At 35.3% G+C, this 139,849-nt stretch overlaps 1 pseudogene across 3 annotated transcripts; it reads left to right on the top strand.

The window, feature by feature from the left end:
- Positions 1–25,701: 25,701 nt before the first annotated feature.
- LOC143235585 (FMRFamide receptor pseudogene) lies at positions 25,702–123,833 on the top strand (annotated as a pseudogene). 3 transcript variants are annotated; one of them, XR_013019333.1, is made up of 2 exons: positions 25,702–25,847; positions 122,407–123,833. The product of XR_013019333.1 is annotated as an FMRFamide receptor pseudogene, transcript variant X2 (transcript). The 3 variants fall into 3 exon arrangements; XR_013019337.1 differs by lacking the exon at positions 122,407–123,833 and adding an exon at positions 38,081–38,216; XR_013019324.1 differs by lacking the exon at positions 25,702–25,847 and adding an exon at positions 109,568–109,697.
- The last annotated feature ends 16,016 nt before the right edge of the window (positions 123,834–139,849 follow it).

Here is a 139,849-nt window from a genome sequence, read left to right as displayed (position 1 = left end):
TGCCCTTAGTAGTCAGACGGAAGCATTGCCCTTGTATGGATAGCTCAGACTATTCAGTCAAATGTTTTTTTTAAATATTTCCTTAATAGATAGTTAGAACTTTACACGACTATACAATGTCTCCTTTTATAGCAAAATCTATGTAATACTTGTGAAAGTTCTGGATATATTTGTAAATATCAAAGCAAAAAGTTTGAATTTCTTATTTTTATTTTCTAGGCTTTTTTATTACATGATAACGCAAAAATCAACAACAATGGTGTCAACCAATTTCACTGAGATGACAAGGTTTTCAACATAATATTTGCTTTCAAAAATTTTGTTAGTAACTAGCGCTAAGTTTATAAAAATCGTAATTCTAATGTAAATCATGTTATAATTACCCCATCAAGTTAGTTTTCTTGCTGGTATTTGGTGTTCCTTTAGATACAGGTTGACACAGGAATTCCCAGCCAATATCGATAAACGATAAATATCACAGTTGGAACCTCATAATAACACAGTCAAGAATTATCATACAGCCATGTATATGTATATACGAAAATTCAATTTCAATTGAGTTTAATTAATCTGTTTACATTTTACTACAGTGTGTGCTTGTGGCTAATATGTGGGGACGATGTAACTGCCATTTCTACTCTTTTGTTTACATTTTTTTAAAACATTTTTTTCTTTACTTGTATACTGTTTCTCTTAAGAATCAGGTGTGGCCTACTAGTTTCCATACCGATTATTTGCTTTGCGCTCCACTGACGCAACTTTTTAGTCACAGATGCACTGTAAGAGTGATAGCCAAATTCCATTATTCGACAAAAAAGCATAGCCATTGGTGAGTAGATCTTTTCCCTTTAGTCTTTCATATTTAACTGGACAACTATGTCAGATAGCCATTGTGTAGTTATGTGCAAAAACCTAAATAAGTAAACAGTTGTTTAGAAAATGAAGTATATTTATTACATCATTAATACGAATGAGAATTTACACAAAACCCTGCTCAAGGTAACAATTATGTAATTGAACTGACGCAAGCAACATTTTAAATTCAATACATACATTCATCTTTATCGATTTATTATCTGACTATTATCAGCATAAACAATGAAAATTTCTTGTAAATCAAACTTATAACTTACAAATTGTTTAAGCAAAACATAATCTATATCTGAAACTAACTTTAAATATATACTTATATTTGTTTGTTTGTTTTGAATTTCGCGCAAATGTACTGAAGAGCTATCTGCGCTAGCCGTCCCATTTTAGCAGTGTAAGACTAGAGGGAAGGCAGCTAGTCATCACCACCCACCGTCAACTCTTGGGCTACTCTTTTACCAACGACCGTCACATTATAATGCCCCCACGGCTGAAAGGGCGAGCATGTTTGGTGCGACGAGGATTCGAACCCGTGACCCTCATAGTACGAGTCGAATGCCTTAATCCACCTGACCATGCCGGGCCAAATACTTATACTTATATTGTCCCCTCCTGGTACAGCGATAAGTCTACGGATTTATAACGCTAAAATCAGATGTTTGGTTCCCCTCGGTGGATTCCCCATGTGACTTTGTTATAAAAGAAATACAACACACACATAAATACTTATAATTTTGCTCTAAAATTAAGACTTACAACAAAGACTTTTACTATCGTAATGTTGTACTTCTCCAAAAAGTGATTTTTTTTTTCGTTCCAATTGTAACTACAAGATCTAGATAATGGCTAGATTTATTATTATTAATACTAGTATTTTGTCGTTAAAGATTATGTTCGATTTTTTGCACGGTTCCAAAAATAGACAGTTTGTTTTACAATATAAAATTAAGAACAAAATCAGTTGTGTTTGAAGATATTGGTTATTTTTAACATAACATTGATTATTGAAAGTTTAATACATAAACGTACTGATATAAAATTTTGCTGTACTTAACAATTTTATTATAAAGTCGTGTACAACAAATCCATTTGGCTTAACACATTAAAACAAAACAAATATTAGATAAAAGATTCTGCATTCAAAAAACATCTTAGTCAGTTTTTGAAAATGATGCATTTCATTTATTTATTATTAGTAGTACTTCCTATCTGAAATTCAAACTTGATAAACCTGCTCAACAAATCTAATAATGTTTATTTTCTATGATTGATTTTACCAGTATATCTTCCAAAAAACAACTTAATAGATAAAAAAATTAAATGAGAACTGGAGTTTAGCCAATCAAACGATAAACTTCAGAATGTTCTGCATCTTACAGATAACATTTATGAGCAGTATGTAACACTATAACTGAATAGTTTTTATTTTATTTTTTGATATTTATGTCCCGTGAAAGCTTATTTTGATTAATAGTAGACGGCGCTATTATGGTATCAGTGTTGACACCAGAAGGAAAAGTTTGACCTGGTTAACAATACAGAGAAATGTCCTATTGTTTAAGAATGTTAACAGAACGATAAAAATAATTATGACACTGCTCTGCTAACCATGATCGTGGTTAAATAACTTTAGTTGAATATTTCACAGAGTTGTCCGAATCTTTACAGGAGTTTTAAATATTCTGAACATTAAAATATATATTTTTAGTTTAGTTACAAAGGATGAAGACCCAACATGGCCAGGGGATTACGGTGGTCGACTTGTAATCCGAGGGTCGCGGGTTCGAATCCCCGTCACACCAAATATGCTCGCCCTTTTAGCCGTGGGAGCGTTATAAGTGATGGTAAATCCCACTATTTGTTGGTGAAAGAGTAGCTCAAGAATTGGCGGTGAGTGGTGATGACAAGCTATCTTCTCTCTAGTATTACACTGCTAAATTAGGGACAGCTAGCATAGATAGCCCTCGTGTAGCTTTGCGCGAAATTCCAAAAGAACAAACAAACAAACCAAAAGAGGGATTTGAACCGCTACTTATCTTTTTCTAAGTTTATATCGTATGTATCTAATCGAAGTTCATGTGTACAGAACAGAGTGTCAACAGAAACTGGACTACAAAACGCACGTGTTAACTTATACAGTTTATTATATTACTTCTCTCAAACAAGTGGTGTTCAATCATTGTCAACGATGACTCAAACGTGTAAGTTAATGATTATCTATTCCAATTAGTTTGTAATACTTTTAACTGGCGACTGACAAGGTAAGCGTTTGTTTATGAAATAAGATCTCGTTCTTCTGACGTCGATATATGAAGTTCTAAACATTTAACTGTTTTATCTACACATACATTCTAACTCACAGTAAACAGAGCTTTGACAAAAATTGTAAGAAAAATTCTTAGGTCATATGCATTTTCTGTCACACACGAAAGCGGGCTCTTGATCAGATTTTGGAATTGAAACCCAACTTACGACGGACCAGGTGGTAAGGGCCTCGTGTAGCTTTGCGCGAAATTAAAAAAACAACAACAACAAAAGCAACCTTCAACGCTAAAAGAAACTTATGCTTAAAGTTTTTAATGTTTTTTTTTGTCAAGAAACACAATGCGTGTATTCGTACAAATATGATTTACCCTAATACTTAAGCCACTCACGTGCATTGGCAAGTCTTACCCCTGAGAGATGAATTACAAGTAACTGATTACAGAAACGATTTTCCATTTATCCGAAATCTATTTTCGGCGTGTTAAAAATATATTTGTAAAATCTTTGAGAAAAATATCGAAATTTATACCGAAAATATTGTATAAAATATTTAATTAATATTAGCTTCCGATTGGAGCAGGCCCGGTATGGGCAGGTGGATAAGGCACTGATTCGTAATCAGAGGGTTGCGGGTCACACCAAGCATGTTCGCCCTTTCAGCCATGGGGGCGTTATAATGTGACGATTCGTTTTGTTTTTTGAATTTTGCACAAAGCTACATGAGGGTTATCTGCGGTAGCTGTCCCTAACTTAGTAGTGTAAGACTAGAGGGAAGGCAGCTGCTCATCACCACCCACCGCCAACTTTGTGGCTACTGTTTTATCAACGAATAGTGGGATTGACCGCCACATTATGGCCCGGCATGGCCAGGTGGGTTAAGGCATTTGACTCGTAATCTGAGGGTTGTGGGTTCGAATCCCCGTCGCACCAAACATGCTCGCCCTTTCAGCCGTGAGGGCGTTATAAAGTGACGATCAATCCCATTATTCGTTGGTAAAAAAGTAGCCCAAGGATTGGCGGTGGGTGGTGATGAGTAGCTGCATTCCCTCTGTTCTTACACCACTAAGTTAGGGACAGCTAGCGCAGATAACCCTCATGTAGCATTGCGCGAAATTCAAACCAAACCGACTGGAACAAGCTATGTGCCAATTAGAGTGACATTAAAATTCAACCCGTTATCGGCAATGACTCTTGCTAATCAGACATTTTCTTACATTCTTATTTATAAAGATTATAATATATTTTTTATTACTTGGGTGTTCTCACTATTAATGGCGTTTTCGGCCTCAATCCCAGTGACAAAAGAGTTCCAACAGTTTTTTGGGTACATAAATGATTAAAACTCTATGATGGATGCAAAATGGCCAAAAGGTAATCTTCAAATACATTAAGAAAAACATATTCTAGTTTCATAAGGTAAGAGTTCATAGTTGGTACTATTAAAGAAATGAATACATATAGATATCTGTCAAAATATACTCAGAGCTCCGTTTATCGGCACTGAATATTGGTCCTCAGGGCTATAGTTGAAACCAAAGTGTTTCTGGCACAGCACCTACACAAATCTCAATTCACAAGACAATTTTCTGGGGTTCTCTGAGAACATCGTAAATATTTTCTTATGACCAGTTCTTCACTTTTAGGCACCTAACCAAAAATTATGTTCCTAAATCCCCAAGAGAATATAGATTTATAGATGTCGCCTCTAATAAAACTTACGAATTGTTTGTTACCGATATTCGAACAAAGCTACAAGAGGACTGTCTTCATACAGCTGTCCATAAGTTTGTAACGTTAAAGTAAAGGGAAGACAACTAATCAACTGTACCCACAGTTAACTCTTGGGCTACTCTGAGATAAATGTGAGATTTTATCATCACTTTTATAACGCACCCACTGTTTCAAAATGACAAACACGATTTTGTGGAAACAGGGCTTGAATAACGGACTCTCGGACTCATAATACGGCACGCTAATGACTAGTCCACGAAACCGACTTTTTGTTATCAAAACGACGTTATTTTAAGAACTATTAAACTCAAGTGATAAATGCAGAAGTTCCCAAGTACACCCCTTTCGATTTCGGGTTCATTCAAAATTTCCGAGCTGCACTTAGACCTAATTTCATATAAAAGTCTTTGACAGAAAACTAATTATGTTGAGGAACAAACTCTACTGACATTACTGTCTAAGCCCGGCATGACCAGTTGGCTAAGGCACTCGACTCATAATCTGAGGGACTATGGTTCGAATCCCCGTCACATCAAACATGCTCGCCCTTTCAGCCGTGGGAACGTTATAATGTTACGGTCAATCCCACTATTCGTTGGTTAAAAGAGTAGTCTAAGAGCTGGCTGTAGGTGGTGATGACTAGCTGCCTTCCCTCTAGCTTTATACTGCTAAATTAGGGACAGTAGCGCAGATAGCCCTCGAATAGCTTTGCGCGAAATTCACAACCAACCAAATCATTACTGTTTAGACTGACGAATAACCTTCTTTAGCATCAAACATACTCGTCCTTTTAGCCATTGGGGCATTATAATATTTCTATTAATCCCACTGTTCGTTGGTAAAAAGAATAGTCCAAAGGTGATGGTGGGTGGTGATGAATAGCTGTCTTCACTCTAGTCTTACACTAATAAATTAGGAATGGTAGCGCAAGTAGCCGTCGTGAAGTTTTGCGCGAAAGTCCAAAAACGAACAAACTTTAAAATCTGTCCAATAAAATTCATTATTTTGATGGAATCCTTAATAAATGTAATAATGTTTTATAGAGGGCAGTGTGACAATTCTATCCTATTGTTCGATATGATCTTGTAAACAGTCGATCTCGTTGTTTATTGTTTCTAGTGGTTTAAATCTTCACCTTTATATTCACTGGGTTTATTGCAGTACGACAATTCAAATATTGTTGTTCTATCACAGTTTAAAATTGTAAGTTCATTTACTTGATCTAAGGACTTCTGCCTCTTGTTTTTGATTATAATAATAAACCCAGTTTTATTAAAGACTTTCCACAAAAAAAGATACCAAACATTTAACAACGAAATTTCTGAGTTAAGCCTTACATCGAATAAGTATATTACGAAAGTATAATTTCTTCTTCTCCTACCGCATAAACATTAAAATATATAACAAAACTCTTACGACACTATTGGGATTATGGACAATATCGCTAACAGCCATGAAACCGAAGTAACAAAACAATGCATTCTAATATTTATAGGTAAAGAACTAAGGTTTAGTTTCTTTTGTTTTGAATTTCGCGCAAAGCTACACGATGACTGTCTGCACTAGCCGTCCCTAATTTAGCAGTGTAAGGACAGAGAGAAGGTAGCTAGTCATTACCATTGACCGCCAGCTCTTGGACTGCATTTTTACCAACGAATAGTGGGATTGACTATCACATTATAACGCCCCCACGGCTGAAAGGGAGAGCATGTTTGGTGTGACGGGGATTCGAACCCTCGGATTACGAGTCGAGTGTCTTGACTACTTAACCATGCCGGGCTAATGAACTAAGACTAACACTGGTTATATTTAGTACAAAGCTTATTGGAAACAAGTGTTGTAGCGTATTTTACCGCCACCTCATCGGCTATACTCTTCTCAAGTTGAATAATAGGAGTTGATCAACTCTCTTACACTCCACCCATAGCCTTAAAGTGTATACTGGGGAAGGATGGGGGTAATAAGATGCCGCGAATCTTGGGACCTCATTTCTAGTTCACCACATTAGCTCCTGTTACACGATCTGCCCAAGAGAAATGAAAAAAAAAAAAACATTCATTGTTAAGTAGTAAGGACTGTAACAAGAAGTTTAAAAACAAATCAGAACAGAGACACAAGAAAGTATATACCTTTATATGTTACAATTAGCTCTTTCTACAAAAGTGTTTTGACAGTTTATTGAAATATGTGTTTCTCACTTAACAATATGCTCTTGAAAGGCCTTTAAACTGGTATTTTTCTCTTTCCCATTAAGCGCAAAGCTATATAATGAGCTAACTGTGGTATGCCCATATGAGTATAGAAACCTGGTTTTTAGTGCTGTTCTCCTTCAAACTTACCGCTGATCCACTAGGGAGGTTAAACTATGGCCAGGTGTGGCATAGCTTGCTGGTTATCGTGCTCTTCTCACAATTCGAGGGATTGATATATGGCAGCGAACGTGCCTGCCTTTCCAGTCTTGAAGTGTTATGATGTCACGATCAATTCCACTATTTTTAAATCAAGAGCAGTAAAATACTTGGCAGTGGATGCTGCTTGTGGGTCATCTTCCTTTTAGTTACCAATTCAAAATTAGGGTAGGCAAAAGATTACTTTAGTAACTTTGTCATAAACAAAACTACTTACAGTATTAATAACTCGACTGTAAAAGGGAACATATATTGTAATCACCACACTAAGTTCGTACGTATATATAAATATTCTGCCTGTTTAGGCACAGTTTAAATACATTTTAGTTTCCATGAAATAAAGAACGCCAAACATGATACGAAATTTCCAGACGGTTTGTGAAAGTAGGATGAAATATTTCGAATAATAAACTAGAACTTTGTAAATAATTAGCTAAAATAGATGTAAGAAATAAAATCTTCTGTCAACAAAAGACACCTAACATTGAAAACACTTAAAAGGGAGTGGGGTATTAATTATGGCTAAGAAGACCCACATTAAATTCGTTCTGCCATCGCTTGCGTATTCTTGATTAAAAATGTAGCCGATCACAGCTATTAGTTGGCTTTACTACCTACAGATGGCTACATGTACTTTAAATAACGAGTTAAATTTAACAATTCTTGAAATTGAATGTATAGTCAGGGTCAGCTTAAAATAACTTATATTACAAAACAATTTTATTCATCAGTATTAATGCATTATATAAAGACATAAAGAAGAAATATTAGAAACGCCATCTGAAGGCTGTTCTTTTGCATAGAAATGAATTTTTTTTTTTTTTTTGCAGTTAAAATACACACGATATTTCGTTACTATTCATACTTTCTAATCAATCAACTGTATTACGAGAACATCTAGTCTTTTGGTAACAACACTGCATTCGTCTGTGTCGCTAAGCAACAAAACTATGACATGTAAGCATTGTTGATACAGTCTTAATGTTGAGAATGAACTGAAAAGTAAAAACAAAATAAATAAAAGTTCGTTACGATTTTCATAAATTTATATAAAAGTATAGAATTTTCACATGACATAGCTGTTTGCCCACTAATTAAAATATAATATATATATATAAATATATAAATGCAAGAGCGATATTTTATTTTCTGTATTTGTAACGTTTGTGTTATGAGTCATTTTAAACTTAAGTTGTACCTTTCTTATTGATTTTTTGAAATTGTACTTAAAAGTCGTTTTTATTTTTTCTATGTTTGGTTGTTCTTTTTTTTTTATTATGAAGGGAGAAATTTAATGAATAAAGCTCACTGAAGGAAGGGCGTGGTTCCCCGAGTTTTTTGTTTTATGAAACTCCAGTCCATTAGTTTTTGATATATTGAGAAAACTAGTAAAGTAATAAACTCACAACTTAATATACTGTCAAAAAATTGAAATTGAACGTTTGTACTGAAACTATTTTTAGCGTTATACGCCATTGAGCCGCCAGGGGGCAAACTAATTAGAGAAAAACTACTAAACCAAGCATAACATTGGTGTTTTAAAATTCTAATTTTTTAAAACAGTTACTTGAAAATGAAAAAGAATAGCCGCATCTTTATTTAATTAAGATATTTTTGAATTGATAGACTGGATTGGTCAATACAATTCATGAGAAATTAAAAAATACTTGATAAAAGATAACTTTGCAAGAAACCAATTCCCGATTATTTACAAAAACAAACAAACAAAAACCTTTCTACGACATCTAAAAACGTAAAAATAGTCAATTTCTTTTTATTCATTTATAAAGTGACATTTAAATTGAAATTAAAATCTTTCGGGGAGGAGGACCTATCAACTCGAAGTAATTTAGGCTTAGATAAAACGGCAAAGAACCAGATTCTTCATTTATCATATTAACCTAAAATCTTATTTTTTTCTTGTGTAAGATAAACGTTTATTTATTTTATATTTAATTCTTTGTTAAGCGCCATACCGTTTTATTTAAACTTGTGAATAATGTTATCAACTTTAAGTGATATAGTAGCGTTTGGTTTATTCTGTGGGGTCTGATTGGCAAACTTTATCATACCACTTTCAGTTACATAAAAAAAATCATTTATCTAATAACTTAGTACTTTTCTATCCTTGCTAATACCTTATATGTTTTATCTAATATAATGACCCTTCTTCCGAACTATTTTTTTAAAAGTGTCTTATAAATTCCTGTCTTTTACGTTTTCGCGTTGAACTTTTTTTCTATATTAATAAATACGTGTTTAACATTATTATTAATTTTAAATAAACTAGTAAACTATAAACTTCTGCTCTTGTTCCTCTGAGGTCATAACGATTTTTGGTAGAATGTTTTTTCAGCTTTTGTGCAAACCTCAAACGTTAACCAGTTCTTTATAACCCGTTCTCGTATTTTAATTTTCGTACGCTCACGGAAATACAGTGGAAGACGATAAATGAAACACCATATTCAAAGTAAAATAATATATCATGAGGAACTTGGCAAAATTATGGATCGATAAGCAAAAATGTAAAGAAAAATTCAAATTGGTGTTTTAATTTTTGTTAAAGCAAGTTATAAAACATTACTTTAAGAAAGGCTGAAAAGCGTAATGTGAAAGATATTACAAACATTCAAATTTAATAACTGAAACCAGAAATTATAAACGAATATAAATTAATTAATTTCAGACGAAAAGTTGAAAGTAAGAAAAACAAATACTAACTCATATTCTATTTTTAAAAAAGGGCTCTAATTAAAAACAAAAATTATAAATAGTCACCTAATTAAAAATGAAAACTATAAACATTCACCTAATTAAAAATGAAAACTATAAACAGTCACTTAATTACAAATTAAAACTATAAATAGTCACCTAACTAAAAAGGAAAAGTATAAACACTCATAGTTTTATAAATTTATTTAAAAAATGACAGGCTTCTAACATTGAATGAAGACACATAGATCAGAACTAAATACACCTAAGTTAATACCCTGTTTTTTACTTATAATGGTTAGAGTGCATTATTTTATGAACGAGATATTCTAGCTATCAGCATTACATTATAATATCTTACAAGTAACAGCTGGTTTAGGATATTTTGATTAGTCCTAAATATATTAACTATGTTGATAATGCAAGATAATCTTTATACAAATATATAATAATATCGAATTGAAAATCATACAAAACAAATTTATATATATATTAATAAGTAACTTATTATGCGCCGTCAATACTATTCTGTTGATTTTCTTACAATATTCAGTATATCTCAACTAATAATTAATTAACTTCTACCTTAATCGCTAACGAACAACAACAGTGGGAATAAAGTTTTTTTTCAGATTATCACTGAGATAGATCAGAAAGGAATGTATAATTTATTTTTAAGATCACAAACACACACACAAGTTTAAATAACCTTTCAGGAAACATTAACAATGTTAAGGGACCTTTCTATTTTCAAAACAAAATATGTTCAATAAACATAATTGATAGAGGAATAATTAGTTACTTTTTAATAATAACTTGTGAAACCCTAAAATAGTTTTCTAAACTGTAGAAATCGAAGAATAAACAACCCAATTTGTTGTTCAGCAGTACAATTTCATGGTTATTCAAGCGTCACAAAAATGAAAGTTTTGGAAGCAAAATTCTTCATTAATTTTTTTATAAAAAATAACACATAATTTACTAAGCCTCGTTGATTTTGCTTGAGTGTAAAGCTTGGAATTTATTAGTTGTTTTTTTTTATCAGATTTAACTCAAAGATATAGAAGTTTTCTGATATTGATAGACGGCTGTTGACACAGTTTTTCTTCTTTCATATTTTTGTTTTTGTTAGACGTAAAATAACAGATTATATTATCTTCTCTCTCTCTTTATATATATATGTATATACACACACATATTAGTGGTACCATTAAACTATGTATGTACAGTCTTGTGTGGTTTGGTGGAGAATAAATAAACTAATGGTGCCATAAAACTATGTGTGTACAATCTTGTGTGGTTTGGTGGAAAATAAATACACCAGTGGTGCCATAAAACTATGTGTGTACAATCTTGTGTGGTTTGGTGGAGAATCAATAAACTAGTGGTGCCATTAAACTATGTCTGTACAATCTTGTGTGGTTTGGTGGAGAATAAATAAACTAGTGATGCCATTAAACTATGTTTGTACAATCTTGTGTGGTTTGGTAGAGAATAAATAAACTAGTGGTGCCATTAAACTATGTCTGTACAATCTTGTGTGGTTTGGTGGAGAATAACTAAACTAATGGTGCCATTAAACTGTCTGTACAATCTTGTGTGGTTTGGTGGAGAATCAATAAACTAGTGGTGCCATTAAACTATGTCTGTACAATCTTGTGTGGTTTGGTGGAGAATAAATAAACTAGTGATGCCATTAAACTATGTTTGTACAATCTTGTGTGGTTTGGTGGAGAATAAATAAACTAGTGGTGCCATTAAACTATGTCTGTACAATCTTGTGTGGTTTGGTGGAGAATAAATAAACCAGTGGTGCCATTAAACTATGTTTGTACAATCTTGTGTGGTTTGGTAGAGAATAAATAAACTAATGGTGCCATTTAATTGTCTGTACAATCTTGTGTGGTTTGGTGGAAAATCAATAAACCAGTGGTGCCATTAAACTATGTCTGTACAATCTTGTGTGGTTTGGTGGAGAATAAATAAACTTGTGGAGCCATTAAACTATGTCTGTACAATCTTGTGTGGTTTGGTGGATAATAAGTAAACTAGTGGTGCCATTAATCTATTTCTGTACAATCTTGTGTGGTTTGGTGGAGGATAAATAAACTAGAACACATTAAACAGAATAAAACACAGTAATATAATCCAGCATAAGTAAACTAGAGCAGTAAGATGTAATTTAGTTAAATTGAAATGAAACAATGTAGTGTAAATTACCTTAAACTTAGTAAAACAGTGAGTGTGTTTGTCTTAGCGTAAACATTTTCTCCAAAACGTAGCACAACAGCGTGTTGTGAATTGCTTAACAATACAAATAATAAATTACATTGAAAACGCTAAAATATTCTTATTTAAGGTTAAACATAACAATAATATGTTATTCAGGGCAGTGTACCAAAATGAACAATGATGTCATTAACTAAATATCCAATAGAGTAATGAACTTAACAAGACGAGAAATAGTTGATTTCTTTGTTCTTTAAGGTTTTTATAAAAACTGAATCTACCGTGGCAAGGTAACCAACGAATGATCGAGCTCTTATAAAATAACCAATGTGAATTACTCGCTAGAAGACCCGACATGGCCAAGTGATTAAGGCACTCGACTCAGAAGTCGAGGGTCGTAGGTTCGGATACCCGTCACATCCAAGAAGCACGCCCTTTTAGCTATGGAGATGTTATGATGTGACGACTAATCCCAATATTCGTTGGTAAAAGAGTAACCCAAGCGTTGGCGGTGAGTAGTGATGACTAACTACCTTCCATCTAGTTTTACACTCCTAAATGAGGAACGCTAGCGCAGATAGCCCTTCTGTAGCTATGCGCGAAATTCAAAACAAACCCAATTGATACTGGGTATGGCCTAAGACGCCTTCAGTTAGGAAAATATTCGGCAACTAGTCTTGTGAATAGTGCTCCCACGTGGAAATACTTCTGTTAGAAACGTTTTGCAATAAACGAGAGTAAGGACAGATTACAGAAATGAATGAGTTACGACACAGTCAATTGAAAATAATTAGGATAAAAATATATTAAATCTATTTTGATGTTACTAGTAACATACGCATTATCCAATCATCATTATTAAGCTTAAATGACTACATACATGATAAAGAGTCATAACTGAATACTTCAGCCCTGGGTATGGTTGTGAGTATCTACAGTATAGTTATAGCATTTAGAAAGTATCTACATCCGTGAAAATAGTTGATAATTCTTTCTTTAACTGACCATTGTTTTAACCTATAAGGTTGTACTTCAGTGAAATAGCTAATAATTGTTTGTTAAATTGACCGATAGAGTAAATAGTTTTTTGCAACTCTTCTCGAATAATCGAGCAACTCAACTCAATTTGTAACATATACATGCCCATCTTAATGACCAAAAAACGCCACTCAACCACTCAACCGTCTTAATGACGTTTTTTTTGTTAAAAAAAGATTGTAATTTGAATAGTATTTAAATTATGTTTTTACGAATTTAGTTATATTTTCAATATTTGGTGAGACCCAGTGTCTTTTATTCAAATTCCCACCCCCACTTCCGTGGAATACCGGTAACTTTAAGATTTTACAAAGTTAAAATCCAGGGCTCGATTCCCCACGGTGGACACAGCCACTGGCTTTGATCTTGAGCAAACAAGTAATTTACTAAAATGTTATAATAATTTACGTATTTTCCAACGGAATATATTCGCTACTAAAGTGAGCCAAACATTTAATGTCACATACATACATACATAGATACTACCATCCAAAATGCAGAGACGTTGAACGTTTTCTTTGTTAATATTTTGTAAGCATAGAAACGAATCTTGAAAAACCATTTCACGATATAGGGGACAGTAAATGAAATACAAAAGTAATGGAATCGTCTTATTTTACATTCATTTTGTTCAATAATAGGAAGGGACTCTTTTTTATTTCGTAGTAAATGTTTAATTTTTCATGTTTCCCAAATCGCACAAAACTTTTTAAAAATTAAGTCATAGCAATTCTATTTTCCACAGAAGCTCCTCTCTCGCATTTACATTTTTACTAATGGATTATTAAATTATTAATACCAGGTTCAATTACGTGTTATTAAAGAACAGTGATGGCGAATATGAGCGCTTGCTTTGGATTCCATCTTAAGCCAGAACAAATATAATGTAATATTCCAGCACTGTTAGAAACTCCAACTGAAGCATCCCATTAAGTTAACGTTACTACAAATAGTATTGGAGCTTCGAGTTGAATTAAAATGTATGAAACAAAAATATATACATTAATGTAATTATTTAATTTACCAATTAATGTTACACGTACATACTGGATCACTTTCTACTTCTTCCGTTATTTCCCCAAAACGGGAGCCGAAGGCCACCTAGCGGAGTCATCTGTTTTAACCACTCGCAATGACAGTGCTTGCAAAAACATCAAAACGCTGAATAATATAACCTTAGAAAAATCAGAAACTGTTCGAATGTTGCCACACAATTGACCACAGAGGGATAAAGATGCAATAAAAAAGGAATGGGGTTAAATATCGTTGTTTTCCCATCATTTTATGGACTACATTAAGTAATTCTGCTTGTATCACCTTATCCGCTGTGTACATCTTGTTTCTCTTCAGTAGTTTGGTGTTTAATTCTTCTATTTTTAGGTTAATTTCCAAACACTCCTATTAATTGAACAGTTTAAGTCGTGTAATTTGATGCTCCCACTTTGACACGAGCCACAAAGTTTCTTATTATAGCAAACCTTTAGGTTTTGTGATGTAACGAACTTCTGGGTTTCATCTTTTAGTAAACTTCTAGATTTATGGTGTAGCAAGTGATTAGGTTTCCTGCTCTACAAAATATTTAAGTTTCGTGGAATAGCAGATTTCTGGTTTTCGGTTTCACGTTGCGGTAAATTTATAGATTTAATAATAAAGGAGACTTTTAGGTTTCGTATAATAGCAAGCTTATTTCATTTTATGGACTATTTCTAGGTTTATGATACAAAGTGCATATAGCAAACTTCTAGGTTTACAGATGTAGTAAGAAAGTTGTAGGTTTCACAGTCTATTGATTTTTTATTATGAAAACTAAAAAACACACACAAGTATTGAGTATAATACTGTTGTCTTTTCTTCTTTTCAAGTAATGCTAGAAACAAATTTTCTCTCTTTGTCAATGTACCTGTTATCCATGTTAAAAGGTGTGTAATGATTCATATTTATGTGCATGGAAGTGTCAGAAACCGTTCAGGAGTGTTAGCGTTTCTCTTCCTAACTTAGGCTTATATACTGTTAAGTTTTGATTTTTATTTTATTTACATATATCTGCTCACTTTTTATTGCCTAAAATGTTCACCGCCGCTGCCAAAAATATCTCGGATTGTTCAAAGTTGATACAATTTCTGTTTATTGTATTTCGATCAGAAGACTATGTTTGTTGTTTGTGTGTTTTATTGTAGGAAATCAACATTGGGCTATATACCGAGTCCACCCGATCAGAAGGAGCGTTTCTACATAGAATGTTATTACACGAACAAGTATTCTGACATTTATTGAGTTTTATTTCTTGGAAACACCTCTCGTAAATCCCTCATAAGATATCTTTTATTTAGGTGATATCGTGTTTCATATCCACCTAAATATATCATTATTGTAAAGAAACACCATTCTGATAATTAAATCATTGTAACAAAACGCAATTCTGTTAATTAAATTGTTGTAATGAAACATCATTCTGATAATTATTGTAATGAAACACCACTCTATTAATTAAATTATTGTAATGAAACACCATTCTGTTAATTATTGTAATGTGAAACACCATTCTATTAATTATTGTAATGAAACACCACTCTGTTAATTATTGTAATGAAACATCATTCTATTAATTAAATTATTGTAATGAAACACCATTCTGTTAATTATTGTAATGAAACTGATAATTAAATCATTGTAACGAAACACAATTCTGTTAATTAAATTATTGTAATAAAACATCATTCTGTTAATTATTGCAATGAAACACCATTCTGTTAATTATTGTAATGAAACACCATTCTATTAATTAAATTATTGTAATGAAACACCATTCTGTTAATTATTATAATAAAACACCATTCTATTAATTATTGTAATGAAACATCATTCTGTTAATTAAATTATTGTAATGAGACATCAGTGATGTTTCGTTACAATAATTTAGTTAATATAATGGTGTTTGGTTACAATAACTTTATTAACATCAATCTGCTTATTAAATTATTCTAGCGAAACAATATTGTGTTAATTATATTAGCCTCAACAAAAACAAGAAAAACGAAGAACTCAAAACTGAAATAACAAACATTTTTTCTAGAGTTTTATATTTTCCAACCAGCATTTCTTCTTCTCTATGCTTCGTTCCAGGTTTCGATTCCCTGCCGTGAACAGAGCGTAGTTATCTACCTTGTAGCTTTGGGCTAAAACACCCCCTCCTGTTCTTTATTTATCTCCCTGCCAGATAATTTTTAGGGTTCGATTTCGTACGACTGTATATTTGTTTCTCCAAGGGTAATTATCAATAATATTTTTTTTACATTTTTTTATATAATCATTATTTTAAACATAAGATGAACAGTAAATTTACTTGTTAACTAGGGTTTATGTCTGTGTTCAGGATAAAATAGACAGTTCATTTGGTTCGCTCGTGTAGCTACTTTATCTGTTTGAGTTGAGTATCAACTTCATTTGGGTTGAAGTAATCAGTTTATTCGCTTGGATTAGAGCAACCAGTTCGTCTATTTGGGCTACAGTAACTAGTTAGTCTGTTAGGGTTGGAATAGCTTGTCATGTCGCTTAAGCTGGTTTATTTATTTATTATTAACTACAAAGCTATACTATGTGTTACTATGTGTACTCACCGCAGGTATCGAAATCCAAACTTTAGTTTGTTATAAGCTGCGAGAATCACTAAAGGGCACCTTGGGTTTGGAAGACTTCATACACCAATATATTTTTTAACAATTTCAGAGTATTGTAAAAACCAGAAGTTTTGTTCAACATTTTAAAAACACTTTCAAAGGAGTTGGCGGCCCGGCATGGCCAGGTGGGTTAAGGCATTCGAATCCCCGTCGCACCAAATATGTTCGCCTTTTCAGCCATGGGGGCATAATAATGCGACGGTCAATCCCACTATTCGATGGCAAAAGAATAGCCCAATAGTTGGCGGTGGGTGGTGATGACTAGCTGCCTTCCCTCTAGTCTTACACTGCTAAATTAGGGACGGCTAGCGCAGATAGCCCTCGAGTAGCTTTGCGCGAAATTCAAAACAAACAAACAAAGAAGTTGGAGAATTTTTCTTTATAGATTATTACGAGTCTTATTTTTCTCTTACTTCAAGAATCATCGACATTTCTTATCTGCATATAAAAAATATCATAGTTGGGTTGTGAAAACGTAACATTAGACTGCGAGATAGACTATCTGGTTTAGTCGTGAAGTTCCTAAATATGTCGACATCCGCGTAAAGATAGTATTACCAACCTATCTCAACACGTTAACCAAACGGGCTGTGAAACCGCTGTAAGTGAACAAAACATTCCGAAGTCTGGAAACGAAAGGAGCTGCAATAAAAATAACAAATAACAGACGGTAAATAAAAACTAAGGCGAACCGACATCAACGGAATAGGAGACTTGAATTACAATTCTTGTAACCATCCTAAACACGATGAGTTTCGAAAAGCAACACATTATTTATCTTTCATAGACATGTGAAAGAAACAAAAATCATTTTAAACGTGCTCAGATATTCCACTGTAAATCAGACGTTCAACAGGGTTTGAAACGTAAACTCATGAAAAAGACAAAACAACAACAACAACAACATCACAAAAAACAGCAACAACTAATGAGTTCTATCAGTTATTCTCGTTACCGAGCTGCGTCTGTCAATCACCTAGGAAACTGAAGCAATAATAGCGTTGAAATGCTATAGATCTCTTTAGAAATTCTGAGCTCTTCTCTATGTATAATGGTATTGACTTGTTCCCTAGCGGCAGCGCTCATCACTAATGATTTTAGTTGTGTTTCAACAGCACGTGACTATCTTTCATATGCAATATTCTCTTCTTATTGAAGAACAAAACTGGAAATATCAGATTAGCTACTTCTTTGTCTATACTTCAAAACACGGCAGTTTAAATGCCATCAGCGTAACGTGTCACATAAATATCTTTGAGCATTACATTCTGTCTTATAAATTTTATTATCAGACGTTTATAGGAAAAAGTAAAAGAACTTTAAAATGTTCCCCTCTATCTGCTATCAAATGAACTGATTCTCAAGTTATTCTATTATCACTTAACTTTATAAGTTACCACTACGATGCTGCGCTGGTCAGTTATTGGTTTTTCAGCTGATTCCTTTGAAGTTTCATTGGCTAATTTTCGACATTTTTTTGCCCTTCGGCATCGCTTCTTTTGAAGTGCAATATTAAGAGTAATCCATCTAAAAACACTTGACAAAGAACAACGTTTGTGAAAAAAAAAAAAGGACAAGCCTTAGGTAAGAAGTCTATCTACCCCAAGTGGAAAGTATATACTGTGTGAAATATGTCTGGAAAGGTTCAGTTTCACACATTTTTTTCACTTTAGCTAACAGAAATAAATTTTAACGAATAAAAAAAAAAGGTGTGATTTGGATGTAGTTCCAACAAACACCCCTTCTCTTGATGTTAAGAAGGTGAGAATTACCCTTCTTGAAAATATAAACTTGGTCCAAATAACAGCTCACACCCGTGCTACGTGTCCACGTGTAGTAAAGCTGTAAATATACAGATGGAAACTCATATAAGTGGTATATATATATAAAACGTTAGCAAAATCATCATCTTATTTAAGATAATTTTATAAATGTAATGTTTTTCGTAATGGAAACTCATATAAGTGGTATATATATATATAAAACGTTAGCAAAATCATCATCTTATTTAAGATAATTTTATAAATGTAATGTTTTTCAGAAGATAGCAATTATTCAAAATAATGTAGATTTACAATTAGGCTTACTTTTACAGAGAATTACTTCTTCGAAATATTATTTAATATTTCTTACCTCCAATTTGGGTGTAAAATCACATATCTTGACGAAAAGAGTGAATTTAGATGTGTGTGTGTGCTTTTCTAGCAAAGTCACATCGGGCTATCTGCTGACTCTACCGAGGAGAATCGAACCGCTGATTTCAGCGTTGTAAATGACTTACCGCTGTACCAGCGGGGAATTTTTTAGGTGAAGCTTGTGTATCAGGACAAGTATACAAGACTGCAAACCCCTGGTGAAATCACTCCCCCTTCCCTGAAAGACATTAATAACAACCAAAACGCATGATGATCATGACCGTGTGCATGTGTCACGAGGATTAAACATATAAACAACGCAAAAATGTTCTTCAAGAGAGTTCAATCAAGCTCAAAATATATCAAATGTGAGCCTTCAAAGAAAGTTTACTCCCGGGCATGCTATCGATTTACAGATTTTTCACTGATCGATTGGCTGATAGATCGGAAGAATTCTTGACTAAAATTCCAAATAGATTCATACAAAAGTTTAAGGACTGAAATAAAATGTTATCATATTTACTGAAATATGTTTTCTTTTTTACTAAAATACCTTGTTGTTATCTTTTTTACTACTCTACGGTGGACTCATCCTGTTAAAACCGGGTTCTGATACCCATGGAGGGCAGCGCACAGATAGTCCATTGTGTAGCATTGCTCTTAATTCTAAATAAAAAATTTTTCCCACTAAAATACGTTATTATTGTTATAATAATATGTTTATTATACGTTACTGAATATACAATACTTTTTACTGAATTACCTTACTGTTTGTTTTTTACTAAAATATATATTTTTTACTGAAATAAATTATTAATTTTTACTGACATACCTTATTGTTACTTTTTCTGAAAACGTTATTATTAATTTTTACTGAAATAACTTATTGTTATTTTTCACTTCCAGATATATTAATAAACATCAGTATTTTACATGGATCAAACGTAGTGAGGTTCTGCTTCAACATAACACACTACAAGTGAAATGAAATACTACCAGTTTCTTAAATATATTTTTATCCCACTTTAAATTCGATTCAAGTCTTTCCATGCGTGAAATGGTATAATACTGGTTCAGTAAAGTACAAAGTCTAATTTCAGTTGGCGTAATAAAAAAACAGCAAATAGAACGAACAGCTCAATATTCACTTTACAAATACTCCACCGTAGCTTTAGTACACAACCAGTTAATGGTAGTTGCGTCGTTGTATGTAGATACTGTTTGTTTGTCGTTAAGCTCAATGCTACACAATGGGTTTCCTACAGTGGGTAATGAAACCAGAATGTTAGCGTCATGAGCCTTCAGGCTTACCACTGAGCCACCAGGGAACCGTTCGCAGAAAACCAAGAAAAAATATGTAAGTATTAGCGTGAAACAGTCATCGCTATCCAAATACAGAATATGAGCTTCGTGTGCTACGGTGGATCAACAGTACCATTACAGATTCCAATTTCTTCGACCTGAAAACTAGACATGCTAGAAAGTAGCTAGAAAAAGTAACTACATTTATGTGAAGGTAAACTCATGTCGTTGTTGTTTTTTATATTTATTGAGCCAGAAAACATGCACAAGATTTAAAGTGAAGATTCTAGAAAGAATTTTAGATTAAAATTCATTTTATAAAAAAAAAGACATACATTTCAGGATATTTGAATTAGCGACGTGCAACGTAAGTATTGTTTGTTACATATTTAATACAAAAAAATTACTAAAGCTAACATATTATCTGTACTAATGTTGTATTATCTGTACCAATGTACCAATTTGTACCAATGCAAATGAGGTGTTTTCCAAATTTTGTTCTTTATATTACATTAAAATCTCATTGGTCTATTTTAAGGGAGTCAAACAGCCATACGTATAATTAATATCATTATACCTGACCTTTTAAATAACATTTTTCTACTTTATTTATTCAAATATTTTTTTTATTTGTTGTTGTATAGTTAATCCACTTTGGGCTATCTGCTGTGTCCAACACGAGAACTCGAACCCTGGATTTTAACGTTGTAAGTCTGTAAACTGACCGCTGTCTACCATGGAACTTTTAGGGTTCTAAGACTTGTTTGCGATCTCATGTTTTTATTTGATCTCAGATTATTGCGATTGTTTGTTTGTTTAAAGTTAAACTCTACGGTTATCTGTGCTCTGCCCACCACAGGTATCGAAACGCAGTTTTTAGTGCCGTAAATCCGCAAACATACCGCTGATATTACCGTAGAAATTACAGAATTTGTGTCGTTTCACATTTGTGTTAGCTTTCAAGTCAGAATACATAATGGTTCAACCATGAATTTATATTACAATTATTAAGAATTTTCCAAGATTTATAGTTTTGAATGTTAATTAAAAACAAGAGTCATCTGAGACACTTAGAAGTGTTTTATGCGAGAGATTACTTTACTTGGAGTCATGTACTTTGTATCCTGACGAAACGTGCTGCGCTTTGCAACATGTGAAGGAGAAACAGAAGTTTCTGAGGTAAGAAATCTTGCTGGATTTAACAAACTAAGTCTGTATTTCAACTTAATCCTTTCTGCTGTCGGTAGTTCTTATTCGAGTAATGTCATCTGTCGCTTAAAACTTTATACGTAAATTAGTTACTTGTGAATCAACTCCGTCTGGTCAGAGTTACATCGACTGGGGGGGGGGAGTAATGGTTAAGGGCTACTTACTAACATAACCGATGGGTGGTTAACGGGTAAGGGCTACTTACTAACATAACCGATGGGTGGTTAACGGGTAAGGGCTACTTACTAACATAACCGATGGGTGGTTAACGGGTAAGGGCTACTTACTAACATAACCGATGGGTGGTTAACGGGTAAGGGCTACTTACTAACATAACCGATGGGTGGTTAACGGGTAAGGGCTACTTACTAACATAACCGATGGGTGGTTAACGGGTAAGGGCTACTTACTAACATAACCGATGGGTGGTTAATGGTTAAGGGCTACTTACTAACATAACCGATGGGTGGTTAACGGGCTTCTCATTAGTAGGGTCATTTCTAAGATACGTTTTATACAGAATAAGATCATGTTTAATTGCTTTGTACATTTTAACAACTTACTCTGCTTTTTACATACTCAAGACAGTTTTCTCGACTCCAAATCTTCTAGCAAGATTAATATTTGATCAGTTTCATTTATCAAACATCTACTTACCTGCACAGCTAACATGCACACGTTCCTACACTAGGCACTTACTTGTATAGCTAATATATAAACGTTCAGACTAGACACCTTGCATAGTTTACGTGTACACGTTCACAGATTAGACACCTAGTTTTCTGCACAGCTAACATGTACATGTTTCTAGACTAGACACCTACTCACCTGCATAGCTAACATACATACGTTCCTAGATTAGGTATCTATTTACTTGCACAACTAACATGTACACATTTCCAGATTAGACACCTTCTTCTATAGATAATTCTACACGTTTCTGAACTAGGCACCTACTTACCTGCATATCCAACATGTAAACGTTCCTAAACTCGGCACCTACTTACCTGCACAGTTAACATGCACACATTCCTAGATCACGCATCTTCCTCTGTAACTAATTTTACACGTTTCTAGACTAGGCACCTTCCTGTATAGCTTACTCTATACGTTTCTAGACTAGACACCTACTTGCATATCTAACATGTAAACGTTCCTAGACCAGGCACCTTTATCTACAGGTAACTCTACATAGCTTTACATAGATTAGTCATCATGCAGAGTAGCACGTATTTTGTTGTTTTCTTTTAATTTTGTTTTTAGTGTTTTATGCTTCGGGAACATTTTGTACAAACATAAACAGCTGTACATCTGGAACTTAATTATGAAGAGAAGCATTTTAATTAATGTGGATGTATTTTGTTCATTGTAGGAACTAAGAGACGAGAATTTTTCCAGAGGTCCAATGCTTCGTCAATTTATTTAAAAACTTAAAAATGTCTATTAATGTTTCATAATTATTCGAACTTGCAAGTCTTAGAAAATTCAGTACAGATTTCACTCTTTAAAGTTAGTTTTAACGTATTAATCAAACTGAAATCCCTTCAACTTTGTCACAAAATAAAATGGTAAGAACTACGTACATAATTTGTTAATTAATTAACATTTTACTTCATAGGTGTTATGCAATGCAAATTATTTTCTTCTTTGAGACAACAGTTTGAGATGTACATTATTGTATCAAGAAAACTATTAGACTAAGTGATTTTGAGTTATGATTCGTAGATAAAAGAGAAGCAATTTGTTGGGATTTTTCTAGTTAATCACTGAATATATTAAGGCTTAGCAGTCACCACCAATCGTTTGCGCCGCGCTACTAAGCCTAACGCCATTCATACAGTGTTATTAAGCCTAACGTCATTCATACAGCATTACTAAGCCTAACGTCATTCATACAGTGTTACTAAGTCCTAACGTCATTCCTATAGCGTTATTAAGCTTAACGTCATTCCTACAGCGTTATTAAGCTTAACGTCATTCATACAGCATTACTAAGCCTAACGTCAGTGGTTAGCGTAAATTACTCTGCTTTATTAAACTGCAACCTCTTCCTAACAACGTCTTGATGGACAAGAATAAGCTTTGAAGACCTCGAACGATGTTTTAACATTGAGTAAAAAGATTGAAGTATTCTCTCTGTTCTCTCAGTATACCATACGTTTCATGTTTTCCTACCTTAACCTTTGCTAAATATTAAGTCTACTCAGACTAAATATTATGGTCTAAAAACTTGTTTATTATTACTCACGTTTATTTTCTCTCTGTAAGGGTTATAAAGAAATAGACTCAGTATAGAGAAATTGAAGAGCAAATTGCACGTTACGTAAAGGAAGTAAAACTGTTTAAAACTCACGACTCATGTTAACGCATAAAAACTCTCATATAATACACAATATGGTAGTAATATAAAGCTAAAGCCAAAACCTACAAAACTGTTCAACATTGCGTTAGTAATTAAAAGGTTGTATTAAGACCTGTTAAGCCGTCTACTAATACATTAGTAATCTAATATTTATGCGAAAACCTATAAAACTGTCCACCAACACTGTAGTGGTCTTAAGGGTAGATTGAAACATTTAAAACTGTCCCACAATATGGTAGTAGTCAGAGGATTATGTTAAAACCTGCAGAACTGTCCTGCAATATGGTAGTAATCTGACGGTTATGTTAATATCAACGGAGCTGTTCAACAATATGATAGTAATCTCAAGGTTGTATTAAAACCTACAAAACTGTCCCACAATACAGCAGTGCTGTAACGATAGTATTAGAACCTCCCGTAATTAAATTAATGGATAAATGTTACAATCAACTACGAAACTCTCTTTTATATAATTCAATATATTTATTTTTAAAGGTACTATATTAATTGAAAACACTCATTTTCTTACTGCAACATTTAAAGTGAAAAGACAGTTGACGAACCTAAACTAATAAAAGTGATATATCTAAATAATAAAACATGAGTAAAGTGATATATCTAAACAAAACAACAAAAATAAAGTGACATATCTAAACAATAAACAAGAGCAAAGTGATACATCTAAACAATACAACAAGAATAAAGTGATATATCTAAACAACACAACAAAAGTAAAGTGATATATCTAAACAATAAAACACGAGTAAAGTGATATATATATATAAACAATACAACAAGAGTAAAGTGATATATCTAAACAATAAAACATGAGTAAAGTGATACATCTAAACAACAAACAAGAGCAAAATGATATATCTAAGCAATAAAACATGAGAAAAGTAATATATCTAAACAATAAACAAGAGCAAAGTGATATATCTAAGCAATAAAACATGAGTAAAGTGATATATTTAAAAAAGTAAAGTGATATATTAAACAATATAACTAAACTGATGTATTACACAATACAACTAAAGTGGTGTGTATATTAACGTTTATACTGGATAGAAGGAAGTTTTAAGTTCTGTGTTCATTTCATTCCGGAGCGTTCAATGAATCATAAGTAATTTCTGTGCACTAGAGTTTCGTTAAAATTTGGTTTTGACATGAATGTCGTAGAATGCAAACCTACATTAAGTTAAAATAGGTGCCTTCAAAGAATATCGTGTAAATTATTTTGTTTCTAACAAATTGGACATTAAATACATTTTAGTTGAGCGAAGACTCACAGAATTTTTAAAGTATATCAAAGTGTACAAGTTGTTATAATTCCAATTCGACTGAAGATTTCCAAAGATAGAGTTAGTTTAGTCTTTGTTTACATTATGCTTTGTTTAGCAGATTCTTCCAAAATTCATATTCATAATTAGCCAGTAGTTGATTGGTTGAAAGGAATCGCTAAAAACAAATAAAGTCTCGTTACTTCACATTTTCTTACCTGACGTCATACAGGTGATACATATTTACCACCAATTATTGAAAACCATAAGACTTAATATTTCTGTATTGTTTCTTTAAAAATAAATGGAAAAGAATATTTTATTGTATTTAGAGTAAAAACAATGTTCCAGCTTTTTGTAGGCTGAAATTGATGCATTTAAAACGCTCGCCAATAACGAGTTGCTAACGGAATGACATCATGTTGACGTATGACGTAATGTGCCTGTTCTAGAAACAGAGCGGAGAGACTACATGACCAAGTAGTATGCCTTCAGTCTTGTTTATCCATGTTTGAGAAGTCAGCAAATCAAGCCAACGTTTCCTTCTGTTCGTCTCATAGAGTAGTGTGAAATCTGAGTCAACTGGTATTTCTGATCAGTTGGAATTTAATTAGAATCAGTTCATACAGGTAAGACTTTTTTTTTTTTTTTAATAGTCAAACTTATAACCCACTTGCATCTTCCATTGTATTGTATAAGTTGATGATGAAACATTTTATCTTATGTTAAATCGTTTCTGTTAACTGAGGTCATTAACTGTTTGTTAGAGCAAAATGAGATGGCCACGAGTTAATCCACCTAAGTCTCACAAATAGAGCAAAACGTGAAAGACGTACGTGCCAGTTTCGTGTTTTTAAAATGTTTTTGTTTCTATATTAACGATCAACTCGACTAGTGCAGCCTTCACTCAAGTAGTAAAAAGTAAGGATAAAATATATTAAAAGGAGTAACGTAAACCGTGGCATATACTTGCCAGTTGCTTGCACATTGGCCTTTAGAAATGAGTACAATAACTTGAGTTCTGAGGCGTAACTGAATGTCTTTCTTTCAGTTTCAAAAACATAATTTCCGTACCAGATGCTTCAATAGCTTCTGAACTGTTTTCCTTACGTTTATCACCAACGTTATATCAACATCTTACGCAGCTGATCGCTGCCCATAGGTCGGTGTACCGGACAGTGAGGATGAGGTTCCGTTGTCTTTGTCCTCTTACCGCCATGAAACACAGGGATACCCCTCCACACTTCGAGGTTGTGGGTGTTCCCAACAGTTGGCGGTGGGTGGTGTTGACTAGCTGCCTTTCCTCTACCACATCACTTCAAGATTACAGGTGGCAATGCGCAGATAGCCCTCAAGCAACTTTGCAAAAATCCAACAAACAAACGATAACGTAACCAGGGTGAGGTTCGGAACCATTCAGTAATGGCTGACAATGTCCACAGATTCGAGATACTATACAAGTTTATAGAATTTTCATCCATTTCCACCGTGTAGCTTCGCAGTTTCATTTATGTAAGCAGTAAAATCTCAGTTGTACTAGGCACAAAGCATCTGATGTTATACGAACACAAGATAACTGACAATAATATTCATAAACAAATATCTTAGTCTATGCTTTTATTACACTGATATCAATTATTTACTTTATTTATCTACTGTTTTAAGATTTTTTAAACTAAATTTTGGGCTTCAGTGAATGCTCAGAGTTCATGAATCACCCTGACAAACTCAAACATCACGTGTCTCGAGCTGTTTGATCATTCCATGTTTTAAACTGCAGGTTAGAAACATTCTTTAAGTTCAATCCTACTATTTGAGTTAACAAGAGTTCACAGAAAGTGTTTTTGAATGAGATATCATTCTAAACTAAGGACAACTAACATAACAGATATCTCTGTAGGAATTCATTTTCATTTCAAAACTAAGGACAGCTAACATAACAGATATCTCTGTAGAATATCATTTTAAAGTTATGTACAGCTAACACAGATATCCAATAAAACAAACTAAACTTTATCCAGCTTTCAGTGGCTCAGCAGTAAACTCGAGGGCTTATGACACTAGAAATAAGGTTTTGATACCTGCAGTGGACGCCCTACAATATCCTATTTATAGCTTTGTCCTTGATGTGTGTGTATTTTCTTATAGCAAAGCCACATCGGGCTGTCTGCGGAGCCCACCGAGGGGAATCGAACCCCTGATTTAACGTTGTAAGTCCGTAGATATACCGATGTACTAGCTGGGGGGGGGCTTGTCCTTGAAAATAAAATTTCCTTCGCGTTGTTATACAAATAACTTAAGTTACCTCACAAACAGTCAAATTCTTAAAGTATTCACGTATTTCTTCTTAAGTGACGTAATCACAAGAAAGTATTAGTTTGTTTTGTTTTGAATATCGCGCAAAGCTACACGAGGCTATCTGCGCTAGCTGTCCCTAATTTAGTAATGTAAGACTAGAGGGAAGGCAACTAGTCATCACCACCTACCTCCAACTCTTGGGCTACCCTTTTACCAACGAATAGTGGGATTGAACTGTCACATAATAACGCACCCACGACTGAAAGGTTGAGCATGTTTGATGTGACGGGGATTCGAACCCGCAACCCTCGGATTACGAGTCGAGTGCCCTAACCACCTGGTCATGCCGGGCCATATGTCTGCGGACTTAAACTCTAAAAACCGAGTTTTGATACCAGTAGTGGGCAAAGCGCAGACAGCACATTGTGTAGCTTTGTGCTCAACTATAAACAAACAAATCTTCAGTGCCACGCGATCCGAAGTTTTGAGTTCTCAGACAGTTGTTTATCAGGAAGTTTTTATAAAGTGTTTCGAATATTAATTTAACAGAAAAAATATTGAAGGTTTTGAGATACTAGTTTGTCAGGAAATATTTTAAAGTGTTCTATATACTAGTTCATCGGAAAGTTCCTAAGATATTAATTTACCAAAAATGATTGTGCTAACTTGGTTATTTAAATATAGTGGTAACAAAAAAGTTTATATTTAATGATAACAACAAGGTTATTACTTTAACGATATAACAAGGTTAATATTTAACGATAATAATACGGTTAATATTTAAGAATAACAACAAGGATAATATTTTAAAGATAACAACAACGTTAATATTTTAATGATAACAACAAGGTTATTATTTTAACGATAACAACAAGGTTATTATTTTACCGATAACAACAAGGTTATTATTTTAACGATAACAACAAGGTTAATATTTTAATGATAACAACAAGGATAATATCTTAAGGATAACAACAAGGTTATTCTTTTAACGATAACAACAAGGTTATTATTTTAACGATAACAACAAGGTTAAAATTTAAAGATAACAACAAGGATAATATCTGAAGGATAACAACAAGGATAATATTTTAATGATAGCAACAAGGTTAATATTTGAAGGATAACAATAAGGTTACTATTTTAACGATAACAACAAGGTTAATATTTTAATGATAACAACAAGGTTATTATTTTAACGATAACAACAAGGTTAATATTTTAATGATAACAACAAGGTTAATATTTTAATAATAACAACAAGGTTATTATTTTAACGATAACAACAAGGTTAATATTTTAATGATAACAACAAGGTTAATATTTGAAGGATAACAACAATGTTATTATTTTAGTGATAACAACAATGTTATTATTTTAGTGATAACAACAATGTTATTATTTTATAACAACAAGGTTAATATTTTAATGATAACAAGGTTAATATTTGGAGGATAACAACAAAGTTAACATTTTAATGATAACAAGGTTAATATTTGGAGGATAACAACAAGGTTAATATTTTAATGATAACAAGGTTAATATTTGGAGGATAACAACAAAGTTAATATTTTAACGTTTTTAAAGTGGACACTTTCCTACTCTTTAATAGAGTTTGTGGATTTTTTATAAGTTTTTTTTTACGTCTTGGGATCGAAACGAGATGACACTCAAGCCAAACTAATGCTTTACAATCTGAGTTCAAAGGTTAAAACACAAGCTATTCTAGTAAAGCACTTCCTAACATCTCATACTACCACACTTCTAGATATACCTGGAGATGGCGAAAAAAAACAAACAACAGAATTATTTATAAAATAGCTCACTCACTTTTCATTAGACGAAACTGAAAGTTTTAAAATATAATATTTATAGACTGTATGACTGATCCGTATAATAATGTTCTGTGTACAGAAACAAGGACAAGACCATAAAACAAATAAAAAGCCTAAGAATCGAAAAAAGTCGTCTTTCTCAAAGAAATATCTTCTGAAAACAATCAAAATATTTATATTCTGTGACGCCAAGTTGTTCCGTCAATATTCACCCGGTGAGCTCTTTGTTACGTCCCCTTAAATTCTACATTTGTACGCTTTTTTTTTTTTTATGATATATAAAGCACTTACCTAATATACGTCGTGTTGGACCTCTGATAACAGGAGATTCGACAAGATTTTTTTTTTTTTGCTGAGTAATTCTATGTTCTATGAATACCGTAGTCATGATAGATAAAGACCAAACATAGTTATTCAAATAAAGTGTGCAATATTTTTAGAGTTAGTCCTAGCTCGATGATCTCGAGTTCTAAATCGTGTCTCTCAAGACTGTATTAGTAATTAATATGCTGATATTAAATTCGAGACTAAAAAGGTTAATATTTTACTGATAATAAGAAGGTTACTGTTTTTATTTTTTCTTGATTTCTTTAGAGGAAATTGTGTATTTTATAGCTTGTCATGACTTTTGATGATGTATTATTAATTTATCTAACATCATTATTTATATTATCTTTCCCCTTAAAATATTCTGTCTCTGTGTCTGTTTGTTTATCATTTATTATAACTAGTTTTATTAATTAAAAACAAATTATAGGTTTCATTAAACATGAAATGGATAAATGGAGTCGAAATATGAAAGACACCTTGTAGATCAAATAATAGGATTGTTATGTTTATTAACAGTTCAGATATTTTAGTATGAAGTTATTAAACGAGAGAGTTGCGTGACCCTTCGCAGCTGTATCGCTAAACATACTCAGTCTGACCTTATATAATTTAACTGTGTTGTCGACTACATCCCTTAACTGCTAATCTACTATGTGTGTTTAATCACTAAATATACCAACAAATCCGTTTCATTACGTGATTCGTAGAGTTGCTAGATTGACAGATAATTTATAATTGAACTAGGCCCTGCCAACTCGCCCATCCAATGGATCAGCGATTAGTTTATGGTCTTATATCACAAAAAACCGGAGTTCGATTCATTGTGGTGAACAGACAGCCGACTGGGTAGCTCAGTGCTGAAATCAACTCAAAACCGCCTGACTTTAACGTAAACAATTTCATCCCAAATTTCTGCTACCTCTGATTTATCTTAGATGTTTGGTTTGATTTTTGAATTTCGCGCAAAGCTACGCGAGAGCTATCTGCGCTAGCCGTCCTTACTTTAGCAGTGTTAGACTACAGAAAAGGCAGTTAGTCATCACTGCCCACCGCCAACTCTTGAGCTACTATTTTACCAACGAATAGTGGAATCGATCCTCATATTATAACGCCCTCACGGCAGAAAGGACGAGCACGTTTGGTGTGACGGGGATTCGAACCCGTGACTCTCGGATTACGAGTCGAACGCTTTAACCCACCTGGCCATGCCGGGCCTTTAAAAATATGCTCAAGTGTATGCAAGAGCCAGTTGATTACAGAGGAACTTAGATAAGAAGCACTCTCAGCTAACCCTCGCAGTAGTTTAAAAGAATTGTCGGAATTGACTGTCATTTTTATCATACACCTGAGCATCAAAGTACGAGCACAATTTATTTTTTTGTATTGAAGCAATGAATCTTGAACCATGGATTCTCTAGTGATTAAATACATCGTTGAAAGTGGACGTAGGTTAATATTATTTCCTAAGAAAATCTGGCGTTATAAAAGTAAAAACACAAACATTTGGTAAAATTTCGAGTTTTAACTTGGTATGTATATCTTCCAATGGCCCTGCATGGCCAGGTGTGTTAAGGCGTTCGACTCGTAATTCGAGGTTCGTGGGTTCGAATCCTCGTCGTACCAAACGTGCTCGCCCTTTCAGCCGTGGGGGCGTTATAATGTTTCGGTCAATCCCACTATTCGTTGGTAAAAGAGTAGCCCAAGAGTTGGCGGTTGGTGGTGATGACTAGCTGCCTTCCCCCTAGTTTTACACTGCTAAATTAGGGACGGCTAGCGCAGATAGCCTTCGAGTAGCTTTGCGCGAAATTCAAACAAAAAACAAATATCCGCTCCTTCTCGAATAAAAAAAAAATTGTTTTTAATCAGTGGCGAGTGAAACAGCTGTTCAGCATCTGTTCCTTCGAGAGTTATGCAGTGGACTTGCCGTGTTTAGATATTAAGTGGATTATGCTCAAACTCGCGGACTTCTCTTTCTCTGTGGATTACTGTTTCACATTGGAATACATCACAGAAAAAAGAAAAGTTGGTTTTGTAAGAAATTACAACCGCACTCGATGGTAAAAGCCAGAGGGAAAAAAATCTGTTTCGTAAGCCGGGCCGGGTGTAGCACTAGTGTTCGTCTGAGTTAATTAATTATCTAAGGTCAATAAATAAAGGGAGTTTGGAGAGCACTGAAGAGTTCCAGAGGTATTTTCCACCGAGATAACAGTGACGTAATTTTAAATACCTAGTTACGGTTAGAAGTTGATGCGGAGACCAACAAAGCAAGTTGACTAGGTAAACAGCCTGACTTCTTATCTAATTCTTACACTACAGACTAGAGTGTATGAAATTCAACATCCACAATTCATGTTAGGGATAAACGTACCATCGTATGTAAATTAAAGGGTTTACCTGCGACCACTATTATAGATGTTAGTTGGTTCGGCTCCTAATAAAACTCCGTAAGTTAAAGAGTATGCACACGTTTTTCTGTGTAATTTTACCTCAACTTTCGGTTGGTGAATTCAAAGAGAATTTCAAGGTAAACACCTCAATTTAAGATGATTACGAAACACATAACCTGTTCAGTCATTATTACAGACTGTTTAATGTTGAACCTGTAATATGTAAACAGAAATAAGGGTTCGATAGAGCTGGCTAGATTACTTCGGGACTTAATATGTAGATCTGAGAGTCCCGGGCAAGATTGTCCCCCAGAACGAAAACAATGAGCGTACAACTTAATTCATGTCATATTATAGCTTTAACAGAAACATACCATAGCTTTACCAGGTGCATACTGCAGCTTTAACATGAACATACTACAGTATTTAGTAGGAATATACTATAGTCTTAGCAGGAACATACCATAGCTTAAACAGGAACATATTATAGTCTTAGCAGGAACATACCATAGCTTAAGCAGGAACATATTATAGTCTTAGCAGGAACATACCATAGCTTTAACAGGAACACACCATAGTCTTAACAGAAACATACCATAGCTTTAGCAGGTGCATACAACAGCTTTAACAGGAACATACTATAGTATTAACAGGAACATACTATAGTATTAACAGGAACATACTATAGCTTTAGCAGGAACATACTATAGTCTTAGCAGGAACATACCATAGCTTTAACAGGAACATACTATAGTCTTAACAGGACCATACTATAGTCTTAACAGGAACTCACTATAATCTTAACAGGAGCATAGCATAGCTTTAGCAGAAACACATTATAGTCCTAATGGGACTATACCATAGCTTTAGCAGGAACATACTATAGTCTTAACAGGACCATACTATAGCTTTAGCAGGAACATACTATAGTCTTAACAGGACCATACTATAGCTTTAGCAGGAACATACTATAGTCTTAACAGGACAATACTATAGTCTTAACAGGAACTCACTATGATCTTAACAGGAGCATAGCATAGCTTTAGCAGAAACACATTATAGTCCTAATGGGACTATACCATAGCTATAGCAGGACCATACTATAGCTTTAGCAGGAACATACTATAGTCTTAACAGGACCATACTATAGCTTTAGCAGGAACATACTATAGTCTTAACAGGACCATACTATAGCTTTAGAAGAAACATACTTTAGTCTTAACAGGACAATACCATAGCTTTAGCTGGAACATACTATAGTCTTAAGAAGAACATACTATAGTCTTAATAGGAACATATTATGGTCTTAACAGGGACATACTATAGTCTTAATAGGGACATATTATGGTCTTAACAGGGACATACTATAGTCTTAATAGGAACATATTATGGTCTTAACAGGGACATACTATAGTCTTAATAGGGACATATTATGGTCTTAACAGGGACATACTATAGTCTTAATAGGAACATATTATGGTCTTAACAGGGACATACTATAGTCTTAATAGGAACACAATATCGATTTAGCAGGAGCATACTGTAGTATTAACAGGAACATACTATATTCTTAACAGGAACGTACCACAGCTTTAGCAAAAACATACTATAGTCTTAACAGGAGCATATCATAGCTTTAGCAGGAACATATTATAGTCTTAACAGGAACATACTATAGTCTTAATAGGAACACGCTATAGTTTCAGCAGGAACATAGTATAGTCTTAACAGGACCATACTATAGTCTTAGCAGGAAGATAGTTAGCCATAACAAACATTCCATAGCCTAAGCATGAATACAGTTAACCTTAACAAGACCATACCATAACCTAAGAAGTAACGTAGTTAACCTTAAGAGGAACATACCATACCCTAAGCATGAATGTAATTAACCTTAACAGAAACATACTATAGCCTAAGCAATATTACAGTTAGCCTTAACAGGCTAGAGACTAAACTCGTCCATTTTAGAAATGCTTGATTTGAAATTCTAATGAACGATTAAAAATAGTTAAAGTTTGTTTCTGAATAATGTTTGATAAAATGGTTGTTTTTAACTAGTGGTTAATTCACTTGACTCGTAATCAGAGGGTCGCGAGCTAGAATTCCCATCACACCAAACATGTTCGCCCTTTCAGCCGTGGGGGTGATATATTGTTACTGTCAATCCCACCATTCGTTGGTAAAAGAGTGGCCCACGAGTCGGCGGTGGGTGGTGATGACTAGCTGCCTTTCCTCCAGTCTTACACTACTAAATTAGGGCCGGTTAGCGCAGATAGCTCTCGTGTAACTTTGCGCGAAGTCCAAGCCAGACCAAACCTAGACAGTTTTAATCCCCTAACTCGTCGGTTATACGATTCTCAGTAATCCAGATACAGAGAGGAAATGAAAAAGCGGGAAAGATTTTATTTTGTGCTACAACTGAAAGATAAACAGCGAGAAGATGAGCAGGTTTACAACTGAAGAGAAAGTTAATGCTTTTAGTTCTTGAAAAATGGAGGTACTTCGAAAGTGAAGCGATAGAGAGTTTACCGTGTCTCTGTTCATATATGGCGTTATTTTACTTGTTAAAAGCACTTGGTCGTTGGAACGGTTTGAGGAAGCAGATGTGCTCCAAAGTTTTATCTAAGACAGCAGTTTTATTCAGACTGGTTGTTAAAGAGATTCACGAGAAGACAGGGAAATATAGAATCATGTGGAGCTGTAGAGGCGATACAGTAATGAAGTGATACCGAAAGTAATAAAATAAGGACAATGATCCGTTATCTGCATAAGGAAATTCACTGAAGGAGTGGATTATACAACACGGATCAGACGTGAAAGGATGCGAGTTTTTACGGCATTTTTTCCAGTCTCAGCTGAAACAGAGAGATAATTTTGTTCAATTCGCTACTAAGTCATGGCGAAACACACAAGTTAATTCAAATTGTTTCAAGTTGTTAAATACAAATTTACACAATGGACTACGCATGCTCTCCCAACACGGGTTACGAAAACAGGTTTCTAGTTTTGGATGTTCGCAGACACAATGCTATGCCACTAGGGCGCGTAAATTCATACCAAAGATTTATTTAGTGTAGTAAAATACACAAGTCATGATTGTTCAGTGTAGCGGATTAGACAAGTAATTATTATTTAGTATAGCTGACTAGACAAATAACGATTGTTCATTATAGCTGACTAGACAAATAATGATTGTTCAGTACAACTGACGACACAAGTCATGATTGTTCAGTATAGCTGACTAAACAAGTCATGATTGTTTAGTATAGCTGACAAGACAAAAACGATTGTTTACTATAACTGACTAGAAAAGTCATGATTGTTTAGTAGAGCTGACTAAACAAAAAAACAAAGGTATACTATAGCTGACTAGACAAGTAACAATTGTTTAAAATAGAGGACTAGACAAGTAACGATTGTTTAGTGTAGCTGACAAGATAAAACATGATTGTTTAGTATAGCTGACTAGAGAAGTAACGATTGTTTAGTATATCTGACTAGACAAGTCATGGTTGTTTAGTATAGCCAACAAGAAAAGTAATGATTATTTAGTACAGCTGACTAGACAACTAATGATTGCTTAATATAGTTGACTAGATAAATCATGATTCTTTAGTACAGATCACTATACAAGTCATGATTGTTTAGTATAGCTGACTACACAAGTGACGATTGTTTAGAAAAGCTCACCAGACAAGTCATGATTGTTTTGTACAGCTGAATGGAGAATACATGATTGACAGACAAGTCATGATTGTTTTGTACAGCTGAATGGAGAATACATGATTGTTTAGTATAGCTGACTAGACAAGTCATGACTGTTTAGTATAGCTGATTGACAAGTAATGATTGTTTGGCATAGCTGACTAGACAAAAAATGATTGTTTAGTAGAGCGGACTGGACAAGACATGATTCTTTAGCGTAGCTGACTAGACAAGTCATTATTCTTTAGTATAGCTGACAAGACAACTAATGATTGTTTAGTATAGTTGACTAGATAAATTATGATTCTTTAATACAGATGACTATACAAGTCATGATTGTTTAGTATAATCAGTGATGTCGAGAAACCCACCTGTTGAGAAATTTATATGCAAAAACGGCTCGTTTGGGTTGAGAAAATATTTTACATAGAAGAGCGAACAACGTTTCGACCTTCTACGGTCATCGTCAGGTTCACAAAGAAAGAGGTAACTGACCGGAAGCTGACCACATGTTTGAAAGGGGTTGTGTAACTGAGTGTCGGAATATAGAGGGCGGTGTTAGATGTTTGAATATATAAATTTATTTATTTTATTATATTAATATAGGTATAAAGGCGTTCCTTTATATTGGTTTATTTTGGGTTTAAGTTGTTGTATAAGTAAGGCTTCTTTAATTTTGCGTTTGTTTATGTTTGTTTCTTTATTTAGTATTTGAGTGTTTTTTATGGTTATGTTGCAGTGTTCGAAAACGTGTGAAGGTGACTTTTTATGTTCTTTGAATCTGGTTTCCATTTTTCTACTTGTTTCTCCAATATAGGAGTCGTGGCAGTTATCACATTGTATTTTGTAAATAATGTTGGTGTGGTGTTTGTCAGTGTAGTTTTTACATAGTATAGACCTCAGTTTTGTGCCTGGTTTTTTAATAAATTTGGTATTAACTGGAATGTCATATTTTGTTACTAGTTTTTTCCAAATGTTGGTTATTTGTTTGCTGATGTGAGGAATATATGGTATACAGCAGTATATGGTTTCGTGATTTTTTGATTCGTGAGATATATTTACTTTAGTTGGTTGATTTTGCTTTCTGTCTAGGTGTGTGCGTATAATGTTTTCTACGGTTTGTGGGGGAAACTTATTGATGTTGATGAAGTATTGTTTTATTTTGTCTAATTCATCGTTAATTTTATCTGGTGAGCATAGTTTTATTGCTGTGTTTATTTGGTTTCTTAGTATGTTAAGTTTTTGTTTTGTTTCATGTGCTGAGTCCCAAGGAATGTATAGTCCAGTATGGGTGATTTCTCGGTGGATTTCTGTTTTGAATTGTGTGTCGGTTCTTGTAATTTTGAGGTTAAGAAATGATATTTGATTGCTTTCTTCCTGTTCACATGTGAAGTTAATGTTGGGATGTATAGAGTTAATGTGACTGAAAACATTAAGTATGTGCATGTGTTCTGTAGATTTGAATCCCGCAACCGTGTCATCTACATATCTGTACCAGTATAGTGGTGGATGTGATGCTGTGTTAGTTGCTTGTGTTTCAACTTGTGTCATAAAAATATTGGCTAGAACTGGTGATACTGGGTTGCCCATGCTTAGGCCATTTGTTTGTATATAGTTTTGGTTGTTGAACATGAAGTTTGTCTTCATCGTGGTGAATTCTATGAGGGTTGCTAACTGGTTACTGGGAATTTCTATGGTTGGGTTAGGGTCTCGGATATAGAGTTCTAAGGCTATCTTGCAGGCTTCAGTGGTTGGAACTTCTGTAAAGAGGGATATAACATCGAAACTGGCCATTAAGGCTTTATGATTAAGCTGATTTAGATTAGACTTGAAATTAAAAGAGTCTTTGATGAATGAGCTGGCTGATGTTACATATTTGGAGAATGCCCATGCTATGTATTTACCAAGATTGTAATTAAACGATTCATATGTGGACATTATTGGTCGTAATGGACAATCTGGTTTATGAGGTTTGGGGATGCCGTATATTTGTGGTGTGCGTGAGTCGGTTTTACGTAGGTAGGAATAAAGTGTTTGTGAAATTGTGTTGGCTTTTTTCATTTGTAGTAGTAATTTGTTCAGTTGCGTCTCGTGTGTCTTTGTTGGATTTGTGTGTATTGGTTTAAATTTGTTCGTGTCTCATAGGATGTTATTCAGTTTTTGGATGCATTCATTCGTGTTCATTACCTTTATCTGCTTTTAGAATTTTTATGTTTTTGTCTTGTTTTAGGTTTTTAATGGAATTAATGTCTCTTTTTGTAAGGTTGTTTTTTAGCTTTCTGTTTTGTGAAATTCCAACCACAGAAATCAAAACATGTTTAGAAGACCTAGCCAGGAGACTTGTGATACTTTCTACAGAGAACAACAACAAGGAAACAACCAAAAACAACCAACTGAAAGAAGACAACTTAGATAATTTTATTGACATCCAACAGCCAAACTTCCCAGGTAAAACTACAAATTTATATTTTCCAAAAACACCTAAAAACAACATCTTAAATGATTTTTTCAAAGAATTTTCTCACAAAACCATCAACATAATTTCACAGAGAAATAACGATTGTTTAGAATATCTGATCTAGACAAGCCATGATTGTTTAGTATAGCTGACTAGAAAAGTAACGATTGTTAAATATAGCTGACTAGACAACAAATGATTGTTTGGTATAGCTGACAAGATAAAAAATGCGTGTTTAGTGTAGCTGACTAAAGATGTAAGGATTGTTTAGTATATCTTACTAAACAAGTCATAGTTGTTTAGTATAGCTGACTAGACAAGTAATGATTATTCAGTATAGCTGACTAGACAACTAATGATTGTTTACTATAGTTGACTAGATAAATCATGATTCTTTAGTACAGATGACTATACAAGTCATGATTGTTAAGGATAGCTAACCAGACAAGTCATGATTGTTTAGTATAGCTGACTAGACAAGTGACGATTGTTTAGTATAGCTGACTACACAAGTAATGATTGTTCAGTATAGTCGACTTGACAAATTATGATTATTCAGTATAGATGACTACACAAGTCACAATTGTTTAGTATAGCTCACCAGAGTAGTCACGATTGTTTTGTATAGCTGGATGGAGAATACATGATTGTTTAGTATAGCTGACTAGACAAGTCATGACTGTTTAGTATAGCTAATAGACAAGTAATGATTGTTTAGTAGAGCGGACTGAACAAGACACGATTCTTTAGTATAGCTGACTACCCAAGTCATTATTCTTTAGTATAGCTGACTAGACAAATCATGATTATTCAGTACAGCTGAGTAGACAAGTCATTATTGTTTAGTATTTTTGACTACAGAAGTCATGCTTGTTCAGTATAGCTGACTAGAGAAGTAACGATTGTTTAGTATAGCTGACTAGAGAAGTAACGATTGTTTAGTATATCTGACTAGACAAGTCATGGTTGTTTAGTATAGCCAACTAGACAAGTAATGATTATTTAGTACAGCTGACTAGACAACTAATGATTGTTTAATATAGTTGACTAGATAAATCATGATTCTTTAGTACAGATGACTATACAAGTCATGATTGTTTAGCATAGCTGACTACACAAGTGACGATTGTTTAGTATTGCTCACCAGACAAGTCATGATTGTTTTGTATAGCTGAATGGAGAATACATGACTGTTTAGTATATCTGATAGACAAGTAATGATTGCTTGGTATAACTGACAAGACAAGTAATAATTGTCTAGTATAGATGAATCCACAAGTAATAATTGTTTAATATAGCGGACTTGACAAGTCACGATTTTTTAGTATAGCTTACTAGACATGTCATGATTGTTTAGTATAGCTGACCAGACAAGTCATAATTGTTTGCTGTAGATTACTAGACAAGTAATGATTGTTAAGTATACCTGACTAGACAAGTAATGATTGTTAAGAAAAGCTGACTAGACAAGTAATAATTTGTTAGTATAGCTGACTAGATAAGTCATGAGTGTTCAGTACAACTGACTGGAAGATTAAAGGTTTTGGTCAGTTGAACTGACTGGACAAGTCACGATTGTTTTGTACAATTGACCAGGAAAGTCATAATTGTTTACTATAGCTGACTAGACAAGTTACGATTGTTTAGTATAGATGACTAGACAAGTCATGATTGTTTAGTATAGCTGACTAGACAAGTAATGATTGTTTAGTATAGCTGACTTCAAATGTCATGGTTGTTCTGAATAGCTATCTAGATATGTCATGATTGTTTGATATAGCTTACTAGATAAGACATGATTGTCTCGAATATCTGAATAGATTGGTTATGATTGTTTAATATAGCTAAATAGACATGTAACGATGGTTTAGTGTAGCTGACTAGAGAAGTCATGATTATTTAGTATAGCTGACTAGACAAGTAACGATTGTTTAGTATGGCTGACTAGACAGGTCATGATTGTTTAGTTTAACTGACTAGACAAGTTATGACTGTTTCGTATAGCTGACTAAATAAGTAATGATTGTTTAGTATAGCTGACTAGACAGGTCATGATTGTTTAGTACAGCTGACTAAACAAAACATGATTGTTTAGTATAGCTGACTCGACAAGTCATGATTGTTTTGTATAGCTGACTAGATAAGTCATGATTGTTTAGTTTAGGTAACCAGACAAGCCATCATTGTTTATTATAAATAACTAGACAAGTCACGATTGTTAAGTATAGCTGACTAGACAAGTCATGATTGTTTAGTATAGCAGACCAGGCAAGTCGTGATTGTTTAGTACAGCTGACTAGAGAAGTAATAATTGTTTACTATAACTCACTAGACAAGTCAAGATTGTTCAGAAAAGCTGACTAAACAGGTCATGATGGTTTAGTATAGATTACTTTCAAGTTACGATTGTTTAGTATAGCTGACTAGACAACTCATAGTTGTTTAATATAGCTAACTAAGCAAGTCACAATTGTTGAATACAGCTGACTAGACACGTCATGATTGTATAGTATAGATTACTAGTCAAGTTACGATTTTTTAGTATAGTTTACTAGACAAGTCACGATTGTTAAGTATAGCTGACTAGATAAGTCATCATAAGTTTAGTATATATGTTTAGTATAGCTGAGTAGACAAGTCGTGATTGTTCAGTAAAACTGACTGGAGAAATAACGATTGTTTAGTATAGCTGGCCAAACAAGTCATAATTGTTTACTATAGCTGACTAGACAAGTAACGATTTATTAGCATAGCTGACAAGTCATGATTGTTTAGTATAGCTGACTAGACAGGTAATGATTGTTTAGTACAGCTGACTAGATAAATCATGATTGTTTGGTATATCTGACGAGACAAGTGATGATTGTCTTGTATAGTTAAATCCACAAGTCATAATTGTTTAGTATAGCTGACCAGACTAGTCATGATTGTTCAGTATAGCTAACTAGACAAGTCATGACTGTTTAGTATAGCCGACTAGATAATACATCATTGTTTCGTATTTCTGACTAGATAGGTCATTATTGTTTAGTATAGCTGACTAGACAAGTCATGATTGTTCAGTATAGGTGACTCGACAAGTCATGATTGTTTAGTATAGCTGACGAGACAAGTAAGTATTGTCTGGTATAGTTTAATACACAAGTCATAATTGTTTAGTATAGCTGACTAGAAAAGTCATGGTTGTTCAGTTAAGCTAACTGGATATGTCATGATTGTTTAGTATAGCTGACTAGATAATACATGATTGTTTCGTATTTCTGACTAGATAGATCATTATTGTTTAGTGTAGCTGACTAAACAAGTAACGATTGTTTGGTATAGGTAACTAGACAAGTCATGATTGTTTCGTATAGCTGATTTGACAAGATATGATTGTTTAGTCTATCTTACTAGACAAGTTTAGATTGTTCCATATAGCTGACTAAACAAGTGATGATTGTTCAGTATACCTGATGATACAAGTCATGATTGTTTAGTAAAGCTGATTAGACAAGTTACTATTGTTCAGTAAAGCTAACTACACAATGAATATTTAACACAGTCGAACTGACTAGTAAGAAACAGTGATAGACATATAATAATAGGCAAATGTTTTAGATATATTTTAGTGCATATTCTGAAGTAACTAAAAAATTCTTTAAGTGTCCTATGCGTTTTTTTTTTAAAGTATGAAGTTTACACTCAAGTAGTAACGAAAGTGAGAGAGGATTACACTACATTAAAACGTCAGCACTTTCACCCAATCATTAGACTCTTGTTGATTCGGTGTCATTGAAAAATCACAGAAAAGACCTTAATTTTAGCATGTAACATAAGTAACCAACGAGATGTGACAGTGTTTGTTTGTTGTTGTTGGGATTTTTTGTCGATTCAGTCCCATAATTATTTCATTTTCGAGGTAATTTAAAGCCAGAATTCTTCTAAATTTCAGAAACCTAACTTTTTATGCTCTAACTATTATTATCTTATTATAATAAGTAGAAAATTTCCTTAAACTCTCCATTCGTAGTCTCCGTCACAGTAACTTGATGTGCAAAACATCTGTAATTTTTCATAGAAGCTTATCCTCATCAATATCAACGGGTCAATAGTCACTGTGGTAAAAAATTAGATTACGTTATGATGTTACCTTGGTTACATTTTTAATTAATGCTGGCAGAGAACGTTTAACACAACGAGGTCAAAGTAGAAAAGAAATATTTTATGGGAAAATATGTTAGCATTGCAATTAAATAAGGTTTAATCTTATTTAATAAGCAATATGTTTCAGGCTTAGTTTGTTTCTGGAACTCTGGTTATTATGTATTAGGTTATTCCATAAGTAATGTCCGAAAATTTAATACAGAAAGTGCATCATCATTTTTGTCTTTGTAGAAGGCTTTAATGACTAAAATATGTAGTAGGACGTGTATGGAAATGTTCAGACAAATAAAAGAAACTAACTCAACTCCACTTTTTTAGATCATTAATCAAATAAACCTCATGAAGATGGATGTGTCTGAGAAGCACATTAGACATATAATGCTTTATAAGTTTGATAAAGGCAACAGTGCAACAGAAACTACTCGAATATTCTGTTTATTGTGCAGAGTTTCTAACTGAAAGAAAATGTCGAAGGTGGTTTCAGAAGTTCAGATATGTGATACGCCATGTTTAGGTCGTCCTGTTGAGTTTAATGATGCCTGGCTGCTGGCTGCACTTGATGAAGATTGTGCTGTAACAGTTGAAGAACTAGCACAAAAGCTTAATTCAACCAATTAAATTGTTCACCGTCATCTGCAACAGCTTGAAAAGGTGTCAAAACTTAGAAAATGGGTGCTCCATGTGATTTGACAGAAGCCAACCTTAGAGCAAGAGTGGATATTTGCAATTCTATGCACTCTAGAGAACGTAACTCACCTTTTTTGGACAGGTTAGTTACTGGAGATGAAAAATGGGTGTTTATAAAAACGTTAAGTGCCGCAGACAATGGCTCAGTGCAGGTAAAGTGGCTAAAGCACAGCCCAAAATGGACCTCCACCCTAGTAAAGTCTTGTTGGAATATCGTTTGGTGGAATATCGTTGATGTGGTCCACTTTGAGTTTCTGCCACTCATTGTATCGATTTCATCACACTCATACAGTAAACAGTTTGAGCGCTTGAATGTTGCGCTGAAAGAAAACAGGCCTGCTTTGATCAGTCCTAAAGGTGTTGTGTTACACCAGGATAATGCACGGCCCCATACAGCAAGGATCACATCTGTATAGATTGAAGAGCTAGACTGGGAACAACTTCCACATCCTCCTTATTCTCCAGACCTTGTCCCATCTGATTATCATCTGTTCTGAAGTTTGCAAAACTATCTTGATGGAAAAGAGTTGGGAACACATTGACGATGTCAAAACTATCCTCTCTACATTCTTTTTCTCCAAACCCCAATAATTTTATAAATGTGGCATTCAGAAGCTTGTGAATCGTTGGCAGGAAGTAATTAGTAATAATGGAACATACATTATTGATTAAATAAAATTAAAAAAGTTTGAAATCCTTTCTCTTTTTCTGAACCTGAGATTATACATTACTTAAAGGATGACGTGATATATTACATATACGCAATTTCTAAAAAAGGTCTGTTTTGAATTTTTGCGCCAAGCTACACGAGAGCTATCTGCACTAGGCGTTCCTAATTTAGCAATGTAAGACAAGAGGGAAGGCAGCTAGTTATCCCTGCCAACTCTTGGACTACTCTTTTACCAACGAATAGTGGGATTGAACTGTCACATAATAACGCCCCCACGGCTGGAAGGGCGAGCATGTTTGGTGAGACGGGGATTCGAACCCGTGACCCTCAGATCACGAGTCAAGTGCATTAACCATATGGCCATGCCGGGCTGGGCTTTTTGTGTCGTTGTTTTCAAATTGATTGAAGATACCGGCTGAAAGGGCAAGCATGGTTGGTGTGACGGGGATTCAAACCCACGAACCTCAGATTACGAGCCGAGTGCGTTAACCACCTGGTCATGCCGGGCCAAAAGGTTGGCACCTAAATTATTCGCAAATAAAATATTTTAACTTCATGACTCATAAATAAAATAATTACATTTTAACTGAGTTTAGATGGCACGAACGCTGTTCCATGATGCATTAACTGTGGAATGTTATAAGTATTGTCTATTTATTTCTTACACTTTGTTTGTTGAGAAGCGCAACGCAACTCATTGGGGCTATCTGTGGTGGGTCCACCACGAGCATCGAAACGTTTTTTTAGAAGTTTGAGCCCACAGATTTATCGGCGAGCCACTTATATTCACACAAAAGTTCGCAAGGGCTATGTTTGCTTGCCATCCTTGCTTTCAGTCTACAGGCTAGAAGGAAGTTGGCTCGTGAGATTTGACCATCACTCTTATAACGCGCCCACAGTCCCGAATAATGTAGCACAACTTCACGAACCTCAGGCTTACAGTACGGCACATTAACCGTTAAGGTAAATGATAAAGGGTAACCACATTACCACTACTTCTAGTTATTTCGTTACAGAAACCCATCTGTGAACACTTAAAGTTTTCTGGTTGTTTCTTTACAGGCACCCTGTGTGAACTATTAAAGGTGTCTAGTTGTGTCTTTATAAACACCCTGTGTGAACAGTTAAAGTTGTATAGTTCTTTCTTTACAGACACCCTGTGTGAACTGTTAAAAAGTGTTTAACTGTGAAGCGTTAAAAATGAGACGAGAGGTACAAATTGGTTCTGTTGCCTTCATTAACTTCACCACTGTGAGGTATGGTTCAATTTAACTGTTCGATAAAGTTTCCGTGAAGTTATTCTTCTGGGGTTTTTGTTTGATCTGTACGCAAACTGGTGAGAAATTGTTCAGGTGTGAATAAAATACTGATATTAAAAGAAAATCCCACAAATGTGAACTTAAATGAACAATCTAATTTTAATCAGTTTATTTAAAATAAGTTGAGGTTTAGATTATGTTTTTTTTTTTCAATACGTCTGTTTTTTGAATTTCGCGCAAAGCTACACAAGGGCTATCTGCCCTCAGGGCTGAAAGGGTAAGCATGTTTGGTGTGACGGGGGTTCGAACCCACAACCCTCAAATTACAAATTGAGTGCCTTAACCCACCTAACAATGCTGGGCCGCTATGCGAGGGCTATCTGCGCTGGCCATCCCTAATTTAGCAGTGTAAGACTATAGAGAAGGCAGCAAGTCATCACCACCTATCGCCAACTCTTGGGCTACTTTTTTCCAACGAATAGTGGGATTGACCGTCACATTATAACGCCCACACAGATGAAAGGGCGAGCATGTTTGGTGTAACGGGGATTCGAACCTGCGACCCTCAGATTACGAGTCAAGTTCCTTTGACCACCTAGCTATGTCGGGCCGGGCCCTTTTTGTCGTTGTTTTCAAATTGATTGAAGATACCGGCTGAAAGGGCGAGCTTGTTTGATGTGACGGGAATTCGAACCCGCCGCCCTTGGATTATGAGTCGAGTCCCTTAACCACCTGGCCATGCTAGACCATTTCAAGACGTACGATCAAGGGATTGGTATATCTACAACATGAGAAATAAAAAAAAAACCGATTAAAAATCATTTTACGTCAGTAAGAACCAAAGCAAACACAGTTAGAATGGGGATTTTTAAATGTTAGAAACGTTTGATAAAAAGCGGGTTTCGATCTCCGCTGTGGTTAAGCACAGGTAACATAGACCTCTGATGGTTGTATTGTCTTGAAACTGTTTCAAGTTCTACAGTAATTACGATACATCAGGTACAAAACAAAACATCATAAGTACGTTTACATAAGTGAATCACTTTGATTTAAATTGTGTTACATTTTGTTATGTTTAAAATGTTGACAACCCCTGGCCATAGATTTTTCTAGACCAATCGCAACGTGACTCTTATCGATCGTTCTAGAACCCACGAGAAACTTATATAATAATACAAAATCTTCACTGTGGGAAACGAAATAATAATTTGTTCTAAGTCAGAGTTGTTTTCATCCAGATTAAAAACAAAATCCTTACGTGATAGAAAAAAAAAATATTATTTTCAAAATCTTGATTGAGATGACTAGCTGCATTCCTTGTAGTCTTACACTGCTAATTAAGGTCGACTATTGCAGATAACCCTCGTGTAGCTTTGCGCGAAATTCATAACAAACAAACATAAGAAAAACTAAAAACAAATATAAATATTACTCATCAGTTAACTAAGTTAGCTAGCAAATCACTTTACAATTCTTATGTTTTCATGTGCGTTGATGATGACTGGAAATAAAGCATTTTATTAGTACATCAAGTTCAACCTTCCTGCACGTTAAAGAAATGTAAGTAATTTGTCATCTATAACATTCTAAACGGAAATGAAAAATATTCTTTTCATATGCAAATATGTGTTTAACGTGGATACGAAACTTCGCTCACTTTTATTGTTGTTTGGGTATTTGTGTTTGTATACCCGGGAGGGTCAGGTTTTGTTCACCTTGTCCTCCTTCCTTTGCATTGGTATTAGCAACTGTCAAGTGTATTTATAAATGTTAGACGAGGGTCAGAATAACCCGCACTTACTCAGGCCTCGATCAGGGCAATGTCTATGTACTATCTACACATACACTTGGTGCAAATAGATGATTTCTCTTAAAAGTTCCATAACAATTTGTCTATCACTAGATCGGCATTAATCATAAACCATTTACATAAATACCTTTCAATGTTCATTACTTAGTCCCTAAACTAATTCCGAGTCTAGTTAATAGGTGGCCTTTTTGTTTTATTTGAATATATATATTTATTGGGAAAAATGTTTAGAACTAACTTCATCATGCATGCATTTACAAAAGTGCCATCCATTAAATAAATTTTTTAAAAGGTCAGTTTCCATGAAAACTTGAGTTCTTAGCTTTTATGTTTCAAACACCAGAACTACTGATCATTTTGACGCCTCAGAAAAAGACGTCAAATAAGTTTTAAAAAGACATCCCAAATGTACATAATAAACACATTGCACAACAACCATGACAAAATGAATGGACTTACCAGCCGCTGTGGCTAGTTTCGTGGTGGTTTACAGACTTTAGACGCTTTACGGTTATATTCCCACCATGGAAACAACAAAGATGGGAAGCCCGCCATGGCCACGTGGTGAGGGCGCTCGATCAGTAAACTAAGGGTCGCGGGTTCGAATCCCCGTCGCACCAAAGTTGCTCGCCCTTTCAGCCGTGGAGGCATTATAACGTGACTGTCAGTCCAACTATTCGTTGGTAAAAGAGTAGCCCAGGAGTTGGCAGTGATGACTAGCTGCCTTCCTTCTAGTCTTACACTGCTAAATTAGGGACGGCTAGCGCAGATAGCTCTCATGTAGCTTCGCGCGAAATTCAGAAACAAACAAACACACATATACAAAATGCAGATGGACTGATATGTAGGTTTGCACAAAGTAAACTAAGGCATTTAAGGAATAGGTTTAATAACCATTAAAGATTACGATCCATATTTAATATATAAAACTTGGAGATTTTTTACTTATTTTTCAACTTCTGGCCATTGTCGCTTGTGACACATGATAGTGTGGTAGTACAAAACGTATAATTACTTTTCAGATTATAAGGAAAATACATTGACAAGGTGTAAGTCAGATTCGTTGATATTTTCGTTTTGATTCAAATTCAAAATCCCATGATACTCCTCATAACAGCCCGCCCCCTAATGGCACAGCGGCACGTCTGCGGACTTACAACGCTAAAATCCGGATTTCGATACCCGTGGTGGGCTGCACATATAGCCCTTTGTTTTGCTTTGTGCTTAATTACAGACAAAGGAAATGACAACAGGTTTGAGAACCGTTTACTGAATCAACTGAAACATTTCTCAGAGGAATGGTGTATCGTGTAACCTCGAACACAGAATGTTTTTGTTTATTTTTGAAAAACAGTATTTTGGCTTGCTAGCGTTCAGGACTTTTTAAACGCATTGTTAAACGTGTTATAATACGATTCATAATAGATAAACGCGTTATCACACGTTTTAATACGAAGCATAGTAGCTAAGTACGTTGTTAGACGCGTTCTAACATGATTTGTAACAGCTAAGCACGTTCTTATACGCATTCTGATACGAAGCATAATACATAAAAACTTTGCCACACGCGTTCTAATATGACTTACAATAAGTAAGCACGTTCTTAAACGCGTTTGAACATGAAACTGATTCTTAAGCACATTGTTATACGCGTTTGTATGTGACTCGTTGTATCTCACCCTGAACACCAAACACATTTCGTGACCAGTCAAGAAATTCAGTTTTGCCCAATATTAGACCAGGTGTTGCCTCGTAACTACTGTGAAGGACTTCGATTCAAGTAGTCCAAGGTTCAAACTGCGAAATACCGTTAAAGACAGTCCTCTCTTTCAGTTGTTAACTCCCTATAACGGTGACGTCAGTCCTGTACTTAAAACCGTTTTTTCTTTTCTTCAGCCTAAAGTTGTTAACTCAGTATGACTATACCTGAATCTTGTGTTTCTAAGCTGGCAGCTTAAGTCCTCGTTTTGCGCGTGTCACTTAGCTTGGAAATACCAAGCATCAAACCACGCTATTTCATATGTCGTTCGTCCAGATGTTAGTGCTATCTCTTTCTTTTACCCTGGTAGCTGGCTTCTTGTTTTATTAATCTGTTAATTTTCCAAAAACATACCGTTGAAAGGTATACAATAAATAGGTCCAGATCTCGTGCTTCATCGTTAAAGCTGAAGTAGTTGAAAGCCGAGCTGGTGACACAGTTTCAGAAAGCCCTAAGGTGAGTTTTCTATAGAATGTCGGCTATTATCCATCATACATTAAGTGACACGTTGGTTTCTTGAGATATCAAATTGATCGCTTGAGGACTACACTAAAGTGCTAAGTCGATATACTGGGGTTCAAAGCTGGTCATTTGAGGACTACAAGTAAGTGCTGAACTGATTCACCGAAGTTTCAGATTTATTCTTCGACAGCTGGACTCAATCATAACTCAATAAAAATCACCGTATAGCAAGAAACGTGTTACACAACGTAAAGAGAAAAGGTCGTCTATTAAAACGCGATACATGAAAACGTTCTGTATAACACGTGGAAAATAACTACCTTCTTTATTATAACTTGGTACGAAACTGGCCAATCTACACAAGGAAACAGATCACGTTCAAGTCATAATGATGTGAATCGATTTCATCCCCAGACGAAGCTACAAATCTCCAAAAAAATGAACTATTAAAAGCTGCTCTCAACGGTGAACCTATTATCCTTTATGGATACAAAGCGTTTACGTGTGGAGACCATTAGAGGAATGTTTCGTGTTACAATATTCTCAGGTTGAAGTGCCAGAGCTTTTCTGAAACAGCTAATTTTCATTCATAGCGTGTGAGAGAGTATGTAACAGAACCTCAGCTTTCTTTAACTGAAGTGTTCTGAAAATGTGAGAAACAAACCATCGGGACGACATGGGCTTTCGATAAGATCTGCTTCGTCTAGAACAGGTTGGCGGAGATGTGATGCATAATTTATCCAGCATTTGATGTATCACAACTGAGATGCTAGCATGGATGTCAGGTCAGTATTCATGAAGTCAGTGATGTCATTAGCGTTAAATATTCCGTGATTAGGACATCAGTGTGAATGTCAAATCTATTTAAAAGGTTTGGATCACTGATCAAGTTTGTGACATCATGACAGTTAAATATATCGTGATTAGGATATCAACATGAATATCAAGCCTGTCTGAAAGGTTTGGATCATTGATCAAGTTTGTGGTATCATGACAGTTAAACGTATCGTGAATAATATGTTAACACGGATATAAGATCTGTTTTAAATAATTAAATCCTTGATAAAATATCATGCCAATTAAACACACCAATATTTTTGTTGTTGTTGATAGAGAATCTCCCTTAAATAAATTACTCCAATTAACTCACTGCTACTGTTTGGAGAACATGTTCTCGGGTACAGCATGTCCTTTCGTCTAATAATGCTACTGTTGGGAGCACATGTTCTCGGGTACAACATACCCTTTCGTCTAGCACATTACGTTTCTAACCACCATCTTAAGCTTATAAACGCCACCTCGTGGAATATCAAGAAATTACTAGTGTACATAGTGTTCGCTGGATTACTCACAAACGCCGTAAACATTCTTTTAACATGCAACGTAATTCATGAACTGGTGTCGGTCTGTTGTTCAGAGTGTCCAGGAGTTTTGTCCCCTTTCACTAGCTTCACCGTAATGATGACTTCTGATAGGCTACACAAACAGAGGTTTATTAAAACACGCCATCTGTGGTAATTGGATACACCCATTTCGTGAACGTTGTATTACACAATCCAGCTCAACATGATGAAAGCTTTGGTAAAAATACAATAGGCCGAAAGATGGCGCTTTCTCTCACGTTCTTTGTCACAAATCGAGGAGCTGAGAGATATGTATGACTTGCTGACCTTACGTTCTCGACGTGATGATTTCCGTAAAAACCCGTCAAGATAATAGATGTGCTAAAAAAGGACGTTAGGATTTTATTTATGAACTAATTTTAAGAAAACTTTCTAAATTACAAGCCAGTAAAAACGTTCTACTATTAATAGTTTCCTTGTTTGTTTCAGACATTCGCACAAAGGGGCAACTTTAGTTTACCGCTTTGAGACACGAACCATAAACTTTTGGATTCACAGCCTGATATACTAGCTACTAGGTCACGGCTCAATGTTAACTGCATGTTTGTTATTAAGCGCAAAGTTATATAATATGTTATCTGTGATCTCCAGGTTAATATAGTTCTTCTAAATAAAACAAAACACTGTTCACTCAATCCTCTGGCTTTTCTAAGCAGTTACGAGCCCGTAACACTACGCATCACAACAAACTACTGGCGCTACTTGTCAGCTACACATTAGGATATCTGCTATGCCCACCTCGCGGGTTCGAATCCCCGTCATACCAAACATGCTCGCCCTTTCAGCCATGGAGGCGTTATAATGTGACGATCAATCCCACTATTCCTTGGTAAAAGGCTAGCCCAAGAATTGGCAGTGGGTGGTGATGACTAGCTGCCTTCCCTCTAGTCTTAAACAACTAAGTTCGGGATATCTAGCGCAGATAGCTCTCGTGTAGATTTGCGCTAAATTAAAATAAAAAAAAAACAACGACAAACGCCCCCTTGGGAAATTTAACCTTGGATTTTAGTTTCGGTAGTAAAAAGAAATATATTATAGCAAGTCAAAATGGTCAACAATCTTGGCCTGGCACGGCCAAGCGTGCTAAGGCTTAATATGTTCGACTCGTAATCCGAGGGTCGCGGGCTCGAATCCCCGTCACACCAAACATGCTCGCCCTTTCAGCCGTGGGGGCGTTATAATGTTACGGTCAATCCCACTTTTCGTTGGTAAAAGAGTAGCCTAAGAGTTGGCGGTGGGGGATGATGACTAGCTGCCTTCCCTTTAGTCTTACACTGCTAAATTATGGACGGCTAGCGCAGATAGCCCTCGAGCACTTGTGAATTAATTCTTCGTAATCTATCTTCGATTTTTCATAACAACACTGAGACAACCCAATAAACCCTAAAATAATTAACAACACCTTGACTAAACTTGCGAGGATAAGACGTGTGAAGTTATACTGGATTTAATCAGAATAATAATGGAGTCCTAAAATATACATAAAACCAGCAGTTAGAGAACTGGTCCTCGTTTCTACTAATGAAGACCCGAATGACCTATCCTCCTCAAATAGCAGTCCTCTTTTCAGATGTTTCAAATCATTAATGGTCTTAAAAGAACTTCCCTTGGTAATTTGTCAATTTTATTTAGCTTTTAAAGTCAGTGTATGTTACATACAACAAAGCGTATAGAAAGAGACTTCTGAACCAACTCCCACGACACGTGCAAAAACTCAATCAGAATAGACAACGTCTGAAAACGGCGAGCGTATGTCGTAGAGAGAGAAAAAAATTATATCAGAAAATAAGTAAATAAACTGACTACTAACGTATCTTAGTGATTTATTATGCATCCATTTTTTTTTCGTTTCTTTTATAATAAGATGAGAAAGCTGAAAAATAATTTTCGTACCTTTCATAATTCTTTATATGCGTGGCGTACAGCTGAGCCTAAAATAAAACTGTGACGAAGAACGTTTAGGTACTGATAAGAATAGAAAGAACCGTTCTTTTTATGCTGTTTAGTCATAAAGTAAGAGAAAGAAATATTAAAAACTAACGCCCAATAAGCATGTAATTAGGAGAAAAAATAGAGTATTCAAGTTCAAGCTAAGTTTTTTTTAAATTTAAAATCGAGAAGGTATCTTTATTTATTTATTTTTTTAAAAGGTTAATTATAAAACAGACATATTTTGAAAGCAAAATACAAACACGTTCTTGTACGAATGCGCATGCGTTTTTCTTTTCACTGCAATGATACTTAGCGCAATTTTTATGTCGTGTCCACGGAGGGTGCCGAACATCTCATTTTAGCGTTATAAATCCCCGAACTCACCAATGACCAATCAGCGGGTCCAGAACAGTAAACCATTCATATTTAGATTTCTGTAAAGGGAGATTCTAAATTGTTTTATAAGACTGTAGACAAACAGTGTACTTTGATAACATAACTCTTTATACGTGTAGACTTATTATTGATCTAGGGACGGGCGTAGCCTAAAGTAGTTGTTACAGTATTATACGTGAGCTGGAATAAATGTTGATACGAGTTTAATTAGAATATATTTTATATTTCAGATTAGGTTTATTACTCATAATGTATAATTATACAATTAATGTTTAAAGAGAAAAACCCACAACTCTTCACTATCTACTTTGTTTCATTATTTGGTAACTTAACCACATATGTTATGATAAAGTAATAATAAAATGTTACATTATTTGGTAACATTTAACCACACATCTAGATAACGTAACCATAAATTCTGTTTTATTATTTGGTAACAGCTAACCAAACATCTTGATAAAGTAACCATAAAATATGTTCTGTTACTTGGTAACAGGTAACCACACATCTTGATAAAGTAACCATAAAATATGTTCTATTATTTAGTAACATTTAACAACACACACCAATATGAACTCTACTTTTAGCCACCATTAAAATTCTTTTTCTGAAGCAGACACTTAATTTTCTAACATTTTGGTTCAGGTGCTTAGAACTATAAATTTAGTTAATTTGTACGTCGGCTCGGCATGACCAGATGGTTGAGGAACTAGACTTGTAATCCGAGGGTCGTGGTTCGAATCCCGTCACACCAAACAAGCTCACCCTTTCAGCCGTGAAGGTGTTATAATGTAACGGTCAATCCCACTATTCGTTGAAGAGTAGCCCAAGAGTTGGCGGTGGGTGGTGATGACTAGCTGCCTTCCTTCTAGTCTTACACTGCTAAATTAGGGACGGCTAGTACAGATAGACCTCGTGTGGCTTTGCGCGAAATTCAAAACCAACCAAACTTACACGTTAGCTGTACTAACCGAGGAATGCCAAAATTGTGAAAGAAAGAAATCAAGGCATTAGTAATCCTTAAATTTTGCGCATTATTAATATCAAAGTTAAACAATTTTTCTGTGTGTATAATATGCCAATCTCAGGTTAGTTTTTGTATATAATATGGTGCACAAGTTCGTTTTGCTTCATAGTCTGGTCAGAGTTAAGTTATATTATAAAACGTAGGTAATATAGATTTGTTTGCCTTAATGTTGTGTGGTATATATACAATACAACGTCACAAAGATAAGTTTACTATCACAGATACAAAATATATTTCGAAAAGTTTGTTTGATGTTAAATGCAAAGCTTTCAAACAAAGGGCTGAACCTTGAAATTTTAACATTATAAGCCAACAAGTTTACTCCTGAGACAAACTCAAATTCTCGAATAAGTAAGCAGAGTGATAATAATACTGGCAAATGTTAAACGAAAGTAAGAATTGGCAAAGGTAAATTAATATTAAAAGATAGGATAGCATTATAAGGTGATCTGTGAATTACCACACTGGGTAGGTAAAATTATAAAACATGAAGTAACATCATAGGGATAACAGAGATGAGGTAAAAAATTATAGAATATGAAGAAGTAACATCATGGGGAAACCAGTGACTAGGTAAAATTATAGAACATGAAGTAATATCATAGGGATAACAGTGATTAAGTAAAATTATAGAACATGAAGTAACATCATAGGGATAACAGTGATTAAGTAAAATTATAGAACATGAAGTAACATCACAGGGATAACAGTGATTAGGTAAAATTAGAAAAGGTAAAGTAATTTCATAGGAATAACAGTGATTAGGTAAAATCATAGAAGATAAAATAACAACATAGAGATAACAGTGATTCGGTAAAATTACAGATGGTAAAGTAACATCATATGGATAACAGTGATTAGGTAAAATTATAGAAGATAAAGTAACATCATAGGGATAACAGTGATTTGGTAAATTTATAAACGATAAAGTAACATCATAGGGATAACAGTGATAAGATAAAATCATAGAAGGTAAAGTAATATCTTAGGGATAACAGCGATTTGGTAAAATTACAGAAGAAAAAGTAACAACATAAGGATAACAGTGATTAGTTAAAATTACAGAAGGTAAAGTAACATCATAGGGATAACATTGATTAGTTAAAATTATAGAAGGTAAAGTAATATCTTAGGGATAACAGTGATTTGGTAAAATTACGGAAGAAAAAGTAACATCATAGGGATAACAGTGGTAAGGTAAAAAAAGAAAAAAAGTAACATCATAGGGATAACAGTGGTTAGGTAAAAAAAGAAAGGCAAAGTAACATCATATGGATAACATTGATTAGGTAAAAATTATAGAAGGTAAAGTAACATCACAGGGATAACAATGATTTGATAAAATTACAGAACATAAAGTAACATCATAGGGATAACAGTAATTAGGTAAAATTATAGAAGATAAAGTAATATCATAGAGATAACAGTGGTTAGATAAAAATTATAGAAGGTAAAATAACATCATAGGGATAACATTGATTAGGTAAAATTATAAACGATAAAGTAGCATCATAGGGCAGTGGTTGGGTAAAACTATAGAAGGTAAAATAACATCATAGGGATAACATTGATTAGGTAAAATTATAAACGATAAATAATGTAATATCACAGAGATAACAGTGATTAGATAAAATTACAAAAGGTAATGTAATATAATAGTAATATCAGTGATTAGGTAAAATTATAGAAGATAAATAAACATCGTAGGGATAACAGTGATTAGGTAAAATTACAGAAAATAACGTAACATTATAGGGATAATAGTGATTATATGAAATTATATATGATAAAGTAACACCATACGGATAACAGCGATTTAGTAAAATTACAGAAGGTAAAGTCACCTCCTAAGGATAAAGAACTCCTGTAAACAATAAGTACTCTTTGAACAGCAGTAGGTTAACATGAACATCACTGACAATGGTTGATGAACCTGACTGAAACATTACTAACTAAATATGGATTAATTACAGACAAGAGAGAAGGTATGACACCTATTGGTAAACAGATTTAACAGAAGAAGTGTATTTCATGGCATATTGTTCAATTTAATTTAATTAATCTATCATAAGATAAATGAAGAAGGACAGAAAACAGTGAAATTGTTAGTGTAAGGTGATAAAATGGAAATTAATATTATGTTGAGAAATGAACAGGGTTTATCGATAGGGAATTTGATCAATGAGAAATATAAAGCACATAAGAAATAAATACGCATAATTATATATCAGAAATAACTTTAGCATTTTAAGCTTTCATATACTGAGAAAAAAGACTTCATTAGCTTATTTTATCCGGACATACACAGTAGCACTGATTAAACCTTAGAGTGGACACGAGCTAGTAGAAAGTAACAGTAGTTAGACTTGTAACACTAAGACATCACTCTAATGTTGAACTGCTAAGACCATTCTCATTTTACATATGAATGTGGTTTTCCCTGAAGAAGAGAAAACTTAGGACAGATATTTAGTGTTCTGAAAGACGCAGAGGGAGATTTATGTTTGAATCCTCAATCGTCTGGAACACGATTATAAAATACGCACTAGAATCTTACTTGGAGTATACTCTTCCATCATGTTAGCAATTTGTTCGACCAACAAACTTCTTACGATAAAAATAAATCCCCACTTGTAGCCTGAGACAGCTTACTCCAATCCTCTCAGTGTTAAAGACATGTGTAATATACACTCATCAATATAACAATTGACGTTTCAAAGAATCGAGGTTATTGGATATAGTGGAAAACGAACTAGATTTGTTTTGTGAATAAAATGCAACTTCCTCACATCAAATTGAGTAAAAATAGAATATATGTTTTGCAATCCAACTGTTTACCTATGTACATATGTCCGCCACACTATAGATTATCAACGGAATACCATACTTTTGTTGTTTTTTTATTTTATCAAACTAGTTGTAACTAGGTTTGCCTGGGGTTTGTGTTAACCAAAGCTGTTTTTCCTTTATTGTTGAAGCAAAAAAACCAGCTCTGAAGATGGCACTTTACGCCTTGTATTTTGAATCTCAAGTGGACAAATTAATAGGAATACAAAAATAAAACAGCTGCAGTTAACATATTTTTTATAACTAATCGTAGGCCTATTAATTCCTAACGTTTCGGCGTTTAAATTCTAACTAATCGTAACTGTAACTTACAAATATTTCTATTCTCTTTTGTTGTTAACTTCAACTGTCAGATTTATAAAATTAGAGATAACAATGGTTTAAAAATATTTCCATTCAATAATGTTAGTGATCTCAACATCTAAATTATAAAACTAACCGTAACAATATTATATTACAGTTTATAACATTTACAGAATTTGTTTTCTTAGAACAGCAACAACGTTTCGATCACTGGTGCGATCATTCTCAAGTACACAGTTGAATGATCTGTCTGTTTATAACACTTATCAAATTTAGTGGAGTCAACATAAGGATTTTTAGCTTGAAAAAATACGGTAAACACTATTTACAGACTAATTTGTTTATTTCTTTTAGAGCCCCTATTTGTAGGCTTGAAAATATAAACCTTACATTTTCATTCAACTCTTTTGTACCTTTCTAAATTAATTATTTTTTAATTAACTTGTTTCTCAAGTTATTAATTCCATTAATAGGAAATGAATTATAAGTTACACAGGTGCACATGCAATTAGTCGGTTGTTACGTGTTTTTCAAGTTGACTGCTGCACTGGTTTTTTTTTCTCTCACCAAACCATTATTTAGTGAGCCAGGTGATCCTGTGCCTGAAGTTTCGTGTAAGCATGCATTTAACAAGCTTCGAGTACAAAGAAAGTCACCTACAACAACACTGTATGTGTTATGTATTTTAGACAGGTAAATTAACTTTCAATGAAAAATAATCATCTTTCTAGGTAGGTCATGAACATTCTCAACGTTTCATACAATATATCTGTTTAGGGTTTGTTGCAAAATATCCAGCCGATATTTGCTTTAGGTTTATAAAACGAAAATATTAACAAAAGTAATAAAATAATACTAAAATATGCGTTCAAAATTTCAGTAAAGTACGAAAATCAGTAGAATAAAATGTCTCTTACAACAATAGAGAAATCTACTATGATAATTATCTACTGTTAAAAAAATCACTGGAATAGCCGATTCCAGTAACGTAACCAAAACAAGTAGATACCAAGTACAACAGTGAACTCAAGAAATTATTAATCTTAATATATCAGTTTCCAATTAATGCGCTATAAGCTGCACACATTATTTTTTAACAAATGCACATTAGTAAAACATCGGATTTTACAATTAGCAGAAAGTGGACAACTTTCTAAAGCTTCTTAAGAGCGAAAAATAAAGGCGACTGAACTAATGTTAAAACTACTCTATTAGGTACTCAATAGCGCATTCATAACTATTGTCAAGGTTTCAGTGAATATTAGGAGCAGTTTTTTATATTGGTTTGTAAAACTACAATAATTAACAATAAGATCTGTTTATTTGTAACTAAGCACAAAACTACGCAATGAGCTATCTGTGCTATGCCCATCACTGGTATTAAAAACCAGTTTCTAGCGCTGTAAGTCCACAAACATGCCGCTGTACCACTTGGGGGCAATTATAAGGCTGAAGATATTGTCATAAATACACACTTTGTTTATTCTAATAAAAATGAAGCATTTCCAACTAATTTAAAACGAAGCGTTTCTGAGTAATACAACACTGTTTAAATGGCATTTACACGTTTGCGATGCTTGAATGGCTTCGACGAACTTATGTTGGTAGCGAAGAAGAACTTTCAAAAATAAACTTAAAAATAGCTATACAACCTTCGTAGGAGTTTGTTTAGCAGCTGTGCATAGATTTTGGTGCAGTATACCTTGCAGTTTGTATTATAGGTTTCGTTGATTAAATGGCTACGAAGAGAAACTTGCAGCGATGAAAAAACAAACAAAATTTCTTCTTCTCTTTCAAAAATCAACATAAAAAATAGTTCTATAATATGCGCAGAAATTCTTTTTAGTAGATTTGCCTAAGTTTGAATAATATATTTATTGTTATAGCTGTTTCTTTTTTAGGCCTGTGAGACAAGAATAACACGAAGAACAAATGGATGAAATATGAATTTTTAGTAACAATCGGAAAAAATCATCTTTTTTTTTGCTATTATTAATGTTTTAGCAAGCTTAGCCATTTAGTTATAGTGCCTTGAGTATTGCTTCAATAACAAGTCTGCTCCTGAAGATGGTTTTTGCTCGTGTGTTCCATTAAGATTTTTCTGAAATTCCTGGGCGAACCATATTATGAACTACTATGGTGTTTCATAATACTTAACCAGTAAGTAAACTCAAAACGAAACTAATAACCAAGAATAGAAATTATGGAATAAAATTAAGTTCGCTTGAAGGAAAGTGTCAGAAAATAGCATTCCTTCACGTTAAGTCCATTTACTCATGTATTGATTTTTATGTAATCCATACAATATGTTCACTTTCATTGGTCATAACTAAAGGAATACTGATGGACCATGCATGCTCGATCAAAAGCCAACTAAAAAGATAAAATTCCTCAAGCAAAGTTAATTTTCTCAGGAATGCAATATTTCGAGCTTTGTTAACCGTAAGAATGACATAAATATTGACGTAAATTCAATACTGCTGGCCCGGTTAAGGCGCTCGACTCGTAATCTGTGAGTCGAAGGTTCAAATTCCCGTCACACCAAACATGCTCGCCATTTAAGCCGTGGGAGCGTTATAATGTAACGATCAATCCCACTGTTCGGTCGTAAAGGACTAGCCTAAGAGTTGGCAGTGGGTAGTGATAACTAGCTGCTTTCCCTATAGCCTAACACAGCTAAAGTAGTGTTACACGACTAGTGCAGATAGACCTTGTGTAGTTTTGCACAAAATTCAAAACAAATCAGTTTTATTATTAACATCAACTACGGCATTTTCTCGAAAGTTTGAAATTCTTTTAAAGAAACTAATATTTTTTTTTCCTTTCAACCAATAGCTAATCAACATTCCGTAGTTAGGATTACTGTTACAAATGATCCTACGTAGACAGTATTGTTGTCACAAATGATGATGTTTCGTGGTCGATATTATATTATTTTCAAACGAAAATAGAAACATAATCTAGACATTTTGGCCACAATGTTTATGGTTCGTAAAAAACAAAACAAAAACAACAAAACATAAAAATCACATACGTGATACAGCCGATCAAAATCTTGCGTGAAATGAAAGCATTATCTGAATTTTGCTTAGAATTACACTTACCTAAAAATAAGACACCACTAATACTAATATCATGTAGGTTTTGTACAGTTAAGCTCATTGGTAAATTAACTGCAAACTATAATAACAGTTCACATAGCTGCAGAATATAGCGATTCCGGCAGTAACAAATGGTGATTTTTTTTATTGGCATAAAACTTATACTCATGAACAGAAGTGATAATAAAAGCGAACAAAAAATCTCTCTTCACTAGACTAGTTAAATTCCAGTAATGGAAATAGTATTTCTATAACAATTTTAAATTCCTATAACTAATGTCTTACAAAATTAAAAACAAACAAAAATTGCCAATAATTTTCATTCAAAGTTAATAAGGCCCGGCCTGGCCAGGTGGTTAAAGCACTCGACTCGTAATCCGAGGGTCGCGGGTTCGAATCATATGGCAAAGTGGTTAGGGCACTCGACTCGTAATCCGAGAGTCGCGGGTTCGAATCCCAGTCGCACCAAACATGCTCGCACTTTCAGCCGTGGAGGTGTTATAATGCAACAGTCAATCCCACTATTCGTTGGTAAAAGAGTAGCCCAAGAGTTGGCGGGGGCGGTGGTGACTAGCTGCCTTCCCTCTAGTCTCACACTGCTAAATTAGGGACGACTAGCGCAGATAGCTCTCGAGTAGCTTTGCGCAAAATTCACAACATAATCAAAGTTAATAGTAAACCTACCAAATATCATAAGTCCTATTGGTATTATAAGATATTATTAGTTTTCATGGCAATGAATCGCAATTTCTTAATTGTTAAAAACACAAAATCTTTCGTGAAATCGTGACGTTTATATTAATTTTGTTGTGGCTTTTAATCTTAACGTATGAGCCATTTAGCACTTTCGTGAAAAAAATAATAATTCTAAAAATAATAAAAATTATAAATCTCTTCCTTTAACAGCGCATTCTGTTAAATAAGTCTGGCTCGCGTAATAATTGCATGTTTTAAGTAACAAGTCCAGATTTATGAAGCCATTTTTAGAGTTATAAAATAAACAGTGAACTTGAAAAAAAAGTTCTCATTTCCTATCATCTTGGTGAATTTTTTTTTTGTGACATCCTTTATAAAAATTAATTTCCTTTTCGTGAAAAGTTCATCCCTCATCGTCTCACGTAACCCTTTCTACGTAACTACTTTATACAGACACTTAAAAATGAGAGGTGTTCTTTGTTTTGGGTTGCGTTTTGTAACAAGTATACTAAATAAAACGTTTATGACTTACTTAAAGTGCCACAACCTAACCCTAGCATTTTTGATGTTGTTGTTTTTTTAACTACGACAAAAACTATTATTTATAAAACGCTTGAAAAATGTATATAAATATATCTAGTGGGTTTTACGTTTTATAATTTTTTTGCATTTAATGCATTTTACGTTTTGTAGGTTTTCTCACTTAATGGATTTTACGTTTTTTTAGTTTTATGCGTTTTCATGTCAAGTGAGAATGATACAAGAAGTTATACAACATTCGATAATAAAATATAGTTTTATTCATTACGTTATGGCTGCAGACCAGGTCGAGACATTCAGTTTGTCATTTAAAACTTTCTGTGTTAATATAAATATAATAAAAACACATACAAGTTTATGTAATTAGATCATGAATGGGAACCTTTGTGTACATAAACTTAACAAAGTCAGTCATGTAATAAATTATATCAAAATGTAAGCTTAAATACAAATCTCGTTCCTCCTGTGGTATATATATATTATTAAGAAACTGTTGAGCCAAGTTCGAACCCTTGTAGTACCACAAGATATTCCTCATTCACTAGAGGGGCTGATGCGTTATAAGAGTGACAGTCAATTCTTTATCATGGCTGGTGGGTTATAGGGTTCTTTTGACAAGTTGTCTTTGATCAAGTAGATATTTCAGATAAGTTTTAATAAATATAGTCTCCTAGTGGTACAACGGTATGTCTGTAAAATAACAACGCTAGAAACCGGGCTTGAACGTCTGTCATTGGCAGAGCACAGATATCCCAATGTGTAGGTTTGTGCTTAATTTCAAAGAAACCATAAATACATTTTAAAACAAATTAGTAAAGCGACTAAAATTATTTAAACGTTTCATACTATTACTAGGCTTAGTAGGTTGATAATGGTATTCTTCTAGGCTTAACCTGCGACTATGATGATTTTTTTCATTTATTTTAACGGTTATATAAAGAATGCAAGTGTTACAGGTTGTGTTTCATATAAGCTTCGATTTAAATAAATATCTAAACGGAAATACTCGTTTATAGTTGGGAGGGGGGTCATCTTAATTAACATTTGAAGCTTTATTATCCTTTCAACCATCGTGATACATTTTATACTTTTAATTATGTCCAGTCGTCACGTCAGAACCAAACACTGTACTTTTTATACTAATATCTCAGCACTTATGACAAACAAATGCTTCCATTCACAAACTATTGACATGAAGAAACAAATCGTACAAGTTCCAGTAAAATGATATGAGTTTATACTGGATATTTCTTACGAATAAGACTTTTACTTCACTTTATCACGTTTAGGTGATCATTATTCAAGATTTACACTTTACAGAACAAAACCGATAGGCGGCGCTCTCATAGCATCTTATATGTCTTACACTTATAGCCAGGACAACACCTATCATGAACATTTAACGAGGAAAGAGAAGAGAGAAAAAATTAAAAATGTATCTCAAGAAGGCTGGAAATTAAAACTTTTATTGAAATATAATAGAGAACAACGTTTCGACTTTCGTAGGTCACCTTCAGGTTAACAAAAAGAGGAAGAAATAGTGTATAATGCTTTATTCCTACTGTATTTTGCGAAAAATTAACGAGTATTCTTAATTGGTTACCATCATGAAAACATGTATCTATAATTTCAACGAAACGTGAGATTCAAAAATATGAAAATAGCACAAACCGCTGAATATAGGTACAACGTACGTTTTTAGTTTGCGTCAACATATATATTCAATTATAACCTGTGTATACTTTATCATGTTCTAATGGATCTATTGCTTATATGACACTGAAAAAAAAAAATATTACGCAGTGTGCAATCCCGAACTTCGCAAAATTTGTATCCTGTGCGCATGTATATTTGCAATAAGGGTCACAATTTTCCTGTTTGGTCTCCGTTTCCCATTAAGGAGAACTTTGTTTTTCTCTATACCCAGGATGCAGATATGATGTCTTTAATACGTCACACATGGGTCTAATGCACTGGCGCCACGGGTAATTAAAAACAATCTTTCTATTTGCGAAATAGGAGAACTCATTTTCCAAAAAAAAATAACTTTTGGACTAAATAGACAAATCTAGAAACATTATTACGATTACTTGATACTCGCCATGACAGAGAATGTGAAGGTTTTGAACCCCAAACATACCTTACCTACTTTTATTAAGTGAGTAAAAAGTATGAACCTTCTTGTATATTTAAACCGTGACCGTGAAAGTGTATATTTGTAAGCGGCTTCAGCACGTCTGAGTGTATATATTTAAACCGTGTCAGTGTATATATGTAAGCGGTTTAACTGTGTATATATTCAGCACATGTAAGTGTGTGTGTATATATATATATATATATTTATCTCGTGCAAATGTACATATTTAATCGTGCAAATATATACACTCAACCAGTGTACAGTGCATATTTTTAAACTTTATCACAGCATACATTTAACCTTGGTACAGTGTACGACGTATTTAGCCTTTACAGACGTTTATTTTTAGCCTGTTTAAGTACACATATTTAATCTATGTAAATGTATATGTTTAGCCTGTGTAAGTTTAGATCATATGACTTGCGTACTACTGTTTTGTGATGTTTTTAACCAATATTACCATTTAGATATTTACTATTCAATAGGAAGACAGAAACAGACAGGAGCCATACATGTGCAATATGTATTTAAATAGGAAGTCAGATATAGACAGCAAAAATACACGTGCAACGTGTTTGAATAGGAAATCAGACATAGACAGGAACAATATACGTGCAACGTGTTTGAATAGGAAAGCATATATAGACAGGAACAATACATGTACAACATGTTTTTAAATAGGAAATTAGATATAGACAGCAAAAATACACGTGTAACGTCTTTGAATAGGAAATCAGAAATAGACAGGAACAATACACGTACAACACGTGTTTAAATAGGAGGAGCTACTTAGTTTGTTTTGAATTTGGTGCAAAGCTACACGAGGGCTATCTTCGCTAGTCGTCCCTAATTTAGCAGTGTAAGACTAGAGGGAAGGCAGCTAGTCGTCACCACTCACCGCCAACGCTTGGGCTACTCTTTTACCAACGAATAGTAGGATTGAACCGTACATAACAACGCCCTCACGGCTGAAAGGGCAAGCATGTTTAGTGCGATGGTGATTCGAACCCGCGATCTTCAGATTACGAGTTTAGTGCCTTAACCACCTGGCCATGCCGGATCAATCAGAAATATTTGTTTTCTCCCCACTTCTGATTTGGATGATATATTGGAGTTTGTAAAGGAAAAAGAAAGAGAGAGAATTTTTTTAAAAATTCACGTTTTACAAGCATCATGTAGAAAGCGTGAATTTAAAACATTTCTTAACTTATAAGTATTAGAAAATTCGAATCAAGCTAACCAATTTATTTCTCAATGAAGAAGTATTATAGCAAACAAAATGTAAGTGGATATACATTCCAATGTTGCGATCTACAATGGTCACGGGAAGTTAAGATTGCTTAGATTGGAAAAGTGCGCTTGCATTTTTAAATTATCTGAGTTATATTTGTGTATCAAATTAATATTTTTATTGGCAAATCAATAACGAGGCGAGAAATTCCGTGTTGAATTTCATTTTAATTTTCATTCTTGGTGACATACTGTTGGAAACGAAGTGATAATTACCAGTAATTGTGCCTCCTAGTGGCACAATGGCATGTCTGCGGACTCACACCGCAAGAAACCGGGCTTCAATACCTGTGGTGGGCAGCGCACAGATAGTCCATTGTGTGGTTTTGTGCTTAATTCTAAATAAATAAAACTCTTTGTATCTCACTTATGTGTTAATACCCATACCAGGCGTTCTGATATACATTTTCATTTCAAGTGGGTTTTTCCTCATCAAGAGATAGCCCATTGGGTAGTTTTGGGATTAATTCCAAATCAATTAATCAGTCAGTACCAATAACTGTTTTTTCTGCTCCCAAATGTACGCCCAACTGAGTTATTAAAATACGACAAGACGATACTTCAATCCAGCACTCCCCTTTTGAACATATTATGGAGTTTTTAATGAAGCTGTTTCGAGACACATAAACTCCTTAGGCTTAATTACTGATGCTCCTTAGTGACAAAGTGAAACTGTAGAGGGCACGCGAAACTAGTTTCTTTAGTATCAAACCTTTTGAGCTGGTTACCGATATCCCCCACACACACCTACAGACAATGTCCTACCCTTTCTCGAAAATTAACAAACTTTTTCAGACTGAAAGTAATTCCACAAATTTATCATGAATTGTGGTTATTTTCTGCATTTCACTCATTGTTTTTATTTATTGTTCTTTGGGCGATTTTCAAGCTACTGAAAGAAAGGTGGCGCCATGATGCCAGCTTAGTTTAACTTATAAAAAAACGTGGCGCAAATTATAATTTAGTAAAAAACAATAAATGGAAGAAACTGTCAAAAGTCTTAATATAAGAGAAACTAGGTTCGGGCCATTCATGCGTCCTCTTCAGAGTCATTCTGTCTTCTGTCTAGGCGAATGATCTTGAATGACCTTGGAAGCTTTTAAGCTTAAACAGCCTTTTAATTAAACAATTTTCGACGATCCTGCTTTTGATATGTTCGGCATAGCCAGGTGGTTAGGGGACGCTCGACTCACAATCTGTGGGTCGCAGGTTCGAGTCCCCGTCACACCAAACATGCTCTCCCATTCAGCCATGGAGGCTTTATAAATAACCGTCAATCCCACTATTCATTGGTAAAAAGAGTAGCCAAAGAGTTGGCGGTGGGTGGTGATGACTAGTTGCCTTTCCTCTAGTCTTATACTGCTAAATTGGGGACAGCTAACACAGATAGCCCTCGTGTAGCTTTGTGCGAAATTCAAGCCAAACCAAACCTCAGAAAAAAAAGTACTCGTGTAGCTTTGTGCGAAATTCAAAACAAACCAAACCTTAGAAAAGTACTCGTGTAGCTTTGCGCGAAGTTCAAACGAAACGTTTTTACTTCGTTATTGTGAATATTCTTGTTGATATCCAGAATTTTCCATATGGAAAAATAAACAACACATTGTATGTGTTGTTATACTTCTTTGTGTTGACAAGATTTCCTGCTAGAAGACAAAGCGAGACTCAAGAGGACGTCGAAACTAGTTTATCTAAAAACAAAGATGTTTTGTGCCATTTACCCTGATTTTGTCAGCAGCGGCTCAGCGGAAAGGCCTCAGGCTTACGACGCTAAAACCTATTTTCGATATCTGCGGTGGGCAAGACGAAAAGAGCCCACTGTTTTACCATGCGCTTAACAGCAAACAAACAAACAAAAACCTTTATCACATTCTCGGCTTTTATAAAGCATCAAGAAAAAACCCAAAAAACCATGAGAGTGTCTTTCTATCCTTCCATTAATTGGGGTAATCATATATTTATACAAATACAGTTTTTGTTAGAATTTCTTTAGCTTATTTTATGTATAGTAAATATATATTCATTTCTTCCTTTGGATAAAGTTGGATTTCAAATTCCAATTTTTTTTATTTTTGTTTCTGTTACCTGTACGTATTGCTTTACCTCTAATTAGGTGGCCCGGCATGGCCAGACAAATTAAGGCGTTTGACTCGTAATCTGACGGTCGCGGGTTCCAATCCCAGTCGCATCAAACATGCTCGCCCTTTCAGCCGTGGGGGCGTTATTACGTTACGGTTCAATCCCACTATTCGTTAGTAAAAGAGTAGCCCAAGAGTTGGTGATGACTAACTGCCTTCCCTCTAGTCTTACACTACAATTAGGGACGGCTAGCGAAGATATAGCTCTCGTGCAGCTTTGCGCGAAATTCAGAAACAAACCTCTAATTAACATTCTGATGGGCGTTACAAACTGCATGGACGAGGATAATCATTGTATTACGGATTCTATTTTCACGTGTAATTTGTTGAATTCAATATCAATAAGTGAGTCTGTGTGTTTGTTTGTTTATCTTCTTTTCAAATCAAAATTATGGTAAAAAAATGGATTATACGTTTGATTACTATTTAATTTTTGTAGTGCATACTGTGTGTATAGAAAACATATTAATGTCAGAAATACACGACCTCATGACACTAAAATATTGTTTTTATTTTAGTAGACACCCAACTTTTCGTTTCACAGTTTCTCCAGGAGCGTTCAGTAAAAACAAACCAAAACTGACAGCACGAAGCTTCAAATGGTTTAAGTAATAAATTCTATTCGAATCTACAACGTGCATGTCTACAGCGTGCTTTTGACATATTAAGTAGTAAATTTTGTTTACTATTGGTTCCACACAAGACTAGCTTTATAGAGCTACAGGAGGAGGCGTTAATTAGGGGCAATACGGTAGTTTGTTGGTTTTGTAACTTCAGCAGCTCTTGTCGTAGCTAGGTAGTAAATTAACTCATTCTTAGACCGACAGTTTCAGTACCTAATTAGTTGACACCACCATGGACACTTCAGTACATTAGACCACTTTATAATTTCATTCTCTCTCCGATAAAAACGAATTAGAGCACTTTAAAATAAATAGCATCAACAAACTCGCCAATAACATCAGTTATTTGTAACTTCGTTTCATCATCCATTAACCGAGGGTCTAAGATATCACCCCCTGTGGCTAACGACAACACTGATGGCCTATAACCCTAAAACAAATCGGTTTTCATACCTGAGAGGAGGAAGAACAAATAGCCCATGGTATAGCTTTGTGTTTAATAACAAACAAAAATATTAAGAAATTAAATTCGTTTCGGGTAATATTTTTTCAGTAATACAATCAAACAGACACGTTCGTAATTCATTTTATTTATTTATAAAGTAAGACAAACGATGTGTCTATATAACATCTCAGGGAAGGGGAAGTAACATAATTAGATACAGGACGAAAGATACAAACTACGATGTGACGATGAAGAGATGTACCGTAGGAAGGACATTATTGTGTCACATTGTGTCAATCAGATAGTGTCCACAACCCAGTTGTCCCAACTGCGTCGTGTTGGAATAATCCTTTCTGTCTTGAATTTCACACGAAGTTACATAAAAGCTACCTGGGAGACTAGGTGGAAGCAGCTAATCAATAGCGCCTTGAACTACTCTAATCACATTGTGGGATTTGACCGTCACTCCTATAATACACCGAAACTTTCAGAGTTGCGTGTTTTGTGTGTGTGTGTGTGTGTGTCATGAATGGAACTGAACTCTGACCAATTGGATCTGTATTTTAACACACGATCACTAGGCAACGATGATTATAAAGGTAGTATGGATAGGTGGAACAGTCTGGTAGGGCGAACCGTCTAACATGCATGATGGCGAAATGTATGTGCGTCAGGAATCATAGTTCATTCAATCAACGCTAGGAGCGTACCGAAAGCATCAGGCAAATGTTACCACTTAACAATAACAATGTATTCCCGTGTCCATTCCTCAAGCGTATACCAAAGTATGTCTTGTCGATACGTTATAAACTGTTCCATGTAACTGTACTAGCTTTCCAACCACTCTTTACTTGCATAAGTAATGTTCTCGTGATCATGGGAATGTAAGATAGCTGTTTCTTTTGTTCGATATTAACTAATCACAGGGTTAAAGCGTCCAAAAAATAAAATGTTTTCTTATATTACATTCGTATAATAAGTGTAAACTAAAGTAAAATATTTTATTATAGAATAAAAGATAGAAATATAACACACTAGAAAACATCTACTGACTTCAGCGTACAATAAATTTTGTATTTTAATCATGTGACTGTCAGCACCCAATTAGTTCTATAGCTAATCACGTGACTGTGAGTACCCAATATGTTCTATAGTTTAATGATGTGATTTCCAATTGTAAATAAGTTCCATATTTTAAGAAGATTGTTTGTTTGTTTAAAATTAAGCACAAAGCTCCACAATGGGCTATGTGTGCTCTGACCATCCACGGATATCGAAACCCGGTTTTTCGCGGTGTGGTTCTGCAGACATGCCGCTGTGCCACTGGGGGACGCTTTAGGAATATGATAAAAAATCCTTTCTGAATGGAATAAATTCATTCTGTTTTTTTTTATATAACCTTTTTATTTACATGATATTAAATTTATACAAACTAATAAAATTCCTATTTAATGTTTGACGTGTTGAAGTAACACCAAACAACTTTGTATATTTTTTAACTTTCAAGGCACATTAAATTATTGGCTTCCAGTTGAAAAACAAAACAAAACAAAACATTCTAAACAAACTACTATAATTTTGGATATGAGTTGAAAGTTAAAAAATATACAAAGTTATTTGATTTTTTTGTTTTTGCATTTCTTGCAGCTATTTTCGATAATGGGCAGAGTGTGTGTTTTCTTATAGCAAAGCCACATAGGGCTCTATGCTGAGCCCATCGAAGGGAATCGAACCCCTGATTTTAGCATTGCAAGTCCGTAGACTTACATTTTACTAGGGTGGGACTAATAGGGATATATATATATACACTTAAGCTGTTAGGTATGTAATTAGAAAGGATATCACGTTCTCGGTGGTTTAGCGATATACTCCAGGACTCAGTTTCTGTAAAAGGCACAACACAAAAAGATCGTTTTCAAATTTTGCCCTAAAAACAGAACATCAAATAAACAGCGTCGTGAAACTTCAAATGACGTCATCATGAATACTATTTTAAAGTGTAATTTACAATATCTTTCTCATATCATTCGCAGTTTCTTAAGATGTCATTCTGGGTAAAACATTGCCCTGAAGGAAGTTCCATGTAGAGATAAAACCTCCAAGAAGTCGGAGCCATAAAACAGCGCCCACAAGACGAAATATCGCCTTCTCAATGAACAGGTGGTATCGAAGCATGTTATCACGTCTAGGGTTATTAAAGTAAATAATTTTAGACAGGTTTTTGTGTATTTTGTGTTGGTGGATATTTATTAACGGATTTCGACTGAGTGTATGGAAAGAGATAAAACATGTCTTCAACCGACAAAAAAAAACAACACCTCTGACTGTGTGGTTAGCATCTGGTGTCTCACGAATATATGATGGCTTAAAACTCATGCCCTTATATTTAATCTTGGTTTACATTCTTAAATACATTGATGTGGTATTTATGAAGGTCTATAATACGATAACATATGAGTGATAAATATTGACATAAACTGTATAATTCTGTTAGCATGTTGTTGTTGTTTTTTGTTAATTTCGCGCAAAGCTACACAAGGGCTATCTGCACTAGCCGTTCCTAATTTTGCAGTGTAAGACTAGAGGGAAGGCAGCTTGTCATCACCACCCACCGCCAACTCTTGAGCCATTTCTTTTACAACGAATAATGGGATTGACCGTAACGTTATAACGCCTCCACAGCTGAAAGGGCGAGCATGTTTGATACAACTGGGATTCGAACCCGCGACCCTCTGATTACGAGTCGAACGCCTTAACCCACCTGGCCATGCCGGGACAGCATGATTTATCCCACGTATAAAACATTTGAAACAGAGTATTTAAAATAAACGTAAAACTAATTTATGCCTGCATAAAATTTTGTGTGTGTGTAGTCGGGCAGGGCGTCGTCCTAGACCTAGAGATTGGACCGTGGATCAAAGGGTCCAGGGATCGATACGTAATCCCGCTGAACACGAACGGCACTTTGAGTTGTAGATTCCTTATAAAAGTGTTTTCTTATAGCAAAGCCACATCGGGCTATCTGCTGAGTCCACCAAGAGGAAGCGAACCCCTGATTGTAAATCCGTAGACTTACCGCTGTACCAGAGGAAGACTTATAAAAGTGTTATCTACCCCCCTTTTTTTTTTTTTCAAGGATTCAGGTATAGCTTTTGTGGCGAGGTTTGTGTTAGTTGACTATTTTCCTTCTCGTCAATAATTCATAGTTAAGAATGGTTGTACTTGACTGTCCTCGAGGTCGCTTATCTGATTCAAACATAAGACATCCTTCAGGTTGGAAATTCCAGTTGCTTTATCAGCACACATGAAATCAATGTATCAAAAATATTAATAGTCAAAAAGAGTTTGAAAACGGCCAGTTTCGTGCTTAACTGATTTTTATTAATATTTCCCATTGAATCGTGATAATTCTTTATAATTTAATATAAAATCATCCAAAAAATAAACAAACGAAAACGTAGGTGTGAATATACAGCTAGTCACTCATGAGCGTTGTCGATACAAAACATTGAAATATTCAAAGTGATTGATTGAAGAAACATTTTCAGGTTAGGATATCACAAGCACATATGGAGCCAATGTTGATAGTAGAACTAGTCCACCGCCTCATTACTCATCTGTATTTATGACAAATTCAAAAGAAGTGAACAACTATTACAGTCACGAACCACAATCCTTCCAGAGTCTAGTCCTTTATACGTCAAGGACTACACTCCTTCCACAAAGGGATATTTTATCTGTCAGGTAACACAGTTCTTCCATAAAGGGATACTTTAGCTGTCACAAACCACATTTTCTCAATAAAGTAGTACTTTAGCTGTAAAAGATCACAGTCCTTCCATATAGTGGTACTTTATCTGTCATGTACCACAGTCTTACCATATAGTGGTACTTCAGCTGTCGTGGACCACACTTTCTCAATAAAGTGGTAACGTAACTGTCACGGATCACGTTTCCTCCATAAAATGTTATTTTAGCTTTCACGTTCTAATGTTAGTGTTGAAAATATCACACACAGCCCAAATGTGTCAATAGTTTTTCTTTCTTTGTTTTTGTTTCAACAAATCTATTGCATATATCTTCAGTTAACAAACGAACCGAACGTTCTAAAGACACTTTCGTGTTGATGGCGGTGTCGTTGTTCAGACGAAGACGTAAATGAATTTGTAAATATTTCTTCACACATGATTGGTTTGCCTGTATTCGTTTGTTGTTTTTTTCTGCTTTTGTTTGGTAACTGGAACTATCCCTTACTTCGATGGACTGAATCTGGCCTAGTGGTTAACATGTCTCACTGTGAATTTGAGGGTCCATGGCTCTCATCACATTGCCTCAAAATTTCACTCCACGCTTTCCGTCTTTGGTGCGTTACAAGAGTTATCGGTCAAATCCCACTACCGTGTTTCTCCGATAATAAGACCTACCCATAAAATAAGACCTAGTGTGATTTTTAGGGATAGTTTTAATATAAGCCCTGCCCTTAAAATAAGCCCTAGTTAAGAGTGGCAGGAAGAGGAAAGAAATAAAAAAAATTAATTTATTAATTAGTTTAATAGTTAGTTAATTAGTTTGTTTAAGTATTAATCAGTTAGGTTAATAGTTTATTTTAAATGGTTAGTTTAATAGTTTTACTTTGTAACTTCATTTTTTTAATATATCAAAATAAGACATCCCCCGAAAATAAGCCCTAGTGTCATATTTTGGAGTGAAAATTAATATAAGCCCTGTCTTATTTTCGGAGAAAGACGGTATTTGATTCAAGCATCTCGAGGTTTGACGATAAGTGCTGCTTCCTCTCCAGTCTAAAATTTCAAAATTAAGGACTGTAAGGCGCAGATAGCCATCGAGTAGCATTACATGTCTATTCTGATTGAAAAATCCCATAAACGAGCAATCACAGTTGAAAATAATTTATTGAATTAGCTGACAAATTTATGTAATCATTTAAGTCTTCCTGTAACGTACGTTATTGATATTTTGAAAAGGAAGTACTCGTGTTTCTTATAAATGTTATAAGAACCAGATGAAGCATTGTTTTATAAACTGGGTTTGTAAAATATACGTAACGTTGTCTTAACGTTAAAATATACGTAACGTTTCGCGCAAAGCTACTCGAGGGCTATCTGCGCTAGCCGTTCCTAATTTAGTAGTATAAGACTAGAGGGAAGGCAGCTAGTCATCACCACCCACCGCCAACTTTTGGGCTACTATTTTACCAACGAATAGTGGGATTGACCATCTTTTATAACACACCCACCGTTGAAAGAGCGAGCATGTTTGGTGCAACCAGGATTCGAAACCCGCGACCTTCGGATTACGAGTCGAACGCCTTAACACGCTTGGCCATACCGGGCCCAAGTGACACGAACGATAGAAATATGTTAAACCGACTTATATCAGATAAAGTGGAAAGGAATAATAAAACATTCCAGAATGAGTAACACTACAGGAGGGCATTTCAATAGAGAAACACGATACACAAACCCGCCCCTTTCTAATGCCGCCAGTAACATGAGATATATATCTACTGCAGATCTTAGGACTGTTACCTAAGCTCTCAGTCTGTTACCGTATTTACATTGCTACTTTTCATGAATCTATATAAACGTAACACGAAGAAACACTCGTCTTGGGACTGTACGACTTAACAGTTGTGTCAAAACCAGGTGCAACAATATTTTCATTCCAACAATTCACAAAGTTCCAACAAATACATACGTACTAACATATCAAAGGTAGTGGCACATTACTTCCTAGCTAATAACAAACTCGTTTGTTTGTTTGTTTGTTTGGGAATTTCGCACAAAGCTACTCGAGGGCTATCTGTGCTAGCCGTCCCTAATTTAGCAGTGTAAGACTCATCACCACCCACCGCCAACTCTTGGGCTACTCGAATAGTGGGATTGACCGTCACATTATACACCCCCACGGTTGGGAGGGCGAGCATGTTTAGTGCGACGCGGGCGCGAACCCGCGACCCTCGGATTACGAGTCGCACGCCTTACGCGCTAGGCCATGCCGGGCCAACAAACTCGTCTCTGTTGGTTTTGTATGTAAATCCGGGTAGAGAACTTGTTGTTGTTGTTGTTGAATTAAGCACAAAGCTACGCAATGGGCTATCTGTGCTCTGCCCACCACGGGTATCGAAACCCGGATTTTAGCGTGTAAGTCCGCAGACATACCGCTGAGCCACTGGGGGGCAGGGTAGAGAACTAATCATTAATGTTTATAAAGGGTTAAAAGTTGTTACAGAGAGTCTGCTAAAGTCAGAAAAAAAATGAGTCGTGGACCTTGACGGAGGAGTGGTTTTGGATATGATACTGGTAATAGAAGTTCCAGAGACATTCCACACCATCTATCTATGCTAAAGTCCACTATGAGTGATGTGTTAAAAATGACAGTGTTTATTTCTGACTAGCCTATTGAAGATAAACCACGCTTTGGGTGGATGCAAATTTTTACATGAGTTATGAACTGAACCACACAAGTGTTATTAAATCCTCCAACTGGGTCTTTAATGAACGTTTAGAACTATACGTTAGTGATTCTCGTATGTACTAGTAACTCCTTGCTGATTAAAGCAAATAAGTCACTCGTCACAGTTTATAATTTATAATTTCAGCTCTCATGTTAAACCTGTGGTGAGACAGTGGAAAGTAATCGTGCAAAGAGATACATTGCTTATTTGTTTGGAATTTTCGGGCAAAGCTACACGAGGGCTATCTGCGCTAGCCGTCCCTAATTTAACAGTGTAAGACTAGAGGGAAGACAGCTAGTCATCACCACCCACCACCAACTTTTGGGCTACTCTTTTACCAACGAATAGTGTGATTGACCGTATTTTATAACGCCCCCACGGCTGAAAGGGCAAGCATGTTTGGTGCGACGGGGATTCGAACCCGCCACCCTCAAATTACGAGTCGAACGCCTTAACTCACCTGGCCATGCCGGGCCGATACACTGCGTTTCGTTGTAACCAATAATTCACGGGTCTGGATGCTATTGTAACGTGGATATCTCAAAAAATAGATACAATGATCTCAGCTTTCAAGAATTAAAAAAAAATTCAGCCAACAATTCACAAATTTTAAACCAAATTATTGTGAAAATAGTTCAATTTAAGTAGTTTGAACTTAAACCTAGCAGCCAATGATAAGACAGCTATCAATGACATATTATTGTGACTTTCTGAATCACACTGCCCTGCCTTCATTGATGGATGTCTACATACATAAAGTGGAACAGGTGTCTGTCTCCTTGTCAAGACAGACGTGGAAGAAATTCCTTTCTGTAATTTATTAATAACTTATTTCAAACTTTCCGTTTTTTGTTTCTCCCCACAGTTGGTTTAATTCATTTTAATCGAAAATAAAACTATTCACTTTTTCAAATATTGTCAGTAATAATGGATTTAGAATGTTCCATTATATTGCAATAATACCTCATGTCCTTCAGAAATACTCGAATGAAAGGATTACCCACAGAAAAACTAATTTTCAAATCAATAAACACACAGAATGTCATTTAACATTGTTACCTCATTTTAAAGAACGTTTCATTGTTTAGCAACAATTCCAATATTTTTGTTTGGAATTAAGCAGAAAACTACACAAGGAGCTGTCTGTGCTCTTCCCACGTGTAGAAACCCAGTTTCAGGCGGTTGGAGTGTGCAGACATATCGCTGTGCCACTGGGTGGTAAACATTTCCCCTAACCTCATACGGTTTCAGATGAGAACATATTATTAAACACTAAATAACTTTAAATTCAGAACTTTCTGGAAGGCGTGGCTCACGTAGGATGTATCTTCAGCCATTACATTTATTAGCACGCACTAACGGTAGTAACTTTTTATTTCAGGTTTATAGACACGCAGAAGAAAAGAGAACATTACAAAAGTCATACAGTTAGCTTTGCAGTTTTACCTTTTTGAAAGTCTTTTCTATTTTTAAATACAAAATATATTTTTCAATACAGTATACCCTCACCTGTTCGCGGTTCCCCATTCGCGGCCCCGCATATTCGCGGGTTAGGCTCTTAACCCTATCGCATCGTATGCCGGTATACCGGGCTAACGTCATAACGTCATAACGTCATAAAACGAATGCTCGGTAAACCGGGTTTTTGTAGGTCATAGAGACTAAAAGCGCTTTTCGAGGGTATGTCTGTATTTACTCTCTCAAGCAGTTTTATCGATTGACGTCTTTATCGAACAATTATTACTGAATTGTACTGTACTGTATTATTATTACCTGAACTGTGCGTGCTGTATTTATCTGTCTAAGTTTGCCTTTAAATTTGTTCCACTTTCTGTCAATTCTAATAATGTGTTGTACGCATAGAAAATGACTTTACGGTACAGTAATACAGTATGGGTAACTATACTATGCGGTGTTACTGTCCTCCTGTACTTACGTTTCTTTTTGATTAAAATATTGTTGCAGTACAAAATTAAAATGTGTTTACATTATCATTACTACATTAGTGAAATACATGACTGCATGCAATATTACTACATTATTACTGTATTAATGAGTAAGAGTGTCTTTATAAAGTGTCTGGGAAGCATTTAGTACCGTATATAATCTCATACATAGAAGTTTTAAATACTGTATTCTTAAAAATCGGTGTGTGTATGTTTGAGGGGAAACCCACTTACGTTTATCTACTGTGAAAACCATGGGGAATCGGACCCCTTATGTTTGTGTTATATGTTTGTAGACACATTGCTGTCCAACTGGTAATAAACAGCAGCAAGCTTGAGAGTTTCAGACAGATCCCCAACCCCCCACAATGACAATGTAGTATGTCTGTGGACTTACAATGCTAGAAACCGGGTTTTGATAGCTGTGTTTGGAAGAGCACGAATAGCCTATTGTGCAGGTTTGTGCTTAATGAATTATAGACAAAGGATTAGAGAGGCACTTCCTAGCAGTTAGGCCCGACATGGCCAGGTGGTTAAAGGCGTTTAACCTGACTCGTAATCTGAGGGTCGTGGGTTCGAATCCTGGTCGCACCAAACATGCTTGCCCTTTCAACCGTGGGAGCGTTATACTGTGACGGTCAATCCCACTATTCGTTGGTAAAAGAGAAGCCAAGAGTTGACGGTGGGTGGTGATGACTAGCTACACTGCTAAATTAGGGACGACTAGCGCAGATAACCCTCGTGTAGCTTTGAAATCAAAAGTTGAAGCCAATCGTCACGTGATGATAATAACATTGTGGCATCGCGTACCATAGCCGTGATATTAAAAAAGGTGCCTAATCAAAAACCAGTTAAGATGATTCTGAAATGAAAAGCTCATCTACGATCCTGAGTCCTGAAACAAAAAACCTTTCAGGCGATGCGAGATTTGTAGCGTTTGATCGATAAATTTGAGAAAAGTTCCAGACAAACAAACGCAAGCGTATTATTTATACAGATTAATTATCAGGTATAAATGTGCTGGGTGTTATAAAACAAAGTTGCACAACGGGTGTTTTGTGTTCTGACCGAACCCCTTATTTATAGCTTTATCAATCCGTAAACTTTTATCTGGCTCACTGGAAGTGTGGGAGGACATGTGACATTCCGTACAAGTCATCAGTTAAAGTATATTTAAGAAATAATCTGGTACTTGATAACCATTGTATAAATGTTAAGAAAATAACAGTGACAATAACATATAATAAACATTGTATAAACATTCCGGTTTTTCTGTTTCCTCATTCTATTGCACTTTAAGTAAACAATGAACTATTCCCATTAGTATAAGTGCTAAGAAAACAAAGTAGGGTTTTGTTGTTGACTTTTTCTTATATTACACAACTTCTCGACTCAATTTCTTACGCCTTCGACAGGCGAAAGTCATTCATTTAGTAAAAACAATTAAGGAGCAGATCGAAATACAAGTCGCCTAGCAACAAAAACAGCCTAGAAATAAGCAACCTTAAAACAAGAAATTGATTTGTTTTCGCTGTTTCTTTTTATTTAATTAGACACCGAATGTTTCGTTTTATAAGCTTCTAGTGAAATGTAAACCAATAATTGACAGTACAAAGTTTCAGTTGTAGTATATTAAATTCTAATCGAATTATTTCCAGAACTAAGTCGACTTTTATATTCCATTATGCACTTCAGATATTTAAATAACGAACAAACAGATCTATCTGAACTTCACAAATAAGTAGTACAGAAATTAAAAACTGTAACTGAGCCAAATTAGTACTTTTATCTGTTAACAGAGGGCAAGATAATTACATAATGATGAAACAATAGAATTACACGGAAATGTGAGCAATAAAAGTCTTTAATGCTCTACATAGGTGGACTTTTACCCCGAATGGATAACTTATATCTGTGTACAAAATCCTTATAACTGTGTTTTAAGAATATCGTACAAAGCTACACAAAGGGTTGTCTGTGCATAGCTATTCCTTAATTTCAAACTACTCGACAAATAAACAGCACACTCCGCCTACTCTTGATTGACCGAAAGAGGGATCCCACCGCTACTCTTAAGGTGTATCAACAGTCCCAAAGTGCGAAGAGGGGTTGTATAGTAACAGGTTGCGAACCATGAATACTGAGATTCCCATTTCGGGTACACTGTACAACGGGCCACACTTGACACAGAATGAAGCTAACATGTACCTTAAGACAAAATACTAATACAGTAACGACTACGTATAATCTTCATATACAGAAATAGCCTTTGTTTATTGGTCAACGTACCTCTGTGAAATGTTTTTATTCTTATTTAAATGTCATATGTCTCTCCTATTTTGAAGATATATTTCCATTTGTGCATCTCTGTTACCACGGTTTTATCTTCAAGTTATAAAAAATGTTTGTTTTACGGAGCAGTATTGTCTTCTATGCTAATATGGAAAAACATTTAAAAAATCGAACTTTTTGGCCTTCCTAAAGTTGAGCGCCATCTAGGAGGAGAATCTTTTATATAATCTCTAACTCTGTTTGTTGTTGTTTTTTATTCAAGAATCAAAGCATAATTTTAAGGTTAAACGTAAGGTTAAACTTAACATTAACAAGGCAGGAAATTATGATCATTGTTAAAAAAGAAAGTTGTCTGCTTACCATGGGTATCAAAACCCAGTTTTTTCCTTTGAGCCAATGGGAAGCAAGCAGAAAAGCAGACGTCACCATTAAACTGACTAATCATGAGGACGCTTGAAGTGCATGCGTCAACTTGAAAATAACGCTAAAGTTAAGTGTAATTTGTTAGTATGTTATTATGTCCAAATTTAACCTATATGGGTTTCGCAACATGGTTTTTAGCTTTTATAAACCTTCATTCTGACATAACACTGAGCCACCACAGAGGGAGAGGAAAAACATGTATTTGAGATATTTTCGTCTATATAGCAGCCACTTATTAGTCTCAAAACTCTAATTTATTATTTAACAATGTTTTAAGAATTATTCCATTTCACTAACGGGTGCTTTCCTGTAGATCAGCGGTAGGTTCGCTTCAGATGTTTGTTTGTTTTGGATTAAACACAAAAGGCTGTCTATGCTCTGCCCACTAGAGGTATCGAAACCCGGTTTCTAGCAATGTGAGTCCGCAAGCATACCGCTGTACTGTAGAAATTAAATTCGAATCCCCAAGGTAGCCAGAGCGCCGATAGACCATTGCGAAGCTTTACGTTTAACCAATAGAAACTAAACATTAGCCGTTTTCTATAGTTAATTATTTAACTATTTAGGATTAACCAATAACATGTTATTTGAAAGTTGGAAACTACTAGTCGAAATACGAAAAGAGTAATAGTCTATATATCTCACTGTTCACCAATGTAAGGCCCGGCCTGGCCAGGTGGTTAAGGCACTCGACTCGTAATCTGAGGGTCGTGGGTTCGAATCCCAGTCCCACCAAAAATGCTCGCCCTTTCAGCCTTGGAGGCGTTATAATGTGACGGTCAATTCCGTTGTTCGTTGGCGAAAGAGTAGCCCAATATTTGACGGTGGGTGGAAATGACTAGCTGCCTTCCTTCTAGTCTTACACTGCTAAATTAGGGACGGCTAGCGCAGATAGCCCTCATGTAGCTTTGCACGAAATTCAAACCAAACCAATTCTCCAATGTCTCAGTACCAAGTCTGAAGGCTTATTAACGCTAGAAACCGAGCTTTAATACTAGTGGTGGACAACCCATTGTGTGGTTTTAGTCTTAACGACAAACAACCTATGTTGTTCTTGCATGATGGGAAAATATTATGGCAGATTTTTCAAAGTTATAGAAAGAAGATATTATTTATATTCTTTATTCGATCACGCGTGAAGTGAGAATTGGCATAAATTACCATAAGTAATGTGTGTTTATAACACATTATTACAGGAAACGTCGGTGCACTCATCCAGACAAATTAACCTGACACGTTATGATGTCCCCTCATTGCTATAGCTGTAAGTTTGAAGGCTCAGAGCGCTAAAAACAGGAATTCGATACCCGTAAGGAGGACAGCACAGATAGTCCCTGATGTAGTGAAACAAACAAATATTATATAATTTACGTATATGACTAAGAATAACTAAATGTAATTTTAAGGTTCAAGAGAAAAAATTCATTTCCATGAAAAGAAAACAACAGCTGGGTTTCAAATTAGCTCTTTTCTCTTGTATTTCTTAAAAACATAATCAGTTCTAACACGATGACGGCGAAGCATGGAAATCGATTCTAATTTTTGTAGAATTAGAAAATTCATTTAACTTTTGATGAAGTGTTAACAAACAGATAAATGAGTGATGATTGTTTGTGACTTTCAAACTATCTTAAAGAAATGTAAAGTACTGATGAAAAAAATGCAATATATATTTAGCTTATTAAATATTCCTATCATCCAGAGCCCGGCCTGACCAGGTGGTTAAGGCACTCGCCTAGGATCGTGGGTTCGAATCCCGGTCACACCAAACATGCTCGCCCTTTAAACCGTAGGGGCGTTGTAATGTGACGGTCAATCCCTTTATTCGTTTGTAAAAGAGTAGCCCAAGAGTTGGCGGAGGGTGGTGATGACTAGCTGCCTTATCTCTAGTCTTACATTGCTAAATTAGGAACGCCTAGCGCAGATGGCCTTCGCGTAGCTTTGCGCGAAATTCAAACCAATATTAATAAACAATTTATTACAAGAATTTATAATATTAATATTATTGAAATTATGGAATCAGAAAAAAAAAAGAGAAGTGAAACCTAATTCCAAATATTAAAAATAAATATAATATTCCAACAATACCTTTCCACATCAACAACAATATCTAGTGACAAACAACAATAACTATACCATTCAATAACCATCTTGTGACTCTCTCTCTTTATTAAGTTTCTGGTAGAGTATTTATTCAGTGAGTAGGTCACCAGAGTACATCATCATGTGATCATAAATTTACCTACTATTTTGGTACACTAACACTTTTGTGGGCATCAGGGAAGTGGTTCTGTTTTCCCTTTTGTGGGCATCAGGGAATTTGTTCTGTTGTCCTATTTTGGGGGGTGGGGGTGGGGTGGCATCAGGTTCTGTTTTCCTTTTCTCCGCAGCATCTCATTTTTTCCACTTTACTTTTCGTCTTGTATACTAACTTTCATTCTCTTTACTGCCTTTAGAATGTGCTGGAAGATTTTTGTTTCGAAAATCGCTCAACGTTTTCATATAAAACTAAGCTGAATATAAATAAATAACAAAAAGCACCATATGCAGAATGCACAAAAGGAACGGTTAACCATATTTCAAATATTTTATAAAACACCTATCTCATAAGAGTACTCATACCCCATTGTGAAGCTTTGTCCCCAACTTCCGAATAAACGAATAAATACACCATTCCATTCACTAGATCGCGAAGTTTATTTGTGTTTTTTAATTTTGCGCAAAGTTACATGAGGGCTATCTGCGCTAGCCGTTCCTAATTTAGCAGTGTAAGACTAGAGGGAAAATAGATAGTCATCACCATCCACCGCCAATTCTCGGGCTGTACTTTTACCAACGAATAGTGGGATTGACCGACACTATAACGCCCCCACGACTGAAAGGGCGAGCATATTTGGTGTGACGGGGATTCGAACCCGAGACCTTCAAATTTCGAGTCGAGCGCCTTAACCACCTGGCCATGCCGGACTATATCGCGAAATTTCAGTTAAAACTTGTTAATTTTGCTCCTTTGTTGTTAAGTGACAAGATGCACAATGGGCTAGCTATGTTACGCCCAATGCAGATATCTAACAGTGAATTTTATTAATGTAACTCGACAAACATACCTCTAAGCTACTGGGTGGTTTGCTTTATGGAATTCAATTTCACACAAAGCTACACGAGGGCTATCTGCGTTAGCTGTCCTTAATTTAATCGTGATAAAATATAACGAAGGCAACCAGTTATCACCGCCAACTATTCTTTTAACAACAAATAATGGGGTTTACCTTTAAGTTATAATACCTCCACGGTTAAAAGAGCGAGCATGTTTGGTGTGACAGGGATTCGAATCCAAGACGACTATAGGGGCGGCATCTTTATTTTCTTAATATTTGTATTTTTGTAAAAACGTGATTATGTAAAGTAGCATTACATTACAACGCTAGAAACCGGGTTTCAATACCCGTGGTAGACAGAGCACAAACAGTCCATTGTATAGCATTGCGCTTAACCACAAACAATGAACAATGTATACATACCACTGTACCACTAGGGGCTATTATTATTACATAATACGAGGAAAAACTGTAAAAGGGATATAACCACTTATCCTTAAAGCACAGCCTAAAGTAATCCAATAAAAAAAACATTCTAATCATATCACTTTTAAACACCAGGTTACGAGAATCTAGTGTTTAAAAGTTTTTTATAGTGATTTTTCCGAATAAACGAATCTGAGGACCCAGTAAAGAAGGAAGAGTGTTATTTTTTGACAGGAAACAAAACACTTCAGAAAACACGGAAACAACGTTACTTACCAGCATGAACCCAACTTGATGACACTCCAAGATATTTGTCACCGAATGAGAGTATGAAAACCCAGTTTGCTCCATTGTTTGGATAAGGAAGGTGAAATATTCTAAAAGACATTGTTGATATTATTCATAAACTTCTAAAGTTCTAACTATAAAAACTAAATCTGGATTACTGTATCTCCCTTTTGTGAGGCCCCGGCATCGCCAGGTGGTTAAGGCACTCGACGTGTAATTTGATGGTTAAGGGTTCGAATCCCCGTCACACCAAATATGCTCGCTCTTTCAGCTGTGGGGGCGTTATAATGTGACAGTCAATCCCACTATTCGTTGGTAAAATAGTAGCCCAAGAGTTGGCAGTGGATGGCGATTATTAACTCCATTCCCTCTAGTCTTATATTGCCAAATTAGGGATGGCTAGCGTAGATAGCTCTTGTGTAGCTTGGCGCGAAAATAAAAAAAACAAAAAATAAATCCTTCCGTGACTAGTGAGTGGCATTGAATTTAACTGGTTGATAACCATAGCGATAACCAACACTGTTTATAACTACAGTCCTTGTTAACCAGCTCATTCGGACTACGTTACTAGATATAAAAAATTAAATTAATTACAATTATCCAGTTCACCAAAAGACTCCATCTAGTGACTCAGAGGGCAAGTCTGCGTGCTTACAACACTAAAACACGAGTTTCAAGACTTGAGCTAGGCACAGCATTGATAGCCCATTGTGTAACTTTCTGCTTAACAGCGAAACGAACTATAAAAGCCTCCTCAAGTGGCACAGCCGTATGTTTGCGGACTTAAAACGCTAGAGTCTGGGGTTCGATACCCGTGGTGGGCACAGCTCAGATAGCCCATTGTGTTACTTTGTGTTTAACTCTAAACAAACAAACTAAACTATAAAAGGCGACGGAAGGAGTCCATCTGTTACAAAAACTATGTAGAAACACGTGCTACCTACTCAGCTGTACATAACAAAAACTAGTCCCAAATTATAAGTACCCATATATCAAAAACTGACTTCAAACACACACCGATGAACCAACCGAATAGATATTCTTTCTTAAATAACAGATAAAAGTCAGGGCTGCTGGATTACCGTACGTATCTTTGTCAAACTGAAACAGTTTATTACAGATATTACTATTTGTTTGTTTTCTGAATTTCGTGCAACGCTTCACGAGGGCTATCTGCGCTAGCCGTCCCTAATTTAGCAGTGTAAAACTAGAGGGAAGGAAGCTAGTCATCACCACTCACCGCCAACTCTTGGGCTACTCTTTTACCAACTTATTGTGGGATTGGTCGTCACATTATAACACCCCCACGGTTGAAAGGGCGACCATGTTTGATGCGACGGGGATTCGAATCCGCGACCCTCAGATTACGAAACGAACATCTTAACCCACCTGGCCATGCCGGGCCTGTAGATATTACTAAGCCTAAATGAGCTAATTACTGCCCAGAAAATCAGGGCTTAATAACCTGTGAAACAAACCTGACAGCGGCTACAATTTTGAGATAATCAAACGGTATAAATATACATCTCCACATAGTCATAACTCCTGAATATGTATTATGCTGTGGTAGTTAATAGCTAATTTTTGCCTTTAAATGACTGTTGTTCCATATCTACATACATAATGGTTATTGAATTTGATACTCGAAATGTTGCTGATTTCACAAAACTCTTTACAAAGCAGATTTACAGCGAACATTATTTGCTTAAAAGCGTTTATAAAAATGACGTGCATTGGAAACCTCTCTTCGTGCATGTTACTTAAACCAACGAGAGGTCGAGAAAAACAAAGAAAATATCTCATTGAATAAAACCACATCTCGTACGCTCTCTTGACTGGGAAACGAAACGTAAAATATCGTCCTGTTTTATCCGTGCCTTAGCATACTAATTAAATCGTCATACCTTTGTTCTTAGCTGAAATTGGTTTGGCCTTAGCTTCTGGAATAACGAACTTGGCGCCAACTTTCTTTGAGATAATTCCTTCCCCCCCTTCCTCTCTAAGTGATCGATTTGATGATTGTTAGTAAGTAAAGCTGTGATAGGATGGGGAAACTGACCAACTTCGGTATGTGTAAGGGGTTTTCATTAACCAGTCGATAACGTGTGCAGAAAAACCTACATTCTGTGAATGATGAAGGGTGTTGTTGTAGTCGAAACAAACACGCAATTCCTATTACTGGAACTTCCGAAATATGTTTTTTGTCTGTTTATCTTCCAAGTCAAACATTGTTTTCTGTAGTTAACCCAATCACATTACGTTCACACTTTGTCTACAAACAATAAAAATAAATCATTGTTGTTACAAATATAACTTGGCTTTTCAAATTATTTGCTCTTATAGTTATAAAATATTAATTATTCTTCTGTCGGCTTAGAAGGAACAGCATCTGATAGATGTCGCTATTTTAGTTTGTTTGGGAATTTCGCACAAAGCTACTCGAGGGCTATCTGTGCTAGCCGTCCATAATTTAGCAGTGTAAGACTAGAGGGAAGGCAGCTAGTCATCACCACCCACCGCCAACTCTTGGGCTACTCTTTTACCAATGAATAGTGGTATTTACCGTCACATTATACACCCCTACGGCTGGGAGGACGAGCATATTTAGCGCGACGCGGGCACGAACCCGCGACCCTCGGATTACGAGTCGCACGCCTTACGCACTTGGCCATGCCAGGCCCGCTATTTTAATGTTATATTAATTCAGAAACATACGGTACCAATTCTTGATGTAAAATACGTTTTTCACACTGTGTGAAATATCACACTAGAGGTTTTGTGACTTTTATTAATAACTGCAAACTTCAATAATGTTTTCTTTGCTATTTTTTACAAACTTGAATAATATTTCAGTTCCTAATAATATTTCTTTACAAATTCCACATCTATATAATATTTGATTGTTACAATTATATTGTTACTGAAATGTGTAATTTTTGTAGAAAATATTATCAGAAACAGAAATATTATTCAAGTTTTCAGTACGTAAATAAAATATTGTTACATATCTAAATGGTTTTTTGATGATTTGATCCCTCAGTGACACATCAGTATATCTGCGGACTCACATCGCTAAAAACCGGGTTTTGACACCGGTTTTTTTGTGTAGAATGAAGGGAAGGAAGTTAATCATTACCACACGCCTCCCATTCTTGGGCTACTCTTTTACCAGCGAATAGTGTGATTGACCATCACATTATAATGCCCCCACGGCTGAAAGGGCGAGGATGTTTAGTGTGACGGGGATTCGAGCCCGCGACCCTCAGCTTGCAAGTCGAGTGCAACTACCACCAACGATTCGTATAGAAATAGTGCTTTGGTGGGCATTAAGAAATAAGGAAAAAATAGATATTTCCTTTATTTGTTGGTAACCAAGTTTATTCTTGTAACAGTAATATTGAGATAAGAAGGAACATCAAATCAATACTGTTAAGTTTAATAGAAGTAACCATGAACTTAAAGGATTTTGAGAAGATCTAGCTGAGTTTAGAATTTTTCTCAATTTAGTCTTAACATGAATCAGTTTTCTTGTTTCTTAAGCAGTAAGACACCAGAAAGGAGTTTCGCTGATAGTGCGGGGCGCCCCCATTGGCACAGTGGTACGCCTGCACAAATATAATGCTAGAAACCTCGATACTTGTGGTGGGTACATCACGGTAGCACATTGTGTATTTTTGTGCTTAACAGTAAATAAAACTTTGTACCTGTTTCCTCCATTTTCGAACTGCCCATTCTGTTTGTCGCCATTAAACAACATAGTTCCCACAGTAACAACCTTCTGAGAGAGACGGTGAAGTCAATGAAAATCATACGTTAACGAACTTCCCACAAACCTTCCAAAGCACGTGGACATCAGTTTGTGAGAGCACGTTTAATAACCAAAGGCACTAAAAGCCATCAGATACAGAAAGGAGCCTCCCCTTTGTGCACGGGATAAATTACATACTTAGAAGGCTAAAACACGGAGTTCGATTTTCCGCATTGGATAGAGCGCAGATACTTTATTATGTAGTTTTGCGGTAAGAAAAAGAAAAAAACCACGACATAAAACAACTTGGTAAGAAGGCTTAATAGCTATGTGGCGAAACGGAATGGCTAAGTCTCATGTTCATTCGGGTAATTTTTTCATGGTAATAGGAGTTAATTTCGAGATGTGGCTGGAAGCTTATGAAATGTCTTCAGTTTCAAATTCATACTTGTTATCTTAATATTACCCAGAGATATGGCAAGCTTCGATATTTCCGAGAGATATGTCAAGCTTCAATATTACCCAAACGAATATCAAGCTTCAATATTACCCAGAGCTATGTCATTGTTCAATGTTACTCAGAGACATGCTAAGTTTCAATATAACTTAGAGATACGCCAAGCTTCAATATTACCCAGAGATATGCCAAGCTTCAAAATTACCCAGAGACATGCCAAGCTTCAATATTACCCAGAGACATGCCAAGCTTCAATATTACCCAGAGACATGCCAAGCTTCAATATTACCCAGAGACATGCCAAGCTTCATCACAATATTTTATAGTTATCGTTTTTTATGTTGTAGTGTTCGTAATAATAGCCTTCACTTTTACGTATGAGGGCGTTACTGTTCTGGACCGGGTTGAGATGTGATTTATTGTTCTTCTGGACTGGGTTGTCGTTTCCCGAAACAAACAAACAAAAAATCCTAACGAGGTTAAAAATAATATTAAACATATCTGCCATAACCGATAACAAATATATGAACATTTAATTACTGAATTTCACAAACACCACTCCTTTTCAGAGAAACGTCGTCACGAGTTTATCTCTAAAGGTCTTTGATATATACAGGATGTACGTCTCTTTGAATTTCTTCTTCTATTTCTCGGATGCGTTAGACTTGAAAGATAGGATTAAATGTTGAAACGGATGAAAACGTAGTTACACAAATAAAACGGTTTTCAAAGACAAGATTAATATAACTGAAAAAACAGGAATTGAAGTATTTCAACTGGCTGTTATTGTTGTTCAGAAAGCATGGTAAATATTGACTTTATATAGAATCAATGGAAGGAGTCCTGAAAATAAAACAGTCAGATAGCTGTACTGGTAACTACAGAGTTGAAATTGCTTTAGTGTTACTTATTTCGAAGGATCAGCAAGTCATGGTCCTGTTTACGTCTCGTGAACAGCCCATCATATTCACCTTTACATATTTATAGCAAAGGAACAGATCAGATATCTAGTAAACATGGCATATAGCACGAGGGAGTCTTTGAAAACACAGAATGAAGTAATTCGTGATGACGAGAAACCCATTTGAAGTAAAAATGTATCTCAAGACGGCTGGTATGGGTATTAACACTTTAATTAAAATAAACTAGAGAACAAAGTTTCAACCTGAAGATGACCTAAGAAGGTGTGTGTGTGTGTCTTATAGCAAAGCCACGTAGGGCTGTTTGTAAATCCGCAGACTTACCGCTGTACTAGCGGTGAACCATGAGAAGGTTGAAACGTTGTTCTCTGCTTCATTAGCAAAAGTGTTAATGCCCATAAAAACCGTCCTGAGATACAGAACACAGGATGTATTCGTGTAATTGTCACTAACTACTGATCAAAGCAAGCTACCAACTAAACTAAAAAATAACACAGTAATCAAGTTTTAATATACTGGGTCAACTAGAAGTACACAAAGTGATTAGAAATCATTGGTTCACTTATTCGGTATCGCATTGCTATTCACACATTCTCGGCCGTCATCCTAACCTTATCCACCGGCGTTCAGGCAGCAAAGAATATTTAGGTTAGCCCTACATACTAGGCTAACAATGCAAAATAATCTCCATAGTAGAATTATTTAATATAAATAAATTAAAAATTAGCAATGAGTTTATTGAGTGAAGCTGTGAACTCTAACACTCATTATGAGAGTTGGTATTCTTTTACCGCAAAACTATGGAGGGTCGAACCCCAAACTTAAGTCTTCGAAGTCCGTAAACATTCCGCTGGCCTACAGTAAAAAGGAAATAGAATATAACTTTAATTACATAACACAGAAGTAAGCATAATTTCGTCAGCCTCCCACTGGCACGGCGGTAAGTCTGCGGACATAAATCTGTAGAAACTTGGTTTCGATACCCGAAAGGAATTTCAGGAGGGGGGGGCTCATTCACTAATACAATGCCACTAATAACAACAGTCGCATTACCATACTGCAGAAAATACAGCGTACTAATGGTACGTAAATATGCAAGACATAGTGATATGTACTTACAAAGTTTTAACTGTTTGGCCCGGCATGACCAGGTGATTAAGGCACTCGACTCGTAATCCGGGGGTCGCGTGTTCGAATCCCCGTCATACCAAACATGCTCGCCCTTTCAGCCGTGGGGGCGTTATAATGTGATGATCAATCCCACTACTCGTTTGTAAAATAGTAGCCCAAGAGTTGGCGGTGGGTGGTGATGACTAGCTGCCTTCCCTCTAGTCTTAAACTGCTAAATTAGGGACGGCTAGCGCAGATATCCCTCGAGTAGCTTTGCGCGAAATTAAAAACAAACACTACTAAATATTTATAATTCTAAACTATACTATACGAACTTTTCACAGTCGCATTATCTGCTTTTGTCACTCCCTCTGCCAGTGGTTCATAACTTACAACGCCAAAATTCAAATTTAAATACCCGCAGTGGACGAAACACAACTTGTTTGTTTCGTCTCTTAGTGAGATATTAACAAGGGCTTACTTTCTGTGGTTATAGCTTTTTTTTTTTTTAACTCACATCAGATGGAGTTGCCTAGGTGACGGACTTATTGAAAAAATTGTTTTGTGGACTTTGATTAAACTTGGTTGAAAACTTTTCTTCCTCTGTTAGGATCCAATTATGTTTGAAGAAAACGGTTCACAAAAATCAGCGTCACAACACAACAAATAAAAGAATATATGGATTTCGATCGGTTTCGCATGAGTATTTGGAATCATTCATAAGCGTAACACAAGTACTTTCAGATAGGTAATTATTTATAAGAACGCGTGAGAGAAAATAAAAAATATTATAAAATAATAATAATACGTCAACTACACTCTAGGTGCTATATCCAGTGCTGACGAGGCCTTTCGCCGAATATCTAGTGTCTTCAAGTCGGCTGAGATATGACAGACATAATAGCAAACTGCATGACATTGTGCTGTGAACTGCATTAAATGCCCCCGAATAGCACAGCGATATGTTTAAGGACTTACAATGCTAGAATCAGGGGCGTAGCCAAGGGGTTTGGGGTTAACTCCCCTAAACCCAAACTTTTTATACAAGTTCAATTGCCACCTGTGAAGTTTCATAAAGATCCGTGATTGCGTGGCAGATAATTTGGTCAAATACAAATTTCTGATTGAACACTGATTAATACAGCAAGTTTTGTCAGAACTAGAGAAATACAATCGAATATCTATGAAAGGCTCAAACGCCTGTTCGTTCTTGCCAGGACATCTACAACACAGTTTGGTTCAACTTTAATACCACGGAGAATGTATAATGAGGCCAGGCCATTCAATTGAGTCTTTGAGAGTTGAAAACGAACGCTCTACTGAGCTCGTTGACACAGGCAGCGTGGCAAATACTTTCAACAGTCTATAAATGACTGGGAACATTTCTGTATTGCATATTGCATATGCATCTATGACATTTTGTGGTCTGTTGTTCGCAAGTGATTTGTACCAAACCCTAAGTTCACCTACTGCAGCTAGTGAAGTGCTGTCAATGTCAACCTTGTATATATTGACCAACTCTTTAATTTGATCACATTGTTGAGCTATAGGTTCTGACCGTTCTGTGGTAGATCCTCTCAACCCATCGGGTGTGGCAGAGACCTTTCAAATTTTTTTTGTTTCAGGTGCTTTATTCTCTACCGAAAGAGCCAAAACGTGCTTTTGTTTGGGTGTATTGAGAAAGTTTTCAATGTTAGAAATTACTCCCATGCAACTGCGCACAGAAACTTCTTTAGAAGTATCAGAAATTGCCAAGTTTAGGGAACGGGCACTACAGTGTACATAGGGTGCAAGTGGGAATTTATCAGTTTGTGTCTCTGGACACCATTGAATTTCCCACTCATAGAAGTAGCATCGTCGTACCCTTGTCCTCGCAGGTAAGCCATGTCAATACAATATTTTGTCAGATTGGTTATGATAACATCAGCTAAGTTTCTGTCTGCCACATCATAACAGGTATAAGTTGCAAAAAGTTTTCTCTCATTGCAACAGAATTGTCATTGGCATGCAAATATCTAACACACAGCGAAGACTGTTCAATGCCTGAAATATCCGTTGTTTCATCAGCTAATATTGAGAAACACTTTGAAGCATTAACCCTATTGAACAACGCATCAAGAACATGAGTATTACAGGCATTGATGATTTCATTTTAAATTTGAGGATTCAGATACGTAGCATTCCTCTTTGTACTCTTAAGGCTTGCTGAAAGCTTGACGTCACCCTTTGCCCTGTAGCGCAAAATTGCCCGATAATTCCCATCATTATTGATGGGCTTCTCATCAGTTTCACCAACAAACATTGGACCAGAATCATATTTTCCTCTCAAAGCTAAACCCTGTCTCCCACACAGCAATACAGTATCAATAATAGACATTAAATATTGCCGGTTCTGTTCAGTTTCTTGCTTGTAAGTTGCATTAAGCTGCAAGTGCACAGATTAACTTGTGTTTACGATCTTGTGAAAATTGTTAGCTTTTTCTTTGCTGTCTTGTGGCACTGTTTCAATTCATGTGCCTTGAAGTATTCAACAGTTTTCTTCCAGTTTGTGTATGGAAATTTCACTAGTTGTCCTAATTTCTAGCTTTCAATACCAGAACCGTCAGGAGCAAAAAGACAGCAGTACTTGCAGAAAGCACCCTTTGCATGTTGACTGTAGAGTAACCATCTTCAGTGTGAAAGCCAATGATGCTGAAAACGCAGCTTTCTTGGAACACACTGGGGGAAAACATAATCACTCCCTGGCTTTCAGGCATTCTCAAGGAGGCATTTTTTGGTTTCAGCGCTTATCTAAAAGAGACAGAAAGACATAGTTTTAATTAAGTTATTTTGCACAATGGAAAGTTTGTTATGAGAGTACAATAACCTCGAAGAGAAAGGCTTAGAGCTGTACTTCACAGAGCAGGCCTAACATCCTGTGGCTGTAGGCCTATAATCACTAGCAGCAATGAATATTCGGTCTAAAACTCATCAGAGTGTTTGCATGATTTTTAATACACAATTAATATAATGAGAAGTCGACTTACCTGTTTACCAATGCTGACATCATCAGAAATGTAATTTCCAATGTCCCAGACTGGACCTGAAGCGGTAGTGGCAGCACTAGTAGAAAGCCACGGTGATGACTCTGACAATTCAGTTGACAATTCTGATTGAACCTGATTGGCTGCAGCAGATTGATCAGGTTCAGCCTCACGAATGGGTTTAAAGAACCCATGCAGTGTCTTTTGCTTTTTCAAGCTTGACATAGTGAATGATTGTTTATCGCAACTTCTGTTTGTCAAAATTACATTCTTTTTGTCAACGTCGCATTCACAGTACTATTGGCGCCCACTGTTTATTTGTGAAGTTAGTTCTTGAAATCCAAGGAATTTGAACATACACTGTCCATGATATTTGAATACAGATTATAGATACTATACATCTATTATGCACTCTCCTGAGTGACTCTATATTTTATATGTTGATGACAGGACTGTAGGCCTACTTTGGTGGGCCTGATAACTTAAAGTTATATATTATATATATATAGGCCTATATATTTATTTATGATTAAAAAAATAAGACAAACACCTCAGTGTGCCATTCAGAGATTTGCCAAAAAGGTAGTCTCAGATTGCACAATTCAGGCTTTTCTTTTATGTTCTTATTAAAAAATTTCTCGGGGGGGCATACTCCCGGACCTCTCTAGCATGACTTCGCGCCTGCGGCGCTTGCATCAAGCACTCAAACTAACCCCCCTAATGGCCATTTCTGGCTGCGCCCCCTGGCTAGAATCCGGGTTTCAATACCCCTGGTTGACACAGCACAGATACCCCACCCACTGTGTAGCTTTGTGCTTAACTTCAAACAAACAAACATAAAGTTGATGAAGTGTGATTTTTTTATCAGTTTTTGTCAAAACACATCACAATACTGAACATATAATTAATTATTACTTTCTCAGAATAATACACTTATTTTACAGAAAAGCTGGTGACCAGACTTGGTGGTCTAACGACCTAATATCAACGGGACGATATTATGTAGGAACGAACTGTTTGAGTAAATACAAAATATATGTTTAATATATTATTGTTTTGTCGTTGAATCAACAGTTTCGTACTATATGTATTTTTTCCAACAATGTACACATACAGTTATTTTTTTTGCACGTGTTGCACACCTTCACAGAAATAAATACAGCTGTCTAGAGGAAATCGTTTTCACTGAACGTTTCTTGTTTCTCATTTTGTTGATGGAGTCCAGAAACGTAGCATGTATTTGTTGTTTTTGCAAGACCCAAATATGTTTGTTTCTCCAGATTTTTCACAAAAAGCTACTAGAGAGCCATCTGTGTACAACTGTTCCTAATTTTAATCTGACGGTTGATTGATTGGAATTGAGCACAAAGCTACTCAATGAGTTCTGCCCACCACGGGTATCGAAACCCGGTTTGTAGCAGAGTGAGTCCGCTGACATACCGCTATGCCATTAAGGTCCTAAACTAACAGACTTAAAGGAAAGCAGTTGGTCAACAGCATTCATTGTTCTTGGAGACTTTGTAGGACATGTTAAAAAACAAACAAACAAACATTTTTTTAAAACTTCAACAGCAAGCAAAATTGAATAAGGAATTGAACAGCGAGTAGAACTAAGTTTGCAGTTTAAAGAGTAGGGGTCCCTGATTTCAGTGATTAATTATATCTAATGCTATCACATGCGAATTCCCCGAATCATGTTTTAGATTAGACACTTTGTAACATTCGATAAGTGTGTAATCTGTATAAACAACACGTCGGCATCATATTTTAAGCTTTTATATCCGTCGAAAAAATGACCGTTTGGAGTGTCATAAAACCTTCCGTAGGTACCCGTTGAAACTCTGCATTATAACCGTATGTAAGTCGTCTCCTGACGTGCAAGCATATTATCCACTTGGTTCTGACGACTGTTAAGACGCCGTAGAAGGCAGCCCGACCTTTCTATGTCAGCTCCTATTAATCTTTAAGATGGGCGTGACTTTCTAGTTCTTAATGAGTGTAATATTACTTCATAGTACGATCTAAGAATGTCTAAGCAAATAAAGCACGACTTGCTAATTATTAATAGATGTAATATTACTTCAAAGTAAGACTTAACAATGTCTAAGCAAACAAAGCACAACTTGCTAATTATTAATAAGTGTAATATTACTTCAAAGTAAGACTTAGCAATGTCTAAGCAAACAAAGCACGACATTTTAACTGTTAATAGATATAATATTACTCCACAGTAAGACTACTAATGTTACTAATTCATCTAGATGTGGTAATGTTTAATTACAAATAAAGTGCTGGGGCATTAAAGAAATAAACCATTTAAATTATCACCAGCATTATCGTTATATAATGTAGCACCTATTACCCCGTCACAAAAACATACTCGCTCTTTCAACCGTGGGGCGTTATAATGTTATGGTCAATCCCACTATTCGTTGGTTGAAGAGTAGCCCAAGAGTTGGTGTGGGTGATGATGACTAGCTGCTTTCCCTCTAGTCTAACACTGCTAAATTAGGGATGGCTAGAGCAGATAACCCTCGTAAAGCTTTGTGCGAAATTTGAAAACAAACAAAACAAAACAATTAATAATTTTCAGGAATATGAAATGGTTCGACACTATTAGCGCCATCTATAATTTAATTCCGATTTGATTTGCTATAAAGTTAACGGTGTATTATTTTAACGCTAGTTAATATTACTAACTATTAACATCTTAGTCTAATAGTTTGGTTTAAATGGAAAGACGTAAATGAAAGATCTGCGAAGTGACCACAGCAGGATCGAACCACGAATTCTATAATTATTAAACCTTAAAATTAACGCTGAGACACTGGAGGTGGGATATTTTTTAAAAATCACGATGATGGATTTCAAAATTCCATGTTAATTCATTGAGCATTTTCACTACATCAAGTATACCATTCAACCATTTCCATTGAGTTCAATTTGTTCTCCAACAGCTTTCTTATACTTATTGACTGATCCAGTTAACTGACTTTACCTAATACAGTTTCACAAAATATAAGGTTTTAACCTGGGTGATAATGTGGTTTCTTGACACAAAAGAAATAAAATTCACTGGTGCTAATTATTTCTAAAACATACACATTCAAAGCCTCTCTAGTTAGTTCTACCTCGTCGAGTTTTCAATTAGGAAAGAACATGGGTTTATTCACGACGCAAAGAAAAAGATTTAGGAAGCAACAAGGTGAAAACTAAATGTCTGCTAGTTCTTCTTAAGGTAATACGGACATCTTTGAAGACGCCTAATTTTACTTAGTCTAATATATGATCTAGTGTTGTCAATAAATGGGTCAAGAAATCAAAATCTTTAACGTAGCTCCTCAATGTTCCTTAACGCTTTTAAAAGAAATGTTCGTGTCGTTAACTTCAAAAGCACGCATCATGAAAATATTGTTTTAACTATGCACAGAAAAAGTGCCGACGAAGTAATAACCACGTGCTGTTTTGATAGACTTTTGTACAGGAAACGCTATCTCTAACTCGCGTCTCGTGAACTGAAGTTAACGAAAGATACTATTTGCTGTGGTGTTTGGAAACTCGAGACGTAACTTAAATGTTAAAATAACAAAGCATGAAAAGCAAATTATTTAGATTTAAACAGCTATTTCGCTTTTTATCTCTCAAGTTTCTAGATACAGATACCGAGTTATCGTTGTTTCGTTTTTTAGTAATTAAGATATATATTAATAAATCGATCTGTTTTCTATGTGCCAACACGTTATTAAGTCAATTATATTTATATATCTTTCCTTCTGTGTTTATTGTTTATTCTGACTTTATTCAGTTAAGTAACTCACCGATAATGGAGTTATTTATTACTCATTTCTTTATCAGCACACTGAAATATATATGTTATGAACCCTAACTTTTTATATTTTCCCAAGCTTAAAACTGAACCACTGGAGGGAAGGTAATAAGGTATTTCTAATATAGCTTTAATTATTTATCCTCCACTCTTCCCATCACACACCAGATTTTATTATCGTGATACATATTAAGAGGCAGTACATTGTCACAAGTAAAGAGGTGCAAACTGTATATAATTATACGTTTTAAAAGAAATACGAAATACCTAGAACGACGAATCATTCAGCTCGAAATGAAACTGAGACCTTAATATCAATTTATCATCGCTTTAAATAACAGATGGATTTTCTGAAATTGAAAATATCGTTCCGTAAAATTAATGTTACGTCACTCTTTTTTTTACGTAATTTTTATAAAAATCTAAGTGATGACACAACTGAAGAGAGTGATGGGCGCTCAATTCTTAATCTGAGGGTCGCGGGTTTGAATCCCCGTCACACCAAACATGTTCCCCTTTCCAGCTGCGGGGGCGTTATAATGTTACGGTCAATTACATTATTCTTTTATAAAAGCTGCCTTTCATTTAATCTTGGCCCGGCATTGCCAAGCGTGTTAAGGTGTGCGACTCGTAATCTGAGGGTCGCGGGTTCGCATCCCCGTCGCGCCAAACATGCTCGCCCTTTCAACCGTGAGGGCGTTATTATGTGATGGTCAATCCCACTATTCGGTGGTAAAAGAGTAGCCCAAAAGTTGGCGGTGGGTGGTAATGACAAGTTGCCTTCCCTCTAGTCTTACACTGCTAAATTAGGGACGGCTAACACAGATAGCCCTTGTGTTGTTTTTTTCGCGATGCCAAGCCCTCCGGAAGCTGGAAGAATTAGCCAAGTAGGATTCAAAAAACACAATTCTATGAACTAAAATATTCATGTTTCGAGTAATCGCTTTTTGCGAGGCTTAACTGGATTCCCGTTGCTCAAAAGATAGCAGAAATAAATCGTATAATTTATACATTAAATTGTATTTATTGCTTTTGTGTATAAATATCTCAGACAGAGCTAAATATTATTTCCTCCAATCTTTATGGTTGTCCAAGCACAATAAATGGTTTCTCTTATTATTTTCTCTTTTTCCCATACACGTAAACATGAAATATCCATTCTAACTTGTCATTATTTTGAATGTTCAACATTTAATATTACCACAAATGACTTTTGTTTGGTCATTAAATACATGACTATATTTCTTTTACTCGATATTACTCAAGGTTTGTTTTTGTCACGTATTTATTCGTGCTTGTGGTCATTATTAATTTCTTACTTACCAGCGTCATAAATGTCAGATATGGATATGGCTATAAATTGTATTTCATTGGTCCGGCATGACCGAGGTGGCGCTCGACTCGTAATCTGAGGGTCGTGGGTTCGAATCCCTGTCGCACCAAACATGCTCGCCCTTTGAGCCGTGGGGGCGCTATAAGGTGATAGTCAATCCCACTATTCGTTAGTAGAAGAGTATCCCAAGAGATGGCGGTGGGTGGTGGTGACTAGCTGCCTTCCCTCTAGTCTTACGCTGCAAAATTAGGGACGGCTAGCACAGATAGCCCTCGTGTAGCTTTGCACGAAATTCAAACACAAACATATTGAATTTGATTAATTCAAATCATTGTCGAGAAATCGTATGACTAGCCACATGCTAGTACAGCGGTAAGTCTACGGATTTACAACGCTAAAATCAGGGGTTCCATTCCCCTCGATGGGCTCAGCAGATAGCTCGATGTGGTTTTGCTATAAGAGAAACATACACACACACACTCGTAGGTATAAAAACTAATTTATTTTGACAGTTTTTAACGTTGATACTAAAATGAATGATTAATGAAACATTTATTGATCTATTAATGTGTTCTCAAATAATTCCCTTCACGTGCCTTTAAGATATAAAAAGTGTGGTTATTTGTATGCAGTATAAAACAGTTGAACCCAAACGTTTCAGACTCAAGTTCCACTTTTCAATGTTAGAAACCCAGTCCTAATTACTTTTCAATATATAGAAACAGTAAAAAAGTGATACTTTTTTCAACACTTAGTCATTAACGATAAAAATACGATTGTTTCTTACTTTTATAGCTGATTAATACATTATGTCATTTTTGGCAATTTTAAGGGAAGAAAATGTTGGTGACTATATAAGAATTGTGTTCACATGAACGTGGAAATCTCACATGGATTTAATACAAATTTTATGATTTTTGTATGTTGATTGTGTCGTGCATGTCGAACATTATCCGCAGTGCAGTTTGAAAATCCAAGGTCGATATCATAAACACTATTTTTTAAAAACATACATATAATTATCCTTTAATTCTCAAACATTCATGTCCAGTAGCACATGTGATACGAATTTGAATAATCCGAAATGATAGACTTTAAAAAACGTATTTTTTTAAGTGGTTCATTCCTCGAAATCGTTCTCGGTGTGTTTCTTATGCTGGGAGTAAGTTCACGGTTTTAAGACAATCGGGGGGGGGAGTGCAGAAACGTATGATTGTTTTGTTTGTTTTTGAATTTCGCGCGAAGCTACTCGAGGGCTATCTGCGCTAGCCGTCCCTGATTTAGCAGTGCAAAACTAGAGAGAAGGCACAGTGCAAAACTAGAGAGAAGGCAGCTAGTCATCATCACCCACCGACAACTCTTGGGCCACTCTTTTACCAACGAATTGTGGGATTGACTCTTCGTAGTCTGGTTGTGTTACGGTTTGTTTCAGAATTTCGCGCTATACAACACGAGGGCTATGTGCGAATAGCTGTTACGAACTGTACACATTGACTGATTAGAAGGAAAATAGCTAACAAACAACACCAGCCGTCAAATCTTGGACTACTCTTTCCTGATTGAATGGTAAAAGTTGGCCGTAGCTTTCATAAAGCATTCGTGACTCCAATTTACGGAACGCATCTTTTGGGCAATGGGACGTGAACAATGAATCCTCCTTTTTTATCTTTAGAACATCTTATTTTCCGTAACTCTACTGTCATTCCTTTTGTATTATAACAATTTAAAAACATTAATTACACACATTTTAATTCAGTACGGTTGAAATGTAAAGAAAGCACGTTTTATACCAGTTCTCATCCAATGAAGAGTGACTTCTTGTTTTCTTTTTAACTTTATTTTCCTCGTATTCATTTCTATAGCCTTCTTTTAATGCCACGAGTCCAATATGTTTGCTTGCTTCGTTTTTAGTTGAGTTATCTTTGAATGTATTCTGCGTAACAAACTGTTTAAACTTTGTCTTTATTGTGCGAAATACGTGACATGTTTTTCTATGTATTTATTGTGCGAAACACGTGACGTTATTTTTCTTTTGTACTTTACAAACGCGAATACTTTGTTCAAGAATTTTTATCGCATCTCCAACAGTAATGTTCAGTTGTGTTCATTTGTTCTGCACTTTACATGTAAAAATTTCTGTGTATTGTGTGTTTTCTCATAAGAAAGCCAGATCGGACTATGTGCTGAGTCCACCGAAGGGTCCCCCGCTAGTACAGCGGTAAGTCTACAGATTTATTGGGTTGAGGAATAATTCGTGAGCGTTTTTTTCAAATTAAAAAAATATATTCATAAATGAAACGCTTTCGCAAAATATTTCATGTCATTTGGTAGATAATTTTTTGCTCTAATAGATGGTGTGTTTGATTTTCATATGTCTTTAATGTTTGCTTTCATTTTCAGCTCATTAAATGGAATGTCAAGTGGACAAAATCGAGCGTTTTCGACACCATCTGCTTTTCGCATTTAATTTCTTGCAATTTCGTTTAAAACAATGCATACTATATACCTAGGTATTACATGAAATAAAGTATCATAATAAATGTTTTGGGTGTAATGTGTTCATGCATTGAAGTATTGTATAGTCTTGCATGTAATGCTTGAATGAAATTACTTAAAAACGCTCACGAATTATTCCTCAACCTAATACAACGCGACCTTCGGATTACGAATCGAGTACCTTAACCACTTGGCCATGCCGAGCCCGTATTATGCAGGACTTCACAAAATATCAAAATATTCGTTTCTTATTTCAACAGAAAAAAAACTAGTTCAACTCTCCGTCACACCAAACACGCCCGCCCTTTCAGCCGTAGGGGGGGGGGCTATATTGTAACGGTCAATGTCGTTATTTGTTGGTAAAATAGTGGTTCAAGAGTTGGCGGTGGACGGTGATACCCCTCGTGTAGCTTTGCCAACAAAAAATCATCGTTCAACACTCAAAATGTTGTATTTTGTGCCTTCAAAAACTTATTGACACGAAGTTCTAGAAATCGTCTAATACTTATTGTCCATGGTAATAAGTTATAACGTCGTTACATACCAGAGTTCGATACCATGCGGTGGACAGGAATCTGTGAAACATTCTCCGAAATACCGAATATTAAAACCTCTTCTGACAACTCCTATTTGTATTCATTTAGGCACATATATTGTAATAAAATGCTTTTATATTCTTTAATATAAAACATTAGACACAACTGATATGGCCAAGAGTGATTAATTCTATTGAGATAAATATATTAAAACAAGGTCTAGGAAAGGGTCCTCATGACATGCTCCACCAGTGCAAATAAAAACCAACAATGAAACCATAATCAAAATTTCCTTTAGCATATGTTTCGGGACCATCATGGCCAAGCGTGTTAAGGCGTTCGACTCGTAATCCCAGGGTCCCGGGTTCAAAGTTCGGTCGCACAAACATGCTCGCCCTCCCAGGCGTGGGGGCGTTATAATGTGGACAGGAAGCTGTTGTCAGAACAAAATAACTTGTTGCAGTCTATAATACAATGGACGAACTGCCGTTCTGTTACCACCTATATCTGGTTGCAAAGCTGTTAATAGTTCATTTGTTTTTTACAAATCAATGTTTCCATAAAATACTTACTTATATAATCAAGATGTTCAAAACTAGTTAATTAAATATATATGATATAAGCATTTCTTTAGAATTAAGCACAATAAGCTATGTTTGCTCTGCTCACCTCGAAACCTAGTTTTTAGTGGTGTGTCTTTGCAGACATATCGCTGTGCCCCGGAGAACATATATAAATGAAGATTGTTCTCAGAAGAAAGTACCGAAAATTCACGATTCTTTAGGAATATGAACCTCACCTGTTAATATCTATGTTAAATGAACAACACATGTGAAAAGCAATCACACCGTACTTTCTGAACAGGTTATTTAAATTTTGAATAAGATTGTAATTATACAAAAAGTTCGATTCTGACGTGCACTGATTACTTATTATCCTGTTTTGTTTATAGCTAGCTGTGGCCTACTGTTTATCAGTTTATCACACTCTGCTGAGTATAGGAAGGTCTGAGATTCAACCAGTGAAGTGTCGTCTAGAACATTTCACCCACTCAGCTGTAAATGTGTTATAACAGTGGCAGTCGCTTCCACTATTCTGTTAAGAAATGCCTTGTAGGCCGTGAGTATTGACGACTGTTTTATATTCCACCTGAGTAGCATTTATAAATTAAGAATGGGCTACATCCGAACTTTAGATGTGTAACGCAAGATGTCGTTAGAGTCAAAAATACAAAATATGGTTTTTGTGTCTATTAAAAAGAGCACACACAAAAAACACGTAAATAATTATTTCCACAGTTCCACATGGAGTATGTTAACCCTAAAAATAAAAATTATGAGCAAACAGTTTTTACTGAACCTTAACCAAAAATCTTGCGAAAAACTGGAACACCTAATTTACGGCGGCCCGACACGGCCAGGTGGTTAAAGCACTCGTGACTCATAATCTGAGGGTCGCGGGTTCGAATGACCGTCACACCAAACATGCTTTCCCTTTCAGCTGTTGGGGCGTTATAATGTGACGGTCAGTCCCACCATTCATTAGTAAAAGAGTAGCCCAAGAGTTGGCGGTGGGTGGTGATGACTAGCTGCCCTCCCTCTAGTCTTACACTGCTAAATTGAGGACGGCTAGCGTAGATAGCCCTCGAGTAACTTTGCGCAAAATTCAAAACAAAATTTTACTCCCTAGTGGCAAAATGGTATGTCTACGGACTCACAACGCTAGAAACCCGGGTTTCGATACCCATGGTGGGAAGAGCATATATATATCATTGTATAGCTTTATCTTTAGTCCTGAGCAGTCCTAAATCTCTTTTGTTCGTCATATTATAGATTACCTATCGTAGTAATAAAACTTGCAAACATGGCAGTTTCTTGTAAGAAATCCCCTGCTTGTAAAGAAGTAAGTCTACAGATTTACAACGCTAAAATTAGTAATTTGGTTTCCCTGGGTGGACTCAGCAGAAAGCCCGATGTGGCTTTGCTATAAGGAAAACACACAAACATTATTCTGAGAAACTTCTGAGATAGCTCTATTTTTTCTTTCTATTTACTATGAATTCGATAGAAGCTATTTACTCTACAGGGATTATTCAACCAAAAATAGTTTAAAAGAGAAACTTTATGTTTACATAGTCTGAAGACGAGAAACACGGCGTTCCTTTTGGTAAGTAACTATGAAATAGACGTTTCGTGTTTTCTACACTGACACACGAGACAGTTCGCGGGTTCTATCGTCAACAATGCTATGTTTAAAGTTAAGTAACAGAACATCATTTTCTTTCTCCTTTGATTTTTATTTCTATTTGTATTTGCTGCTTTGTTAGATGACGGCTTAAGTCACTGATTATTTTTAATAAACCGATTATTTTTTAGCTTTAAATATTCTGATATAATAATGCACCTTTTAGTTCAACCAAAATCGAATGCAAATATGCATCGATATTGTTTTCCACTGTTCGTAGCAATCCCCAACTGCAAATTAAAGTTCCCGCATCCAAAAGAACGAAATTTTTCTGGTTATTTCTGTTTTTGCTTTTTTAAAAAAACAAAGACAAAAATAAAATATTAGCGATTATATGTAAAAGATATACGAAACTGTAAACATTTTGTTTGTTTGTTTTGGAATTTCGCACAAAGCTACTCGAGGGCTATCTGTGCTAGCCGTCCCTAATTTAGCAGTGTAAGACAAAAGGGAAGGCAGCTAGTCATCACCACCCACCGCCAACTCTTGGGCTACTCTTTTACCAACGAAAAGTGGGATTGACCGTCACATTATAACGCCCCCACGGCTGGGAGGGCGAGCATGTTTAGCGCGACTCGGGCACGAACCCGCGACCCTCAGATTACGAAGCGCAGGCCTTAACGCGCTAGGCCATGCCAGGCCCCAACTGTAAACAAGACAGAGTTAACCGTGAAAACATTCATTGTTAGTGTTTCGATCTTTTGTTTGAACCAAAAAGGAACTGATACATTGAAAAGAAACTACCAAATGTTGCATAATTATTATTCATTAGCTGATTTGTCTGTTTGTGTTGAGCATAAAGGGTAATCTGTCTTATGTCCACTACGAGTATCGAAATTTGGTTTTTAGCGTTATAAGACTCCGGCGTTACTGCCGAGTCAACAGCGCGAAATTTATTCATCTAATCAACTCGTAATATTAGTTACTACACATTCTTTCAATAAATGTCTCTGTCTAGATTCCACAGGCGCACATTTCGTAAGAATGACTGCTACAACACCTATTGTGGGTAGCAGAAGTTTTGAAATACATCTCTACTGTTTTGTCATTAGTGTAGTAAAGGCATTATTCACTTTATATAAGAGCTGACTTAGTAGTATAGGCCTGAAAAATTCGGGCTATACGATCAAACCTGAGAGTCTGAGTTCCTGATGTTACGTTAGGGAATCACCTACAAACTACACGACTTCTCTTAACCGAACAACCAGACTAACTGCCACTTTTATAACTAAAACTACCAAGCGTGTTTAGTACCTCATCTATACTCGAACCTTGGACCATTCGACTAGTAATAATGTTCTAGAAAATCCACCAGCGACTCAACGATGGGCTAAAAATTGGATTGCGACAGACAATACATAGCCCATTGTGTTTGATAGCAAATAAAGTTCTAGCAAAAACCCAAAACTCCGCTGAAATATCATATTAAGCTCTTAAAAGCAGTTGGTTAAAGCTATATAAGATATAAAAGTAGAAATTGTTAATTCAAAGGTTTTGTAATATAATTCCGTCGGGAAAAGAGAAAACTATTAACAGGCGATTTAGCGCAATATAATTTATTAACGTAAAGTAACCTTTACTTCTAAAGTGTTGGGATTCTGGTAATTTAATTTAAATCTAAATTCGTGTTATCCTTAGAACCGACGCTGTTTACGTGTAGAATGCACCATTATCTTGTGAAAGACCAACTAAGTTGCTCACATTAAACACGATGATAATAGTTTAAGAACAGCAGAACCCTATTATTATGACACTGGTATCTGAAATTTGAGATTGTGTTATAGCCCAAGGCAGACGTAAAACACGTGATACACAGGAGTGTCAATCAATCAATCGTGGTGTTCCCCATCCCTACCTCAAAACGACTATTCTTCTCCGTTGTTCTCAATTCCTCACTGCCTGCAACAACTTCCTTAATTCAAGTTTCTTATCTGGAATCCATTTTTTATACCATAATCGTGCACTGTGATCCCCTGTATCTCACTGACTCTTTTTCCTTTTTACTTTGACTTTACCCATCAGAATATTTGCCTCTAATCTAATTTTTTTGCCTAAAGTAGAGAATCATATGTTTCCTACGTACGTTTATCAGTTATAGCTTTTTTTATATCTTTACGCGTTTCAATATTTCACATTAGTTGTTATTTTTCATTTACAGTACTGTTCGTCTGCGACACCACGTTTTAAATTATCTCAAATTTCGTTTAGTTCTCGAAGGCAGGACACACATATCATTCCATACAGTAGGGCTATTCTGGAAGACATAACCTAAAGTATGATTATTTTCAAAATACAAACAACTTTTAATAACACTTTTGGTTACAGAAATTTGCGACGTGTTTAACTGTTTACTTGTTTGAGAGTAAAGCCACTTCGATATGTTTCCTATTTCCGCCGCTGGAATGTAACCTCAGATTTTACCGTTGTAAGTCCGTAAACTTGCCGCTGTATCATCGGGCGATTTTATATGTCAATGGATATGAATTGAAAAATGGGACTACTTCTGAAGCTAGTATTTAAAATAAATATTTCTAGTGTATGACATAAGATCAACCACGTCCACATCATGAAGAATAGACTAGTGTACGACATAAGATCAACCACGTCCACATCATGAAGGACAGATTAGTGTACGACATAAGATCAACCACGTCCACATCATACAGGACAGATTAGTGTACGGAATAATATCAACCACGTCCACATCATACAGGACAGATTAGTGTACGACATAAGATCAACCACGTCCACATCATGAAGGACAAATTAGTGTAAGACATAATATCAACCACGTCCACATCATGAAGAACAGATTAGGGTACGACATAAGATCAACCATGTCCATATCATGAAAGACAGATTAGTGTACGACATAAGATCAATTATGTTCACATCATGAAGGACAGATTAGTGTACGACATAAGATCAACCACGTCCACATCATGAAGGACAGATTAGTGTACGACATAAGATCATCCACATCCACATCATGAAGGACAGATTAGTGTACGACATAAGATCAACCACGTCCAGATCACGAAGGACAGATTAGTGTGCGGCATAATATCAACCACGTCCACATCATGAAGGACAGATTAATGTACGGCATAATATCAACCACGTCCACATCATGAAGGACAGATTAGTGTACGACATAAGATCAACCACGTCCACATCATGAAGGACAGATTAGTGTACGGCATAATATCAACCACGTCCACATCATGAAGGACAGATTAGTGTACGACATAAGATCATTCACATCCACATCATGAAGGACAGATTAGTGTACGACATAAGATCAACCACGTCCACATCATGAAGGACAGATTAGTGTACGACATAAGATCATCCACATCCACATCATGAAGGACAGATTAGTGTACGACATAAGATCAACCACGTCCAGATCATGAAGGACAGATTAGTGTACGACATAAGATCAACCACGTCCACATCATGAAGGACAGATTAGTGTACGGCATAATATCAACCACGTACACATCATGAAGGACAGATTAGTGTACGACATAAGATCATTCACATCCACATCATGAAGGACAGATTAGTGTACGACATAAGATCAACCACGTCCACATCATGAAGGACAGATTAATGTACGACATAAGATCATCCACATCCACATCATGAAGGACAGATTAGTGTACGACATAAGATCAACCACGTCCACATCATGAAGGACAGATTAGTGTACGGCATAATATCAACCACGTCCACATCATGAAGGACAGATTAGTGTACGACATAAGATCATTCACATCCACATCATGAAGGACAGATTAGTGTACGACATAAGATCAACCACGTCCACATCATGAAGGACAGATTAATGTACGACATAAGATCATCCACATCCACATCATGAAGGACAGATTAGTGTACGACATAAGATCAACCACGTCCAGATCATGAAGGACAGATTAATGTACGGCATAAGATCAACCACGTCCACATCATGAAGGACAGATTAGTGTACGACATAAGATCATCCACGTCCACATCATGAAGGACAGATTAGTGTACGACATAAGATCATCCACGTCCACATCATGAAGGACAGATTAGTGTACGACATAATATCAACCACGTCCACATCATGAAGGACAGATTAGTGTACGGCATAATATCAACCACGTCCACATCATGAAGGACAGATTAGTGTACGACATAAGATCATCCACATCCACATCATGAAGGACAGATTAGTGTACGACATAAGATCAACCACGTCCAGATCATGAAGGACAGATTAGTGTACGACATAAGATCAACCACGTCCACATCATGAAGGACAGATTAGTGTACGGCATAATATCAACCACGTCCACATCATGAAGGACAGATTAGTGTACGACATAAGATCATTCACATCCACATCATGAAGGACAGATTAGTGTACGACATAAGATCAACCACGTCCACATCATGAAGGACAGATTAGTGTACGACATAATATCAACCACGTCCACATCATGAAGGACAGATTAGTGTACGGCATAATATCAACCACGTCCACATCATGAAGGACAGATTAGTGTACGACATAAGATCAACCACGTCCACATCATGAAGGACAGATTAATGTACGACATAAGATCATCCACATCCACATCATGAAGGACAGATTAGTGTACGACATAAGATCAACCACGTCCAGATCATGAAGGACAGATTAATGTACGGCATAAGATCAACCACGTCCACATCATGAAGGACAGATTAGTGTACGGCATAATATCAACTACGTCCACATCATGAAGGACAGATTAGTGTACGACATAAGATCATCCACGTCCACATTATGAAGGACAGATTAGTGTACGACATAAGATCATCCACGTCCACATCATGAAGGACAGATTAGTGTACGACATAATATCAACCACGTCCACATCATGAAGGACAGATTAGTGTACGGCATAATATCAACCACGTCCACATCATGAAGGACAAATTAGTGTACGACATAAGATCAACCCATATTCTACATGCTCAAAGATGGATCAGAGGAAGTGATGGCTTATACTTGTTATTCACTGTCGACAGTAAGAGAAAGACTGGAACAGAAGAATGAATTGAAAAGAGAAATAAAACAAAAACAAAACTTTCATGTATTTCTACGTTCCATCTTTCATATGTCTTCGAGGTATTCCAGCCTCTGATATTGTCTGATATTCTACGATTTACTACCATTACCTTAGAGGGAAAAAGACGTCTAAAAACACAAACTTAGATGATTTATTGGCGCTACAAAACTGATAGATACCGTAAGAGAGCCGGTCAGAGTTGATGTACCATGCATCAACTATTTCTGGCATCCATAGTAAAAGAACGGAAAATAGGTTAACCATTGAATCGAAAATCTAGTACAGGAAATCTTACGAGGTATGTTTTCACGCATCTCACAACCAGAATTTAGTGTGACTGAAAAAATGAGCTCGGAAACAGAGACTGAATTCAAAATGGAGTAACAATATCCTCTGATGTATGGGTCGAGTTGTTCTTGTTAGCAGCAAAACAATATCTAAACCAATTAGAAAGCTCTTCACGGATATTCCTGGATATTGTTTTGGCATCCAGAAATGCATGTTAATATTAATGTGCTTGTTACAGTGTTTTTATTATAAGAATTATTGGATAGTTGCAGTTTCCTTCACATTGGTAACTTTGTTAATGAGTACACGTTTCTTTTGTCAGAAGAACTTAAATATCGCTGTTTAGTTTTAAAGTCGAGTGTGGCTGACTTCAGTCTTACTACTCCTGAGTAGTAATTCCCTCGCTGGCACAGCGGCGAGTCTACGGATTTACAACGCTAAAATCAGGGGTTCGATTCCTCTCGATGAACTCAGCAGATAACTCGATGTAGCTTTGCTATAGGAAAACACTCTTTACAAGACACACCCTGCATAGAAAAGTACAAGTTTTCACGAAAAAAAGATCGCAGACTACGTTTTGTGACATTCCTCCAATCCGATACCTTGCACATGCACGTCTCTTTCTCATCATAAATACTCCAATCCGATACCTTGCACATGGACGTCTCTTTCTCATCATAAATACTCCAATCCGATACCTTGCACATGGACGTCTCTTTCTCATCATAAATACTCCAATCCGATACCTTGCACATGTACGTCTCTTTCTCATCATAAATACTCAATCCGATACCTTGCACATGTACGTCTCTTTCTCATCATAAATACTCCAATCCGATACCTTGCACATGTACGTCTCTTTCTCATCATAAATACTCCAATCCGATACCTTGCACATGTACGTCTCTTTCTCATCATAAATACTCCAATCCGATACCTTGCACATGTACGTCTCTTTCTCATCATAAATACTCCAATCCGATACCTTGCACATGGACGTCTCTTTCTCATCATAAATACTCCAATCCGATACCTTGCACATGTACGTCTCTTTCTCATCATAAATACTCCAATCCGATACCTTGCACATGTACGCCTCTTTCTCATCATAAATACTCCAATCCGATACCTTGCACACGTACGTCTCTTTCTCATCATAAATACTCCAATCCGATACCTTGCAAATGAACATATCTTTCTCATCATAAATAATACGTGCACATCGCTTTCGTACCGTATACATCACTTGTACATCTCTTTCTTACCGTATACATCACTTGTACATCCTTACAGCATAAGTAAAGTGGATTGAAGTAACAGAAAGTAGATGGGTTTGTTAAGAGTTCATACACTGATAGTTACATAGAAAAGTAAATATCTCTAAAAATCTTAACACATAAAACTAAAGGATATCAATTTTACTGAACACTCGTAAAGAATGTGAAACAGTTGATATTAACCTTCCACTGTTTACGAGTATGAAATGCATATTTTTGAAAAACATTTTTATAACTTTATCCTGACGCTCTGAAGAATCCGACAAAATTTCCTTCCAAGAGAGGGCACTAGTGAACCAGTCCCAGTTCCGCGTATTACACGTTCTGGCCGACCCGTAACGTTAGCATGAAGAGTCTTCTAGTGTTAGATACTGTCGGAACATCAGCAGTGTATAATAATGAAATGATTAATTGTTGTATATTATTAAAATTATAACAGATCTTTCATTAGAGTAAGATAACCAGGTGAGTCACTTAGGTGAGTACCTATTTATTATAATTTGATAACCCAATTAGAACTAAAAGCGTAGACGAATATTTCTTTATTACATTTCTTGTATTATTGGTTAGTGTTTCTCTTATTCGTTACGTCGAACAACTGATACGATATAGTTCGATTTCTAGTAACCTTTCGTCAATAACATTCATTTTTGAAGAAAAAATATATTGATATATTGATTTTCTGAGAAAATAATGAAAAACAAATTTCGGGTTTGATTCCCTACGGTCAACAGAGTGCGGTGTTCGATTGCTCTACGACTTACAACTTTAGAATCCGCTTTTCGATACCCATGGTGGGAAGAGCACAGATTGCCTATTGTGGTAATTTGTGCCTAATTGCAAGCAAACTATTTTCGGATAATACGTGTATTTGCAAATTTATATTTATTTTAGATATTGACAAATAGCACTTACATACAAAAACTCATTATGACTATAATATTACTTAATTAGCTAACAAGTGATTATGGAAATATAGTATACAGTGTAGTTTATAAGCAGTACACACACAACAGTTCGCAAGAATGTAGCGTTTTAATATCTGCTTAATACATTATTCGTAAGGAAAGAGAGAGGAACGAAATAAATAAGAGCACGAAATTAAGTCGTACACTTTATGATTCGAGTCATAAGAACATATGTTTTACATTCAAAACACTACTGCTAACCCTACTCTACTATATTATGCTATGATATTATTGTTTTACATTCAAAGTAATGCAAGTAACACTACTCTACTGTATCATGATATGATGTTATTGTTTTACATTCAAAGCACTACTATCAACCCTGGCTCGGCATGGTTAGGTGGGTTAAGGCGTTCGACTCGTAATCTGAGGATCGCGGGTTCGAATCCCCATCGTACCAAACATGTTCGCCCTTTCATCTGTGAGAGCGTTATAATATGACGGTCAATTCACTCGTTGTTGGTAAAAGAGTAACCCAAGAGTTGGCGGTTGGTTGTGATGAGTAGCTACCTTCCCTTTACTCTTACACTGCTAAATTAGGGACGGCTAGCGCAGATAGCCCTCGTCTAACTTTGCGCGAAATTCAAAAACAAACAAACTGTTAACCCTACTCTACTATATCATGATATGGTATTATTGTTTTACATTCAAAACACAACTGTCCATTCTACAATACTGTGTCGTTATATTTACGCCTTATTATCATGATAGATACGTACCGTTTCTTTCATATTCAAAGCATACTGCTAACCCTACTTTACTGTATCACGATATGACATTATTGTCTTATATTGAAATCACTACTGTCCATTCTACTCTACTTTAGGCATGACATTATTTTCTGCACTTAAATCATTACTATCAATTCTATTCTACTGTATCATAATATGATCAAACATGGCATGGTTTAGGTTTAACCGTTCATTTCGTTAGCAATGGTGAAAAGCTTTCTTAAAATATCATCTGCAATATAGAAAGACACTTTCTGGCTCCATTACGTTAGCTTGTTTTAATAAAATAAAAATAAAAATGGCTAACACTCCTGGAGAGGTAAGTATGTTACGTGTGTTACGTATTATAATTTATCTTAGAGGATTATCCAGTTTTTTAAGTTACGTTTTACAATTTCAAATAGTCAGAAACTTTAATATGAACTTAGAAGTTAACTGAATGCTAATATGTATCAAATTTATGATATTTTCCAACAAGATTGATACACAGAATTTTCTTTCTTAACACAAATGTATTTTAATATACAAACAGCAATGCAATTTATAATAACAGTTATTATAAATAATGATTTATATACAACAGCTTTACAAACTTACAAACAATATTGATCCTGCTATCTGGTCTGGAACTGAATATTTTATTGACGGTTCACGATGAGCGAATGAATTTCAAATTGGTATCCTACAGTTCGCTTAATAGCTAGCTAGCTCTATATTCTTGGCTGGTCTCATGCCGTTTAAAAGCTAACTTTTCTCTAACGACGATGTCTAATGTCTTCGTAGAAATTCAAACGCCCGAAGTTAAACGTTGCATAATGTTCGAAATCTATAACCGTTCTTGGTCAAATATCTGTAGTTTCTAGATTAATAAACGTTAATTACAGTTATAGCTTCCGAGGTTTATAGTATACTAACTGTAGCAAACCAACAATATAAAACTGTCTCTTGGCACATCCATTTATAAACTTTAGAGAGGTTCTCGAAAATTCAGCTGGCAGCAATATTCAAAGATACACTAATGCATTCGTCAAACGTATATTATTTAACAATATAAGTTACATGCATTTATAAATACAAATTTAACTAAAACAAACACAGATATTAAAATAAATATATAACAATAAATTCGTCACACGTTGCTTAGCCAGTTTGGCAAGTATTATTTTATTTGTTACAATTTCCTTTACAAGAAATGTTCAGATAGAAACATTTTGTTTTTGTTTTCATATAGATCAAAGATAAGAGATTATAACAAACAAACATAGAGAAGTCGCGATCAACTATACATTACCTCTCTAACAGTTGATGTTAACGGATGACCGTTTCCTCTAGTACTGCTTCGCAAGCCTCATCTCACCAGTTCGGTAAAACAGAGGTGTTCTGTTTATAATCTAGTTATATACGGCTTCCTCAAGTAAAGTTACTTTTGATCATTCTTCTGAGAATTAAAAAAGTTCCTCCCTTTCTGCTATGAACGTGATTACAGCGAGTTGCTGTAAATAAGTTTTTCTCTGCATTCGTTATTTCACTTTTGTAGCAAGCCGTCTATCGCTGGTACCGAACAGTTATTGACTTACCAACTGATCACTTGAAGATCGCTGATTAATTATGTCTCAGTACTTTCTCATCGCCTCTTAAATATAGGTCAGCATACATCACATATTTATAATCAGAATATGGAAATACGGTGTTGATTTTAACAGTATTTCACAAGTAGGATACTTAGTGTTTCCTCTTAATATGTTATCGTGTTGTGTTTGTTTGTTTTTGTGACACAACGGCTGAGTAGTAAATTATAGTAAATCAATTTAAGAGAATTACCACGTCAGTAAAGCTCATGTCGTCACGTCCGTTAATATTCTGTCTGACGGCCGTTCATCTTGTCAATAGTCCTGCAGTGTAGACTACTGCAAGTGGCTCCATCGCAAGGCTTTCATTTCCAAGGTATAACACCCCCACTACTTGCTTTATGTAAGCCATTTAGTATACAATGAAATAGCATGAATACCTCTTTTAATACCCAGTTGCTTGAAGTATGCGACAATTAAATGGCCGTGTCATAGAATTAAATTTTTTACACATGAATGTCCTTACTTTTCATCCTTCTCGATTCTGTTGTGTGATAGCGCGTGAGATACGAGGACAGATTTTATTATTGACCTTTGTCTTTTATCTCTGCTCTGATGGCTGAATGGTAAGTGGGAGGGCTTATAAAAATTATAATTATTATATCTGCGAAAGGCAGAACACAGGTAACCCATTATGTAATTTTGTGTTGAACTACAACAAATAAGCCATTGAATACGTTGACTCTCACCTGTTACAAGACGCCGGGTTTTGCTTACAAAGGCTGAAATACGGCTTGTTGCAGAAGTATTTTTGGATGGTCCTGGAACTCCAAGTTAATCTATATTTTCTCCTGTTTTCCGATGCCATTAAGTAAAAAAGATATCGTTTGAATTATAAATTCCCAATTTGAAACTAATTTTATGACCAGAGTATATGAATATTTTGCATCGAAAATGGCCGTTTCATACCATCCCTAAAGTGATTATTTTTTTTGGCATTACGACAACTACATAAAGTTAAACAGTGTTAAAACGTAGTTTCGATGCGTTTCGTTCTACAGTAACTTGATATAAACTATGGGCTGTATATTCGAAGCCTTTTTCTGATAACATGCTCATCTCTTTATACACGTATTTATTTACTTGAGAAGTGACAACATAACTTTCTGAGGTTTCTATACACTAATGATTAGTATTTATCCAGAATAGTGAGTTGCGTCACATATTTCACGATGAAAAGAACACCAAAATTTTAGTTATAATGTTTGTTTTTTCTTTCAAGCAGGCCACAAAATATTTAACATGCACTGTATTATATATGATTGTACACACCAGAAGGCGCCAATAACAAATATGTTAACATGATCAAACGTTAACGAAATTAAGCTTAAGTGTATAAGGGACAAAAACATACGTGACTAAACCTTATGTTTCAAGAAGATGAGGCTGGAATGGCCAGGTGGTTAGGGTGCTCGACTCGTAATCTGATAATCACGGGTTCGAATCTCCGTTACACCAAACATGGTCGCCCTTTCAGCCATTAGGCGTCGTAATATTACGGACAATGGGTGGTGATAAGTAACTGCCTATCCACTAGTCTTCCACTGCTAAATTAGGGACGGCTAGCGCAGAGATCACTCGCGAAGCTTTGCGCAAAAGCAAAAACAAACAAATCAAATAGATAAAGTAAATAGACGTATAATTAAATTGGTAATCTAATATTCTTACTGAACCAAAATAGAATAATGGCTTACTAAGAACAGTAGTCAGTAAGTATGTATTATTTTGACATAGTTATTATTTAGTTTGGGCCTGGCATCGTCTGGTGATTAGGACGTTCGTCTCGCAGCTTGCGGACCGCAGGTTCAAACTATTGTGAATAAATTGTTTATTGTTGTTTAGAATTTAGCACAAAGCTACACAATGGGCTATATGTGCTCTGCCCACCACGGGTATCGAAACCCGGATTTTAGCGTGTAAGTTCGCAGACATACCGCTGAGCCACTGTGGGGCTTGTGATTAAATATGCTCACCCCTTTCATCCGCGAGGCAACTATAATATTTCGGTCAATTCTAGTTTTCGTTTACAAAAAGAGTATGTCAAGAATTGGCGGTTGGTGTTGTTGAATATCTCCCTGCTCCCTTGTGTAACACTGTTTAAATGAGGGCCAGTTATAGCGGATAGCTGTGGAGAAGCTTTGGACGAAACTGAAAACAATGAAACAAACAAATGCGTTAGGTTCGTTTGTTGTTTAAGCATAAAGCTACACAATAAGCATTCTGCGTTTTGCCCACCATGATTTTCAGCGTTATAAACCCCCAAGCTTATTCTTTTGTTTTTCTAGCATAAGAAATTATTCTGAAACCACTGACATTGCAATCGAATCAGTTGGAGATGAAAAATAACCATTCATGCCAGAGAGGAAGGATACACTGATGATCGCTAGTATTTTAATATATTTCCAAGTATATGTTTGTTCGTTATAATTATCACACAGTTACAAAGTGGAGTATCTGTGCTCTGTCCACCACGGGTAATTTAGTTTTTAGCAGTGTAAGTCCGCAGACATGCCGCTGTGGCACTAGGGGGCCCAAGTATATGCAAGTGTATCTTTGGTTGTCTGTATTTACTGGCGTGTGATTTAGTTATTGATATGAATTGATCAAGATGTGTGTTTATTGTTTTTAAACACACTTTGATACAATAATTATCTGTTTTACAAACTTGTTTTATTGTGCTTCGAACTGTGCTTTCGCACGTTTGAACTTTCTGTATATATATATAAAAGTTTGATCAGATGCACTGTAACTCATTACTTAGTTACATTTCTGTTTACGTGCAGGGACTGTATAATCACATTAAACAGTATTTATTGCATTACATCGTGAAACTGTTTCACCAATCGAATGAGAACAACTCTTCTTGCAGTCACTACAAAAACTTGTAAACATCTCGCAATGACTAGCAGTGAGGAATGTATATACATTCCCCTAGCCACAATTTTAAATACCCATGGGTTAGAAATTACTTTTGACGAATGGATTTAATCGAAAATCCTATTTGCATATGATGCTTGATTTTTCTTGTCCAACTGATTTTTATGGATATTACGACGAGGTCGTGAAAGCGCTTCTCTTGGACGACTTTTCTCGTTCAGATGAGCGCTAGAGATAACGTAAAACATATATATATGTGAATAAACATAAAACACAAAGTTAGCGACGCGAAAAGAAATTAAGGTAATTAAAGATATGAAATCCGAATGTCACTTCAGTTACATGTGTCGTGAATGCTGAGAAGTTTGTTAGAATAGAAAATGTTGATTGTAACCTAGAAGTGTTTTCTAAAGGTTTCCTTGTTATTTGATTTGCTACAAAACTGTTCTGTGCCAAATACTGAACGTAAACTATTGCTTCTTAAGAAACTAATCCCTCAGTATCTGGATTGACTCTGGTTTGTAACTCACACCTAATGATTATTAATTACTTTCTTATTAGGTCATGGCCAGGGCGATCGACTCGTAATCTGAGGGTCGTGGGTTCAAATTCCCGTCACACCAAACATGCTCGCCCTTTCAGCTCTGGGGGCGTTATAATGTTATGAGCAATCCCACTTTTCGCTGGTAAAAGAGTAGCCCAAAAATTGGCGGAGGATGGTAATGAGTAACTGCCTTTCTTCTAGCCTTAAACAACTAAATTAGGGACGGCTAGCGCAGATAGCCCTAGTGTAGCTTTGTACGAAATTCAAAAACAAACAAACAAATAATCTTATTAGGTATATAGATTCACAAAGTTAAAAACTACAAAACGTTTAATTTTTTTCTTTTACTTCCAAAGAACGACACCTACAGAGTAAACAATAAACGTAAAAATGATATACCTATAATTCTATTTAAGGATTAAAAAACAGAGGATCTTAAGGGAATATAAAACAAATCCTTAGTGTTATTTAAGATAATTCATAAAACAATAAAAGAAATGGGATAAAAAATACGAAGTATAGTTTTCCACATATCCAGAAATTTCTATTGTACATCCATTTACATATACATCCATTTCTATTGTAAAAACTACCCTCTACTCGCAAAACATTCACGGTAATTTTTGTGCCCTTCGCTTGAATTGCCTTTAATGTAATATTTTACAAGCATACATTTTCTTTCAGGCATTATGTGTTAGCCCCCCAGTGGCACAGCGGGATGTGTCTGCGGACTTATAATACTAGAAACTTACTTTCGATACAAGTGGTGTGCAGAACACAGATAGACCATTTGGTAGCTTCGTGCTTAATTCTAAGTAAAGAAACAAAAGCATTATCTGTTAGTTTGTCTGTTTTTGAATTTCGCGCAAATCTACACAAGGGCTATCTGCGCTAGCCGTCCCTAATTTAGTTGTTTAAGACCCGAGGAAAGGCAGCTAGTCATTACCATCCACCGCCAACTTTTGGGATATTCTTTCACCAACGAATAGTGGGATTGATCGTCACATAATGACGCACCCACGGCTGAAAGGGTGAGCACGTTTGGTGCGATGGGGATTCAAACCCGCGACCCTCAAGTTACGAGTCGAACCCCTTAACCTACCTGGCCATGCCGAACCCATTACTGTTGGAGTGATATGTCCTGGTTATTTTTTTTAATTATGTGGTCAGACAAAGACGTAACTTTATTTAATGAAAATACACGTAATGTTATCGATAAACTAAAGCAATGATACTTATAATAATGTCCAGACTAAAAACCATTTGTGAGCATTCAGTGTATGACACGTTTTACGAGATGGAACAAAGAAACTGAAAAACAAAGAATAAAATTTGTAGTTAAAATTAAGTAGCTAAAAAGTGTTTACAGCAGTTTACGAAATGACACAAAGCTAAATTATTGCAAAGTAATATAAATGTAAAGTTACAATGGAGGTAAACTTAGCTGACTATGCCGAAACATCTGAATGTGTGTTCACAGAGTGATAAGCATACGACTTTGAACGAAGAGCACGTGCATATTTTAAACCAAAATCAGTCGAGAAAGCCCATAAAAATTGTATTTAGTGTAATGTTAATTTTTTTTAAGAACGTACACGCGGGTTAAGTTTTTTTTTGTGAAATGGTTTGCATATATCGGAAAAAAAACTGAAGTTGAAATCGAAGCCAATCGTCACGTGATGACAATAACATTGTGTTATCATGTACCATAGACGTGACATTAAAAAGTTTGACTGAACAAAAATTAGTTAAGATGATTCTGAAATTAAAAGCTAATCTACGATCCGGAGTCCTGAGACAAAAAACCTCTCAGGCGATGCAAGATTTGTAGCGTTTGATCGATAAATTTGAGAGAAGAGTTCCAGACGAAAAAAACGAGTGTAGTTTTCATTGTAATCTATTTTACATATAATCAATATATATACATATATTATTTTTCAATCTCATATATTGTTTAAAAGAGTATAAACCTGTATAAATATACTTTATAATCCCAATACAATAAGTGATTTGATTTAGGGATAACTCCAAAATAATTTTCATCTTAACATGACCAGTTATCATGTTTTACTTTTTCAAAACATATAACAAGTACTATAATGTTGAATCTCTTACTTGAAACCACCTGAGTTTATATATTTTGAAATTACAAATAATGATTTCTACAAATCTCCAACAGTTTGCATATTTTGTAAGAATAAAAATGTTTCACGAGTTTGACATCAGAAATAATTTAGTTTAATTATTTTATTGGCCTAATCATTTTATTATTAAAAAATTTCTTAACTGAATTTCTAATTCCGTAATATTCATTAACATAATTAAATTTCCAGATTCGTTTGTTTTTTGTTTTACAATTATTGTTTTTGTGTTTTGAATTTTGCGCAAAGCTACACGAGGGCTATCTGCGCTAGCCGTCCGTAATTTTGCTGTGTAAGACTAATGGGAAGGCAGCTAGTCATCACCACCCACCGCCAACTCTTGGGCTACTCTTTCATCAACAAAGAATGGGTTTGACCGTAACATTATAACGCCCCCACGGCTGAAAGGACGTTTTGCAGTTAAGTATGAATATCAACACTAAAGATTTTTCTGTCTGCTTACTATTTATATTTCACCAAAAGGAACCTGAAAATTGTTTCAGATAACAGTAGATGCTATGCTATTAAGAAACCGCTTCTGTATTGTTAATTTATTTTTAAAATCTAAGTCACTGATCAATTTAACGTAGAGAGTCAACAGAACCAAAACCATTTCCAATGAATAATATTGAAAGTCCCAATATAATTTTTCTTTAAAATTTCTAATATTTTCATAAACCAACTTTTATAATATCTTCATCAATCAATAATGGTAACATAATTTTATCTTTTCAGCTATAAATCCTGAAATTAACTTATAAACATTATAAGTGTTGGGTTCCTATTATATAAGACATTTCTTGGAAATGTTTTACAAAATAGAACACCTATACTTACAATGTTTGTAACTGTTCTTGGAATAAGGGATAACATAATGTAAATAAATCGTTCTACGTGACAAAGCTCGCCTCTTACAATAATAAGAACGTTCATAAATCGTTCTATGAGACAAAGCTCGCCTCTTACAATAATAACAACGTTCATAAATCGTTCTATGAGACAAAGCTCGCCTCTTACAATAATAACGTTTATAAATCGTTCTATGAGACAAAGCTCGCCTCTTACAATAATAACAACATTTATAAATCGTTCTATGAGACAAAGCTCGCCTCTTACAATAATAATAACGTTTATAAATCGTTCTATGAGACAAAGCTCGCCTCTTACAATAATAACAACATTTATAAATCGTTCTATGAGACAACGCTCGCCTCTTACAATAATAACAACATCTATAAATTGTTCTATGAGACAAAGCTCGCCTCTTACAATAATAACAACATTTATAAATCGTTCTATGAGACAAAGCTCGCCTCTTACAATAATAACAACATTTATAAATCGTTCTATGAGACAAAGCTCGCCTCTTACAATAATAATAACGTTTATAAATCGTTCTATGAGACAAATCTCGCCTCTTACAATAATAACAACATTTATAAATCGTTCTATGAGACAAAGCTCGCCTCTTACAATAATAACGTTTATAAATCGTTCTATGAGACAAAGCTCGCCTCTTACAATAATAACAACATTTATAAATCGTTCTATGAGACAAAGCTCGCCTCTTACAATAATAACGTTTATAAATCGTTCTATGAGACAAAGCTCGCCTCTTACAATAATAACAACATTTATAAATCGTTCTATGAGACAAAGCTCATCTCTTAAAATAATGACAACGTTTATAAATCGTTCTATGAGACAAAGCTCGCCTCTTACAATAATAACAACATTTATAAATCGTTCTATGAGACAAAGCTCGCCTCTTACAATAATAACGTTTATAAATCGTTCTATGAGACAAAGCTCGCCTCTTACAATAATAACAACATTTATAAATCGTTCTATGAGACAAAGCTCATCTCTTAAAATAATGACAACGTTTATAAATCGTTCTATGAGACAAAGCTCGCCTCTTACAATAATAACAACATTTATAAATCGTTCTATGAGACAAAGCTCGCCTCTTACAATAATAACGTTTATAAATCGTTCTATGAGACAAAGCTCGCCTCTTACAATAATAACAACATTTATAAATCGTTCTATGAGACAAAGCTCATCTCTTACAATAATAACAACGTTTATAAATCGTTCTATGAGACAAAGCTCGCCTCTTACAATAATAACAACATTTATAAATCGTTCTATGAGACAAAGCTCGCCTCTTACAATAATAACAACATTTATAAATCGTTCTATGAGACAAAATTTGCCTCTTACAATAATAACGTTTATAAATCGTTCTATGAGACAAAGCTCGCCTCTTACAATAATAACGTTTATAAATCGTTCTATGAGACAAAGCTCGCCTCTTACAATAATAACAACATTTATAAATCGTTCTATGAGACAAAGCTCGCCTCTTACAATAATAACGTTTATAAATCGTTCTATGAGACAAAGCTCGCCTCTTACAATAATAACAACATTTATAAATCGTTCTATCAGACAAAATTGGCCTCTTACAATAATAACGTTTATAAATCGTTCTATGAGACAAAGCTCGCCTCTTACAATAATAACGTTTATAAATCGTTCTATGAGACAAAGCTCGCCTCTTACAATAATAACAACATTTATAAATCGTTCTATGAGACAAAGCTCGCCTCTTAAAATAATAACAATGTTTATAAATCGTTCTATGAGACAAAGCTCGCCTCTTACAATAATAACAACATTTATAAATCGTTCTATGAGACAAAATTCGCCTCTTACAATAATAACAACGTTTATAAATCGTTCTACGAGACAAAGCTCGCCTCTTACAATAATAACAACATTTATAAATCGTTCTATGAGACAAAGCTCGCCTCTTACAATGCTAACAATGTAAATAACTTGTTTTACAATATGCTAGACCTGTCGGATACTTTGTCGGAATTCGCTCATTTGGATCAAGTCACGTGCATCAGATGCTGACATTTTTTGTTGTTGTGGCTAAAAAGTTAACCGAGAACACAGCAAAAAAATGTACAACTGACAGAAAGATTCGATATTCTACAATTCTACTAGTTGTTAGAAACAAAAAATATTTTCGTTGAGGTTTGATATGTTCCACGTAAGCAAGAAACAAAACAGAACATACTACGAACAGTAACCAAGCCCTAAAATCTACTTTTCTTAAATCTGAAACAATAGTAATAGGTTGATATTTATTACAGCGTCTTCAAAGTCTACAGTGTAAATCGTCATAAGTATAATAATGGTTTGTTAATTATATCTGTGTTATTAATTACAATAAACGCTAATAAAACGCTTACTATTACTTTTGTTATTCTTTTACATGGAATTTTTTTAACTTTAAACTAGGGTATTTTAACGTCAAAATTATCACACAAATTGTAATATGCAAACTATTGTATTCTATTTTATGATTGTGTTAAAATTAATGTCGGTGAGCCGCTTACATCTTGTATGGTCGAACTCGATTTTAACCACGGATGTTAAGGCCCAGTGTTATCTTTTATGATGTGTTTCGATGGATGTAATAAGACATTAATAATGTTGTTTCCTTATCTGTAACTTGTTGATAGTTTGTATGTTAAAAGCAAAACGTGGATTTATATTGATTATCCTAACTAATCTACTTCAGGTTTCACCTCTGGTCTTCTTCAAAGATTTCTTCTTCCTGATGAAAAACTCCGAAAGCTTAAACTTTACTGTGATTAATAATGGCCAACACGAAATTCAATATTTAAGCGAAATTTCGCAGTTTTAAGTGGTAGAATGAATAATTAAAATTACCAAAACTAATTCTTGAGCTTTGATCTAGCTAAGATGTAACCCTCCAGTAAGAAGGACTTTTGATGGTTTTCTCTAGAATCTATAGAATATGAAGGTCTGCGGAAACAGAAGACCAGTGGATGAAAACGCCAGTTACAATTCAGAGTATATTAATAAGGGTTAATATTAATGTCAATATATATATTTTTCTGAGTTAACATGACTTTATAGAGGTATATGGTGGTCCTGGTGGCGCACGGTAAACCACTGTGCAGCTTTGTGTTTAACAACAAACGGTGTGCGTGTTTTTCATATAGCAAAGCCACATTGGGCTATCTGCTGAGTCCACCGAGGGGAATCGAGCCCCTGATTTTAGCGTTATAAATCCGTAGACTTCCCGCTGTACTAGCAGGGGAGACAACAAACGGAGTCCTACAGCGTCTTCCCTTCTCAAACAATTAAAAACTTGTAAACAAAATATTCACTAGTTGTACACCGTTTTTGGTTGCTTATATATAAACAAACGCCTTCTAGTTTCTATGTTTCGTTTTGTTTTTTTATTCTTCCAGATATTCCTGTACGTCCACCAATGGGAGAATTTTAATTCCAATGAAGAAGACTGGAATACGTTACAGCTGAGCTTCAACGAAACCTGAGTTTCTCGGTGAAGAATGGAATAAATAGTAGACTTTAAAAAATCAATTATTTTATTTTGTTTTCAATGGATGACATTGACAAAGGGAACTTGACAACGAACTTAAGTAATTGGACAGAAAACGTGAAATTTAGGCCAAAGGAAACCAGCTTTGAACCCTTATTCCATTTCATAGTCACAGGGGTTCTAAGCACAACCGTAAGTCTGTTTGGTATCGTGGGAAATGCCATTTCGTTATTTATTTTGTCACAACGGCAAATGCAAACATCCATTAACTGTTGTCTCCAGGGTCTGGCAACGTTTGACACGGCTGTCTTAGTAACAGCTTTGCTGATGTTGTGCTTGCCAACAATTGGCTCTAAAGTTTCTTTGTTGTCGAGTTATTCCAATATAATCTTTCCTGTTATAGTTCCAGTTGTCTACCCCTTAGGTCTAATGGCACAGACTGGGTCAGTTTGGGTCACAGTAATCGTAACGGTAGAGCGGTACACCGCTGTTTGTCACCCACTGAAAGCACGAGCCTTCTGCACCAAACGTCGAGCTTTCCTCTATATTATCTGCGTCACCATTTTGTCTTTCTGTTACAACATTCCCAGATTTTACGAACTCGAGTGTATCAGTAGCGTTGACTCAGTCACCAATTCAACAGTATATAGTGTCGTTCCTTCCCAGTTTCGTCAAAATGCCCTTTACTTTGAAGTTTATCACGTCTGGCTCTACCTGTTCATCATGTACTTTCTTCCCTTTCTCACCTTGGCATTGCTGAACAGCGCCATCTGGCAAACTGTTCAAAGAGCCAATAGGAATCGACGGCGTCTTACACGACAACAAGAAAACGAAATCAATTTAGCCATGATGTTGTTCTGTATTGTAGGCATATTCTTTGTTTGTAACATTCTAGCACTTGTTGTAAACATTATGGAATATTTTGGGGAAGTGATTCATTCCATGGTTGCTGTTTCAAACCTGTTGGTAACAATAAACTCCTCTGTAAACTTCATCATCTATTGCATCTACGGCCAGAAATTCAAAACGATGTTTCTGCGCATGTTCTGTGCGTGTCACATCAAGAAGTACGTCAAAGAAGTAGAAAATACGAACGCTGCTGTACAAGTCGGAGTTAACGGCCTTCCAACGCGGCTACTAATGAGACGGTCCCCAAGCTTTTCTGTGACAAACGTTTAAAGAAATGACTATGTGCGAACCCTGGTGAACGTTCACAATTGCCTATTAGATTTTGAGAGTTTCATCAAACGGGAACAACCTGGAGACAACTGAAATCTCTATGGATATGTTTCAGCTATGTAAAACATTTAAAAAAAACTGCTGCGTAAATGTAAAGTTAGGCCTAATAAACATTAGATATAAAACTGTAGTTATTTTATCGTTAGATACATATCACCTAATGATATTCTCATACATAAAAACTACTTTTGTGTTTAGGGCACTCGATTCTCAATCTGTGGATTGCGGGTTAGAGTCCTCGCTTCACCAAATATGCTCTCTCTTTCAGCAGTGGGGGCGTTATAAAATTACTATCAATCCTACCATTTATTTGTTAAATGGTATTAACTAGCTGCCTTCCCTCGTCTATTTGCTTCAGTACTATGAACTGTTAGCGCAAGAAAAGCCATCTAGTGGCTTTGTATGCTATTTTACAAACAAATAAACACACACAAAAACTTCGAATGAATTTATTAAATTACAAAACACAAGTAATATATGTCGATTATGGTTCCAAAGACGTTTTAATGAATGTTTTAACTACAAAAAACACTAATACTTTGAAAATTAGCAAGAAAAAAATTCTCTCGTTCTTTCAAACAAAAGGTTTCACGTTCGTAAACACAAAAACCAACCAACCTTTGAAGAATAAATAAACAGAAAATTTATATTTAGTTTGTCCACTAAACACCGATAATCGACTCCACGTAACATGTTCATTTCAAAATATAATTTTGTTTACAGTTTTAATTACAAAATATATCTTAGGACTTTTGTTTGTGGAAGCGGAACTCAGATAAACCCTCACAAACATTCAATATTGCAGCACAGTCTTTACATGGTTAAAATGTACAATCATTATCTTAAAGCAGTTTCTTTCCATGTTCTCAAAAGTTGTGATGAATTGAGTAAATATATCGTACATACTTTAATATGTCGTACATACTTTAAGAAGTATGTATTTAAGAAGTATAAATAAACAAATAAATCAGAATACTTTACGATGTTTATCTTCTGAAATAACAGACTTAGTTTTTAAGTAATATCAGGCTTAGTTTTTAACAGAAAATTATATTTCTTTCAACATTCTGAATAACAAAAACCATGAAAAACTGACAGAATCACAACTGTACACAACATAGTGACAAAGTTTATCTGACAGAATCACAACTGTACACAACATAGTGACAAAGTTTATCTGACAGAATCACAACTGTACACAACATACTGACAAAGGTTATCATCAGTTCCTTAAGTGATACATGATGAGTGTATAACGGGATCTTCAGATGACATTTCCAGGTATACCACAAGTATATTCTTCCTGTGAACACAGAAGAAGAGAGGATATTTCAACTTTTCGGGCAGTGCTCAGAGTGTGCGTGGTGCACAAAAAGTCTGGTTCTAAAATAAATCAAGTTCATAAAATGACAGTTCCTGCCATCTTGTTCATCAGACAAGAGGAGAAAATATTGTATTATAGAAAATATTATATTATAGAAGATATAAAAATATTGTATTATAGAAAATATTATAATTTAGAAAACATATGAATAAAATAAGTAAATTATTACAAATTGAAAATCCATTTCAAGACAATTTGTGAAACATTGTTTAAAATAAATACAGGAAAACATTTTAAGATATATAAAATTTATTTGAACAAAGGTCAAAGTTAAAGGACTAGATTTCTCGGCATCCTTACAGTCTTTATCAGGAGTAATATATACACAACCATCTTTACAGTTTTTATCAGGAGTAATATATACACAACCATCTTTACAGGTTTTATCAGGAGTAATATATACACAACCATCTTTACAGTCTTTATCAGGAGTAATATATAAACAACCATCTTTACAGTCTTTATCAGGAGTAATATATACACAACCATCTTTACAGGTTTTATCAGGAGTAATATATACACAACCATCTTTACAGTCTTTATCAGGAGTAATATATACACAACCATCTTTACAGTTTTTATCAGAAGTAATATATAAACAACCATCTTTACAGTCTTTATCAGGAGTAATATATACACAACCATCTTTACAGTCTTTATCAGGAGTAATATATACACAACCATCTTTACAGTCTTTATCAGGAGTAATATATAAACAACCATCTTTACATTCTTTATCAGGAGTAATATATACACAACCATCTTTACAGTCTTTATCAGGAGTAATATATACACAACCATCTTTACAGGTTTTATCAGGAGTAATATATACACAACCATCTTTACAGTCTTTATCAGGAGTAATATATAAACAACCATCTTTACAGTCTTTATCAGGAGTAATATATACACAACCATCTTTACAGGTTTTATCAGGAGTAATATATACACAACCATCTTTACAGTCTTTATCAGGAGTAATATATACACAACCATCTTTACAGTCTTTATCAGAAGTAATATATAAACAACCATCTTTACAGTCTTTATCAGGAGTAATATATACACAACCATCTTTACAGTCTTTATCAGGAGTAATATATACACAACCATCTTTACAGTCTTTATCAGGAGTAATATATAAACAACCATCTTTACATTCTTTATCAGGAGTAATATATACACAACCATCTTTACAGTCTTTATCAGGAGTAATATATACACAACCATCTTTACAGGTTTTATCAGGAGTAATATATACACAACCATCTTTACAGTCTTTATCAGGAGTAATATATACACAACCATCTTTACAGTTTTTATCAGGAGTAATATATACACAACCATCTTTACAGTCTTTATAAGGAGTAATATATACACAACCATCTTTACAGTCTTTATAAGGAGTAATATATACACAACCATCTTTACAGTCTTTATCAGGAGTAATATATACACAACCATCTTTTTTTTTTTATGACGAGAAACCCACTTGAAATAAAAATGTATCTCAGAACGGCTGGTATGGGTATTAACACTTTTATTGATAAGCAGAGAACAACATTTCGACCTTCCTTGGTCATCTTTAGGTTGAGAGAGTTTGAATGTGATCGTTGACGGACACGTCTTTGGGACGAGGGTATAAACGGGTACGGGATTGTAGGGGGTGTTGCAGCATATATTAGGTTATTAATTAGTATAGGTATAAAGGTGTTCCTTTATATTGGTTTAATTTTGGTTTTAGTTACTGTATTAGTAGGGTTTCTTTAATTTTGCGTCTGTTTATATTTGTTTCTTTACTTAATATCTGGGTGTTTTCTGTAGTTATTTTGTGTTTATTTGATTTGAAGTGTTGAGAAACGTGTGTTTTTTTTGGTTCTTTGAATCTGGTTTTCATTTTTCTACTTGTTTCTCCAATATAGAAGTCGTGGCAGTTGTTGCATTGTATTTTATAAATTATGTTGGTGTTGTGTTTGTCAGTATAATTTTTACATAGTATGGACTTTAGTTTTGTACCTGGTTTTTTGTGTACATTTGGTGTGTACTTGAATGTTGTGTTTTGTTATAAGTTTTTCCAAATGTTGGTTATTGTTTGGCTGATATTGGGAACATATGGTAAGCAGCAGTATAAGGTTTTGAAGTTTGTTGTATCTTTGAATTTATTGTTGTTTGTTTGTTGTTGGTCTAGATGTATGCGCATAATTTCTCCACGGTTTTTTGAGGAAATTTGTTGATGTTGATGAAGCGTTGTTTTATTTTGTTGATTTCATGGTTAATTCTATCGGGTGAGCATAGTTTTGTGGCTGTGTTAATTTAGTTTATTAATATGTTGAGTTTTGGTTTGTTTCATGTGCTGAATCCCAGGGAATGTATAATCCAGTATGGGTGATTTTTCTGTGGATTTCTGTTTTGCATTGTTTATCACTTCTAGTATCTTGAGGTTAAGAAATAATATTTGGTTAGTTTTTTCCTATTCACAGGTAAACTTAATGTGGGGTATATCAAGAGTTGGCGGTGGATGTTGATGACTAGTTGCCTTTTTTCTAGTCTGACACTATTAAATTAGAGACGGGTAGCACAGATAGCTGGCCCGGCATGGCCAAGCGTGTTAAGGCGTGCGACTCGTAATCTGAGGGTCGCGAGTTCGCACCCCCGTCGCGCTAAACGTGCTCGCCCTTTCAGCCGTGGGGGCGTTATAATGTGACGATCAATCCCACTATTCTTTCGTAAAAGAGTAGCCCAAGAGTTGGCAGTGGGTGGTGATGACTAGCTGCCTTCCCTCTTGTCTTACACTGCTAAATTAGGGACGGCTAGCACATATAGTTCTCTAGTAGCTTTGTGCGAAATTCAAAAACAAACAAACACAGATTGCCATCGTGTAGCTTTGCGAGAAATTCAAAACAAAGTAGCTCTTCGTGCTGGCTAGGTTTAATGGTTTCTATTCACTGTATGTTGTAATTCATTTCTGTTACTCATTAAATGAGAATATAAATTATTTTTATTTGTACTGACACTCTTGTAAGCAAAATAATAGAGCGACTTATTTTAGTGCTTCTTTAATACGAATCTTTCAACGGCAGCGTTTTGTAAAATTTTAAGTCTATGGACACTATTAACACACATTTTTTAATTATTACTCTACAGTGTGGCGAGTTTTTGCTTTTTTAATTTCGCACAAAGCTACACGAGAGCTATTAACGCAACTGTGGTGACTAACAGGCACGTGTACCCATGTTATCAACTGATATCTTTCTTAAATTAACATATTTATGAAACAGAAGATGGCGCAAAATTATGTTTCCTGTTTTATAGTTTAATAACTAACTAACTACGTACAACCACACAATTTTAAACATCTTTTATCCCAACCCAAAGAGTTTTTAATGACGACATTTTGGTAGACACCTGCGCGTGTGTACTATTGGTGGCACTTTAACTGATATTTGTCTTCAGCCCGCGCTCGCTGCAACATGCCCACAGTTACAGTGGCGATGGTGTCCGTTATCCCGGTTTTTAGCTCCCTGATATTTGCTGTTTGTGTGCGATACACGATATCCTTAACATACCCTCAATAATTCATGTCTGAACCGGATTCTGTAATTATGCTCATAATAATCACTGATTTGGTCTCTGGAAACCAAACGACGCATTACGTCTTTGATTGCACGGTAGTCATTTTACAAGGATAAAATTACTCATCGGAGTAAAAACACAAACGACAGCAAAAACCGTTCGAATTATTAACTTTTAAAATGGGAAAAATGTTTTGATCACCCTGTATATAAAGGCTCTGCTTCTATTAGGGTAAAGAAAATAATATTAACTTTTCTCAACACTAGCTTCTTTAGGAGCTCTGGCGTCTTTGGATCACCAAAAGTAATGGAATCAGTTTTCTGATGGATCGCTGTTCTCACTAAAAATTTCTTCTACGAATTTTTATAACAGTACAATATTTGAGATAGAACCATAAAAGGTACTACAAATAATAGAATATTTTCTCGTCTTTGTAAATAGTTTTCTACAGAACAATTTTTTTAAAGAAACATTTTTTTATCTGTGGTTTGTAAGCTAGCGTTGTGCGTTGCAAAACTTGGTCCATACATATTGTAAGTAAAGTTTTTTTAAAAATATATAGCAGAGAATATTAAAGATTCATCAAAACCTATAAGAGCATTAACTCTACCTTAATCGCTTCGGCAAACAGCGCTCGCTGCCTAACATATGCGATCTGGAAAGTTTCAATTTGAAGACTTCAGGGAATACGTGAAAATCGTAAGAAAACATTGAATAAGCAATTCTTGTCCAGCCCGTTAAACTGTGGCTCGCTGTTGAACTAAAAACTCTCAATTTATCAAATAATATAATTTTTTTTTCATTTTCTTGTGTTTGCAAAGTAATCATTGTGAATTACAAAAACTCGTTTTGCCCCCAACGGTATGCCTGAAAGCTAAAAACTGAGTTTCGATATTCGTGATGGGCACAGGACAGATAGCCCATTGTTTAGGTTTATGCTTAACAATGAACAAAACAACACGTTTTTATGTATATTTTAAATTAGTGTCGAAAGTAAAGTGAATTTTGTGAATATCGTTGCACTAAAGAATGTTGATAAATACAACCAAATATACAAGAGCAACTAAATTAAAATGTATGGATAGCAAAGTTTTATCCCTTTACAAGTAATAAAGTTTATAATAAACATTTTTTTGTGAAACGATGTTATATGAAAATAATTGTATAAATGTTTAAAGAGTATAACTATTCATTAGAAAGCATAGAGTAGGCTTAACATTTACTAAGCCTAAATGCGTTTGTTTATGCTTATAAAAACAGACGTTTACTTCATAACAGAATGTTTCTAGCAAAATAAAAAGAAATAAAAGAATGTTAATGAAGAGAATTAATGAACTTTACAAGAGACTGAATTATTTTTTTCATATTTTCATTTTTAATAAAAACAAACAAATCATATTTCTAAACTATCAATTGAAACATGGAACAAAGTACGGTAAAAATAGATAATTTGATTTTGTTATCTCAAACCTTCACTGAATTTGATTAATTCAAATAAGCATCGATTGACAAAGACATTATATTTTGTCTATTTCAAGTTATTTTTTTCATCAAAAGTAGGTAAACTGAAATATTTATTACAATTGTGCTTATTCACTGTAACATTCTTTATATTTTAAATAAATACACACATTCTTTTTACATTAGGTTCGGCATAGCCAGGTGGTTAAGACATTCAACTCGTAATCCGAGGGTCGCGGGTTCAAATCACCGTCATACCAAACATGCTCGCCCTTTCAGCCATGGGAGTGTTATGTGACGGTCAGTCCCACTATTCGTTGATAAAAGAGTAGCCCAGGAGTTGGCGTGAGGTGGTGATGACTAGCTACCTTTCCTCTAGTCTTACACTGCTAAATTGGGGACGGCTAGCGCAGATAGTCCTCGTGTAGCTATTCGTGAAATTCAACCCAAAGCTTTTATATTGTTTTTCAACAGTACGAACACGTTGTTTGGGTTTTATCTGACCCCAAGAATTTTAACTTTAAGTAGCCGATATGAATCAGAAATGTAAACATTCATAAAATGGTGCAGCTAACTAGTGAGAAAAGTGGATAACGTATCAGAAATACAAAAGTTCGAGCCACGATATCGCTGAATGTGCTCTACAATTTTATACAAATTACAGTCAGACCCAGTTTTCCGTTTCATGATCACCACACGTCCCTTGTGTTGGCGGGTTTCCAAGTTGCTTGTTGTCAACGCCACCTACAGTTGGATGTCTGTCACGAGAACTTTAAACTACTAACACCAACAACAGAAGCTCCCTTGCGTTGAAGTGAGCTTCTCAATAAGACGTTTTTTTCTCAGAACAAAATATAGGGGGCATTCCTTAGGACGCACTCTTCCGCCAAGAGGAGCTGATCATATTCGCCTATGGAAAAACAAACAAACAAACAATTCTCTTCATCCGTCGTTATCAACCAAGATTGATAATTCTTCGCAGGGGAAAAGAAAATATACGTCCTCCAAGTTTCGTCCAAATCCGATCGTGTTCCGTCCACTTTCGGTACCGAAAGTAATGGACGGAAATTTTAAAGTATCGTTTTGTTTTTAGCTTTGTTCGTCATAACATTTTTGAAAAGAAATATTTTGTTGAAGAACAAACATGAAAGTTAAGATATTAGAGAATGAAAAACTTGTGATAGTCATGGAATGTATATATAACTGCATGTAAAAAAACGTCCATCTTCTGGATCACAAGAACAAAGTGGTCTGTTTTGAATCTCGCGCAAAGTTACTCGAGGGCTCTCTGTGCTAGCCGTCCGTATTTTAGCAGTGTAAGACCAGAGGGAAGGTAGCTACTCATCACCACCCACCGCCAACTCTTGGACTACTCTTTCACCAACGAATAGTGGGATTGACTGTCACATTATAACGCCCTCAAAGCTGAGAGGGCGAACATGTTTGGTGTGATGGGGATTCGAACCCTCGACCCTCGGATTACGAGTCGATTACCTTAACCACCTGGCCAAGAACAAAGTGATAGGGCACATTTGCATCATAAAACCTCCAAGAAGTCGTCCATCAGAATCTGTCGGTTCTGTTGAACTCAATTCTTTCATCTCTCGACCTCTCTCTCTTTGTTTTAGTAAATATTTCCGTAGCATTTACTTCATTCGTCTCTTTCACACCCCAACCCCCAAGATATTTGATTAAATTTTTCACGCGTCAAACACGGAAAGATATCTATTTATCAGGATAACTTTGGGTTTTGATATCATGGCATTCTGTACCAGATTTATTGATGTCTAAAAAATGAGATGTCGTTTACACAAAATCTTTCTAAACGTCAGATTCAGTTCCTCCTTCAGGAAAATATTTTCCGATTACGTCTCCCTCCCCCAAGTTCAAAGCAGTATCTACAGTTAACGTGATTCGATGTAAATTTCGATAATGTTTTCACTGCATGAAGCGAATAGTTTAACATATCTTACTTCGTCAACTTTTATCGTATGTGAGTTCAATTCTAAACAAAAGTCGTTTCGTCGAAATAACATTCCAGCTCTATAAAAGTTATTTTTATCTCTACATTTTCGTTGTTTGTATAGTTAGCGTATACTGTACTATACTTCGGACAAAATCAAACCAATGAATAGTTTTACGAGACTTTGATTCCTGTTTCTGTCAATATCGTCCTATTGCTTTAACCCCCACTTTAAAAGACGAAAGGAATGACAAATAAAGGTTTTTGTTTGGTTAAGTTTAACCTGAATGTTCTATATCAACATTTTGAAAACTCCGGGTGTTAAAAAAATAAAAATTTTGTAGCAAGCTTGTAACCTCTGACCTTTAGCAGCAACATTTTAGTGAATTTTAAGGTTCATTAAAAATGTTTGTTTGTTTGTTTGTTTTAATTTCGCGCAAAGCTACACGAGGGCTATCTGAGCTAGCCGTCCCTAATTTAGCAGTAGAAGACTAGAGGAAAGACAGCTAGTCATCACCACCCACCGTCAACTCTTGGGCTACTCTTTTACCAACGAATAATAGGATTAACCATCACTTTATAACGCCCCCACGGCTGAAAGAGTGAGTATGTTTGGTGTGACGGGGATTCGAGCCCACGACCCTAAGATTAGAAGTGGAATGCTTTAACCACCTGGCCATGCCGGGTAGGAGTGGAATGCTTTAACCACCTGGCCATGCCGGGCCTCCTCGGAAGGAGAAAGAATCGCCAATAGTATCCAGTTTTCCGAAGTTATCAGTCTTTGCATATCTAACCCCGAGGTTAACAAAAACTAAAATTTAGAAAACGTAAACCTATCTTTTGATTTGTTTCGACAGCTGATAACAATATTGTTTCAATACTTGCGGCTAGTGCAACAATGAAGCTCATTGTGCTAACAACAAACAAACCCCACTAACATTAATCTATTCAAGTAGGGAAAATGTTAAGATTATGTTAACATATGTACCATATTAAATATTAGTTCTTAGGCTGCTAAGAAGTAACGAAATATTTTCAGCGCTTTTTCATAAACTGAAGAAGAAATGTTGCTGGATTTTTTTTTCAAATTTTAAAATTTGTTTACAGGATTCGATATAGTTATTTTATCGCCCTCTTTCGGCCGGAAGAAACAACTACTAGCTAGATTTCATGTTATCTAAAATCTATGGTGCGAATAAACTCAAGACAATTTTAGCTGAAAAAGCTTCCAGGTTTCTTTAATGTTATATCATGATTAACAATTCTTCTTATCAAGATTGAAAAAATATGACTGTTAATATCACTATGTAACACAAATTTCATTCCTGGATAGTATGTGTTATTTCTTAATTGCTCATGTTGTAAAAGTACAGAAAATGGCCATTATTCCCTTCAAACTTTGTTTTTGTAACCCGGACAATGAAATTTAGAAAAGAACCTATTTTCTATTTAAAAACGGGCAAATTTGCACATTTTCATTTACATAAGGTTTGAATAAAACAACATATGAATCATGATTTACATGTATTTATACTAAAGTTATACAAAAATGTTTAGAAGTGAGTAGTTTTTCAAGATTTGCGGCTGTAATGTAAATCACTTTCACGTATCAGCCCTCAAATATAGTCTCTCATCATGTTTTCGTTATACGCTTCTTGATAACGGCATTCAAAATCCAGTATATCTTGGTGGAAGCACTCGCCTTGCTCATCTGAGTATGTTCCCATGTTCTCCTTAAATTTATCAAGATGAGCGTCAAGGATGTGGACTTTCAGGGACATCCTGCAGCCCATTTTGCCGTAGTTCTTCACCAGAGCCTCAACCAGTTCCGTATAATTTTCGGTCTTGTGAATGCCCAAGAAGCCCCAAACCACTGCGACAAAGCTTCTCCAAGCTTTTTCTTCCTTCCTACTGAGCTTCTTGGGAAATTCTGTGCACTCCAGGATCTTCTTTATTAGTGGTCCAACGAAGACACCAGCTTTGACCTTTGCCTCAGACAGCTCAGGGAAGAAGTCTCGAAGATACGTGAAGGCTGCAGATTCCTTATCAAGAGCTGTGACAAATTGTTTCATAAAACCCAATTTTATGTTCAATGAGGGAACAACACCTTCTGGAGGTTCACTAGTGGCTCACACTTGACATTGTACCTCCCAACAGAGAACTCGGTCCGTTGTGACCAGTGCTTCCTGTTATAGTGAGCTGCGGTGTCCCTGCTGTTCCAAAGGTCAAGATAACAGGGAAACTTGGTAAAGCCTCCTTGGAGACCCATCAGGAATGTCATCATTTTGAAGTCTCCGATAACCTCCCAGTCATACTCATGATAATCAAGACTTCTAGCAAGGTCTTGATGCTGTTGTATACCTCTTTGAGGTGCACCAAAAGTTATTTAAATTTTAAAAGTTCTAAAATTTGTACAATATAAAATCTTACTATTCAAGCAAGCAAAAATTGTCAGTCTTACCTTGTAGAGTTTTTTTGCAGTGCTCCCAGGTAAAACGAGGTGCCCAGGGTTTGTCTTGATCCCTCACAGGCCTGTGTGTCACTTAGAACTAAACTGAAGTGGTGAGTGGTGAGTCTCTGTACATGTATATATATATTACTATGGAAAGTTCTAGAAAATTCTCGTGAGTTCTAAAACATTCTAGAAAGTTCTAGAATTCTTGTAAGTTCGAGAAAATTCTCTATCAGCTCCTCAGCATTGAATCTACCTGGAATGTTCCAGAAAATGGGTAAATTTGAAAATTTCATTACCCAGATCACAAAAGCAAAGTATGAAGAGAAAAAAAAATCTTTTCGATTTTCTTTGGGAATAAGCAATTGGGAAATAACACTTTCTGCCCAGGAACAAGAAAAAGTAAAATTGTGTTACATACTGTTATTTTATACTTCACTGCCAAACACATTTTTTTTTTACCTTTATATAAACAAAATGTTGGAAAGTTGTAGTAAACACATAAAAAGTTACTAGGCCTAGCGTATCCTGGATGGCAACAACAATCGACTTGCAACATGGATCAAAATCCGGCACCGAACACGCTCGTCGTTTTAATCGTTAGAGCGTTATAATATGACGGTTAATATTACTGTCCGTTGATAAAGAATAGACTAGCATATATATTTAGTTGTACAAATGTCTGCAAATATTGCAACTCTTTATTGACCATTATTACAAAACTTTAGGCCAAAGAGTGACATCATTGAAAACGTATCGAACTAAAAAAGCAAAAGTGATGGTTTCGAAACGTGATGATGCCAAATACGTTTCACGCTTTCTTCTGAAGGTGCATTATAAGAGTGACAGTAATTTCGTTAAAAGTTTACTATTCAGATGAAGGGTACCATGAACTGCTTACCTTCCATCTGGGCCACAGTTCAAAATTATTAAGAACGGAGCTGACCCTTTAGCTTCCTGAATTCCAAAGCTTAGTTTCACACTGCCATCTAGAGGGTACGGATGTAAACAATATTCGAAGGTTGATTAAAAAGTTATACGTCTATTGCTAGAGGATTAAAAAGCTTTGTTTATTTGTTTTGAATTTCGCGCAATACTACACGAGGGCTATCTGCACTAGCCGTCCCTAATTTTGCAGTGTAAGACTAGAAAAAATGCAACTCGTCAGCAGCACCTACTATCAACTCTTGGGTTACTTTTTTCACCAACGAAGAGCAAGATTGACCATCACATTATAATACCAAACGGCTAAAAGGGTGAGCATGTTTGGTGTGACGGAGATTCGAACCCGCAAGCCCTCAGATTATGAGGCGAGTGCCTTATCCACCTGACCACATCGTGCCGATTGAAAATGTTATCTTGATAAAAATATATTTAATAGTAAGAAATAAATAGACAAAAATGTTAACCAATCAGTCTATAATTCTATACTTAAACGATTTTTAATGTTATAAGTAATCAAATTTGCCTCTGTGCGATCATAAGGCATTTATAAACATTTTCTTTCCCATTGTTAGATTAGCATATATATTTATGACTGACCTAAATCCTATAGTTGAGAATTTCAAGTTCAGAAAACTTTTTTCTGCGCATTTTAACAATGTTATCAATACATAACTCAACAAGTCTACGCTTAATAATACCTAATATTTCCAGTCATAACTTTAGTACATCGACACGATATTTAGCTCTAATTACTTTTTCTCAATCCCGAGGAATGGGCAACTCCATGGCTATTGGCCACATGTGGCCAGTGGATAGCACAATTGTGGTCAGCTCAGTTTAGGAATCAACTTTTTCCATCAATTATTTTTTATCGCAAATTTGGTAATCATCAACTGCACTGCCTGATGTCATCGCTAATGTTGCGCGTTTCATCACTGCCACAGACTCCGCCGATTTTGTAATGTCAATATGGTTTAGATGTTTGTTATCGGGGTGTGAGTTGTTTTACATGCGCTTGCAAACATTTTATTGTGCAACTTTCAAGTGTTTAAATATATTTTGTTTTAATCCCGTAAAATGGATAGGTGGATAATTCGAAAACAAAAGAATCCAGATGATGGTGAACACTCAGAAAATAAAGATAATTTAATTGATTCTGGTATTACTGACAAAAGAGAATGGCACGTGACTGGAAAAACGTGAAGCGATAATTTAATGAAAGTTGGGAGTTGAAATTTGTAGTGATTGAAGCAAATAATAAACCAGTGTCTTTTGTGTAACAAAGTTTTAAGAATAATAAAGTGTACACCCTTAAGCAGCACATTAACAATTTTCACAACGAATTTGATGTAAAATTTCCAGTTGATAGAAAAAATCTTATGAATGAAATTAGCCTTCTGAAAGCACAACTTCATGAACAGCAGGGAGGCCTAAAAGATTTTTTATCATCGATAGAACTAGTTACGTTAGCTAGATATAAAGTATATTGGATTCTAGCCAAAAAAAGAATTCATTTCCTGATGCTGAACTAGTAAAAAAAATATTGATTGTGGTCATTGAAACTCTGTTGGAGAATTATAATTCAAAAATAAAATATGATATTCTTCAAAAGGTAAATAATTTGCAAGGCAGTCGAAGAACAATTGTCCGCAATTGAGTTAGCGAAAGGCATAGAAAATCAGTTGCTTGAACAATTAAAAATCTATATTTTTCTTTAGCACTAGATGAGTCAGATTTTAGTGACACTGCACAGTTGATATTATGAGTTCGATATGTAACTTCAGATCTTCAAGTGAGAGAAGAAATGTTTGACCATTGTGGATTACGAGATCAAACATGTGGAAAAAACATCTTTGAAAAATTTCTTGAAATGTCAGAAAAATTCAATCTGGATTTTAAAAAACTGGTTTCTGTCACAACAGACGGTGCTCCTCCCATGACTGGGGCGAAATTAAAATTTGTTTCTCTTTTGAAGCAGCATTTAATTGAAAATAATGTAAAGTCCACGCTGCCATCTTTCGATTGCATTCTGTATCAGGAATATTTATGCACTCAGATGTCTAAAAGTGATGAATTGAAAAATTTGATGGACATTGTTGTAAAAATCGTGAATTGTGTTAGAAGTGAAAGCTCTCTCATTCATCGACAGTTTGTTGAGTCTTTGAAGAAAAGCAATGACTACTTTTGATGATCTTACTGATTTTGCAAGTGTAAGATGGTTAAGTAGAAGAAAAGTCTTGGAACGATTTACTTCCTCATTTCCTCAAATAAAAGAGTATCTTGTTGAAAAAAAAGTAAGATTAAAACTTTCTCTGAAATTGAAACTTTGTCATGGCATTGTGATTTGCATTTTCTGTGTGACATAATGGCTCACCTGAATAATTTGAATACGAATCTTCAGAGAAGAAGTAAAATAACAAGCGAGCAATCACAGTGTATTCACGACTTTCAATTAAAGCTAAAACTCCTTGCGGAGCAACTACAAAAGAATGAGTTGACACATTTTGCAAAGTTGAATATTTTTCTCTGGTGCTAATGACGATCCCTATGTAAACAGAATAAAAAAATTGAATCACGTTTCTCCGAGTTTAAGAATTTGAAATTAATATTTAAATTTTTGTGTGATTCATTTCAATGTGACTTAGGAAATTTCAGTAATAAAATTACATCTTTTTTGTCTTTGGATACGTGTGGATTCGAAGATGAGATGCTTATCCTGCAAAGTGTAGAAGAGATAATAGGTAAACAAAAATGTTCTATCAGAGAGATGTAGCTCACTATTCTGATAAATGAGTCTTCCAACTTTAACGATAGCAATTTCAAAATTTATTTTCCATGTTTGGACCCACATGGGAGTGTAAGTGAACATTTACTACGCTAGATTTTCTCAAGTCTAGATACAGATCTCGGCTTACTGACATAAATTGACGAAACCCCCATTACGTTAAAGGTTAGTTGCAATGCAATTATTTTGATTAAACTCATATCTTTCAATTTCTTTTAATAGTGTGACTAACGTTGTTTTATCAGCTAGAGTTGTGGTCACAATGAAAAATAAGTTGCCCACCCCTGCCTTAGAACCTTTCAATCTGGCCTAGTTAGCTCTGGAATTAAGTGAAACGCGTCGTCGACAATGTTTAAGGAGGACAAAAGATATTTAAAATACTATTATACACTCGTCTTCTTAAAAAAAACTATAAACGATTGAATAATTTTATAATTACGCACAAAGTTATACAACGGGCTATCTGTATTATGGCAACAAAAGGTATCAAACCCCAGTTTCTACGTTTATATACCTTTAACCTGAGGCCAGATTTAACAAGAATAGAATCGTTTAACATATAATACATCTGACACTAATATTAATCATTCTATTTGAATGTTTGAAATGCAAACAACTAAATAAAATAACACCTAACGACTTTTTATTTTAGTAAAACAGATGGAGATATTTTATAATGTTAATTAACGTCTTAATTAACTGTATTCGTTTAAGTTTAACGGGATCATCAGGGTATCAACGATAGACAGTAGGTAACAATGTTACCAAGTAGCATCATCAGGACAATGTAGATAGACAGTAGGTAACAATATTACCAAGTAGCATCATCAGGACACTGTTGATAGACAGTAGGTAACAATGTTACCAAGTAGCATCATCAGGACACTGTTGATAGACAGTAGGTAACAATGTTACCAAGTAGCATCACCAGGACACTGTTGATATACAGTAGGTAACAATATTACCAAGTAGCATCATCAGGACACTGTTGATAGACAGTAGGTAACAATGTTACCAAGTAGCATCATCAGGACACTGTTGATAGACAGTAGGTAACAATATTACCAAGTAGCATCACCAGGACACTGTTAATAGACAGTAGGTAACAATGTTACCAAGTAGAATCATCAGGACACTGTTGATAGAAAGTAGGTTACAATGTTACCAAGTAGCATCACCAGGACACTGTTGATAGACAGTAGGTAACAATGTTACCAAGTAGCATCATCAGGACACTGTTGATAGAAAGTAGGTAATAATGTTACCAAGTAGAATCACCAGTACACTGTTGATAGAAAGTAGGTAATAATGTTACCAAGTAGCATCATCAGGACACTGTTGATAGAAAGTAGGTAATAATGTTACCAAGTAGAATCACCAGGACACTGTTGATAGAAAGTAGGTAATAATGTTACCAAGTAGAATCACCAGGACACTGTTGATAGAAAGTAGGTAATAATGTTACCAAGTAGAATCACCAGGACACTGTTGATAGAAAGTAGGTAATAATGTTACCAAGTAGAATCACCAGGACACTGTTGATAGAAAG

Source organism: Tachypleus tridentatus, chromosome 2 (assembly GCF_004210375.1).
Source record: "Tachypleus tridentatus isolate NWPU-2018 chromosome 2, ASM421037v1, whole genome shotgun sequence".
Classification (NCBI taxonomy): Eukaryota; Metazoa; Arthropoda; class Merostomata; order Xiphosura; family Limulidae; genus Tachypleus; species Tachypleus tridentatus.
Note: the sequence above shows the minus strand (reverse complement) of the source record. Positions and strands in the feature narration are given on the sequence as shown.